Raw genomic sequence first — 137,826 nt, 5'->3', positions numbered from 1 at the left:
TGTTTTCTTTTCCTTTGATTATTCTGATATTGTTGTCTTGTCTTTCGTTGGTCTTTATCACTCTTTAAAGATGAGATGATCATCTGAGTCTAGGGAACCTGAGTTTTTAACATTTGCAAATAAAGCAATTTTCATAAAATCTGTATTCAATTTATTGAGACCAAATTTTGGTATTTTGCAGTTTGACGTGAAAAACCTATAGCTTAACGCTATGTTTGATTTGAAGGAAAAGAAGGAAAAGAGAGAAAATCTTTACAAATCTTGTATAAATTTTCTTACCTTTTTTTTCCTTTTTTTTCTTTTTCCATCAAATCAAATATAATTTAAAAATTCACAAAAATTCAAAATGATAAAAAAGTTAAAAACTTTAAGGCTATGTTTGGTTTGAAGGAAAAGGTAAGATAAGAAAAGAAAGGGAAAGATGGAAAAACCTATACAACTACAAGACTTGTAAAGGTTTCTTTATCTTTCTCTTCCTTTCTCTACATTTTCCTTCAAATCAAACATAGCCTAAATAAACAGCTTTGTAGAGCATGATAGACTGACTATACTTAACTAAGATCTAAGATCTTTAAACCGTGGGAAGATTTTCATAAAAAAAATCTTGCCCAACCACACCTTAATTAAACCATAACTAATAGTTAATCCATACATGCCCTGAAGATAATTTTTTAGTTGATTAACAGAAAATGCAATTTTTTAGTAAAATCAGTTTATAACCTTAATCATGGTCCAGGTAGGTGTTCCTCAGGTGAATTGCCAACTAAAAAGAAATTAAGGCTTGCAAATACAAATATATACGGTGTAAATACAAAATTTAGAAATATTGTATACAATTTGCACCGTAGATATTTGTATTTGTATTCCTCTCAAACAAGGATGGATGGATCTAATTTGAATATCGACTTGAAGTACCAAAAATAAATAAATAAATAAAATAGATGAATTCTTATTTTCTACTAACAAAAAATGGGTAAAATACAAAAACCTTCTCTTTTGACAATCATAAAAATCTCCCTTACAGTTTCATTTTAATAAAAACTTTTCTTTAATTTTTAAAAAAATCGACAAAAAACCTCCCTTCCATCATTGAGCCGGACGGAAAATATTTAATCAATTAATAATTTTTTTCCAATACCCATTTTACCCTTTTCTAAAATGGGTACCTAAATACTAACCGGTAGCGGTGAAGAACGGATTATGCCAATCAATAACAGTCACCAGTGATAGTGAAAAACAATATGAATCGAAGATTATGAGGCCATAATCTCATCGTTTATCAATAGAATCCTCTCTCTCTCTCTCTCTCCATTAAGAATAGGCTGGTTCCAATTATACAAATTTAGATTTTGGAGCACCATTTCACGGGAATATAGATTGTACGCTACACCCTCAAGGGGTGTCATTTTAATCACCTTAAAACTCATGTTCTTCTTCATCGCTAATTTGATTTTCGATCTCCACTCCATCTCCCTGAATTTAAACTTTTTATGTCAATTCATTTTCGGTTCCCTTCTTCATTTCAGGCTTATTCATCAACTATGACGCCACCGCACGCTCCGATATTGATGGCCTTTCATGGGTCCCCGGCAACAAGTATGTCCTCCCGGGAGTGCCCAAATCAGTGACTCTCTCCACCTCTGCTCTTTCTCTCTTGAAGGTTGTATTCATCGGAAATTCTGCTACGTTCTGCCGGTCACCCCCAATGTTAATTACCTTGTACGGCCCACATACTTCTATGGGGGAATCAACGGTATAGATTTGCCTCCAGTTTTTGATCAGAGAGTCGGCGGGATGTTCTGGAGCATTGTGAACACGACGAAGGATTACACCACAGGGAGATGGTCTTACTATGAAGGAGTCTTTGTTGCTTGCGGCTGGGAAGACGATGAGCATTTGTGCTGCTGGAAATACGTACAGATTCAGACCCATTTATTTATGCTTTGGAAGTTGTTCGTTTGGACATTAATTTTTTTTTTTTGTTTTTCTTTTTTGAAATTTGAAACTCCAAGGAATAGTAGGGAGTTAATGATAATTGTTATTCACCGAATATTAGAGGTATAAATCGGGCCATGCCACCCATGGTCCGGCTCAATTGTATGGGCTGATGGTTCGTATTGGGCTTAGGGTTTTATGTCAGTAGGTCAGGCCAACTCGCGGCCCGACACAGATATTTATATAATTAAATAAATATTTTTTTCAATTTTATTATACTATTTTATTTAATTATTGTATATACAAGCAAGCAATTGTATACATTAAAATTTATATAAAATTAAAATTTTAAGTTTTTTTCAATTTTCTTAAATAAATAACGTTGGTCTGGTCTATGACTCGATTTGGCCCACAGACAAGTCCAACACAAACCCGTGCGAGCTCGGGCCATGGGTCATGCCGAATTGACCGCCCAAAATATCCCAAGGGAGAGAGGCATGACCCGGCCATATGCAAATCATGTCGTGCCGGTCCAGCTGGCCCATTTTACACCTCTACCGGCAATTGTTATTGATCGGCATAATCCATTCTTCACCGGTTAGTTATTTTAGTACCCATTTTACTATAGGGGAGGATTTTATGATTGTCAAAATAAAAGTTGCATCAACATATCCCAGTATCCCACTAATAAGTTGGAAGCCAACAACTTATGCTATTGAAAGTGTTTTTGGGCTGAACACGTCATGCCCTGGTAAAAAAAAATAGGGGGCAATTACTATTTTATCCCTCTCATGGCAACATTGCATTCCCAAGAATATTCTTAAAGTATAAGCTGTTGGCCTTTGTTACATTACCTTATGCTTTTGGGTTGAAATATTACCTTATGTTTAGGGGTGCAAATCATATTGGCCCCGATTTATACTGCTTTGGGCTTGGGCCTTTAAGCCAGGTCGTCCATTCAAATTCAGCACATGTCTTCAAATTCCGAGCAGTTAGCCTTAAAATAGGAAAAATAACCACAAATAGGGATGCAAATAGATCAGATCGGATTCAAATTGAAGTATATTCCTATCCGGTCCAATGATCCAACGGATCTTACAAATATTAATCTGGATTCAAATTCGCTAAGGATGTCGGATATCCAAAATTCTGATTTAATTACCCATAGGTTTGTGAAATTTAACAAGTTATTAATAGAAAATAAAAACAAAACTGTCTATACAAAGAAAAAAAAACACAAAGCATTTTTTCAACTATTTTTCTCATATATCTTTTAAACAAAATGGGGGTATACATGTCTTTTTACAAAAACAACATAAATCATATAAAAATGTAATATAAATACGAGATCCAATTTATAAAGAAATCCTATATTTTCAATCTAATCTGGAATCCTACAAAAAGAATATCTAAATCTAGCAAAATACAATCGGATTTGAATTCGAACCAAATCATCCAATCCCACCTATTGAAAGATGTCTAAGATGAGATGGAAATTAACTCTGATGTAAGCTTACATGGCAGGCCCCAGATTGCACCATGTGGCATCAGCTAGATGGAATCCTGGTTGTCCATCTCTAATTGCCTCCAACCACTCCACGGCAAGGTTAGCTATAAAAGGGGGTGCCCAACTCAAGGTAAATCCATCTTGCTCACTCTTGCTCTCTTGCATTCAAACTCTTGAGAGACCTCTTCTAAGCTCTGAGCCCTTCTCTCAAGCCTGGTCCAACCCCTCTTAAGCACCTGACTAACTTGACTGTCAGAGTCTCCATCCCTAGGATAACACCAGGGGCCTCTGACATGTAGTCTTCTCTTGCTCACAAGTTGGACCCATCAGCCTCAAACATCAACGAAGTTACCTTGTTGCCCTTGGCCCCATCTTTGGCAGCAACAATTGGCGCCATCTATGGGAACGTTTCATAATACTTCCCTCTAAGAAAAAAAAAACATAACTCAAATAACTAAGCATCGGACATGGTCGATAAACCAAACAACAATCAAAACGCTCAGAACTTGGTCACTGTGGACCAATTTAAGTTGGTCCTTGACAGGCTAGACAACCTAGCCCAAAGACTGGATGAGGTAGGGCACCCGATAGAAGGCCGTCCGCATGGTGGCTGCCCCATTGGGAGCCAAGGGCAGTACAGTGGGCGCTCCACTCATGCACCGTTAGTCCAATGCCCGATCAGCCCCAAAAAGGCCGACCCCTCAACATCCAACAGTAGCAGCCGACGAGCTAGCAAGCCCTCATCGAAGACCTCTTGGCTCCCCAACTGAAGGGGTGATCTAGTAGGATCCCGTGATAATCACCGAGACCACCACCACCACCACGCAAAGAGCAACTAGGATGATGGCGGGCACTCTGGCCACTACAGTCCTCCGAGGGATGGAGGCTGATACTATGCCTCTCCTCGACCAGTATCATACATCAGTGAAGTTACCTTGTTGCCCTTCGCCCCATCTTTGGCAACAACAATTGGTGCCATCTGTGGGAATGTTTCTTAATACTTCCCTCTAAGAAGAAAAACTTAACTCAATTAACTAAGCTTCCGACATGGTCGATAAACCAAACAACAATTAGAACGCTCAGAACTTGGTCACTATGGACCAATTTAAGTTGGTCCTTGACAGGCTAGACAACCTAGCCCAAAGACTGGATGAGGTAGGGCACCCGACAAGAGGCCATCCGCATGGTGGCTGCCCCATTGGGAGCCAAGGGCAATATAGTGGGCGCTCCACTCACGTGCCATTAGTCTAGCACCCGATCAGCCCCAAAAAGGCCGACCCTTCAACATCCAATAGCAGCAGCCAACGAGCCAACAAGCCATCACCGAAGACCTCTTGGCTCCTCTACCGAAGGGGTGATCCAATAGGGTCCCGTGACAACCGCTGAGACCACCACCACCACCACCATGCAAAGAGCAATTGGGATGATGGCGGGCAATATGGCCCCTACAGTCCTCCTCCAAGGGCTGGAGGCCGATACTATGCCTCTCCCCGACCAGTATTAGATCTCTTTGATCTCCTCAACGATCGCCAAGCCCAAAAGGCTTAGATTGATGCCTTGGTGATCTTCAGACATAAATAGGCCCCATCCAAGACCAAATGCGGCAAGTGAAGGAGGGTTGAGGTGATGTCTCCACTAGTCAAAACCCCTCGTCCACCTAAATGGACGCCTTCACTGACTCCATCACCTCAGAGCCGCTCCTGCCTCACTTCAAAGCTCCCACTCTAGAGACTTTTCATGGGAGCACCGATCCAGACGACCACTTGGAGAGCTTTAGGGCACTCATGCTCCCTTATGTGTACTTTGATGCCCTAATGTGTAGAGCTTTCTAAGCCACCTTCAAGGGAGCAGCATGTAGATGGTTCTCTACGCTCCCTCCTCGGTCCATCAACACATGGGACCAATTTGTCGACCTCTTCCTCGCCCATTTCATCAGCATCTGATGGTGCCAGAAGATCATTTTGTCTGTTATGTCGATCAAGCAAAAGCACAGAGAAAGCCTCTAAGCTTACATCGACCGATTCAAGCGGGAAGAGCTTGAAGTCAGAGACCTCGACCCCTTGGTATCCATGCATGCAGCCATCAACAGCCTTCGGCCCGGATCCCTCAAATGGTCCATCTCCAAGACACCACCTAAGAATAAGGTTGAGTTCCTGAAGAAGGCACAAAAGTACATTACTGTCGAAGAAGTCGAGGCCATTGAGTGCCTCCATGAGCTAGAGGTCGATCCTAATTGAGGGGTCACCAAAAAGAAAAGGAAGGAAAGGGAAGGACACGAGCACAACTACACCAACAAGGACAATGAGAAGAAGCCTCTGGTCCCTTTCTTCACCAACAAGGACAATGGAATACATGAAGTGGCCAGCTAAGATGAAGATGAACCCCAAGAGGGGTAACCCCAAAAAATACTGCAAGAACCACCATGGCACTGGTCACGATACAAAGGACTACTATGAACTCAAAAATGAGATCAAGTCCCTCATCCGCCATAGACACATAAAGGAATAAGTTGGGAGTGACGTCGGCACCTCGTCCTCACATCAACAACAGCGGCAACAAGCCGAGGGCCAAGCCCATCACCCCCTAGCCGAAGTCACCGACGTTATCGTTGGGGGCTCGGCCTCGGCCCAAAAAGCATATGCTAGGCAGTTCAACATCCAAAGCCTGCTACCCAAGAAGCCAAGACCAAATGATAACATCTCCTTCTTCGACAATGACCAACAAAGGGTCTCATTTCCCCATGATGACGCATTGGTGGTGACTATGACCATTGCCAACTACATGGTGAAGAGAATACTCATAGATAGTGGCTCCTCAACAAACATCCTATTCTATGACACCTTTGAAAAGATGAAGCTGACACTGGATCAGCTGCAATCGGTCGATGTGCTACTGGTCGACTTCTCCAGACTCCAGAGTAGTCGCCAAGCCGAAAGGGAGGATCACCCTACCAGTCACAGTAGGGACAGAGCCACAACAAGCCACCAGGATAGCCGAGTTCTTGGTCATGAAAATAGGCTCCCCATACAATGCTATCATTGGGAGGCCGACCCTTCATGCACTCAAGGCGGCCATCTCATCCTATCACTCCACCATGAAGTTCCCCACCGAGCATGACATCAAAGTAGTCAGGGGGAACCAACAAGCAACCAGACAGTGGTGCTATGTGGCAGCACTAAAAGGCAAAAACAAAGAAGCTTTGTCGTTAGAGGGGCTCGACCTCAAGGACAGACTAGTGTGTTGAGTCCAACCGACCGATGACCTCGTCTCGGTTCCCCTAGATGAGGTTGAGCCCGAGAAAATGTTGTGTGTCGAGTCATGCCTTCCTCAAGACACACTTTCTGAACTGGTAAGCTTCCTCAAAACTAACACCGACGTCTTTGCTTGGTTTGCCACTGACATGTCAGGAATTGACCCCTCGGTCATTACTTACAAGCTAAGCATGGACCCGAGCTGTAGGCGAATTTGGCAAAAGAAAATAAACTTTGCAGTAGAGCATTGGAAATCCATCGAAGAGGAGGTAGATAAGCTATTCAATGTCGGCTTCATTCGAGAGGTACATTACCCTAAATGGTTGTCTAACATGGTCATGGTTAAGAAGGCTAGTGGGAGATGGAAAATTTGTATTGATTTCACAGATCTCAACGAGGCTTGCCTCAAGGACAACTTTCCTTTGCCGAGGATTGATCACCTCGTCGATACCACCACAGGGTACAAGCCGTTAAGCTTCATGGGTGCCTTCTCCGGATACAACCAAATCGAGATGCACCCTGATGACAAAGAAAAGACCTCATTCATCATTGAGCACAACACCTACTACTATAAGGTGATGCCTTTTGGATTGAAGATCGCTAGGGCCACCTACCGGTGGCTGGTGAACAAGGTCTTCAAAGACCAAATGGGGAGGAACGTCAAGGCCTACATCGATGACATAGTAGTAAAGAGTCTGAAAGCCAGCCAGCACACCTCGAATCTCGGCAAGACCTTTGAGGTGTTGAGAAAATACAACATGAAGCTGAACCCTAGCAAGTATGCCTTTAGTGTCACCTCAAGCAAATTTCTGGGCTTCATGGTTACTCAACGAGGCATAGAGGTCAACCTAGAGAAGGTACAAGCCATACTTGACATGGAACCACCTCGATCCATCAAGGAAACATAGAGACCCATTGGCCGAGTGGCAACTTTTAGTCGATTCATGTCGAAGCCGTCCGACCACTGCATACCCTTCTTCCAAGCCATCAAGAAGCTAAAGGACTTCCAACGGACCAAAGAGTGCCAGAAAGCCTTCGAAGAATTGAAGTCCTACCTCGTCTTGCCTTCTTTACTCACGCACCCCCTCCTAGGAGAGACCTGGCTCTTGAACTTCTCGGCCAGGGATGAAGCCGTTAGTTTGTTTCTAGTACGTGAAGATGAAGGAATACAGAGGTCGATCTACTATGTCAATAAGGTCCTCTGCAATGCCGAGACCAGATACCCTAAGGTGGAGAAGCTAGCCTTTGCATTGGTGGTCTCGGCTAGGAAGCTAAAGCCCTACTTCCAAGCTCAGTACTGACCAGGCAACCCCTTAAGACTATACTCTCCAAACCAGAGACCTCAGGTTGACTGAACAAGTGGGCCATCGAGCTGTCAAAATTTGACTTGCACTACCAGCCAAGGCCCGCAATCAAAGCACAAACACTGGTAGACTTCTTAGTAGAAAGCACCTTTAGCAGCACCCTTGGCTAGGCCCCCGAAGAGGATGAGAGGCCTCGGCCTACCTAGAGATTGTTTGTGGATGGATCTTCCAATAACAAAGGAAGCGGATCAAGCCTCACGCTTCTCACCCCAGATGACAACAAGGTGGAGTACGCACTACGGTTTGGCTTCCCCGCCTCCAACAATGAATCCAAGTATGAGACCCTACTCGTTGGACTACAGCTCTCCAAGGACCTCGGAGCCAAGCACATTAAGGATTTTAGTGACTCACAGTTAGTTGTGAACCAATTAAATAGGGAGTACGAAGCTAGAGAGCAAACATGGCTAAGTACTTGGCTAAAGTCTGGGAAGTAGCAAACCACTTCCAGCACATCGCCCTGCATTAGGTCTCACGGGCCAAGAATGCGAGAGTCGATGCCCTATCTAAACTGGCAAGCAGCTCGATGTTGGCCCTTGGCCACATAGTACATGTTGAGAAACTTGCTCGGCTCAACAATAAATAGAAGCAATTGTACCTCGTCCAAGATGAGTTCTGCTAGATGGACCCCATCCTTGCTTATCTACTGCATGAGCAGCTGCCCTCCAAAAGGGATGAAGCTAGGAAAGTCTAACGGTAGTTAGCCCATTACACCTTGCTCGAAGGCAAGCTATATGGAAGGTCCTTCACCTTGTCTTACCTCAGATGCCTCCACCGAGAGGAGGGCGAGTATGTGCTCCAAGAAATCCATAAAGGCATCTACAGAAACCACCTCGGAGGTAGAGCCCAAGCATAAAAACCACTAAGGCAATGATACTTTTGGCTGACCATAAAGAAGGATGTCATTGAGCTAGTGCAGAAATGTGACCGATACTAAAGACATTCCAACATCTCCCATCAGCCAGCTATGACCCTCTCAGCCCTCAACATCCCATGGCCCTTTGCTAAGCGAGGAATGGACCTCCTCAGACCATTCTCTCAAGACAGTCGAAATAGGAAATTCCTCATCATTGTGGTGGACTACTTCACTATGTAGGTCGAAGTTGAGCCCTTGGCAACCATCATGACTAAGACAATCCATACCTTCTTCTGGAAGAACATCTTTTGTCATTTTGGCATCCTTTACATGCTCGTCACAGACAACCGACAATTCGACAATGCAAGGTTTAGAGAATGGTGTGCAAGTCTTGGGATAAAGCAGCAATACATCTTGGTCGGTTACCCCCAAACCAATGAACTATCCGAGGTCACCAACAAAACCATCTTGGAGGGATTAAAGACAAGATTGGATAGAGCCAAGAGACTTTGGGCAGATGAGTTATACAACATCCTGTGGGCCTACTGGGCAACACCTCGAACTGTCATGAGTGAAACCCCATTCAACTTGACATATGGGACTGAGGTCGTCATCCCAGTAGATATCAACCAACCGATGCTTCGAACTGAGGCGTATAATGAGGTTGAAAATGATGAAGAGTTAAGAAACAATCTAGACCTATTGGAAGTCATCAAAGAGCAGGCTCAAATCAAGATCACATCCTATTAGTAGAGAGTCGCCAGATACTACAACTCCTAGGTGTGAGAGTGTCACTTCAAGGAAGGTGATCTCGTCCTTAAGAAAGTCATGGTGCCCAAGCCCAACATCGAAAACATTGGCCCCAACTGGGAAGGGCCCTACAAAGTCAAGCAAGTGGTCGGCCCCGACACCTTTCGGTTGGAATACATGAGTGGAAGGCCAATACCTTGTACCTGGAACTCCAAGAACCTTTGAATGTACTATCAGTGATGTAAATTGAATAGTGAAAGTTTTGTCAATAAAGTGTGCAAAGTTCCTTTCACCCCAGCTTGAATCTTTAGTGTAAACGTTCTCACTCTGTCTAATCACCAGGACCCCTTGGTCACACAACTGGTCGTAGCACACAACCTTCGCTAAGGCTATACGCTCAAACTAGACGACAGACAAGGCACACGACCCTTGAGAGTCATATGCCTACTTTCCTTTTCAGACTAAGGCAAAGAACTTTCGGGACCTCAGCCATGGCATCGGCCTCAACCTTAAAGACCCTCAAAATGAGTGAATCTCTGTGTAGGCCAAAAGAGTTGGCATCGGCCCATTGCTAACACAAAATAAGATGAACAAATACATTATACGAGTAAGGCTAGTCCACTAAGGCAAAGACACTCTGTGACCTCAGTCGTGCACCATTTGCTAGGCCTCAGCCATGCGCGAGTCCTTTCTCTAAGTCCTTACAGAAGAATAGGCTAGGCAAGCCAAGGAAATCGCCTCCTTTCCCTCTGTGCTAAGGAAAGGGGCACTGAGACCTCGGCAGCAAAGGTCAGCCTCGGCTTAAATGTCTTAATGGGAAAGCCTTCGCAAGTGAGTAAGTAAAAAACTACAAGTTTCTTTGCAAGTTATGCCTCATCGAGGGGAGGCATCGGCCCATTGCACAAAATGAAAAAGAAAAAGAAGAAGTAAAAATGTACATACTTTGCAAAAAACTTAGTATATTTCTCATTATAATTCCTTTTCACTTTACAAAAAAAAAAAATCGGTCTCTGATGGGGAAGGGCAAGCCCCTTACAAAAATTTAACAAAAAGAAAAGAGCTGTGCGAGGGGAAGGAAGAAACAAATAACAGTATGGAGGAAGCCCCAACCAAGTGCGAGCGTCTTCACATAGTCTCAATGTCTACACACTTGTCAGTTGCCTCAGGCTGGGCAAGCTACTCGTCACTGACCTAGCCTTCGACTATTTCCACCACCTCTGCTGGTACCGTCGCCTTGGCCACCTAGTTGCTCGAAGGCTGAATCCTCAACTGGTTGATGTCAAAATCCGGGTGGAGAGCCAACACTTGAGCCTTGGTGTCTTCATGGCCTCCTACACTTTCTGCTCCACCTCCTTGAGTTTCTCATCTACCTTGTCCAAGGAAACTCTGGCAGCCCTCAAATGCACCCTCTTCACCAACACCTCGGCCTCAAGTTTCTTTCAACGGGCATGCTCCCCACGAGCCACCTCAATGGAAGTCTCCCGGCTGGCACGCTCCTCGGCCAGCTAATGCTTCAATTGTTCATTCTCCTCCTAGGAAGACCGAAAATACTATAGGAGGACCTCCACCTTGTCACAGAGGTCTACGATGTAGGATGACGTCTGCAAGGAGCAAGCCTCCATCAGAAAAAAAGCAAAGTAAATAGAGCGAACAACTAAGTACAAGAAGAAGGAGTCTTACCTCTGCCAGCCTTCCAGCAGGGTGTCCCAATCCCCATGGATGGAGACTTAGGTCTAGGGCTTTCGGTCCCCCACTAAGACCATCCCCATCACCAGAGCCCAACCGACATTGGGGTTGTTGAGAGAGTCGCACTCCTTGATGCTCCAGTTGAGGCGGAAAATTCTCTATGTCGACAGTGGTATGTCCTCATGGGGATTAGATGAATGAGGCCCCGGTTGGTCATCTGGGTGTGGCTAACCTCCTCATCTCAACCTCAGTTGGCACCTTCGCCCTAGGTGGTTCCTTCATTATGGGCCTCTTTGAAGGCCCCTCGTGGAGACCCTTCTTGGCATTCGCCCGCCAATTGCATGAGTCGGTCCTTCATGCCACTGTCCATTTCTACAACAAGAAAACTTCGTGTCAAAAGAAATATAAAATAAACAAGGAAGATAACGTAACTAGCCAACAACAGTAGTGCCCATAACGAGGAGGGAAGAGTTGAGTCCAGCACACACCAAGGCTTCCTCCCCTACAAAGGGCTCAACGTGAATCATCCCCGTCAGCCATACTCAAGTCACCACGTTCGACTTCTCCGCATTATTATTTGGTTGAATCCTCTCGGCCAGCAAATCTGACTTTCCCCAGTCAGACCTAAAGGATCATCCCTCCGAACAGGAGATAGAGAAGTACTTCTTTCAGTTGTAGACAAACGATAGGTTGTCCACTACCCTACCCCATTGGCCCTGAAAGTACCACAAGTCGTCCCTAGTGGGATGCCTCCTCAAGGAGAACAAGCCTCGAAAGATGTTCAAGGTTATAGACACAACTCAGAGGTGAGCCATCACCAGCACAACAACTATGGTCCTATCTATGTTCGGATCTAGTTGACTGAGGGAGATATTATAGTAGTTGAGGATTTTTGGGATGAGAAGAGATAAAGGGAATCAAAGGCAAAAGTGGAGGTAGTGCTCGTGCACACACACCTCCCCCTCGACTAGCCGCAATAACCTATCACCAACATTGGGGACTCTAACCCTATAGCCCCCGGTTATATGGTACAACTCAGCAAGAGCCCTCACTTGCTCCTTACCGAGCTTACTGTCCAAATCGGAGCGTGGGAAACACATCAGCATCATGCCTCAACCTTCAATCTCGGCAAGCTCCTCAGGAGTAGGATCTCCAGCTTCCTTCGGCTCCACCACTTCAAGATGCACTAGGGCATTCCCTATGGCATCGGCCCCCAGCCTCGTGGAGCTAGTACTTTCATCAAGAGAATCCCTGCCCTATCGGTCACGCTCGGCTCTTCCAAGGGCGATCCTCTCCCTCAGTACCTGGACACTGGGCACTCGAGGGGAGCTCTCGGAGTCACTACCAGTACTCCCACTGCTGGACAAGGTGGAAGAAGGACTATTGGTGTCACTTAGGTCGGGGAGTTTGTAACACTCAAGTCTAGAGTCTGAATACGACAAGGTTTGAGGAAAAGTCCTTTACCTAATGTCTGAGTGTGAAGAAGAACATTAAGGGATCGGCTGGTTGGTGGCCGAAGTCTTTGGGATCACAAGCAAAAGCGAGCGAATGGTGGGAACTGCCTTAACCAGTGACCCTATTAAAGGAAAATGTATGACTCAAATCGCTTTGACCCAATGGCCGTAGAGTTGCCGATCCGATAGCCTAAATCGATGCATTATACGTTGCATCGACCACAGGATGATGAAACAATACCGAGTGAATAAATCGGTTCACTCGCTTGGTGGGTGTCGAATCCAACCAAAAATAAAAATCCTACTTGAATTAAATACTTTTGTATATAGTGATGAGCAAGGTCGTCTCCTCAGGGATTGGGTTGATTTATTTCCAAGAAAATGAAGTAGAGGGTTGTTATAAAGATAAGGAAAATAAAATAAAATAAAATAAAGTAAAGGTAAATTCGGCAGAAGGCAGCATCCGGTTGAAGGGATATGTCCAGCCTTGATTCTTACAATTGATCATCGATGCAATGATGAATTCAAGTGCTTATGAGTAAATTGGTTATAGCTACTAACAAACTCTAATAGCCAATCTCTACTTGTATTTTCGGCAACCAAAACAAGCTCTTTGATTGCTTCTCTTATTAATAGATAGCCCTAAACAAGCTCTTAGGGTTTAATCTATTAACAACATTAAGAAATTGAGAGACCCAATTCTAGTCAATGAACCCACAAGCTCGGTTCGTTTAAACCAAATTATATATTTTCATAACATGAACCGAAAACTTATCCATAATCGGTTTATGTTATTTTTCACAAAGATTAAATCTAACAAACATAGATGAATTTGATGATCTAATCGTTAATAGGTTATTTTATCGATTGAACAATGGATCTTGTTGCTCAATCAATAAAATAATCTTAAACAATAAATCACAGAAAATATATAAATACTCATAAACAATGAACCGAATTAAAATCAATTAGATCTCACAATTTCATAGAACCAAAGCTTCCTTAACCTTCAACCAAAAAATAAAAGTTAATCGCACTTCATGGAGAGATCGTAGCTTCCAAATGAGGAGGACGTCTTTTGCTTCCTTCCTTCACTTCTTCCTTGCTTGATTGAGCGATTTTGATTGCTAGTCTAACCCCCCTTTAAATAGCCTTAGGGGGAGGGGTTGTTTCAAACACCTCTTACGAGTTCTTTCTCAAAAATAGAAAGGCCAATTTCCTAATGGGACAATGCTTAATTCAGATCTAATCTTATCCTTATCTCTAAATAGAAATTCTTAACTAAGATGGACTTTGACTTTCTTTCTTTTTAGAAGTACAGCAAGAAGATAGACTCTATCAAAACTCTTGGTGATTCACGCCTCCAACTCAGCCGAACCCTACTAGGATTGATGGGGCCCACTTCTTGCATGCTGAAATCGTATTGGTCTTCTCCCAACGTGTTGGGGCTATGCTGCAAGCTTCCTTTCAGCTTTCTTCCCAAATTGTGATTTTCTAAATAAAACACAACAAAATCCATTAATTAACTTACTAATTAAATAAGAAAAAATACAAATCAAATAATATAGAACGCACACTATCAAACCCCCCCCCCCCACACACACTTTGACCTTGCCTGTCCTCGGGCAAGACAAAATTTAAGCAAAAATAAACAAACCTTCCTACCAAACATTAAACTCAACTTTCCATTTTGGTTTTCCACAAATATTCTAGGTTAATTGTTGCAAACTGTTAAATCAACACGACCAAGTCATACACGACTCATCCATCAACCAATCCAATTTTTGCTACTACAAACTAGGTAGTAAATTAGGCAAAACATTTTTTATCTTCACTCTCTTTTTTTTCTTGGTGGAAGTGAGTGCATTTTATGCTCCATCTCGCTTTTAGGATTACTTGGCCAGTAGGTGCATTTTATGCTCCATCCTACTTTTGGAATTGCTTGAATAGTAGATGCATTTTATGCTCCATCCTACTTTCGAATTGCTGGCTAGTAGGTGCATTTTATGCTCCATCCTACTAGGTTGCCTCAATTGTATAGTAAAAATATTTCCCCTATTTACTTAAACCTGAATTTAGGACTAGCTTAAGAGGGAATGGCTTCAAATAAGTCATGTATTCCCTAATCGCTACTCATTATTAGGTTCACAAGAATTTTTCCAGAATATTGTTTCAATTGATTTCAAGAGAGTTGAGTTTTCCCTCTCTCTCTCTCTCTCTCTCTCTCTCTCTCTCTCTCTCTCTCTCTCTCTTTTTGTAGAATCACTCATCTAAAATCCTAAATCCTATACTTCCCCCCCCCACACACATACACACTTAAAACTTACATTGTCCCCAATGTAAGGTGAAATGCAAAGAAAAGGTGAAAATAACTAAACTATAAATGCAAAAACAAGAAAAACAAACTTCCCTGATTTTAATCATCATAAACCGGATCCTCTAACTTTTGTAGTTGCAACTTCTAGTGTTCTCCCCTTTCAGCCATCATGGGTGGGTTCAAATCTGGAATAGGGGCCTGCAAAACAGAGGGTAAAGGTCTCTCATTAGAAATTGGTAACGTAATACAAGGAGCGTTACCTGACTGTTATAACTCCGAAGAATCATTCAATGCTGCAACAGTTTCCTACAATTTAGAATTCAAGGTTAACTCCTCTTTCTCAGGATGCTTAGTAATGAAAATTCCAAATCCCTCCTTCCCACCAAGTTCGAAAACTTCTTGTGCTAAAGAATCAATCATATCAACAGAATAAACAGGATTATCATCACTAGGATATTTCATGGAATCATAAATATTAAAGTTGATAATCTCACCATCAAATTCCATGGTAAGTGTCCCCTTATGCACATCGATTTTAGTCTTAGATGTTTTAAGAAATGGTCTTCCCGACAAAATTGGAGTTGAATTGGAAGAATTATCTTCTTCCATATTAATCACAAAAAAATCAGCAGGAAAGACCAAATCATTGACTTGAATCAACACGTCCTCCAAAACCCCCTTCGGATATGTAGTGGATCGATCTGCAAGTTGTAGAATCACACATGTTTCTTTCAATGGTCCAAATTTCAAAGTTGTGTAGATAGAACGGGGCATGACATTTATTGAAGCTCCTAAATCTAACATGGCTCTTTCAATCTTAACGTTTCCTATCTTACAAGGGATAGAAAACATACCTGGATCCTTGCATTTAGGAGGTAATTTCTTTTGGAGGAATGCTAAAACATTCTCCCCTATATGGACTTTCTCATTACCTTTCAGCTTTTTCTTATTAGTGCATAACTCCTTAAGGAATTTAGCATAGCGAGGTACTTGTTTGATTGCATCAAGGAGGGGAATATTTACCACAACCTTGTGAAATGTCTCAAGAATATCCTTTTCTTGCTCCTCCTTTTTGGATTTTGCAAATCGGCTAGGAAAAGGTGGAGTTATCACTATGGCTTGGGGTTGTTCACCGCTTGGATCTTGAGTTTGGGGTGGTGGTTCTTCCTTTTCTCTTTCTTCTTCAATTGTATTTTTAGGTACTTCCATGATAAGCCCATTCAGCTCCTTTCCACTTCTTAAAGTGATTGCACTAAAATTCTGCTTAGGGTTGATTATGGTCTATGAGGGTAGTTTTCCTAATCCTTGAGATTCCAATCGACTCACAACAGTTGCCAATTGGCTCACTTGATTCTCTAAGTTTTGGATGCTTGTACTTGTTTCCTGTTGAAATTGTTGGGTGTTAGTTGCAAGTGCTTTAACGATTTCATCTAAAGACGTACCTAGTTTGGAAGATGAATGTTGTGGAGTCGACTATCTAGCTTGATATTGTTGAAAACCGAAGGGCTTGGCTCCATAGCTAAGATTAGGATGATCCCTCCATCCTGCATTGTAAGTATTTGAATAGGGATCATATCTCCTTTGTGGGAATCCTCCAACAGCATTGGCTTGTTCATAGGGTTCATCTTGAAGTGGACACATGTCGGTTGAATGACCCGTAGTGGAACAAATGCCACAAGTTTTTACTTGTTGTACATGACCTACTACCAATTTTTCCACAAGAGAGGTGAGAGTATCTAATCGTTGACCAATGGAGGAAGTACTTACCTCATTGACTCTCCTCGTGATGGACTCTTGTCTATTGCCAAACTATTGTGTATTGGCAGCCATGTTTGCAATTAGTTCCCTTGTTTGAGTAGGAGTTTTATTCACCAACACACCTCCACTTGCAGCATCGATCATACTCCTATCCATAGGCAATAATCCTTCATAAAAATATTGGATAAGGACTTTATCCAGAATCTGATATTGACGACAGCTTGCACATAGTGATAAAACCGCTTCTTCATCTCATTCCATGTAGTGATAGAACCGGAGGGTAAGTAGTAAAGCCAATCCTTAGTTTTGTCAACTAGTGAAAAGGAAAGGCACGCAACTTGATCTGCTCTTCAGTAACACCTTGAGGTTTCAAGCTCAAGCAGATTACATGAAATTCTTTTAAGTGTTTACGGGGATCCTCACCTGAAAATCCACGGAAAGTAGGAAGTAAGTGGATAAGACCGGATTTTAATTCAAAAGGTACCGTTAGATCTGCATATTCGATGCAAAGTGGTTGCTGATTTAGATCCGATGCAGCTAGCTCTCTAAGAGTTCCTTCATCGATGTTGGCCATGACTTCTTCTTCTTCAGAGTTGTTAGATGGCTTGACGAGGTTTGTTGCCGACTTCACCTCGGGAGATGGGAGCGATGCTGATTGGTTGCGACGTTGCTTAGCTTCTTTCCTCAACTGGAAAACTGTGTTTTCAATCTTGGGATCGTATTGGAGTTCACCTACATGAGAAGAACGAGGCATAAACCAAGCAAAAGGAAATAAATCTTATTTAGGACACCAATCCCTGGCAACAGTGCAAAAATTTGGTGGGTGTCGAATCCAACCAAAAATAAAAATCCTGCTCGAAGGATCTCACTATGATTGGCATATCAAAGACAGCCCAATCCGACACCTAGTGTAGTACCATAATCGAGTCTAAGGGCCAAGTGTAACATTCCAGTTTTGCCCATCTATCTCCAAGGTCTAGGACAATACTGGAATTCTGATCCGGTTCAGGGTTTCAAGAAAAACCCACACTACATGTACCTCAGGTCTCACCCTAGCAGCTAAGACAAGCCACCCCAACCAACTTGGCGGCACATCAGTGTTAGCCATGGTAGGATAAATCTCCCCAGATTTATCCAATGGCTGTGAAGATTCTAAACTAACACGAGTTTCATAAGTGTCCAATTTAAGGGTATTACACAGAAACACACCATAATAACATGAATCAAATATGTACTTTATTCATTTATATTAAATGTCATAATGTACATCATTTTGATTGGAGCTAAGGGCATACATCGTCTAACACGATAAAGTTCTGTTTGGCGATAATGAATTTCTTCAATAAGCTGCAAGAAAGGCTCTCCATAGGGAGCCCCAAAACAAAGGATAGACATGATCACGATGAAAAGTACTTTTACTCTCACCATTGTAACAGAGACAAAGTAATTAAGACACACAACCACAAAACAGCGAAAGGCAAATTCAGCAAAAAATGGTTCTTTAGATTTCAGTAAGCATTTTCTTTACAATAATGATTTTACACTTATGAGCTAGCCCAGCTCTGCCTCATCTCTACAATGGACTCCAAAACCTGGCTATACCCTTCAAAGCCCTTAAGGTCCTCCAATTACGTATCATACTTAGCAAGGATCCTCTGTTCTGCTGCCTAGATTGCTCAGCCTTGAGTTCCTCCAATTACCAACCACCTTGGCGATACTAACTTCAACCACCTTTTGACAAAGATGCACATCCTTCATCGAACAGAACAAAACAGATTGTGCTATGTCTAAACCGGCCTTCCAAAATGCATGAGCTAGCATCACGACCCGACACTCGATGTGGGACATATCAAAACCCATCGCAAAAAAGGTCTTGCATGCCTCAACCCAAGAGGCGAAGTTTAACCAAGAAAGCTCTTCAGCAGGCGTGTTCATTATACGATCCACCATAGTGGCAATGGTGTTAAATGCAGGCCCGACAACCACTGGATGAAAATTCGCCGAAGGGAGCCACCCGCGTTATACAACTGTTGAGGAAAAATTAGCCACCGAGCCGGAAACAAAGTACCTCTCACCCTCGCGACAGCCCTAAACCTCCATAGGATTCTCAGTTTGATAACCCAGAGGAGGGATATTATGCTTATCACAATACTCCCTCAATTCCTGGTAAATCAGGGCCAACTCCTCTTCATAAGTCAGCTCTTCCAACGGAAAGACGATCCCAGGTTCCATGTCCCCGCCTCCAGACTGAGCCTCCAAGTTCCCAGAGGCACAAGCTTCCCCAACTGAGGCCTTCGGCTCGACAAGATCCCTGACCTCTACAACTTCAGGAGCATCAATGCTAACATATGCAGGTAGGAGTGGAGCCTCCTCGCAAGGTATCATAGTTTCAAAGCTAACAAGAACCTCACCCTCCTACCTCGTTTCACTAGGGATAGCCTCCTCAGCACCAACACTTTCAAGGACCTCAGAAGCCACACAGGGGGGTTGCACTGATATCAGCTCCTCCACCAACCACCTAATAATAGGTGTGACAGGCATGGTGGCAGGGACCGCACCAAATGGACCATGTGCGTAAGCAACATAAAACACGATGTGACACCACCCTAACACAAAGCTAACAAAAACAAACCATTCCATCCGCAACAGAGGCCTCTAATGTCTCTAAGTCTGGGTGAACCTCATTGGTTTCCACGTGCTTCAGCACAAAAGACTACAAACAGTTCAACAAAAACCATGATAAACCTGAAACAACAACAACAACAACATTCAAAAGAGATAAAAGAGTGTCAAATGATAAAGCAAACTCACTAGACTTGCTCCCTCAAGAGGAGTTACTGGAACCTCCGTATCTAGCTGAACTTCACCACTCTCCATAAACTGCAAGAACAAAAAGCAAACAGTACTAATTTAGTTTAGTCATGATGAAACAAATCCAAAAGAAAAATAGAAAGCAGCAGCAGGAGTCACGTATCGAAGCACTATTTGTAGGACCCTGCTTCGAGCGAGGGGGAGCCTTCCTATTCATTCGCCTGCTTGAAAATCGGACGATGGCACCCGTAGAAGAGGGCACCACAACTGGAAGTCCACTAGCTCAATGGTCGATGCAGTCTCTTCCATAGGGGGTGATGTTGTAGACTCCTGACCACCCTCAGCACGACCCTCTCGCACATGCAATAAAATCACAGCTTAATCAACAGGCTCTTGGCCTCTTTGTAGTAGGAGGATGGCTACTCTCCCCCTTGTCCACAACAGGCTGCTTCCCATAACGTTTTGTGTTAGACAATGTATGCCCTTAACTGCAATCAGAATGATGTACATTATGACATTTAATGTAAATGAATAAAGTACATATTTGATTCATGTTATTATGGTGTGTTTCTGTGTAATACCCTTAAACTGGACACTTATGAGACACGTATTAGTTTAGAATCTCCACAGCCGTTGGACAGATCTGGGGAGATTTATCCTGCCAAGGCTGACACTGATGTGCCGCCAAGTTGGTTGGGCTGGCTTGTCTCAGCTGCTAGAGTGAGACCTGAGGTACATGCAGTGTGGGTTTGCTTGAAACCCCGAACCAGACTAGAATTCTAGTATTGCCCTGGACCTTGGAGATAGATGGGCAAAACTGGAATGTTACACCTGGCCCTAGACTCGATTATGATACTACACTAGGTGTCGGATTGGGCTATCTTTGATATGACAATCAGTGAGATCCTTAGAGGGGGTCAAAACCTGGGTATGTTAGGACAGTCCAAGAATTCGTCTGAGTGGGTGATCATAGTGACAGGATCAGCCCCTTTGTCAGACAAAGTGAATGATCGGGGATGCACTCTCTCTGGTGGAAACCAAAGCTGCCGGTAGCCGATTTCAACCGTTGAAATTTATTTTGCAAAATATATTTATATAGAGATATACATATATATTATGGTTTCAAAATGTTTGCAAAAGGTTTTAATTCCCGGGATCCATGTGAATAGATAGTGCAGCACTGTTCCTTGCACCCTATGTGATTTTTCACATTCCAGAGACATAATCCATAGTCTCTATCACTGAGATAGGAGGGAAATCTCAGAGATGAACAATTAGAAATGGAACATATATTAAAAGTCATATCTATGTAGATAACATGAATCAAATTAGGTTGTGGACTAATATTTGCCTTTTATCAGAAATGGCAAACGAACAATTCGCAAGATTGTTGGATGACAACAAACTAAAAGGCCCAAACTATGTTGACTCGTACCGTAATCTTATGGTGGTTCTGACATCAGAAAAATTGGACAAAGTAGCTAAAAATCCTACCCCGGAACGTCCAGGTGATAGGGCTTCTGAGGCCCGTATGAGGGACTACCAAGAATGGGAAGAGAAAAATTCCCTAGCCCGCTACTACATCATAGCCTCCTTCGATAACCCGATACAGCGACAGTTTGATCAGATCAAATTGTCCAAAGATATCTTGGATAGTCTTAAGACGATGTACAAAGAGCGGAATCATTCTACTCGGCATAAGGTCTTGAAGCAGTACATGACCGCACAAAAGTCCAAGAACCAACAGGTTCATGACCATTGTCTCAAGATGATGGGTTATATTAATGAACTTGAGGCTCTTGGATTCGGGCTTGACCATGTCATGAAGGTGGACGCCATCCTAAATTCATTGCCTCCTTCCTTCAATCAGTTCATCATGAACTATAACATGAATAAGATAAATGTTAGCACTCAGGAACTCAGCAATATGTTGTAGAGGGCCGAATAACTGATAAAAAAGGATGAGCACTTTGCTATGCTTGTTCAAGCCGGCAAATCGAGAAAGAAGAAGAGGAAGGCGAAGAGAAAGCCTCAGAAGAAAGATGTTAAGCCCCAAAGGCAGAAGAAAGACAGAGCATCAGATGCTTGTCACTTCTGCAAACAGGTCGGCCACTGGAAAAGAAACTGTCCTCAGTACTTGGAATCCAAGAGACAAAGTAATTTTGAATCCTGTGTCATAGAAATCAATTTGTTGGTAACTTTTGCTTCCTGGTGTATTGACTTTAGGGCTTCGACTCATGCGTGTAACTCACTGCAGGGGTTCAGGATAAGCAGAAGACTGGGTGACGGAGAAGTAACTCTTTACTTGGGGACTTCTACAAGTGTTGTAGCTATAGCTATAGGAACTGTAGAGTTAATTTTCAGATAATGAACTATTGTACTGAAAGATTGTCTTTATGTACAAAATTTGAAAAGAAATTTGATTTCTGTTTCAAAACTGTGTGCGGATGGATATTCTGTTTTCTTTAGTAATACGATTACTATTAAAAGAAATAACAAATTCCTCGCATACGGAGAACTTAAGAATAGTCTCTATGTTCTCCATCCTTCTCTGGAAACTAGCATAACCGGAACTACGTCGGGTGACATCCCCAAGAAAAGAACCCGTGATACAGTTAATCCCACGTGTCTGTGGCATTACTGACTTTGTCATATTAACATAGATCATATCACAAGGTTGGTAAAGGATAGTCCTTTGGATTTTCTAACTGTAGAAGATCTTCCAGCCTGTGAACCTTGCCTTTAGGGTAAGATGACGAAATTGCCATTTAACAGTAAGCCTAAAAGATGTACAGGCACGCTTGACCATGTACATACTGATGTATGTGGTTTCATGAGTGTTAGGACACGTAACCAGTACTTTATTTTATAACATTTACCGATGATTACTTACGGTATGGTTACGTATACCTAATGAGACAGAAGTCTGAATCCTTTGAAAAGTTCAAAGAGTTTGACTCTACCGTCAAAAAGTTCTAGGAGTTGGAACATCCAGTTTGACTCTACCGTCAAAAAGTTTGACTTTGAGCAAAATCCGGATGAGCCTTGTGTTTATAGAAAATTCAGTGGGGATAAGGTTACGTTCCTGGTTCTGTATGTAGATGACATTCTACTCATTGAGAATGACACAGGAACGTTGACTACGACGAAAGTATGGCTTTCACAACAATTCTCCATGATCTTGGAGAAGCCTCCTACATTCTAGGTCTTCGGCTCTATAGAGAGATAGATCGAAGAGGATAAGATAGATCGAAGAGGATAATAGGATTATCCCAATTTACTTACATTGACAAGATAATCAAGAGATACAGCATGGAGAACTCCAAGAAAGGAAATGTTCCTTTTAGGCATGGAGTCACTCTTTCCAAGGGTATGTCTCCCAAGACTCCCGAGGAGATTGAGGGCATGAAGGACATTCCCTATGCATCAGCCGTAGGGAGCATCATGTATGCCATGCTGTGCACTCGTCCTAACATCTCTCAGGTAGTGAGTGTGGTAAGCATATCCATTCAAACTTAGGGCAGGAGCATTGGACTGCTATGAAAAACATACTCAAGTACCTTCGAAGGACAAAAGAGTTTTGTCTAGTATTCAGTGGTAGTTCACTACAGATCCAAGGGTATACTGATGTTAATTTTCAGTCAGATCTAGATGGTAGAATGTCTACATCTGGTTATAACTTTACGATAGGATCGTGTGCTGTTAGCTGGAAGAGCAGCAAATAGGGGTCCTGAGTAGTAAAAATAATAGTCTACAACCCAAGCCGAACACATTGTCGTAAGTGAGGCTGCCTTATGAATGAAGGTGTTCATTCTGGAATTTGGAATTCAGCACATCACCCATTCCACTGTTGTATGACAACACTGGATATACAGGAGATTGATGTTAAAAGGTAGCATCAGCGGTGAATGAGGATGGGGCAAATCCAATGACTAAACTACTGACACAGAAAGTGTTTGAGAAATACGTGGAAAGTCTGGGAATCCAACTTGTATTCAATTGGAACTAAGTGCAAGTTGGAATTGTTAGAAGTTTCGGTCTTTGAAGAAGTTTCGGTGGTGTTGTAGTTTGTATATGTCAACAAAAAGCAAATACTTCTCTACTCATTGTTTAATTCATTATGCTAAACGTTTTGATCTAGTTTAATTCATTAATGAAGAGAAGAAGATGTTTTCGCTTTCGGGTGCCCCCACAAAATATGAAGAAGATGTTTTCGCTTTCGGGTGCCCCCACAAAATATAGTGACTACGTACCGTAGGGTTGCAACTTGTAATTTAGGGGTAAACTCCGATCGATTCGACGGTTGAAAATTGGAATACCCACGTGCAGAAGTGTTTGCATCTACCCATCCATGATCTATCCATTTAGAAAAGACTGGCCAGTATCAATTGTTGTCGTATCTCTTCTTTTCAATACCCAAATTATCCAGAACTCCGAGCTTGAGGAGGATCAGACAATGAGAATCTCAATATCTGAGGGAAACCCTGAATAGTCTTCTGTTGGGCAAGTTCCTTTCTGCATGTTGTCGTACTTAACACATACTCTAAAAAGACATGGAAACCTTAGTCTAGCATTCTTCGTGTGATCTGCTTTCTCTATCTATATGTCCAGGAGGGTTGATTCTTTATTTAGTTCAGTATGATGTAGAATTGTATTCGTTTTCATGTTGTAATTAGTATATGTGTTCTGAGATTTGGAGGGTCGATAGATATGGTTTGAAGGTATACCGATCCACTGTGTCGGGTATTGATAATTCTATCTTCTGGAGGTCCACCCAGTTGTTCAATTGAGCATGGGTCAGTTCACTCCCAACTCAGACACTCGTTTTGATAATTCCATCTTCTGGCGATCCACCGTTTTTTTTAATTGTCTGTTATCTTTAATTTCCTTGCTTTTTCTTCTGTTAGGTTTTCACTTAACCTGGATGAATTGGCTGTCAAAGTGGTTCTTATGTTTGGGCATTGTGGAATCCGAGAATCTTCATAGATTACTTCATTGTACATTTGATTAGTAGTTTGGTTGAGCATTGAATTCCAAAGATATGAATAAGGTTTGGGGATGGATATTAGGTTTGATATATATAATTGCTGTTGCTGCTATATGGATTGCTGCAAGTTATGTTGTTCAGTCAGTTGTAGATTCGGGTGTATCACCATTCCTCATCACATACATCTGCAATTCCCTGTTTGTGGTTTTGATCCCCATTGTTGAAATTTCACACTGCTTGGAGGATTCAGCTGGGAATTTATGGTCTTGGCATCGTAATAAGAAGGGTAGCCATTTGCAAGTAGAGGAGAATTCAGAAGAAGTGCTTCTTCTTGGGGAGAATAAGTTAAGAACAGAAACAAATGAATCAAATCCAGAGGTCATTGAAGCGGGAGAAATTAGTCAGCAGAAGAGTAATATTTCAGAATCAGACTATGAATTATATGAACCTGAAAGGACATTGCCTGTTCAAACCAGATTTCCAGAGCTTCCAGAAGTAGATAAAGTTATTGAAGATGGTAATAAGCAACTAGATGTGAAAGGGCGTTGGACACGTACCAGAATGGCGAAGGTTAGCCTGTTGATAAGTCCGTTCTGGTTTCTTGCACAACTCACTTTCAATTTCTCACTTAAGTATACCACTGTGACGGTAAGGTCTAGCAATTTCATGCTTATAAATCCAACTTTTTATGTGTGTATTACTTACGGTTTTGGATTCATTAAAGATCATTTGGTATATTAAGAATGTTTTTCCCCTTCCTGCAGTCAAATACAATCTTAAGCAGTGTCTCCAGTCTTTTCACTTTTTTGGTTGCTCTGGTGTTCTTGGGTGAGAAATTCACATGGGTGAAGCTAATTAGTGTTCTTATGTGCATGGGAGGAACAATAATAGTCACTCTGGGTGACTCAGAGGCAGGATTAAATGCAATTGCTGCAAAGCCTCTCATAGGTGACATTCTTGCTCTTGTTTCAGCAGGCTTGTATGCAGTGTATATTACCCTTATTCGTAAAAAGATCCCTGACGATGATGATCAAAAGAGTGGCCGTGCCAGTATGGCGCAGTTCCTTGGATTCCTTGGGCTGTTCAACCTCTTGATTTTCCTACCTGTTGCCCTTATATTGAACTTTACAAAGCTGGAGCCTTTTCACACTCTTACCTGGACTCAGTTTGGCCTTATTGTTGGTAAAGGTTAGTTTTTAAATCATGTTATGCATTCTTTTTATTGACTTCCATCCTAGATAATCTTCATTGAGGTGGCATAAGCTGATTGCTACTTTTTAATTGTTTTAGGATATTTAGAAATAAGTACTTGCTTGAAATTTCTTGGAGTATCCTCCCTTCTGGATCAAACTAATTTGCCATTCTGTTCTACCTTTTTAATTTTATATTACTTATTTATTTGAATAGTGTATTGTGATGTTTGACCTTTTCACTTGTACGACTAAAGCACAAAATGCTTGTTAAAACATTTTCCAGCAAATTGTATAGGAGCTTGTGATCTGTGTATTATGCATTTCTTATTCCTAGCAATGCACAACCTGTATTCATGCACTCATCAATTTGATGACCCCCCGTGTATTGCCGGCATAGAACTTAATGATGTTTGTGTTTATCGAAGACTGTTGGGGGAGCAGTTTTATTTGGTAACCATAATTTTTCAGTTTGGCCACTCCTTTGCTGGGTTTTCTTGTTCTTCCATTCTTCCAGCTGGTGTAAGTTGTATAAAAAACATTATTTGAAAAACTCTTTTAGCTGACCCCATATAGTTGGAATAAGACATGGATGATGATAATGATGATTTAAAAAATTCTTTTAGTAGATGCATCATCATTTTTTGGTCTTCATCTTTCAGCCTTCTTTGTTGGGATTCTCCTTTTTGTGTATGGTCCACATGTGCTTGTGTCATTTGGACAATCAGTTCTGTTTGACTGTGTCTACGATGCTGTGGCTTTGCATTCAATCTTACTTTGGTGGACAGTCAATCATTTAAGAGATTTTTGGCATTATAAATTTAGATTTCTTATGTAAATCAAAGCTTAAAACATTCATCAAGCTTTTATAAGTGCTTGGATGACAGATAACATCCTAAGACCAACAATGCCAATTACTTCATAGTGTCACTCTTTAATTGCAGAGTTATCACCTTTCATAAAGTTGGTGATTCATATCAGTGAAGAAGTCAGTAAAAGCTAAACTATGCATTTTGATTTGCACTTCAAGGTACATTGACCCTGATCCAGAAGGTGGAAAAAACTGAAAAAATGAAATATTCATCTTCAACCTGGTTGGTAGGAGACTTCTGTAATGTTGATTTTTGTATTAGTGGTTGGCTCAATTTAACAAAACTTTGTCCAGAAAGTGTTATCAGATTCGGATTGGACCCAGTGGTCAAACCAGTAAATCAGTCAGCCAGTGATCTTTCTGGCTCCTGGTGTTGACAGTTTTTACAGGCTGAATGATCTAACCAGTGGTTAAACCAGTAATACTATGATTTGGTATCTGAATCTAACAACAGCGGTCCCAATTATATCTGGTCAGCTAAGAAAAAACAAGGTGGCAAAGGTTTGATTTGTAAATTGGACCTAGAAAAAGCTTATGATATAGTCAATTGGTCCTTCCTGTTGAATCTAATGGAAAAGATAGGGTCATGTGAAAGATGGAGGATGTGGATTAATGGATGTATTAGCTCGACACATTTTTTCTATTCTGATGAATAGGGTAGCAAAGGATTTCTTCTAGGCTAAAAGAGGACTCAAATAGGGTAATCCTTTATCCCCATTCTTATTCACTTTTGTGGCTGAGGTCTTAAGTAGACAAATCACCAAGTCTGACCAAGATAACCAGTTTAAAGGTTGGATGATGGGTAGGTCAGAAGTGGTGGTGTCTCACTTGCAATTTGCTGGTGACATAATCATTTTTTTGTGAAAGTTTGGATGAATCCAGTTTAAGGAACCTGAAAAGATTAATGGATAAGTTTCAATAGGCCTCCAAACTAAAAGTGAATTGGGGAAAAAGTTGTGTAGCTGGAATAAACATTGGGGACCCTAGCTAACCTACCCACTTATTTCCTCTCCACCTTTAAAATCCCGGTGAAAATAGATAGGAAATTGGAGAAGATTATGAGGGACTTTTTGTGGGAATTTGGTGATGAAAAGAAGGATCATGTAGTGAAGTGGGAGCAAGTTTGTTACCTTAAGGAGCAGGGTGGCCTAGGTATAGGGAACTTATTAAAGAAAAATAAGCCCTTCTAGGGAAATGGCTGTGGAGATTCTCTTGTGAAGAAGATAGGTTGTGGACAGGGTCATTAAAAGCATTCATGGTGAAGCAATTAACGGATGGGATGCAAAACTAGCTTCCAATGCAGCTCCAAACTCTCCCTGAAAGGCAATCAATGAGGTATTACCAACCTTTCTTCAATTTATTAGGTTTGATGTCGGATGTGGCAATAAGGTTTTATTCTGGGAAGACCTTTGGGTTGGGGATGTGCCTCTTATGGTTAAATTCCCGGATCTCTACTCCTTATCAAACCTTAAAAACAAACCTGTTGCTAGGTTTGGTATGCTCTCAGACTTTGGTATCTCTTGGGACTTTGGGTTCAGAAGAGGGTTGAGGGAAAATGAATGTGAGTCTCTAGTGCTTTTAATCTCAACACTTGGGAGGGTCTACTTAGACCAATCTATAGCTGATAGTAGAGTTTGGTTCCCAACTCCTGATGGCTTATTTTCTTGTGCATCTTTCTTTGGTTTGCTCACTCACTCTGATCCTATGGGGGTGAACTTTCTAGTGAAAGTGGTGTAAACCGATCCCTCCAAAAGTACAAGCTTTATGTTGGGAAGTGTTCTTAGGGAAGGTAAACACTTGTTATGTGCTACAGAAAAGGAGGCCAAACAAATGCCTCTCTCCTCATGTGTGTGCCCTTTGTATGGATTGTGGTGAAACCCTAACCATTTACTTTTATCTTGCTCCTTTGTTTCTGGTATTTGAAATGTTGTTTGTTCTCTCTTTGGATGCAGATGGGCTCCCCCACAGGATGTGGTAAGTCTTTTCAGCCCCTCCTTCCTGAGACAACAGAAGAAAAGAGGAAAATGATTATGGAAGGCAGCAAGAGCAGCTACAGTATGGACTATATGGGAGGAAAGAAACCTAAGAATTTTCTCTGAAAAAAGTAAATCAAATGAGGAAGTTATTGAAGCCATAAAAATCAGAAATGCACATTGGGTGAAGACCATGGAGCTATTCAAAAATTTCTCCACGAATGAGATTTTAAGAAGTTGGGCTGAAGTAGCACTAACAGATGCACCCAAAGAAATTGTGAGTGTGGAATGGAAGCCACCAGCACTAAACAAACTAAAACTAAATTTTGATGGGAGTTCTTTTGGTAACCCAAGAAGAGCAGGCATAGGGAGTGTGATTAGAAATCATCTGGGTGTGGTGGTGGCACTCTTCTTAGGACCAATAAGTATTGGTGAGTCAATACAGGCTGAATCTCTAGCCCTACTTCAAGGTCTAAAGATGGCTGAGCAAATAGGAATAACAGACCTAGAAATAGAAGGAGACTCACTACTGGTCATTTCTTGGGCTAAAAACTTCACATCAGTACCTTAAAAGCTCAAATTTATCTTCAAAGAAATTGACATACTTACAAGGAGGATCAACTCTCAATTTGGTTGGGTCAAACGGAGTGCAAATGGGATGGCGGATACCCTAGCAAAACAGGGGGCAAATAGATCTACATTGCACTGGGCAGAACTGTAACGGATTGTATGTGGGTGCGGACTAGATTAATGCTTTTCTGCTGCTACCTATAACTTTTGTAACTGATTGTAACTTTTGCTATTTTATTAATAAAAAATTTCTTGCTGATAAAAAAAAACACTATATCTGGTCAGCTGTATGAATCCTATTCCACCATTCTGCTCTGATCAGTGCCATTTCTGTTGTTAAATTCTAGGTTCTCAAATCATTTCTCACTACTTCAATCCACGTATTTTTTGTTTGGCCCTAGCTCATCTGGACTCTTCAACTTTCAATAGGTCTCTTTTTCTTACTAGTGTTGTAGATGGTCTTCTATGCACATGACCAACCATCATAGTCTACTTTCCTCATTTTACACCTACCAGAGCCCTCCTAGATTCCCACAAATATCAATGTTTTATTAAATTTCAGAACAGTATCCCAAGAAACAGAAAACGATAAATATTTAGGGACTATGGCATCTTTCTACAAGGAAAAGAATAAAAAGAATATTTTGAAACTGCATGAGAGGCATTAATCTGGAAATTTAGACATTCTGGAAAAGCTAAGATCATTGTTGATAGGAGTCAAATTAGAAGAGTGTATTTATATGTGGTTTTGTGCATATGAATTCAATGTCATTTCCCTTTCCTTTTGTCCCTGTATGGCACATTTCTAGGGTGGAAATAGTAGGGATGTAAATGAGTTAACTATCATAACAAGAAGATTCCATCTTAGGGATGTAAATGAAAAGTCATATAATCTACTCAAAATTTTATAAATACCATGCCTATTGTGTAAGTTGGAGCTGGGCTTTGGTTCAGTTCTAACACTTTTAATTGGTACAAATGGACAAAAGATGGTCTGGTTCCTATATGAATGGCAAATAAACTAGGCTAATTATTCACTTTGAGAAAATGAATTCAATGACATACAATTTATGTAGTATAGGCCATCACTAGTCTAAGAATTATACTCCTTGAGAAAATTTGAATTCTTCTCCGTTCCTTCCTGTATATGGGGGAGTATTTAGAAATGTTATGGAAGCGTCCTTGGTTTATTTTCTGGTATTGCTGGTTTTGGTAGTGCAATTAGAGCAGAAATTTTAATTACTCTACAGGATCTAAAGCTGGCTAAGAGGAATAACTACAGCAATATTATTGTTGAAGGGGACTCTAAGGTGGTGGTGGAATGGGTTAGAAAAGAGGAAAGGTGCCCATGGCAGTACAGACATTCTGAGAGAAATTTCTAAGCTTAAAAGACAGTAGTTTTTGTGCAATGGGTATACAGATCTGCAAATGGGCTGGCAGAATTCTTGGCTAGACAATGGCTAGATAGAGAGAATCTTTTCTGGGGAGATGGAGCAGTATCCTGTTGTGTTGAATTTCTGTTGTAGGGTTTGTTTTTTAACTGCTGTTTGGGGAATTGGCTTCCACCTGTTTGTTATGTAGGGATCTTGATCATCTCAACCTCTGAGATGACTGAAACCTTGTATTATTATTTTATTTTTTGCAATGTAAGGTAAGAATTTATTTATTACTTATAGAAAAGAAAAGATTACAACAATTTACTAGTACACCTCACCGGAAAGAGAGGCGAACCTCATTACAGACTCCAAACAGACTGAGAATAAAGCGTCAAACTACATTTTGATGCTCAAACAAAGATCTTACAGACATCCAAGATGCAAGTTTGCACACAGAAATCTGTATCAAATCTTCTGTGTTTTTTGCTTTGTTACAGAAAATGCAACTGTTTCTCTCAGATCAAATGGTCACAAGAACAGCCGTAGGTATGGTTCTCCAGATCAGCTTCCCCTTTTTCTTCAGGCCAGGCAGCTTCCAGCAGCAATAACAGGTCTTTGACAGAGCTGGGCATGACCCAGTCAACCCCTGCAGCTTCAAGAAAGTGGTCCCAAATCTTAGCAGAAATGTGGCAATGGATACTGAGGTGATCGATTGTCTCTGGTACTAGTCCACACAGCCCACAGTTCAGATCAGGGATCTGCCGCCCTCTCCTATCCAAATTGACTTTTGAGAGACTTGTTTAGGGTCAAAACCCAAAAAAGGAAGTTTGCCTAGGAAGGGCTGATTGGGTTCCACACCTGTTTTCTTGGGAAGCTAGCAACCCCTGTCTTACTAAGCTAATAATCCATAGACTTGACTGAAAACATTAGCATCCACACTCCACTTCCAACTCCAATCATCATCCAAAGTTACTGAAATGCTTTGCCTCTGTAAAAGTCGCATGAGCTCCATAAAATGTTCCAACTCCCAGTCAAAAAAAATTCTCCTAAAGAGAGGACTCCAAGAGATGGAGCCACCACTCGTGTCATAAGATTCAGCAATTGAGATTTCTGGGTTTGCAACACACTGATAGAGCAGGGGGAAAGCTTCTGCAAGAGGTGTGTCCATGCACCAGTGGTCCTTCCAGAATTTTTGTTTGTTTCCTCTACCAATCTTAAAGCCTAACCCAACTGAGAAAGCAGGGAGGGACTTCAGAATTCCTTTCCAAAGAGAACAACCCCAATTCTACAGAGGATCCAAAGATCTCCAATTACCCCAGTCCACCCCAAATTTAGCTGCAATTGAACTCCTCCACCAAGCATTCCTTTCAGCTCCAAATCTCCATAACCATTTACTCAGGAGGGCAGTATTAAAAACTTTTAATTTCCTTAAACCCAGACCTCCTTCCTCTGAAGGCAAGCACACCTGATCCCACTTAACAAGATGAATTTTCTTTTCATCTTCCCACCCTCTCCAAAGGAAGTTTCTCTGAAGGGATTCCAATTTTTTTTGCCACCTTGGATGGGATGGGAAAGAGAGAAAGAAAATAGGTGGGGGAGATTAGAGAGAATACTCTTCAAAAGTGTCATTCTACCTCCAGAAGAGAGGTATTTTGCCTTCGAAGAGGCCAACTTTCTTTCCATCCGCTAGATTACAGGATCCCTCACCGAAATAGAACTAGATTTTGCTCCAAGAGGGAGCCCCAGGTATTTCCCTGGAAGGTAATTAACCTGACAGGGCAGCACTTCAGCCAAAGCTTCCAAGTTGTCGACCTGGCCCACAGGAAAGCCTACACTCTTCCCCAGATTTACTCAGTCCAGTAACCACTTCAAACCAGCATAGGATACCAAGCATCAATTCAAGCTGATCATTAGCAGCATCAATAAAACAAAGAGTGTCATCAGAAAATTGGAGTATGTGCACTCCCCCCCCCCCGGACAGATTTCAAAGCCATCCCATAAACCTTTCAGAGGCAGCCAGTGTACTGAATTGAGTGAGCACTTCCATTAGGCAAATGAATAGTAAAGGAGAGAGAGGGTCCCCCTGTCTAATACCTCTGGAGCTTTCAAAGAAGCCTGCCACTTGCCCATTAATTAAGACAGAAAATTTTGGAGAGGTGACACGTACCTTTATCCAGTTCCTCCACCTTTGACCAAAATTCATCTTTGCTATCTTTGCCAGTACAAAATCAAGGCATTTCTAATGGACAGATCATAGGCCTTCTCAATATCCAATTTGCAAATCAGACCAGGTTTTTCATCCCTCCTTTTAGAATCAATCAGCTCATTTGCAATCCGGACACTGCCCAACATTTGTCTACCAGGAACATATGCACACTAATTATCAGAAATGACATTGGGTAGAACCTTCTTCATCCTCTCAGCCAACACCTTTGCCAGTATCTTATAAAAGCTATTTAGGAGACTACTGGGCCTGAAATCTTTTAAGTTTGTAGCTCCAACAACCTTAGGAATGAGAGAGATAAAGGTGTTACTCAGACTTCTTTGTAAGGATGCCAAGCTGTGAAACTTCTGCAAAAAATTCAGTAGATCTTCCTTGATAATCTCCCAACATTTTATATAAAAGAGATTAGTCAAACCATCTAGTAAACCTGGTATTATGATCATCAGCAGCAGCAGCATCCATCCTCTCTCCCAACTATATGAGGTCAGCTACATCAATCCTGTTTCACCAATCTGTTCTATTTAAAGCCATATCCACTGTTAAATTATTAGTGAATAAATCATTTCTTACTACTACTTCTACCCATGTCCTTTTTGGTCTACCCCAAACTCTTCTAGCCCCTTCAAATGTGTAACAAATCTAACTGGCACAATTGGTGATCTTCTATACACGTGCCCAAACCATCTTAGTTTACTCTCTCTCTCTCTCTCTCTCTCTCTCTCATTTTATCACCTATTGGAGCTACTCCTAGGTTCCTATTATATAACTTCATTCCTAATCCTATCCTTTCTAGTTTTTCCACTCATCCATCTTAGCATTCACATTTCTACCACATTCATATTTTGGACATGTTGTTTCTTGACTGCCCAACACTCTGCGCCATACAACATAGCTGGCCTTACAATTGTTTTATAGAATCTTCCTTTTAATCTAAGTGGTATTTTCCTATCACATAAAAGTTCAGATGCACCCCTCCATTTTTCCCACCCTATTCTAATTCTTTGGGTGACATCCTCCTCAGTCTCTCCCTTGTTATGAATTATTGAACCAAGGTACCAAAAATGGTCACATTGAGTTTTCTCTTGGTCTCCAATCCTAAGCATATTTTGATTTACACTTATATTATTACTAAATTTAAATGTCATATACTCTGTTTTAGTCCTACTTATTTTAAAACCTCTTGTTTCGGAGGCATTTATCCATAAGCTTAATTTTGCATTTAATCCATCATTAGTTTCTTCAATTTAAACAATGTCATCCACTATTTTGGAGATGTACAAGAGCGGCGATTTATTGGATAATCTGGGAGGAAAGAAATCAAAGAATTTTTGCTGAAAAGGAGGGAAGTAGAGAGGCAATCATGTAAGTGATATCTTATAGGATGGTTCATTGGGTAAAAACAATGGAGATATTTAATGACATTCACACAAGGACTCTATTGAATAATTAGCAGGAAGTGACAGCCTTAGCTCCAAATAGAAGTATTGCTCACCCTCTATGGTCTCCACCTTGTACAGGTTTTATCAAGCTTAACTTTGATGGTAGAAGTGAAGGTAACCTTGGGCCTTTAGGGATTGGTGGTGTTTTTAGGTTGGAGGAAGGTTTAATCATAGCTCTATTTCCTGGCCCAATTGGTGTTAAGGACTGATTCATTGAGAGCAAAAATTTTGGCTTTGATGGAAGGTGTGAGAAGGGCTAAGGAACTAAATGTTAACAAGCTGGTCATTGAAGGGGACTCGAAAGTGGTACTAGGATGGTTAGGGAAGGAATATGATGGCATGTGGACATAAATCAATGAACGAAGACAATTCAAATTGATGACTTAGGGTATGGAGGTGAGACTGTAGTGGGTAAAAAGATGTGCCAATTCATTTGCAAGTGCACTTGCTAAGCAAGGGTTGGGAAGAATAACTTGATTTGGGCAACTATGTAATTTTTTATCTATTTGGGGGAGAATTAAGAGAGTTTACCTCCCCCCCACCCACCCACAATTATTATTGAATCTTATCTTTTAATGAAAATTTCTTGTTATTGATAAAAAGAGAGAGAGAAGACAATGTCATCCACAAATAACATGTACCATGGAACTTCCCCTTGAATGTGTAGTCAATTCATATATGACTAGTGCAAATAGATAAGGGCCAAGTCCTGAACCTTGGTGAAGACCCATAGTAATTGTTAAATCTGAATTATCTCCCACTAGTGTTCTATCATTGGTTGTTGCCCTCTCGTATACGTCCTTAATTAAGTCTATATACCTATTTTGAACTCCTTTCTTTTCCAAGACCCACCACATTACCTCTCTAGGAACTCTAGCATATGCCTTTTCTAGATCAATGAACACCATATGAAGGTCTTTATTTTACTCTCTAAACTTTTCTATTAATCATCTCAAAAGAAATATAACTTCCATGGTTGATCTTCATAGCATAAAGCCAAATTGGTTCTCCGATACACTTGTTTCTAGTTGTAATCTTTATTTAATTATTCTCTCCCAAAGTTTCATAGTGTGGTTCATAAGTTTAATCCCCTGATAATTATTACAACTTTGTATATCACCTTTGTTCTTAAATATAAGCATCATAGTGTTGTTTTTCTAATTATTAGGCATCTTCTTTTCTTTCTCTATCTTATTAAATAGCTTGGTCAGTGATAAAAAGCCTACCTCTCCCATACCTTTTTGTACTTCTATTGGAATCCCGTCAAGTCCTAACACCTTTCCCTTCATCTTATTTAGTGCCTCTTTTACTTTAGTAGGCCTAACTTTACAAAGGTATGTATTATTCTTGACACTACTAGTATTGTTAGATTCTCCTCCATTAGCACCCTCTCCCTGTCGTTCATTTAATAATTTTTCAAAATAGCTTTTCCATCTTTGTTTGATTTCCTCAACAGATTGCATGAGGAAGATGTTGACGTGTCACGTAGATGTCCAAATGGAAGGAGTGAAGAGGAAGTGGGAGGAGCTCAAGAGAAGGGAAGAGTAAACAACCCCAAGCTTTGGAAACCTTCGAACGAAATATGTCAGATACAAATTAAAAACAACTTTAAGGAGCTCGAAGAGGAGAAGTATCGAAACGTTGGTTGGGTTGGGATTTGCCTTTAAGATTGTTAGGTCGGATGGCCCAAGAGATGTAATACATGTTTTTACTGGTTCAAGTACTCCAAATGTTAAACACGTGACCTCCAGGGCTTCAAATGTTTTAGACTTTGTTTCTAGTCTATCTTCCCCGTTGAGGAGTGCTCAGAATTTTCGCATGTATCACGAGAGTTCAAAAAGAAGATTGCTTAGGGGATGGCTGTCCATGGGAGGTAGAGTGGCGAGAAAGATTAATGCATTGAGTTTGAGGGAAAAGAAGGTTACAAATTTTAAACAAAAAACTTTGAGGTTTTTCAACAGTGTCGACAAGAGGGAGAAGGAGATTTGGGAGTGGGTGATCACAAAATTCGTGAGAAAGGAAGCGCAAAGTAGCTTCAAATGTCCGGAGGATGAAACAAGTTCAGAGAAGATAGCTCCCCAGGCATATCCACAGGCTAAGAAAGAAGGAAGTTCACAAGAAAATGTTTTAGCTAAGGACACAATTGTTCAATCGGAGACAGAAGGGGCAAAGGATGGTGATGGCTTGGCGGAAAAAACTGAAATAGAGGAAAATTTGGATAGTGAAAGAAATACAAGAGAAGAGGTGTGTCTAGTCACGTCAAGAAACAAGGATCCTTCCTATGATCTTAGTAGCAGTGTAGTGGACCTGGAAGAGGGGGGAGGCATGAGCAACGAATGTTCCCAGAGGGTAAATGAAGAAGGATTGAGATCTTCGGTTTTTATAGGAAATGTTGGAATTGGGTTTAGGCAGAAGAAAAACTGAATCTACTTCGAAGGTGACCAACTTAGAAAATCCCAATGCAGGAGAATTGAGAAAAATAAAAGGGTCCAGTGACAGGCAGATTATTCATGTAACAAAGGTCTTCCATCAACTCAAGCAAGGGTTGGTTGGGGATGGTCCTTGCTGCAAATTCAAAAGAATCTACAAGAGGAAAGGAGCTAAGGTCAAATCTAGAAATCAGAGCTAGATAATAAATAATGGTGAAATTGTTTGTTCAGAAGATGACTCAGGCAAGGAGGATCAGGACATCGATTCAAGCAATCAGAATGAGAGAGCACCTATAGAGAAGAGGGAGGAAAGGAAGTTTGGTGACAAAGGAAGGAAGAATGAGAGACAAGGAAGAGCTCAGGCAGAGATCGGAGAGGAAATTAGAGAGGGGGAGAGGGAGGCAGGAAGGAATAAAGCTGAAGAATTCCCCAAGGTAATTATCTCTAGAGAAGGAAAAACTGACATTGATCAATTAGTTGACAGGCATGTGGCAGTTGGGAAAGCACTTGGACTGTTCTTCTTAAGGGGAGAAGCGGTGGTGAGGAAGGCAATCGAACATTATGAGCAGAATAGAAGATAGGAAACTCAAAGGAGGAATGCAGCTGAGGAAGGGGACGGGGTTTGGGAGAAAGATGGAAGATAGGAATTAGATATTGTTGATGAAGAGTGATGGGAGTCGTAGCCTCTGTATCAAGTGAGAGGGAGAGGTTTGGTCAGTTTCGGGTTCAGCTTGTTTTGCCCAAAGGGCCGTTTCAAGTGTTGTTTTTGGTTTTTTTTTTTTTTTCTTCTTGGTAGGTATGGATCTATGGTTTGTGTGGGGGTCTTTTGTTATGGGCTTTGGGTGCCTGTTGTTTTTAGTTCTTCATGGAGGTGCTGTCTCATCACATCTTTTAGGTGTAATTGTTTTTCTTTTTTAAGGAATTTTCCTTTTTTGTTTTTGATCAATAACACAATTCATTAATTATCACAATAAATTACAGAGGAAGACAAACTTTCTTATCTTCCAACTACATCATGAGCCCCAAGAGAGGAAACAAGAGAGAAAGCGAGAACAGAAAAAGAAGAAAATTAAGTTACATCTTTGCCCAGAACATGACATCCCTGTCCACCCCTTGTTTAACCCATCAGCAAAAGAATTAGCTGATCTTTTACCCAACTGATTTTGACTTCCATTTCTTGAACCAACCATCTGAATTTCCTCTTCCAAAATACTATAACTCCATAAACCACTATCTTCTTTGTTCAGTGTTATGGACCCGCGAATAGGATCTTGTCACGGGTCGGTCCACAGGGAAAACCTTCTGTTTTCCCTTGTTCCTCCCTATTCTTGAGGAACCTATCTTGGCGCCTTAATGGTGATTTGTTCAAGAGATCACCAACTCTCCTCTACTCTTTCTTGACTGAAAATTTCGATGCCTCTATTGAATATCATTAACTCCTTTAAATAGGAGATTACAAGAAGATAAGAATCCCACTTTTAGGAGGACTCCCTACTGATCTATACTACTGAATTTAGATAAGAACACTGAACAGATAAGACTCCCTACTAGATAAGATAGAACTGTATCTAGCTAGATAAGATGAATACACTGAATTAGATAAGATGAGAACACTAAAATGAGAACACTGAATTAGATAAGATGAGAACATTGAGTTAATCACCCATTACTGCTGCTGTCCATTAAACTCTGAATTAATCGCCCATTACTGCTGCTGTCCATTAAACTCTGAATTAATCGTCCATTACTGCTGCTGTCCATCACTGCTGCTGTTAGCGGCTGTAAAAGCATTCACAACATTACTCCCCTCCTAGACTAAGGGCTTGTCCTCAAGCTCGAATTCAGGATGGGTGTCTTGAAACACAGTCAAAGGAATCCAGGATAGGTGGAATGATTTTGCCCTCCTGGATCGGGTTCCAATGAAGAGGGTTCATCATCATCTTCCTCTTGTTCCACTAGGAGGCAGAAAAGTCTCTTGCACTTGTGCCCTGCTGAGTAAAGTTCATCACAATTAAAACATTGTCCCCTCGCCCTGCGTTCCGCCATCTCAGCCCTAGACAAGTGCTTAATAGGGGGTGCCACCACACTGCTTCCCAAACTGGATGTCGATCTGGAATCGTGGCTCGGCTGTGGTTTCTGTTCCCGGCTGGCTGCAGAAGATGGGGCCATGCCGAGTGGTTTCGGGGGTGCCCATGCTGTTTGAGGCCTTCCCATACTAATACTTTTGTGGTTGAGTTGCAGCTTGCGTTCAAAAGCGCGAGCCAAATTCATAGCAGTAACCAGATTGGGGGGATTTTGCATCTCCACATCCACCCTCAAAGCTTCTGCTAACCCTGCGGTGAACATGTCGACCTGCTGGTCTGGTCGTACCGATGATGCTCTTGCAAGGAGGGTCTGAAACTGACGCTGATATTCAGCCATCGTTCCCGTCTGTTTGAGGTTGATTAGTTTGCCTAATGGGTTGCTTGTTAATGGGGACCCAAATCTGAGAAGGCAATAGGATTTGAATTGGGTCCAACTGAGACTGGGTTCCTCCTGCTCTAATCTATAAAACCAGAGCTACGCCTCCTCCGTCATGTGGAATGCGGCTAAGCTTACCTTGTCTCTGTCCTCTGCCCGTTGGTTGCGGAAGAACTGCTCACATCTATACAGCCATCCCAACGGATCTCCCGCGCCGTTATAGGAAGGGAACTCCAGCCTGCTGTATTTGGGAACGATCGCGGCTCCCTGGGTGACGACCTGCCACTCGCCGGACAATTCTGCCGTGTCTGGATGGCGGTCGTTTGTGGTTGCAGCCCCTTCTGGATTCCTCTCCTTGCTAGAAAAATAGAGCTCCATCATGCGCCTTAATTCTCGGACATCTTCCTTGATCTCGCGCACCTTCGTGCTGTTTTCCCCGAGCTTGTGCTCCAGTTCATGAACCCTAGTCGTCAACTGCTCAAGGTCACCCATGACGCCTTGCTCTGATACCAAATTGTTATGGGCCCGCGAATAGGATCTCGTCACAGGTCGGTCCACGGGGAAAACCTCCTGTTTTCCCTTGTTCCTCCCTTTTCTTGAGGAACCTATCTTGGCGCCTTAATGGTGATTTGTTCAAGAGATCACCAACTCTCCTCTGCTCTTTCTTAACTGAAAATTTCGATGCCTCTATTGAATATCATTAGCTCCTTTAAATAGGAGATTACAAGAAGATAAGAATCCCACTTTTAGGAGGACTCCCTACTGATCTATACTACTGAGTTTAGATAAGAACACTGAATAGATAAGACTCCCTACTAGATAAGATAGAACTGTATCTAGCTAGATAAGATGAGTACACTGAATTAGATAAGATGAGAACAGTGAATTAGATAAGATGAGAACACTGAGTTAATCACCCATTACTGCTGCTGTCCATCACTGCTGCTGTTAGCGGCTGTAAAAGCATCCACAACATTCAGCCACCCAACCACCACCTCCGAGTCCCCTTCAATTATGAGTTTTCTGATATTCATCTCCCTAGCTTTCTGGACACCTTCCATAACTGCGTGGATCTCAGCTCTGAGAGAGTCACCCACTCCAATTGGGCCTGAAAACATGGCAGAAACAACCCCATTCTCATCCCTAAAGACACCCCCAATCCCTGATTGTCCGGGGTTCCCTTTGCTACTTTCATCAAAGTTTAGTTTCATGGAAACCGCAGGTGGGGGAGTCCAAGACACACTCATCCCTACTTTAGTCTGGGTACAGCTAGCAATCTCACCCCACTTCCTCAGCAAGTCATCCACTGTATATTCTGTGAACAGCTCTAGGGACTTCAACCACAGAATAACCCTTATGTGGATCAAGGCCCTCAACTCTTCAGCACCTCTCTCTACATCAGAGAAGATTCTGGAATTTCTTTCTTCCCATAAAGACCATCATAGTGCTGCCCTCAGTCCTCTCCACATAATCCTTCCCCTTTTCATACACCACCTGAAAAAAGAGGGAGCAAAAAGGCCTTGCAAATTTGATTGAGGAATCAAAGTACACCCAAAAAGAGATAAAGCCCACTCCCAAATAGACTTTTCAAATTGGCAAGACACCAGAAGATGAAAACCAGTTTCCCCATCAGCTTTACAAAGAACACACCAATGAGGGGACAAACAAGTATTGGGTCTCTTCTTTTGGAGCAAATCACCAGTATTGAATCTTTCCAAAAAGGCTTCCCAACAAAAACTATCAACCTTAGGAGGAATTGGCCTTCACCAAACCTCATTAATAGGGAAAAGGGGGGTTACAGGATTGGTGGGCTGGCTTAGCACTTTAAAGAAAGAGGCACAGGAGAAAGAACCAGTAAGGGTGGGGATCTAGATTCTAGAGTCATCCTTAGTAGGGTCCAAGAAAACATTATCAAGAAGGAGGAGACTCGACAAACTGTCTAGGTCGGAATCTCTCACAGCCCTTCTCAGACCCAAATTCCAACCAAACCCAGAAAAGGAAGAGGATACCATAATAGTAGCTATCAATTTCTTTAGCAAACCCTTGTCCACTTGACACTGCACTTGGGTTAGGGTGTTGCACGTCTGAAGAATGCCCTAGTATAAGCACAGAAAGACAAATCAGGATCCATATCATGAGAGTTTGGCAAAAGTTTTAGTTCAGGATGCCAACCTAACGCACCTGCTCCTTTATCTGGGTTTAGGACTGGCAGTGTAAGATAAGCTCACACCGGTGGGTTCTTCTTTATTCAAGTATTTTCCTTTCATAGCCTCAGCTGATCTGGCAATGTTTATCAATGTCCAATCTTATCATTTTATATGATAAACTTTATGGACTTTTGGTGTTAGAATTAGATGAGTTCTGTGGATATTTGGATATTCTACTGAACAAAGTGGAATGGCAGAACAGTATTCATATAGCTGACTCCTTATAATTCAGACAAGGCGTGAATTGAGTGGTAATAGATAAGCTCCTGAATGTAGAATAAAACACTAATAGTAGGATCTCAAATGAAAGAGGTGATATGGGTTTTCTGTTCTTCAATAGAGACTGCTGTTTTTCTTCTTTTTTTTTCGCTTTTTTTTGGTATTACATATTACACATTACAGGGGATCAAGGGGTGGAAACAGAACAGGGTCCACATGAGGTCTACTGACCTTACGTGGAGAGACTGGGAAATATAAAAATTGTTTACATGGGACACTGAAATATTCATACAGTTCTATAGGAACTTTATTTTTGGGTCTCATCACATGTGGTATACTTATGATGTTATAACTTACATAAAGAAAATACAAGGTTAATATAATACATTAGTTCATTGACAATCATGTCCTGTAACCGCGAATTTAATGAACCTGTCTTAAATGTGGCAACTACTTATAAAAATTTCAAATATTTATTTATTTTTGGTATTTTTCAATCAACTACATAGTAACCAGACCTTCAGGACTCTAACTCTGTAGATTTGATATCTTGTCTTCCCAGATAAATGTTTCAGTTACTAAATTTGACCCTCATTGATTTCTTGGATTTTAAGAAATTTATTTTGTCCTTATTAGGATTCTTTTTGCTCGGTTACATTGATGTTCAGGTCTAATTGATAATGTGCTGAGCGATTACTTATGGGCGAAGGCTATTCTTCTAACAACAACCACAGTGGCAACAGCTGGTCTCACAATTCAGGTTCCTTTGGCAGCTGTGGTGGATTCAATTCTGGGCCATGCCCCTCATCTCATGGACTACCTTGGAGGTGCGGCAATCATTATTGGATTTATAGGCATCAACATCCCCACTGATGCTTGTTCCAGAGCAAAGGATGCGCATCTAGAAAGAGAAGATGCCCATGTGTCTGATCACTATAATAGCTTGCCAACCGGTAGGGATGTGGCTGCCATGTCATAGTATATTATAGCTGTGCACCCCCTGATCCTGGTGGCAGAATGAAACAGCTTTTTCCTTTCCCTCAAATTAGCTGATTCTGAGTAATTTGGCAAGGAAGAAAATTGTTTAGAAGAAGTATTAGAATTACAAAAAGTCATGAAAACATCTATTGTTTTTCAAAGCATTTTTAGGATAGAAGGGATTGACAAAACAGGGATGATGATGTTGATGATTTTTAGGATAGAAGGGGATTTATCAAAGCTGCCAAATTCATTTGGAATGAAGCCCCAATACATTTAGAATGCCTTTCAGCTGATTGCTTAATGCTGGTTATTTATGGTTTAAAAATGTACAATGAGGGACAAACATTTTCCTAGACTTTTATGCAAAAATCAGCATAGTGTTCAAGTGTTGAAACTCTGGAACATATTTTTCAGCCATGGGAAAAGTGATGTTTGGTCATGTTTATATCTTACTACCCTGATGGTAGAGAATGGGAAAAAGGATTAGAGGTCATGTACTATCCTACTATAGTATATGAAAGTTACAGGTACGCATATATGCCTCTAACAAATACAGGTACCAACACATGATGACATGACCAAGGTTTACCAAAACAAAGAGACCAATAAAACATCAACCTTTTTATTTCTGGAAAATCAACCTCCTCCATCTTTCATTTGAGCCCTTATTGAATAGGGTTTTTCTTGTCGCCCTATTTTGTCCTCAGAATAAAGTTATACACAATATTTACAAACTGAACCATATTCTGTAGATACAGAAAATAGGTCCCTGAATTGCTGTGAGCCTATCTACTTGGTTTGCTTTATTCAAAATCCAAAAGGTGGTGAACTACAGAACTAGTGATAATGATATTTTGGAGGAACTACCTTCGATCCGCTGCTTGGCTGCTTGTGCCTCCACCGGATTATTCACTTTAATCACTTGTAAATTTCATATTTGATACCGTATCTAGCCGTGTCCGTGTCACAACTAAACCACCTTTTGGAAGTGTTTATTTTTAAGCATTTATCAGAATACTTATTTTAGACCAGATCACACCGATAAGCATTTATATATGCATTTGAGAAATTAGCCCGAATAAGCAATTTTCGGGGGGGACCCATTTTTTAATAAGCTCAAAATTTTTGGTTTTTGAAAAAGGTGCTTATAGCCAGTCTTGGTCCACCACATAATTTTCAAAATACCTTTACTAACCCATTTGACAGAAGCATTTTTTTACCAAATACTCATAAATAGGAATGCAACAGATCACATTTGAATCAGGGTATATCTGAATTTGATTCAATAAGATTCGATTCAATTTGAAGATCTGATCAGATCTCACAAACATCGAATTGAATATGAATCCATTAAGGATGTCAGACGTCCAAATTTGATCTGAGCCAATTTAATTTCTAAAAATTTTAATAAATTATTAAAAGGAAAAAATATAACAGTCTATATAAAGAAAAACAAAAATTATAAATACTTTTTTCTAACTATTTCTGTCATCTATATACATGTTTTTTATAAAAAGATACAAAAATAAAATGCAATATAAACATATTTATAAAATCAAACTCTTTCAAATTGGATAGGGTGATCCGAATTCAATCCGATTTTTATCAGATCCTATTATCCAATCCAAAATCTAACAAGGTGGATCTGAATCCAAAAAAATAGGATCGGATTTTGGGTGCGGTCGACCAAAACTATTTGCGCCCCTACTCAAAAACACTGATAAGCAGTTGGGGGTGTTAATTCACCAATTTATTATAGGCCTCGTCAACCAAGGTTCAAAATATCGATACATATCGTACCGGGGGGTTCCTAATATGCCCCTACAGGGGGTGTTTAGGGGTCTCAACTGGTTCAGGGGGTGGACAGACCTTAAACCGGCCCCTCTGAACCAGATTTAAAAAAAATAAAAAATAAATAAATAAAAAATCTATCAATACTGCCTGATACGACTCTACCGACGTACCAGGCGTATCGATATTTTAAACCTTGCCATCAACAAAGAAATATAGAAAGTCATTAGGATGAACATTTTGAATGCTATAAAATGCTCTTCCAACCTTCCTTTCTGATCTTGTCTAACCACATAGTTAACTGTTATACAGTTATAAATTTAAAGATTCGTCTACTTAAATGTTTAACAGGTACCCACTGATCATTCCTAGTGGCTCTTAAATATATGGACCCAGTTAGGATTGGATCCAATCTTTGTAGACCCAGGCCCTCTTTATAGGTACCGAGAGTATCAAAAATCCATTGCCACCCTAATAATATTCCACTGAGCAAATATTAGACTATGTTTGGATAGGCTTTTCTTATTGAGCATGGACCTGTGGTAAGCAAAAATGTAAAAAAAAAAGGAAGTTTTTCAATTAGTATCCTATACTTTGGGCCTAATGCCACTTTGGTCCCTGAACTTTAAAACGTGATAATTCAGTACCTGAACTTTTTAAATATATCAATACAGTACCTGACATTAACCAATCCGTTAACAAGTGACATTTGAAAAGACACAAATGCCCTTTGAGTGTCATCTAACTTTCTTTATCAACCATCCATATGTTGATAAAAAATGAACAATCTCAAATCATTGCCTCTTCTATTCAAAAAAATTGAGATTATGTCTCAGTGGGCATTCTGGCAACCCCAACTGTCTTGATCATAAGAGGCAAGGATTTGGGACTGTTCATTTTTTGTTAACGTTTGGATGGTTGATAAAAAGAATTAGATGACACTTTAAGGGTATTTGTGTTTTTTCAAATGGCACTTAACAGCTGGTTAACGGGCTGATTAATGGCAGGTACTAGATTGACACGTTTTGAAAGTTCGGATACTAAATTATCGTGTTTTAAAGTTTAGGGACCAAAGTACAAGATACTAATCTGGAATTTTCCCAAAAAAAAAATTGTTTTAAGCGTTTAGTGACTGTGTTTTTTAAACATAATCTAAATTCAAAACACTTAATTTTAAGCCCAAAAACCTAATGTCAAAAGACTCAAAAACCATACTTCTAACTGTATTTGTGTTATTTGTATTTGTAGTGTATATAAAAGTTCTATCTGATGAGGCTAATAACAATGACCATGTGACTCAACGAGCTATTGCACTTCTTGAACCATAATTTCAATCTACCTTGATGATGGCACCAATCAAATTATCAACTGATTTGGGAACTATTTATGGACGCAAACTCACCAGGTAACTGGATTTGGAAAACCAGGTTAATTTCTTTAGTTGTCTTGTTTTCTTTAGTTGCAAGCTGTTTATCTGCTTATGATTCCTGGATTAGTTTGAAGTTTAATTGAACTTTGAGAGTTCAAATTGGCTTATACTGCTTTGGTGAGCCTGGTTAAGGTTGTTTGTTCATGGGAGTAGGAACATGTGAATCAAGTCCAAACGATCTGATATGGCTAGACTCCTAATTAAACCCAGCAATGAGTCATCCGGCCACCGGCTGTCTATGCACCGGCGGCCATGTGCCAACGACTGGCAACTATCTGGTAGAACTAAACAATTAAACATGGAAATGGCATGAATTGCTTTAACCTTGCTGTCTGAGTTCTTAGATGTGTTCTTCTTTTAGGCTATGTTTGGTTTGAAGAAAAATGTAGGGAAAGGAAAGGAAAGGAAAGGTAAGGAAACCTATACAAGATTTGTAAAAGTTTCCCTACCTTTCTCTTCATTTCCCTATTTTTTCCTTCAAACCAAACATAACCTTAGTGAAAGCTTTGTACTGGCCTGTAGGGAAATGAGGGATCACCGTAAATCAGGTTTCAAACATATAAAAGGCTTTACCCAATGATATTATCTAAAACTGCTAGCCATATCCATGGAAACTGAGAAAGAAATTGGTGACCCACTAATTAATAGTAGAACCTACAGTCGTAGGCTCCACCATTAATATTACAGTCGGTCATAAGACCTCTCATCAAACTTATGAATGATTGATTTCAGTGCCCAATTTAAGGATGGATTAGGAAATTTCCAATCTCTCCAGCTGATAAATTGCACTGTTAGAGTCAACCACCAACTTAACTCTCTGTGAAAATGTCATTTTTTTCCTTCTATCCATGCAAATTGCAAATTGGAGATGAAGGTTCATCTGGTCCTCATCTGCCCATTGGGTAATGGTTTTACCAGTAGTTAACCAGCCAGTTTGATATGGAGATGTGTAATGCATACCCAAAAGTTGAAACCAAAGGCACACTGCCAAGGTGCAACCACTTCCTCAATAGCTTCATGCATGAGCATTTTACTTGATAGAAGATAAAAGAAATTATTAAATTAAGGTGTAGAGAAGCAAGCGCATACATGCACCCACATAAACCAAATCTTAATTAGCTTGTAATAAGACTTCATGCATCCTATATTCATGCCAAGGGCTGTTTTTCTGGTAAGCCTTTGAAGTTCTGTAATTCTGTTATTAGTCCTACCATCTCAGAGTGAAGATATTTACATATCTAAATTCCATACTTTGAATTGAGTTTGAATCTTGGAAGTTAGTGGATGAAAAAATGAATTCGGCAGACAAAATTTGGGGTTAGTTTCAGGGTGTCTAACCAAAGAATGACAGATGAATACCCAATGAGTTCATGGTTGCTATGTCATTAAAACCAAATTTGAACATGCATGATTTAAGATGCATGTTGGACAATGTGCACATGGTGGACAGTGCTGTAACAATCTATACTTGAATCAATGTGATTTAAGATGCAAAAGAGAATGGGTTCCCAGTCACCACTCTATAGATGAAAGCACAGTAAGATGAGCTTCTTCCTCCCAGAACAAGGTAGCTTGGCAATTAATACAGTAGTTGGTGCATTAAAACTGAAGGAAAAAGACTCCAGCAGCTGGTTACAGACAGGTATTAATTGCTGATGAGAGAGAGAGATAACATTAAAATAAACTTCATTGATACTTAGAATTAATACACACACAGAGAGTGTGATGTATGAATTCCAATTTGAAACAAAATCCTGGACAGTTGATAGAGAAATGCTCTTTCTTAGACCCTAACAGTGACCAGTGACGACTGACGAATGAATTATTCGTAGCAAGCATCAAGCAATATAGCATTAAGCTTAGTCCAATTCCAATCAACAATTTACTCAAAACATGCAAAAGTGAATACATGCATTTATGATAGGTCTTTAAAGCTCACTGAACCAAGTCAATAAGTTGATTAGCGACGACCACCATCACCACCACCAACACCAAAACCTGCTCCGCCCCCGAATCCAGCACCACCACCTACACCAAAACCGCCACCACCTCCTCCCCCAAATCCTCCACCTAGCCCGCCACCAGCACCTGCACCACCTCCAAAACCTCCTCCAGCTCCAAACCCTCCTCCTGCGCCTGCACCACCACCCAATCCACCTCCACCGCCACCACCGAAGCCACCTCCACCTCCACCTCCAAGACCGCCACCATCTCCTGCACCACCTCCAAGACCGCCACCAGCTCCCGCACCACCTCCGAGACCGCCACCGGCTCCTGCACCACCTCCGAGACCGCCACCGGCTCCCGCACCACCTCCAAGACCGCCACCAGCTCCCGCACCACCTCCGAGACCGCCACCGGCTCCCGCACCACCTCCAAGACCGCCACCAGCTCCCGCACCACCTCCGAGACCGCCACCGGCTCCTGCACCACCTCCGAGACCGCCACCGGCTCCCGCACCACCTCCAAGACCGCCACCAGCTCCCGCACCACCTCCGAGACCGCCACCGGCTCCCGCACCACCTCCAAGACCGCCACCAGCTCCCGCACCACCTCCAAGACCGCCACCGGCTCCCGCACCACCTCCAAGACCGCCACCAGCTCCCGCACCACCTCCAAGACCGCCACCGGCTCCCGCACCACCTCCAAGACCGCCACCACCTCCTGCACCACCGCCGAGACCGCCACCACCTCCTGCACCACCGCCAAGGTCGCCACCACCACCTGCGCCACCGCCAAGACCACCACCACCTCCTGCGCCACCACCTCTTGCACCACCACCTGCGCCACCACCTCCTGCGCCACCGCCAAGACCGCCACCACCTCCTGCACCACCGCCAAGACCGCCACCACCTCCTGCACCACCACCAAAACCGCCACCAGCACCTGCACCACCACCAGCTCCTCCTCCTAAACCTCCACCACCGCCACCACCGAACCCACCACCTCCACCAGCCCCGCCTCCAAGTCCCCCACCTGCTCCAGCACCACCACCTGCACCAAACCCACCACCACCTCCACCACCTCCACCAAAACCACCGCCAGCTCCACCACCAAACCCACCACCCGCACCACCACCTAGTCCACCTCCCCCACCAAGCCCACCTCCTCCACCGCCACCACCACCAAAACCTCCTCCTAATCCACCACCCTTCCCGAATCCTTTACCAAACCTACCATGTTTAAATCCCTTCTTATAAATCCCATGGCCTAAACCTCCTCCAAATCCAAAGCCATGCCGACGTCCAAAGAAGTGTTTATCATCCTCAATACCATTAACATCAGCAACAGCTACATTGCTAACCAGAAAAGCAAGCAAAACAAAAACTGCAATGTAAGCAACGACCCTCATCGTAAACACCAGTGCACCACTACCACCTAGTACGTACCCAGGAAAAGCAGAGTGCAGAGAAGCTCTAAGACAAGAAAGCGAAGTTGAAGACGTCGTGCAACAAAGATGGAGACAGTATTTATAGTGTAAAAAAGAGATGCTTTTACCAACCCCCATACGCCACTAGTCCTCTACCACCCACCAGAACAGAGTAAATGAATCCCCATCTGTTAATGGGCAGGTAATTATTTTCCAACCGTCCCTCTCCAACTCGGAATTTCCAAATGTTGACTGTGTGATTTTGATTTGTATAGGGCTTTTAAATTCCCAGAACCCTGAGTCAACTATACGTCCCCAGTTGGCCAATTTCCCTAAAAAGGCTACTGGTTGAAGGGCCAGCACGCTATAGCTTCAGTCTGCAACGTGATTCAATTTAATGGCGTTCTCCATCTCACAAGAAGAAAAGCTGCCAATATTAATTACATCCCTTCAGGCTTTACTATTCCTTTTTCCATATTCAGATGAGATTTGGTGGTGGTTATTAGATTATTATCATTTATTATGGCGATGGTTAATCGATAAACAAATTAACTAATCCAGAGAAATCTGTTTCTATATATTCTTTTTTTTTTTGTCCAAAATCCAGAGAAGTCTAATAGCATTGAATTCAATGAAATTTGACTTCATCCATTGTCCATTGATCAAATCCCAAGAAGGGTATCGATACAAGTTTACCAAGAAGATCAATACATGGGCATTCATGATTCTAAGGTGTTGGTTGAAGGGTGAGCCCTGAGCGAAGTCTGGCCGATCTACAAAGTTGAAATGATATATATAAATGAATAATATAAGAGAAAAACTTCTAAAGTTCAGGTGTGGTGTACAGTTCCTCTAGATAGATATGGGCCCATAACTAACTACGCGCTTCAGTTTCCGCGGATTGGGATGAATACTTGAATGAGTGATGAGTCCCACCTAAGAGATTAACTATATTGAGACACAATTTAAGATCAGGTTGTAGTGATGATCTTCAACTGTTCTGGTTTTACAGTATTAATTTGAACTATTTAAAAAAGTTCTATTGGAGCTGTAAGGTAATGAAAGTATTAATATATACAATGGAGAGAAGAGTCTGCTAAAAATCATCTACATCTACTTATGCTGAATTGCTCAGGGGCTCTCTTAGTTGGGGATTATGTGGCACTAATCCAGTTAGGGACTCTGTGGCACTAAGAAGCTTTTCTATATATTGACGATACTATATATTGTTAAGGTGGGGTTTCATTATTCAATTCTGCAAACCACATTTGTAAGTTGATTTTTCTTGGTTTGGAACACTATAGCCCCTGATAATAAGAGGTTCCACATCCATTTACAATCAATCGTTTCTGAGGTTTTGAATTGTTTTAGTATTGGAAACTTTTTCACACAGTTTGGACTTTGGAATAGATACAGAGAGGCAAGTAAATGACTCTGGAGAGGCAAAGCCTTTGCCTGAACAAAATGTCATTTTACTGGTACAGCATTTATTTTGAGCTAGAATGGTTCCTGAGGACCACATTTTGACCAAAGAGAAAACTTTGATATATACTGATCATGCATGGTAAGGACCGACTGAGTATTTTCCTTTGGGCCTGGTTTTTCTTTTCCAGTGCAATTTTATTTGCAAAAATTATGAGAGTGCAATTGTAAAAATACTTTGAGTGCAAATTCTGATTTAATTTTGTTTCAGTTTTTGCCTTTACTTTATTTGTTTGCATTGCAGATGAAGTAAAATAAAATCTGAAGCAAAATAAGGTAAGTTCATCCAAGCTCCTTAAATTTGCATCCTTCTAATTAAGCATTCAACAGACGGAGATAATCAGGTTGAATGTTGGGATAAAAAATAAAAAGTAAAAGTAAAAAATAATCAAGTCTTCATAAAATGCTGGAAACGTGTCTATCATTAAGGTGTTTTGAATCCAGGAGCAAAGATTTTTCCAAATAAAGTAAAACCCAAAACAAAAGTGAACAAGAATTAGCATTCTTTTCATTTTCACTCCATGCACTTGTACCAGTACTGCAAATGACATTGCAGTACAAGCAAATGAAGACTAAGAAATGATAAAATATTCATCCAAATTGATTCCAACAGTATTTGTGAAGCTAGCCAGACCTGGGAAGAGATTGTTCATCACCACTGTATTCCTAATTTGAAATTCCGTACTTCTCAAGAATTTCAGAACCCAAGGTGGTCCATGGAAAACTGTTTTTCTTCTGTTTCTAAATTTTGTTATGACAGCAGTTGTACCTCTTACTGAGTTATCAATGGATTATGAGGAGAGAGAAAGAGAGAGAGAGAGGGTACAATTAGAATTTTAGTTGTCATGCACTATATATCAGCTCTATATATGATCTTATATATATTATCAGCTCTATATATCTTCTCTAACGCATTGGACCCTTCTGTAAAAACGATGAGAAGAAGCCATTGGATCTCCTTAGTTTTTCAGAAAGTGATGAGATATGATCTTATAACAATGGTATATTCTACTACGTGGACGGGCCTATATATATATATGTATGTATAGTGGAAAAGCTACATGCACGCATTTATTTAGCCTCTGCTCTACTCAATGGCATTTCTCCTAATGTTGACACTTGACAGTGGAAAGGTACCACCAAGAATTTACTCTCTCTCTTTCTCTAGAATCTCTACTACATTTGCTTGGCCAGAAGGCCCAGAACTGTGCAAATAAATTAAATGCTCATGTTGGAGTATACCCAGCTGGTACTATTTCCATTGAAGCCAAACAGTAGTTATTAGTTAAGAAGCTTGGTTCAGAAAACCTATCACGTTAATTTGTCTTAGGGATTAAATTTAGCTTCAAGATTCATCGATCGTCCACGACAATACCGATGTCACAGGAAGTTAGAAGGTAGCTGCAATTTAATCCTTAGGCTGCGTTTGGAAATGATGCAAATATGTGTTAATGTAAATATATAGATTGTCATGGTATGTTACCACCCTAGATGATAAAATAGTCTTTCTCAAATCATCAACTCTTGGGGTGAACATTCGTCTCCCGTTGGTTAGGAGGAGATTGTCTTTAACCCAGAATCATTTGGCCTTCCTTTCATGAGCCACCATCACTAAGCTTTGAATTGTGGGATCCTTCTTGTCACCTTCTCTAATGTGATATATAAGGTTCAGACTAACTTGGCTAGTAGATGGACCCTTATATACAATCAATGCTGCTAACTCGGCCTTTCTACTGAATGCATCAACTTGGTTTATCAGCCCCGGCTTGTACTTAAGTGTCATGTCAAAATCTGCTAAGAATCCTGTTGTCATCGAGCTTGTTTGGGGCCCATCTTCTTCAGCGATTGGAAGTAGCTTGTAGCTATATATGTTATATGTCTTGACCACAAACTTAGAACCAAGTAAATAGTATCACCGAGTACAAAGGGAATGCACGATGGCGATCATTTCCTTCTCCTACACAATGTACCTCCTCTCAATATCATTTAATTTATGGTTCTTATAAGTAATGAGATGTCCTTTTTGCATCAAAACCCCACCAATGGCAAAGTATGAAGCATCAACTCATAAGGCTTGATGGGATTTGGTAAGCCATGAACAGGTTTTTCGGAAACAACTTGCTTTAAACCATCAAAAGATGCTTTGTACGCTTTAATCCAACTCTAAGTGCTTGTCTTCTTCAATAAGTCAATAAGGGCAGTGGCTCATGCTAAGAACCCGAAGATGAATCTTCAATAGTAATTCATAAAGGACAATGAAGGAACAAAATTTAGTGACCTTGATGAAAGGCTCCCATTCTTGAATAGCCTAAACTTTGGTTGGGTTTATGCTAATTGTGCCAACTCGAAATACATGTCCTAAGAATCCCACCTCCTTTATAGCAAAGGAATACTTTTCCTTCTTAACAAACAAATTATTGTCCTACAAAACCTAAAAAACAATGCCGAGGTGGCCAAATTGTTCCTCTAAACATCTACTATAAACTACAATTTCATCAATGTACACAACAAATTGATCTAAGGATAATCTATTCATCAAGGTACAAAATGTAATAGGGCATTACAAGAAATCGAATGAGTCATATCTGGTTACAGTGGCTTTTGGTTCCTCACCTTTACAAATATGAACTTGGTAGTAGTCAAACCTAAGAGTGAAGTACTTGGCCTAACTAAGTTGGTCAAAGTGATCAGCTACCAAGGGTATGGGGTACTTGCTCATGATGAACTTGTCCAGTGCTCCATAATCAGTGCTAAGCTAGCTGGAGGGAACCATCATGTTTCTTCTAGAGTAACACAAGTCCTGTAAAGGGGGACTTAGAAGGTTGGATGAACCCAGTATCCAACAAATCGTTCAACTTCTTCCAAAGATCAACAAACTTAAGAATAGGCATTCAGTATGGTAGACGAGTTGGGGGGTTTGGCACTAGTCTCCAATTCAATTCTGTGGTTAATTTCTCCTTGGGGCAACTTATTTGGCAATTTGGAGGGCACGACATCCTTAAACTCATCCAAGATCATTGCAATTGCTAGAAGGATGCCCTTTGCAGCTTGGTTTAGCGTACTATAGTCCACCAACCTAAGCAAGTGGTTTCATCCTTTCACACCCCATTGTAAGGTTGAGGGCATCTTGGGGGTAATCCTTGTCTCTAGCACCACCTATATCATGCATGGGACTTGGTCTTCAAAGATGCATACTAAGTTAAGGCATAAATATGGATACTACATTCACTTGTGTCAAGAATTTCATGCCTAGGACAACTTAGAAGTCATCCATGGGTACTACTGAAACATCAATCTTTCCTTTCCAATTGCCAATTTGTAGGGCCAACCCTCAAGCTATGCCTTATATAGGTTTGGCATTGGAGTTCATAGCCTTCAACCAACCAAGTTTTTTGGTCGATGTAAGTCCCACTCAAGTGGCTTCTTCAATGGAGTTGAAGTTGTGCATAGCACCTCTATCCACCATGGCCTTTGTGGGTTGTCCATTTGGGGAAACATTCATGTATATCAACCCCTTATAAGTAAACTTAGGTGATTTTGGCAAGTTCACCTTCTTCTTCATAGCATTTATCCTTTGTAGCACTCCCATTCTTGTCTCCTCAAAGTCCCCCTCATCGTTATTCTCGCCATCACTAAGTTTAGTGAGGAAAGCATTCAACTTCCCATAGCTAGGTAGCTTTTAGTCCAATGCTTCCCTTCACAATGAAGCAAGGAAAGGGAGGTGTCCTCTTTATGAACTTGCCACCCTTATAACTAGACTCGCCACCCTCTTTATGAACCAACTCACGAGCTACTCGAGTTCAGCTCACTAAATAGTAATACTCAAACTCTACTCGAAGATTATCGAGTTGAGTCAAGCTTGACTCAAGTCAAGTAGTTAGTCAAGCAAAGCTTAAGCTTCTTAATACCCAGCTCGAGTAACTTGTAAGCCTAATCGAGCTTCTAATAAAATATTATTTATAACATAAATAAATAAATATTTAGTGATTTATTTATAATCAAGTTTCGTAATATATTTTTATTTATAACATTTCATAACATTGATTTATTTATAATTTTAACATATCATCAAGTTTTCTAATATATTTTTATTTATAATATTTAAGTATTAATTTCTTTATAATTTTTAATAGCAATTTATTTATAATTGGCTTGAGACGAGTCAAGTCGGGTTCAATTATGAAGATCAAAACTCAACCGAGCTCAAGTCAAGTATATAGACATAGACATAAGAATGAGAATGTTGAACTTTTGTTTGAATAAAATACCCCTATTTTTGAATTTGACCCGTCTCTAACTGTGAGAGCTAAAATGCAATTTTTGAACTATTACTTTCATCTCATTTAATTAACTCTCATTAAGTCTTGTATTTATAGTATTAATCCCATTGTCTTTCATTAAATCATATTCTTGACTAAAATACCTCGACTTTGCTTTTAGTTTCTCTAATTATGAGGGTAGAATATGTAATTTGAACTACTATTATTTACCTCATTCAATTTCCTCTCATTAAATTTTATATTTGGTTATTAACTCCCATTCTATTTCATTGAATCTTATATTTAAACTATTATTTTACCAATAAATTCTATCAATTAGACCTATATCCAATACTTTTTAACAATATAGAACCCATGTTTTTTTAAAACTGGCTAAAAAATCAATTGTTCTTCCATCATAGTGGAGGGTGAGCAATTCAACCATTCAGGTCAAATGGAATAACTAGTTAAATAACAAGGCATTTAAAATATAAATAAATACAAAAAATAAAAAAAAATAAAAGATGTAAAAATGGGCACATCTCTAATATTTTGTATTAATCATATTAAAGAAAAATAAATGTGATAAATAATAATTGTTTTGTTGATATTGAAACTGAAATACAAAATTTGAAGCTGTCCCAAAAATAAGATTGCTCCTATTTAGTGTCAGGTCAATCGTTCAACTTTTTGGGTCATATTTATCGACCCTTGATGTCAAAATTATCAAGTTAAAAAATGATGACAACACAAAATATATATATATATAGAAGTTCATTAATATTTATATTAATCATAGTAAAGAAAAATAAGTGTGATAAACAAGAATTCATTTTATTAATCATGAAAATGAAATACAAAATTTTAAAATGTCCCAAAATTCATTTTCTCTTCCTTAATTTCTTCTTCTAATCTTCTCTCTCCTCTCTTCTCTCTTTTCTCTCTCAATTTTTCTCTCCTTATTCCCTATTTTTCCTAGGGGTGCAACTTGGGTTGGCCTGATTTAGCATTTTACACTTCTTCGAGCCCACCCAAATCCAAGTTGCACCCCTATTTTTTGCTCTCCTATAAATTCTCTCTTTCCTCTCCTTCTTCACATCTCTCTCTCCCCTGCGTTTTCTTCTCCTCTATCCTCTCTCTCATCCATTTCACTATATTATCTCTATCATCTCTTCATTTATCTTTTTTTCTCTCTTGTATTATCTTTCTCTCTCTTACTTTTTAATGAATCTCAACTTTTCTATTTCCATGGAACGACATGTTGCAATACAGAAAAAAATAAAGAATTTTTTTTCTTAGTAGGGATTTGTTTATATAGTTTAATTTAGTATATGTTTGGCATCGATGCTGCAATTGCAGCACTGCTGATGTGTGGATTAGAAGCATTGTTTTCTCAAACAGTGCCTTTTTTTGTTTGGAATCGTTGCTGCCAAGTAGGGCGTTTCCTAGAGCAATAACAACTTTTTATGTTTGGTACCAATGCTCCAAGGAACGTTTTCTTCACTTCTACCCATTGTCCAGTGCCACATCACTGCTATTGGCAGCAATAAGCTGCAGCTCCAGGAAACGCCAAATTTGGCGTTGCTCCAAGCCATGCCTTCCGATTTCCAAGGCATGGCATGGAACACCGTTTTCTATGAAAAAATGTTCCAAACAGATAATTGTTTCCTGGAGCACCGTTTTTTCCTATGTAACATTGTTGCTCCAGGAAACGACAATGATACCAAATAGCCACTTAAATGTTCAAAAAAAAATCAAATGGGTAAAAATGGATGAATTAGGTTGAGTTGCAACTCATGTATATACAAAATATAAGGGTCCTCAATTAATGTGGGTGGATCACATCTAATCCAAACCAACCTATGCATTTGCCACCCCTAGTTTTGATATGTTTCATAAAACATACCACACTCAGCTGATAGAGACCATTTTGATCAAATATCAGAAGTTATTGACCTTTCTTTTATTTATTTTTTTTTCTATTCTTATTTTTATTTATACTTTAAACCCATGTCTGTTTAAATCTGGGCCAATGAAGCCAATAGGAGTTTTAAGTCTGTTTTAATTAAAGGGTCCAAAATAATAGCCCAACTTAGCCTTTTGAAAATGAAAAATGTTTATGTTTTTTAAAACATATTTTTATTGGTTTCAGAAATGGGTGTTTTCTTGAATCAAACTTGAAGTGTTTTACTTTGTTTTGTGAAGATGCATATTCAAAAACTTATTTTTTGCATATTCAAAAATAGAGTAAATACAAGAAAATATAGAAAACTAATAAACCTAGGGTGATAAATTTCTGATCACCCAAAAATGTAGATTAATAAGAAAAAAAAAAACACTTTATTTGGAGTTAGCATCAGCGGCCCCACAGGAGCCCCACACAATCAAAGTACAATAGTTGTCCTCCCGCACATGCCACTCATTAACGCGTGTGGAGCTCCCAAATTCACTCAAAAAACCCAAATCCCATTCCCGCTTCGACCCTCTCTCAACCTCAACCCAACCCCTATTCTCTCTCCTTCCATCTCCATCTCTCGTCCGAGAGTCCAGAACGAGCTCGGAATCCACCTCCTTCTCCAGTGCCGACATTCGTTCCGGTGGTCACACCGTCTGGAGGTAATGAACTCCCCCGTCTATCTCACTTCCATTACAGCTTTTTATATTATTTTTTTTTTCACTACAAAACAAAGAAGGGAGGTATCCATCACCGGCGACCACCGGCAACATTGAATAGGTGCGGTTTTTTCCTCTTCCCTCTACCATACTCAAATTTTTGTATTGTTATGCTGTCGAACATGAGAACCATCACCGGTGAACATGAAGGTTTTTTGACTTTTTTCTATATCATAACTGGCGAACTGTTATACACTTATACTGCTGCTCTACCACACTATACTTATTTTTATAGTTTGATTTATTAATTTATTCCATATTTTCCTATATCATCATTGCAACCTGAGGTTAGAGACCTTCATTTTTGCATGTAGGTTTTATTGATCCTGGTTTTCTTCTAGGTTTTGATAAAGTACCTGGAAACTCATACAGACAAATTTATAGCTTTGGTTGGCATTTCAACCAATTTGTTGCATTTGTCTATTGCAATTTCTACTAAAGCTTTCAGTCGTATTTGTGCATTTCTTTCTATTAAAACGAAATAAATTTGATGAATGGAGAAGAGATGGATACAGAAGGAGAAAGAACAAGGGTTGAGGTTGAGAGAAGGTCAAAGCGGAATGGGATTTGGGTTTTTTGAGTGAATTTGGCAGCATGTGCGGGAGGACACCTTCGCGCTTTGATTATGTGGGGAGTGAATTTGAATTTGAGTGAATCCGGTTTTCCTGGCTGTGGGGCGCTGATGCGAACTTTGAAGAGAACAAAGAAAGTTCTTTTCAGACCTTATTGTGTTGGACTCGTCGTCTAAAATCCTAAGAGAAACCAAAAATTATATTTGCCCTATTTGCTTTTCATTTTGCTCTTTCTATTAGATCCATAATTATCGAAGTGCCCTTCTCATATGTTTTAAACATAAAATAAAACAAATAATTTTTTAGTATTAAATAACACAATTGCCACTGATTTTTTAGGCTTATGTCTTTAGACCTAAGGTTTATGCCTCTTTTGACCCATGCAACTGAGGAGAATTAGAAAATTTTGGCTATCAAAATTGGGCAGGCTCTACAAACTTTATTAACCCAACATAATCACCTAATTTGTTAAAGAACAAGGTGGTGATTGGTAATCTGAACTATGTGAAAAGTAAAAGTATACTAAGTTTGACTTGTCAAAAGCTACTTTTCTACTTTGTTTGATATTTTAAATGTTGGATGCAGACATGTAAGTTGTTTGGCCAAAATTATGGGCTTAATTTACATAGTAGCCTCTAAATTAATATGGGCCTCCATGGACAGGGGCCCAAGTCTTCTACACAAATATAACCCATGGCCCAAGGATCCAGGGGTACCAAGTCTAATTAGACACATGTCCTATTGTAACAAGATGGTCCATTAGCAAAACCACTAATTCCTACATAACAAAGCATGTTTAGGAGTTAACCCTAACTCAACACTCCATTTACATGGGATGTTAGCAAAGTGGGTTGAAGCTGCAGCCTAAGAAGAAGAAAGGGTCTCTCTTTTTCACAATCATGCTTGCACATTAGAGAAGCTCTCATTCACTTACACAAATACTTTAGAATTGCAAGCAATCACAAACTAGTTCTTGCAATCTTCAACTCTACTTCAAACTTGGATTCAATTATCCTAAGAAGATCAAGCCATTGCAAAAAAGGCGCTTCTTATAGAAGCATTCTTCACAACTGACAAGTGCAAAGCCTGGAGTAAAGAAATCTACACCAACTTTTCAAAAATGCCAAAATCAAAGAAATTTGTATCAACACTTTGAAAAGTATGAAAAATATGCTAACAACCCTCGTTTTCATCAAATTTGACCATTAATCAGAGGATGCTCATGCCATCGAGCAAAATCAAGGAGAGTTCAAATTTGCTCATTACAAATTCCTTTTGTGATTTATCTTTGTATTTTGTGTTAATCGAGCACACAAGTTTTGTGTTGACATTGGAATCTCTAAAAATGCTTATTTTACATTTTTACCCCCTGAATATATAAAATAATTTTTTGATAAGTTAATATATAAAATAAATTATAATGCAATTATGTTTTATACAATCATGAACATATTTAGTATAATATTGTTTATACTAAGTATTTTCTATAATACATATGATACTTATAATGTTATTTTAGATGTTAATATATAATATAGAATACAAAGTATAATAATGTTATCATATTATTTATTTAACATATAATATTTTGTATTGTTTCTTTATTATTTATTATGTATTTTAAACGTTCTATATCCTATTACGTAAAATGTAATATATTATATTAACTAACTATATTATGATATATTCAATTAATCAATTGTTATATTATGCCATATCTATTACATATAATAAAGCGGGATGGGCCCTTAAGGCGACGTGGCCTTCTCTTCCCGAAAGAAATGGTATCCACACGTGTATTCATTATCTCCGTGCGAAAACAACGGGATGGGCCTTCCCTATGAAACCAATCACCTATCCTTTCATTTCACGTGTCTTTTTCCCCTACTTCCCTCTTCTCACTCTCTCGTCCGAGTCCTTGTCCCTCTCTGGTACGGTTGAAAACTTGAAATGAATCAGATCAGTGCACTTACTCGGAGTTCATTTGTTCTTCAGTTCCTGTGAGTTCGGCAAACCTCAAACTCTGCTTAACGTTCGCACCCAAATTGCTGGGAGAATGGTAGAGAGGTTCTTCTTCTTATCCACGAAACAACAAATTGAGAAAGAAAAGGAATGCAGCAACAGCCAAATGATGCTCCTTTCAGGGCCTCCCTCATGCGGGAAGACATCTCTCCTCTTCCAGTTCGCTTTTAATTCCGCTTACAGTAGCTCCGCCCATCGTCATGTCGTATTCATCTGCAACCGCCGCAGGTTAGAGTCCAAACCCCCTTACTTATCCCAGGTATTCTACATTTATTACTACTCTCTCTCTCTCACTCTCTGTTTTTTCTTTCCATTTTAACCTGTATCTGTATGTAATGTAATCAGTAATTCATTTTTGAATGTTGCTTGCAGGGCATCGATGCCTCTTCTGATGTGTTTAACCGAATACGGATGAAGTGAGTGTGAGTAAGAGCATTGCCCACTGGGATATCAAGAAATTCCCTTTTCCTTACTAATAATTTACATATATCCAAGTGTTTCTGTTCGTTGCCAGGTATGTAGAAGATTACGAGGGGATCAACAAATACTTGGCTGGATTTCACCTGCACCAACTCGGAACCTACCCAACAGCCGTTGTAATCGATGATTTCGGAGATTTCTTTGATGACAAGTAAGTCAAGTCAGTCATGTATTTGTGCTTGTGATCTTCAGAATCGAGAACTATCCCGGTTTCGGTTTTGTCATTTTGGCTCCACACTACTACTTGCAGGAATTGTAAAGAGAGACTGGGTAATCCAAGAGGAAGAGACCTCGCCATGGTTCGAACTCTGGCCTTGTGCCGGGATGCCATCGCCCATGCCAAGTAACTGTTCTGTTCCCATAGTCTACCTTTTCGGTGCTTGGAGCGTTGTTTGGTTGTTTTCTTCTGATTCTTAACTCTTTATGTGTAACAGCGAGAGCTCGGCATCAGGAGAGCCTTGCAGGCTCTTGTTATCCGATACCCACCATGGCGATACTCCAAGGTTGTTGTTCATCTACAAGAGATGGATTCCCTCCATTTTTACCGTCGAAGGTTAGTTTACAAGATGTATTAATAACCCTAACCCAAATCCCTAAAACCCTCCAACCCATTTTTTCTTAGTCCATCCATGTTTACTGGCAACTTTTCAATCTTTTCCCAGACTTTGCCAATTCCGCCCAGTTTCTTTTTTTCTTCGTTTGACTTGTAAAAGAATGTAATTAGATTGAGTCTCTGGATTTAGGGGATGGATCGGGATCCTTCATTCTGACAAGCAGCGGCAGTGCTCCGGAGAGTGGCTCCACGAGAAACAGAAAGCGATTTGCAAAATTCTCCACGGCTCTACAGTATTTAGTGTTGCAGGAGATTACTGAAGAAACCGAACAGTAATCTATTTCTTACTTCCAACTTCCAACTGTCTTAGTTAGTCATCACAGACACAACATCTATTATGTATCCTGATTCTGTATTAAGATATAACATCTAATCAATCTGGGAAAACTGACTGCAACATTTCCTACAACCCAGCAGCGCCGAGCCCAAACCCCATGGTCCCCATCACAGAGACAGAGCCCCACTCTTGCCAGTTGCCACCCGCTCTCCATTAATGGGCAAATTTCAACATAATGGCATTATTTATAGCAGTGATGATCCAGCGAGAAGGTTTTCTATTTCTTTTCTTTTTCAGTATAATATGTCCATAATATGACCCTTATCCCCCTCTTTTATATAATGATGATGATAGAAGCATGGTTTTTAAAACAGAACCGGTCAGGGGTCCGGTTACTGGTTCGAACAGCCCAACCGTTCAACCCAAATGGCTGGCCCATTGTGACAAAAAATTAAAAATTTTGAAAAAACAGTCAAAACTGTTCAAATGTTTAACTGGCTGGTTCAGCGGTGTGTTGACCAAAATCAACAGTTTTGGGGAAAAAACGGGTTTGGGAAAAAACAGAACCGGTGACTGGTGACCAGTGACCGGTTTTCCAGTCCAGTTTTGAAAACCACGGATAGAAGAATAGAACTATAGAAGGGCTTTGGGCTTCACTGAAAACATGCGGTGAAGAACCAAGGATTAGGAGGGAACGAAGAAAGAACACCAACATTTTTTTGGGGGTTCAACACCAAAACAAGTTGCCATGTGTACAATTATTTTTGTTGGAGGAATTAGTACTGAGAATCCAAATATATTAGCTGGTTTTCCTCTGTTAGGTACTATGCTCTGCAAAGTTTCTTCTCTTAAGTTGGAAATTATTTGTGAAAAATTGAAACTTCATGTTTTTTCACTAAAATGTCTTCTTCAGTACATTATCCATAATCTGCTAAGACTTCATGTTATTTTTTTTATTGGTCGTGGAGCTTGGGATCTAAAGAGGTGGATGAGTTCAAAATGATTCCAATACTAAACAGCTGCCGCTTATAAATCCTTGGTTGATTTTTGAAAACTGCAATTGACTGCATCTAGTAGCATTACACTTAAGCGGTTTCTTCTTCTTAGAACATTTGGGATCTAATTTTTTTTGGTTAATTTCTCTTTTTTTTTTTTGATGAAATGCCTTATTGCTTGTTTCTGAATTTCTTGCAATTCAATTCATAGATATTCTGAATCTATATGCATTGGAGCTTTAGTATTTATGGTATCTCTTCTCTAATAATGACATTCCTTCTCATCAAATTGCCTTTTCAATTTGTCTACGTTATGAAATTTGATAAAGTTTCGTTTCTCTTCTCATGAACTGTAGAAATCCTAATTTAGTGCCTAGTAATTCAATATCGTTTTTTCAAGTTAATTTGGTCCGTTTTTTTCTACAGTAAAACCATATATTTGATTAATCGGTTTATCTTTCTTACAAATTTAGTTGAAATTGAACCGTACTCAATTTTTACTTTACATTTTATTTTCTCACTCCCGTGCTGAGAACAGGTTACTTCGCTAGTATATAATTATATGAGGATATGTCGGACTTAACTGTTTAGTGGCAAAGTTGTTGAAAGATGATATCAGATAACATTTTAATTTAATGCTGAATATGCTTTAAGGGGACCCTTGAAAAGCAAAAATTTCAAAGTTGTTATCGGACTACACCCATTAAACTGTAATTCTTTTGCAATACACAGAACTCAGGTTCCGGGATAAAAAGGACTTCTACTGTAATACATTTTGGGAATATTTTATTCTTACCATTTTCTTGGCCACACTTTAGAATTTAATAAAATAATTCTGAATTTTGTATATATTTTATATTTAGAAATTAAATTTGGCTGTTGGGGGACAACAGCCGATGCTGTTGAAAGTGATTTTAGGTTAGACATGTTCAAAAGAAATAGGGGCAATTACTATTTTGCCCCACTTTATGATAACATGGCATTTCAAAAAATGTTCTAAGCCACAGCCAAAGTTTTTCCATTATTTAGTGCCAAATAGACACCACATGACCAAACAGCTGAAAATGTTATTTCATTACAAGAGATGTCAATGGTTTTTTCTTAATAAGTATTCATAATGTGTTTTTTGAAATGTCTTAAAATGTCCAATCAAATAATAAGAAAAAGCAAACCATGGCACTAACATGGAAGAAACGCCTTTCATAGAGATTGGTAATCATGTGCCAAATAGGAGAACCTTAGGCTGAGAATCTGTTTTAAAGGCAACGCCTATTTGTTTTGCATAGTAGAAAAAGAAAGCTTCCCTAAGAGATTTATTATTTTTTACTAAAAATTACTGATTTATTATGGTTTTATAAGCAAAAAGTATAGAAGAAAGGTTCCATTACTGATTCATCATCGTCATGTTGGAGTCAGAGTATCTGTTGCAGTTTAACTTTCTCGCATACTCATGGCTCTTTCCTCTCACACTTCCACTTCCCAGAAGGCCAGAATCAGTGAACTGAGGTTGAATTTTAAATGCCATTATAACATCAAGGATTGTAGATAGAATTTTTCTATCCCGCAATTTAGTTGGAACACCAAACTCGTATTTCTGTAAGGACCCTTTCTCCATTCTAGCTCTGTGGCAAGACCACATTCATCATTCCATGTCTTTCCATCACTCTTCTTGTAGCAAGTGCTGCCGCCTCACTTGCTCTCAGTGTTCCAGTCGCCATAATTGCAGCAAATTCACTGCTTATCTCCTCCTGCACTTTGTTCCTGGCAGTCCCAAGGGGATCTCCGGAGGCCCCATTAACCTTAGCTCCAGCTGGTTTGACAGCAGGTTGCACTTTTTTGTCTAGACTAGGCTTTCGTGATGTCTTTTTAGAATATACGGATCCATTTGCATCTGGTTTCAAGGGGGCCTTTGCTCTGGTACTGGTTCCTTCTCCGGTAGACTTGTTCAGACTGCTGCGAGTGGAACTATTGGAACTTGATGTGAGAGTAGTAGGCTGGGAAGGCTTAAACTGTGGAGCTTGGGGTACAGCACCAACCCTCAATGTGCTTTCCAGTTGCTGAATCATGGGCACTGTGCATATACACAATAATAAGAAAAACGAACAAAAATAAGCGAAAGAAAGTGCACTATGATAGGATCCACCACACAATAGTAGTAGCTGTAGCCTAGAAAAAAAAACAAAGATGGGGAAGGGGCGAACAGTAAAGATTCCACAAATAGTCTGTTAGCAGGCATAACTTCCAAAATTCACATATAAAGAGAAAATATGCAATCTAATTGAAAAATATACATGGATGAAAAACTTACTTATAAGAGCACCCATTGGACTGCTCATTACTTCATTAGGAAGCTGCAATATATAGTTAGGGATGGTAACACCCACTAAAAACTGGGCAACCTCATTGCAGAAGTTATTGCAGTTGTGAGTCAGCAAACTGTAAGTTTCAGCTGTGTATCGAGGACTGATCTCACGTAAATATTCCTCAAAGAGCTCCTTGGGCACATGTGTGACACCCAACTCCACTACTCGAATTGGAGTCCCATACGGTGTAGTTCCAACTGGTGAATGTTGGATTCCTCTTCCAAAGTAATATTCATTTCTATAAACTACTATACCTGTGTGCCTGGTTAAAGCAGCCAAAAATGAGAAACCAATATCCTTCCATATAGAGAAAGCAAATCTGAAGGAAACAACCATGTCCTCAGGTAATATATAGAGTATTAAAAGGATTGTAGTTTGAAAGATAACCCATCTAAAAGAATATGCATTGCAGGTAATATTGTAAGGCCATTCCATTTTTGCGCACGATTAGAAAACCAACTCATTTTCTCCATGTCAGTCTTTTGGGTCATTTTTGACCCAGCTTACCTAGGACATTCTTTTAGTCATCTCAGGTACATATTATAAGGCCATTCCATTTTTTTTTTTTTTGCACAATTAGAAAGCCAACTCATTTTCTCCATGTCAGTCTTTCGGGTCATTTTTTACCCAGCTTACCTAGGACATTCTTTTAGTCACCTCAGTTACATACACCAAATGATGGGAGATTCTTATTTATTTGTTTATTTTGGTAAAAGTGATGGGAGAATTCAATCGCTTTCAATGTATTAGATCACTAAGAGATGTAAGGTATTTCAGACATGAACATCAAAATCCAAAGACTATAAGTACCTACAAGACTTTACAAATAATATCAAGTTCAGTGACCAACAACCCATCTACGGATCTAAGATAATTAAATCTTTCCATCTGCTAACAATTCTTGGATGACAGTTGATACTGGATTCATGTTCTAATGAAGACCAAATTGTGCAGTTATAGATGGCAGCTGTAAAAATGCCCCTACCACTTGATTAAATAGTTCCAAAAAATGGGTTTAGACTTCAATTAAAGGTAAACCATGTAAATCAGTTGTAGTCTAAACGTGTGGTTGTGTTTGACTGATCCCATCCCACACTTGTGAACAAAATATAATCTTGTAAAAGAGGGTGCTTTTCAAATGGAAGGACAAAACCAAAAAAGAGCATAGCCATGTAACAACTGGAACCTACTTATCCATAAATTAACTGTATATAGTAAGAGTATTTTTAAAAATAAAAAAGGTAAAAGAGAGGGTAAAGAAGTCTTATACTTTCTATAATTCAATGTAAGGAAAAGGGATTTTCTAAAAGTATCTACTTCAAGTATAGCATTTCAGCCATATGGACAGATAACACAATCAATATAGACTACCAGAGACATCAATCAGGATCCTTGAGCAATGAAATTTCTTGGACTCTTAGGTTCCTGTTTACAGAAGCAAAAGTTTTGACAACCAGCCTGAACTAGCATGCAAGAGAAGCAAATGGCATGGCAGATTCTCTAGATAGAATAGGAGGGAAACTGGAGATTGTTCTGGTTATGTCTATCATATCATATATCATTCTTTATTCGATTTTTCTTTTCACCAGTTAATAATAATAAAAGGGGAAAAAGAAAGCAATAAAAAAAACATCAGCATCAATTTGTCACATGGCTAACAAATGACAATGACGTCTGAGACTTTGCAGTGTACATCTTATTATTTTTCTACATTTATTTCGTATCTTAAAATAGTCCTATGCACATCAAGCAGATAGTGTAATATTTTAAAGGTTATACCGGTTACACCATTTGGAACTATGAATTTTGGACATAATCACGAGTAATTTAGTTTCCATGGACTTTTCTTTACTGTCATGTATTAACACATGACATGGGTTGTAGGTGTTTGTGAATTGCCTTCTTAGTTTATAACTACAATTCATTGGCTTTTGCTGAAGAGTAGCCAGACATAATAGTGTCAACCAAACATGCATATGGTATTAATTTCTTCTGTTTTAAACCACTAATCAACAAGCTACTCTACATCTTCAACTTTCTTTCTTTCTATTGTTCTTTTTTTTTATCATTAATAGCCTCCACCATCTTCAAAACATACGAGTACACATGCTGCTTTTTCCCTCCCCAAGGCACAACTAACACTTACCATATGCCTTCGATAGCTTTTCCTAAGAACGTAGTAGAGAGTTGACGAGCAAGCCCTTGGCTTAAATCATAAACATTCAAGGACACCTTGTAACCATCCTGTAGCAATTTGGCAATTATGAGTGCAGAGAAAAATAATCCTGAAACAATAAGTTATTTCTTCTACAAATATACATATGGAAAAAGAATTTAACACTGAAGAGAGAAGGGGGGAGAGCAGGAGAGGGAGAGGGATCTACCCAAATAAATTGAAAAAGAAGAGCTAACAAAGAGGATGACCAAGTCTTTTTTTTAGGGGTAGACATAATAAAATGATCCCATACCTCAGCCATCTCCAAACAGTCCAATATACAAGTTCAGTAGTTGGAATTGCTGAATGTGCTGAAAACAGATACAGCAAAATCTAATTAAACTATATTCAGAAAAAAAAAAAGATGGTTTCAGTAACAGAAATAAGTTGAATACAACGAAAAACACGTAGTTTCAGAAATTCCGCAGCGAATTACAACACCGAAGTATGTTATAGATATCATTAATCAATATCAAAACTCACTCAGAAGTTAAACTCGATAAATTGAAAACCAATTAACTAACCAAACCAATATAGAAATGTCAACACAGAATTATTTTCTTATCCACCTTCACTGTCACCGACAAAATCAAAATTTCTAGAGAACAAATTCAACTGATTATGGATTCTAAACTTATATTAGCTCCTAAAATTGCAACAAGAATCAGACCCATTAGCATAGAACCAACCGAAAAAAGGGAAAGACTACAAGAGAATTTATCTGAAATAAACAATTGCACAAAACAAAGCTAAGAAAATACCTTGGAGGAAAAGGAAAAGAGCCGTGAAAACGCGAACCGTCCCTTGGAAACGCTGAGAAAACGAGGGAAAGTTTGAAGTTAGGAATCGTGCAAGCAGAGAACGAGGGGGGGAAGAGAGCTGAGAACTCCTTTTATATGCAAGAGGAGATTCTCCCATATGAACGGACCGACTGAGCGAAGGAAGATTCTTTCCGAGCTCCAACTTCTAACACCTTCTAGAAGCCACCAACCAATAGTACTGTGACACGTGTCATGACAGTAGTCAAGGAAATAAATAACTTGGCCGAGACTCCAACCGCTCTGCGTTGGTGGGCCATGATGAGTAGGTAACCATTTAGTAGATGAGATCCGTTTGGGCCCTCCTGGGCCGTAGTGGTGGTTTTATTTCTTAATCAATTTGATGGACTTCTCAACGGCCCAGGTCAACGACAGTGGCTGTTTGTTCTGTTATAGACTGTAACCGATTTTGCTGTGTTGTCTATTAGAGTCGGACAACTGTCTCCCAAAATCCAAATTCCACGAGACAAAACAGCTGTCCAACGGTTGAGAGGCAATACAGAGTTGGCTTATACAAAATGTCCATACAATTTCATCATTTCATAATTCACACCCTTTGATTCGAATTTACCAGGTTTCCCTAATTCTAATTCAACGTTTGACCTTGAGGCTGTTCTTGGTTTGACAGAAATAAGAGAAACATAAAAGAGGGAAAGTTCATCAAGAATTTTACAAAAATTGTTAGCATGTTTGGTTTATGGGAATAGGGATCCGGAATAGGAACGGAAATAGTTCAACTGTTTTAGGTGAAATTCGAATCTCATTCTCATTTCTGGTGGAATGGCATTCCCCCATTTAAGAGAATGAACATTCCCTCCCCCTCTCCTCGGAATGAGAACCCATTCTAACCAATTTTGATTCCAATTCTAATTTTAGTTTGAGCCAAACATGCGAGGGGAGTAGACTATTGAGGTTCTAATTCCAAAGGATTCTGATTGTAATTCCAACTATAAATCAAAGGATCCTTAAATGATTTCCTCTCTCTCAATTTTTTATCCAATTCCAAAGGATTCTGATTCCAATTCTAACTATTAATCTCAAACGAGCCTTAAATGATTTCCTCTCTCCCAATTTTTTTATCCAAACCAAACATAACATAGTCAATCCAGTCAAAACCAAGAATTCAACAAGCCCATCATTAGACTTCTATCACCTAAATGGTAAAAATGTAGGATTTCACCTAATTGTCATATTCAAATCAGACAAATTGGTTTTAGGTGATTTTAATAAATCTAAAATCTGAAAAGTATAAATAATGTTATGCTTTTTAGAGGCTCTAAAAAGATAAGATCATTTGAGATGGATCAATTCTTCAACATTTAAAACTGTGAAGTTTACCATTTTATGCTTCGAAATGGACTGTTTAATAAGATTATAAATAATAAAAATAACATTAAAAAAGAATATCAAATAAAATATAAATTAATAAACAAATTTTATGATTTATTGAAATAAATAAGCATTTATTATTTAATTAATAATATTCTTTATTTGTTATTATTAATTAATAATAAATAAAAGATATTTTAATTATCACTATTAAACATATTATTAAATATTCTTATCACAAAATAAATATTATTATTGATTTGAACAAAACTAATAGTATTTATTATTTAATAGTAACTTTTATGTATTTTATTAAATAATAATATTATTATTACTATTATTGTTAAATAAATATTATTATCGATATTATTATTTCTTTCCTATGATAAGATATTATAACTAAGATATTTTAATTATCACTATTAAACATATTATTAAATATTCTTATCAGAAAATAAACATTATTATTTATTTGAACAAAACTAATAGTATTTATTATTTAATAGTAACTTTTATGTATTTTATTAAATAATAATACTATTATTACTATTGTTGTTAAATAAATATTATTATCAATATTATTATTTCTTTCCTATGATAAGATATTATAACCTAAGCTCAAGCTTGGACCCTAGGCCTAAAATATAAGCCTAGGCTAAGGTTAGGTTGGGCCTCTTGTTATAAAAATTTAGTTATATAGAAAACTTTAAACTAAATAATGATTAATACATGAAAAAATATATATATTATACAAGCTCAAATTAAGTTGGCGTTGGTCAAGCTTTAGGCCAATGATTAAAAAAATAAGGCATGGACCACATTTAATTCTTAAACTTAGCTTGGCTTGTCATTTTCTAGATGAAGGTAAAGACTTCATTTTCTTTTTCAAGCAATGTAGGACTTGAAACAACACTCATTAGTGAGTATAGTGTGCTTTTGAAAGTCTTACATTATGTATGAAAGAGAATGGAGGCCTTGCCTATCAGTAAACTCTCATGTTTCAGTTGATTCATATGTTGACATGTGTCATATGCATATGATAAAATTTTTATACGTTATATAAAAATATTTTAAGTGTTGGTCTCAAACCCATGCCAGAATTTTGTGGTCTTAATGTATGCCCGAGCCAAGATCGACTTGCACAAAAAAAAAAAAAAAAAAAAAGAAAAAGGCTCAGGCCCCAGGCCAAAATTTTGTGGGCTTAATGTATGCCCGAGCCAAGATGGACCTGCACAAAAATAGGGGGCTTAGGCCCAGAAATTTATGGGCTAGGCCAAGTTGGACCAAGAATGATCACCACTAGGTCTTAACTTTGGCACTCTTTTCGCACAAAGTAGTCACCCTCAAACTTGAACCTGCATTCTCAAGTGAGGGTATAGTATTATGCTAAACCTAACCCTCCCTAACTCGCATATTGTTGGAAAGCATATAAATTTTATATATTAGGTGTTGAATTTAATAATATTTTGATCTGTATGTGATGATAATTGATAGTTTCTCTCCCTCTTAAGTGAGGGCCTCTCTTCCTCTTTGAGAGGGGAGGGATGAGTTCTCTCTCTCTTTCGTATCTTCGTATACGAGTGTTACCTCTCACATCTTTGTATGTGAGTTTTTCTCGGTCCTTTTATTAGGGGTTTATGTTAATGTTTCAAAAGGTGTTCATGGAGTCTTGTTGGTTCCTTCTTTCGATCGTGATGATTTAGACACACTAAACATAAGTAAGGAGGTTCTTGGACTGCCGATTTACAAGATGGAATTAACAAGTCAATTGTTGCAGTTTTTGATTGTCTTGTTGAAGGGATGAGAGATCCATCATATGGATGGCCGAACCCTGAAGGTAGGTTGGGCGAAATTTCAAAAATTTATCTCTCTCAGCATCTGGGAATCACATTCCCTGTTTTAGAAAATCTGCATTTTCAATGATCAATCTTGAACCAAGAACCGGACTAGATCTGAAACCAAAAGGTAGGAGAGGGATATACCTTATACAAAGTAGCAGTAACTCCCAATGAAGGTGTTCATGCCCAAAGAAATCTCCAAAGACTACTCCCGCTGAAGATGACACAGTGTAGGGTAGAGCAGAATCAGCAGTGTTCTTCCCAAGAACCGAACACTTTAACAAAAATTCGATGGAGGCTATGAGCACGACTTCAAATCAGCATTTCTCCAAAGACTGATATCAAGAACTATTCTTGATTGCTCCTACAAGAATGGAGATCGAACTGGCAATTGGTGGCAACTGGAGGAGAACGCAGGGAGAAGATGGCGCAGTCACACTGTTGTTGTCTTCTCTCTATATGATCTAAGATCTGATGTCTAGGTTTTGAGATATCTTTTTAATGGTTCGCCCCCTCCTCCTTTTATAGACTTAAAGAGATTAGCTCCTAATCCCATTAGGAGTTTCCTGATTCAAATCCTTATTTGAATCTGGACTCTCTTTAAGTGATAAGGATAGATCCTTATCTTATCTACAAATTAGATCAGCTCTCCTAATCTCATTAGGAGGTTTCATATCCAAATCTTTATTTGGATCTAGACTCTCTGAGTGGATAGGGATAATATCCCTATCTGCTGATCCAAATCCCAGATCTGCCCCTTCTTTAACTAATCAAATTAGACCAGTTCGAAATGTGCTTTAGGCCCAATAAGTCCATGTGCTCAGTAACCCTCCAAACTGCTGCCCAATTGGGCTTCTTTGTATGATGTGAGACCCAAACATTGATCTACACATCAGCCACATGGGCTCAGCCCAACCTTTGTTACAAGGCCTGGCCGAATACACTGTTATAACACCTGAGCCCATCACCATGGGCTCTTAACGGGCCCAACACTTACACTAAGTGGTGCCTGGGCCAAACCACCTTATAAAAACCCAGGGACTGTGGGCAGATGCAAGATTAGCCCATCAGGTATTACTCTCAATGGTCTTACACTTAACCTCTAAGCCCATAATGATCAAACACTGCCCGACAAAAGAGGGTCTCTCCCTCGACTGCAAGGAACAGTGATGCACTCTCTACTCGCATGGATCCCGGGAATTAAAACCTTTTGCAAACATTTTGAAATCATAATATATATATATATATAATATGTATATCCATATATAAATATATTTTGCAAAACAAATTTCAACGATTGAAATCGGTTGCCGGCAATCTTGGTTTCCATCAGAGAGAATGCATCCCCGATCATTACCTTTGTCCGACAAAGGGGCTAATCCTGTCACTATGATCACCCACTCAGATGAATTCTCAGACTGTCCCAACGTACGCAGGTTTTGACCCCCTATAAGGATCTCACTGATTGGCATATCAAAGACAGCCCAATCTGACACCTAGTGCAGTATCATAATCAAGTCTAGGGGTTAGGTGTAACTTTCCAGTTTTTGCCCATCAATCTCCAAGGTCCAGGGCAATACTGTAAATCTGGTCCGGTTTAGGGTTTTAAGTAAACCTACACTACATGTACCTCGGGTCTCACCCTGGCAGCTGAGACAGGCTACCCCAACCAACTTGGCGGCACATCAGTGTCAGCCTTGGCAAAATAAATCTCCCTAGACTTATGCAACGGCTGTGAACATGAATCAAATATGTACTTTATTCATTTACATATAATGTCATAAGGTATATCATTCTAATTGGAGCTAAGGGCATACACTGTCTAACACTTGTGTCCATACCAATCCCACTCCCGATGATCTATGAGAAGTTGTACTATTTTGGGGATAATATTGATGATACATCCTCCACTGAGACACAGGTCCACTATCTCTTGACAAAAGGGACCTGCTGGAATCACTTGCTGACATTGCCGATGAAAGTCGTTTGGATAGTTACGATTGCAGTTTCCTTGCTTTCAGGAAAGTTGTGGTGTCGTGTTTTTCAGTGGTTGATCTTCTCTCAGAACGGTTAATGTTTTCCCCATGGATAGTGGTGGTCTTTGGTGGGTGAGGTAGTTTCTCACAAGTCAACATTGATGAAATCTGGCTTGTTTGGGGCCCACCTTGGCATTTCAAGACTATTTCATGGACGCAAGCATTAATCTTTGAACCCTTCTATTTTAAAGGCCAGTTTTCTCTTATGTTCAGTTTGCGGGAGATTCACTTCTTTAAGATTCAACCTATGTTGGAGGAAACTCAAGCTCAAGTTGCCCATGTCGCTGGGTCTCTGAAAATTCATCTTAAAAGGAGATGTTATGGAATCTATCTAGGGCCTATTGGAGGAATCTTCCCTCTCAACATGGTCCATACACACATAACTGCATGCGGCTTCTCCTCTACTTTGATTCAGTCTTGGTTTATCATGTCAAGAGGAACTTCAACTGTGTTGCTCATAAACTTGCTAAAATTGGTGTCAATGGTCATTACTTTTGGGTGGGTGACACTCCCTCTTGTATTTCTCTTCTACTTAATTTTGATTTGTCTCCCGGTGAGACTACTGCAAACCAAGATTTTATAGGTGAATGAAAGTTGGCTTCAGGCTTTTCCAACTCAAAAAAAAATGATAACTTGTGTTTTTTTCATGTCTTAAAATCAAACAATTGGGAAATTTATTGTTTGTTTGTGTTATTTTACTTATTTATTGCTTATATAACAAGAAATGATGAGAAATTAGATTTGGGTTCTAAACCTAACCCACACCTACCCTTAAATCTAGGGAGAGTAGGGTCGGGGAGGGTTTGGATTCTCAAAATCTAACCCTCTATGAGTTTTGGGGCAGGTACGTGTTGGGAGGTTTAAAGAGGTAGGTAGGGTCTAGAATTTACAAAATTATCCCTGAACCCGCCTTGTTTTCGTCCCTAATTCTCACGTTTGATGAACCAGGATTTTATCGTTACACCAAATAATGATTGTTAAATCAATGAAAACATATATTTAATTTTTGGGTGTTGCTTCCAAAGATGAGGCCGTGGGCAACAAGGGAATTTCGCTAGTGCCTGAGGCCAACATGTCCGACCTGTAAGCAGGAGAAGAGTGCACGTCAAAGGCCCCGGGTGTTATCCCAAGGGCAGAGACTCTAATGGTCAAGTTAGCCAAGTGCTAGAGAGGAGTCAGACCAGGCTTGAGACGAAGGCTAAGAGCTTAGTCCATAACAGCCAAGGATAATCCTCATGGGATTCTAAATGCAAGAGAGTCAAGTGCCCTTACCTTGAGACAAGCACCCCCTTTTATAGATGTCCTTGCCTTGGAGTGGTTGGAGGCAGTTGGTGATGTGTGGTTAGGATTTAATTTGGTCAATGCCATGTGGCGCGATCTGAGACCTGCCAAGTATACCTACATCACCTGTCCCCCACTCTCGAGGTCGTAGTGGTCGAGGTCGGATGGTGCGCTGAGCGGAGACTTCGGCCTCGGTCGAAGAGAGTACCCCGCAGTTGTGTGGAGGCGTCGGATGGCATGTTGGGCGAAAACCTTGGCTTCGACCGAAGAAAGTACCATGCAGTTGCATAGAGGCGTTGGCCTCGACTGCTGAGGACTCTCCTTGATGACCGTGTGGCAACTGCTTCCTTGTTTGCTTCTCACATCATTGGAGGTTCATGAGGGAATGCACGATTGTGGTCAGCACGGATGTAAGACGTCCGTGTTCATCAGTCGTGCCCGGTATGGGTGTCGGTGTTGACCAGTCGTGATCGTGCATGAGAAGGTGTGGAAGGGCATCCAGTTTGGGTCGCTCTTGACTTGGAGTAGACGGGCGAACTGGTTTGTTCCTTCGATGTCGTTTCATCTCCTCGAGGTCGATGCCACGTGTAACGCATCTATTCGGGCTGTCATATTGGTTATTCTGCAGTCGTTGGATCAAAGAGATCTGAGTCATACATTTTCCTTTAAATAGCGACACTGGTTGAGCGAGTCCTCACCATTCACTTGATCCTTGAGTCTTTGCTTGTGATTTCAAAAACCTCAACTACCAACCAGCCGAGTCCCTGAGCCTTCCTTTCTCATTCAGACACTAGGTAAAGGACTTCCGCCTTCAATCATGTCATTCTCGAACTCAGGACCTGAGTGCTATGAACTCCCTACCTAGAGTGACACTAGAAGTTCCTCTTCCACCTCATCCAATAGCGAGAGTAATAACAGTGATGCTTGGAGCTCCCCTCGGGCGCCTAGCATCCAGGTACTAAGGGAGAAGACCGCCCTAGGAGGAGCTGAGTATGACCGACGGGGCAAAGATTCTCCCAATGAAAGTATTGGCTCCATGAGTCCAAGGGCCAATGCCATGGGGAACGCCCCTGTGTTTCTTGAAGTGGTGGAGCTAGAGGAAGTTGAAGAACCTACTCTCGAGAAGTGAGCTGAGGCGTGACACTAATGCGTTTCCCCTGCTCTGATTTTGATAGTGACCTCAGAAAATTGCAAGTGAGGTCTCTTTCCGAGATGCACCATACCACAGGGGGCTATAGGGTTAGGGTTAGAATCCCCTATGTCGGTGACCGGCCATGGCAGGCCACCAAGGGGGAGGTGTATGTTCATGAGCACTACCTCAGCTTCAACCTTTGTTTCCCTTTGCCTCATCTTATCCCTGAAATCTTCAACTACTACAACATTTCCCTTAGTCAACTTGCTTCGAATGTTGTTAGGACCATAGTGGTTGTGTTGGTGATGGCTCGCCTCTGAGGTGTGTTCGTGACCCTGGAAGTCTTTCGGGGTATGTTCGCCTTGAGGAAGCATCCCGAAGGGGACATTCTATGGTACTTCTAGGGTCAACGAGGTAGGGTAGTGGACAACCCGTCGCAATCCACAACTAGAAGAAGAAATATTTCTTCATTCCCTGTCCAAAGGAATGGTCCTTCCGATCTGATTGGAGGACACCAGACTCGCAGGTCGAGAGGATCAAGCCATACAACGGCAAGGAGGAGTCGGTCGTGATGACTCAGATATGGCTGACTGAGACGATTCACGCCAGGCCCTTAATAACGGAGGAAGCCTTGGTGTCGGCTGGCCTCAGCCCTGCCCTCTTGGTATGGACACTCCTGTTGTCAGCTAACTGTGTTATCTATTTAACCTTCCTTGTCTTTCCTCTATCATAGACTGCCTTTCTTTGTTGCAGAAATGGACGATGGCTTGAAGGATAGGCTCCTGTAGGCAGCGATGGCAAAGTCCAGGAAGGGCCCGACCGAGGGGACTTCGAGGAGGCCGCGTGCAAGAAGGAACTACCTCGGGCAAAGGGAGTTGTCGAAACTAAGAAGAGGAGGTCGGCCACACCCAAGTGGCTAGTTGATGCCCCTCAATACTAGAGGGCGAAGAGGTTGGCAATGAGGAACTGCCGAACTGAGGGTACTATTGGAGGTTCTCGATAGTTGGGGCCTCATTCCTCAGATCCGCGCGACGACATCCCGTTGGCAGTGCGTCGGCTATTCCGCCCGAGCTGGAACATCAAGTAAGGAAACTCTCTCAGTAACCCAAGCATCGATTGAGCTTTAGTCACTAGGATGCTACCCATGGGAGATCAACACTCGTGGACCCAACTCTCCATCCAGGCAGTTCGAGACACCCTGTTCGACAAGTTGGCCGAGGTAAGGCTTGTTCTTCATTTTCTTAGTGCTACTCTCCTGCTACTTAGGTTTCTTCAACCGACGAAGGTTCCTTGTGCCTTTGTAGACTCTTGTGTCATCGACTTGTGTGATAAGGTGGGGGTTTTGCTACAATAGCTATGATCATCGCAAGAGGAGAACGAGCAACTGAAGTGCCAGCTGGACAAGGAACAGGGAGGCCACTGTCGAGGCGGCCCGTAGAGAGCACGAGCGCCACAAAAAGCTCGAGGCCAAGGTGGCAAATAAGATGGAGTAGTTGAGGGCTGCCAGGGCCTCCCTGGACGATGCGGAGCAAAAGCTTTAGGAGGCCTCCGTCCGAGCCATGGAGGAGTACAAGGCCTCCAAGGCCTACAAGGACGATCTGACCAAGTTCAGTGCCGCTTCGTACTTAGAGGGGAGTGAGGATACTAAATCTCAAGTGCTGGAGCTCCTCCCGGATTTCAATGTCAGCTAGTTGGGCCCTTGTCTCCCGGGTCAACAAGCGGCTGAGGTAGATGCTGAGCGGCTTGGGCAATAGGAGGTGAACGATGAGCACGTTGACATCAAAGCTGAATGACACTCATGTAGGGTTGTGGCTCCCTCCGGATAGCTTTTTGCTTCTTTTTGTTAAGGGCTCGACCTCCCCCATTAGAGATCTCTTTTTTGTAAAGGAAAGTTGAATGAACATATTGAATGCATATATAAGCCTTTTGATTTCTTCTGAGTTTCTCCTTTGTCAAAATAGTGCCTTTATCTTTATATTCCTTGCTTTTTCTTTTCTTTCTCGCGCAAGGGGCCAATGCCTCCCCCGAAGAGGCATATTTTTACAAAGAGACTCGTAACTCTTGGCTTAGCTACTCGTGAAGGCATTCCTCCTTAAGGTTGTTAAGCTGAGGTCAACTTTCATCGCCAAGGTTTCGGAACCCACTTCCTTAGCAAGAAGGAAGGGAGGCAATTGCCTTAGCCTACCTGGCGTATTCTTTCTTAAGGGTTTAAAGACCGGACTCACGCATGGCCGAGGCCCAGCGATTGGTGCTCGGCCAAGGCCACGGAGTGCCTTTGCCTTGAGGTAGCATTATTCGTTTAGTGTGTTTGTTCATCGCATTTTGTGTTAAGTGGTGGGCCGATGCTTACACAAAGACTCACTTCTTTGGAGGGTCTCTAAGGCCAAGGCTGATGTCAAAGGCTGCTCGTTATCAATGACTGAGGTCCCATAAGATTTCACCTTAGATAAAGAAGGCAACTAGGCATATGACCCTCTAAGAGTTGTATGCTTTGAGCCGATGTCCAGTCTGTATGTATAACCTTGGTGAAGGTTGTGTGTTACGGTCGATCGTTCGGTTGAGCGGTCCTAGTAATTAAATGAGATGAGGACGTTTACAATAAAGTGACTCAAGCTAATGTGAGAGGAACTTGCATACTTTATTCACAAAGTTTCCAACTTTCCACTAGTCATATTTCCATCATTGATAATACATTCAAATGTCCTCGGAGTTCTAGGTGCAAGGCATTGGTTTTCCATTCACGAATAGAGTGCAGGCAGGCCAAGGCTTCTCATCATCTCTGGTGGTCTAGTCGAAGGCTTGGCTGAAGGTGCATTCGATCAAAGGGTATGCTGGTGCTAGTGCTTTCATGATGGGCTCAACCCAACTCATACTGTCTCCTTGGGCTTGGGCTTGGTTTGTTGGTTCATCCCTGAGGTTGAGCCTTCCTCAACAGTAAGGCTCCTCAGTTCTCGCCTTTTAGCATTGCAGTGTAGTATTGTCTGGCAACTTGTTGGTCCCCCTTGACTACTCTCACACCATGTTCAATGGGGAATTCCATGGCAATGTGATAGGACGAGATGGTTGCCTTGAGTGCAAGAAGGGTTCGCCTCCCTATAATGGCATTATATGGGGAGCCTATCTTCACGACCAAGAGCTTGGTCATCTGTGTGACTTTCCGAGGCTCGGTCCCTATCGTGATTGGTAGGTTTATCTTCCCCTTAGGTTTAATGACTACTCTGGAGAATCCTACTAGTGGCATGTTTTCAAGTTGCAACCAATCAGACGCCAGTTGCATCTTCTTGTACGTGTTGTAGAATAAGATATCGGCCGAGGAGCCGTTGTCTACAAGGACTCTCCTCACCACATGGTTGGTGATGGTGATAGACACCACCAATGCATCGTCGTAGGGTAGTGAGACCCCTTACAGGTCATCATCGATGAAGAAAATGACATCTTCCAACCTCAGTCTTTTAGGTGTAGGGCTTTGGATGTTAAACTGTCAGACATATGCTTTTCGGGCCGAGGCCGATGCTCCGCCCAATGTCGAGCCCCCAACGGTGACATCAATAACTCCAGCTAAGGGGTGATGGGCCAAGGGCCCAGCTTGCTGCTGTTGTTGCGAGGACGAGGCGCTGGCGTCGCCTTCAACATACTCTCTTAGGTACTTGTGGCGGATGAGGGACTCGATATCATCCTAGAGTTTATAGCAATCTTCAGTATCATGGCCAATGCCGTGATGGTACTTGCAGTACTTCTTGGGGGTTTCCTCTTTTGAGATTCCTTTTTAGTTTGGCTGTCTACTTCATGTATTCCTCCTTCCCTACTTGCATTAGTATATGTGTTCGGGAGGAGTTTAGAGGTGTATATTTGTTGAAGAAAGGGGCCGACGACCTCTTCACTCTGTCTTTGTTGGTGTGGCCATGGCCACGACCTTCCCTTTCCTTCCTCTTCTTGTTCGTGGCCCCTCGGTTAGGCTTGGCCTCTGGTTCTTGGAGGCACTCGCTAGCCTCGGCCTCCTCGGCGGTGATGTATTTTTGCGCCTTCTTCAAGAACTCGGCCTTGTTCTTGGGTGGAGTCTTGGAGATGGACCACTTGAGGGATCCGGGATGAAGGCCGTTGATGGTCGTGTGCATGGAGACCGAGGGGTCAAGATCCCTTACTTTGAGTTCTTCCTACTTGAACAGGTCTATGTATGCCCAGAGACTCTCCCTGTGTTTCTGCTTGCTTGACATTAGAGAGACGACGGTCTTTTGACACTGTTGGCTGCTGACGAAGTGGGAGAGGAAGAGTTCAGTAGATTGGTCCCAAGAGTTGATGGAACGAGAGGGGAGCATGGAGAACCATCTGCGTGCTGCTCCCTTGAAGGTGACTTGGAAGGCTCGGCACATCAGGGTGTTGGAGTACCCGTAGAGGAGCATGAATGCCCTGAAGCTCTCCAAGTGGTCATTTGGATATGTGCTCCCATTGTAAGTCTCTAGAGTGGGAGCTTTGAAATGAGGCGAGAGCGGCTCCGAGGTGATGGAGTCAGTGAAGGTGTGCATCCGGGTGGACGAGGGGTTTTGACTGGCGGAGGCATCACCTTAACCCTCCTTCACATGCAATATTTGATCTTGGATGGTGCCTCTGCGCCTGAAGATCAGCGAGGCGTCAATCGATGGGGGCTTGGACCTCATCCAGGTTCTCCTTTATGTGGGATAGGTTGGCCCTATTCCTGGAGTGCTCAAATGTTGGCACCTCTTGAGCCTTGGAGCTCGGCAATCATGGAGGAGATTGCGAAGATCAGATACCGATGGGGGAGAAGCGTAGCGTCGGCTTCCAGCCATCGGAGGAGGACTGTAGTGGACAGAGCACCCACTATCATCCTGGTTACTCTCTGCATGGCGATGATGGCGGTCATGGTCCCTATGGTTGTCATGGGACCCCATTGGATCACCTTTCTGGCTAGGGAGCCAAGAGGTCTTTGACGGGGGCTTACTAGCCTGTCGATGTTGAGGGGTCGGCCTTCCCTGGGCCGACAGGCATTGGCCTAGTAAAACATGAGTGGATTGTCCACTGTATTGTCCCTGGCCTCCGACAGGGCAGCCACCTTGCGGGCGGCCTCCTATCGGATGCCCCACCTCGTCCAACCTTTGGGCTTGGTTGTCTAGCCTATCGAGGACTATCTTGAATTGGTCCATAGTGGCTAAGTTCTGAGCATTTTGTGTGTGGTCTTGTTTATTGGCCGTGTCGGATATTTGATTAATTAAGTTAAGTTATTTCTTAAAGGGAAGTCTTGAAAATGTTCCCACAGATGACACCAATTAATTGTTGTTGCCAAAGATGAGGCTGAGCACAACAAGGGAATTTCACTGGTGTTCGAGGTTGATAGGTCCGACCTATAAGTAGGAAAAGAGTGCACGTCAGAGGCCCCGGGTGTTATCCTAGGGGCGGAGACTCTGACGGTTAGCGTCCATTAACGTTCGACTCAAAGCTTAGTCCTTAACATTGGGCAAATTTCTTAAAGTACCCCTAAATTTTAGAAAATTGATTTATCCACCCCTACTATTGAGAAATTGACTTAAAGTAAGTACCCTATAAATTTATGACATTTGACTAAATCCTCTTTGCTGTTAGTGTCCATTAACAAAAAAAAATGTAAAAGACTATTTTACCCATCATTCGTCTTTAAATTTTCAAAATATAACATTTGAATAAAACGCGATTATTGGAAATGTAAGCACCAAACCTACTGCCCTACACCCTTCTTTTCAATTAAACAGCCAAAACACTCTTATTCAACAACCAATACAGAAGTTTGTATCACTAGCGTTCTCTTTTGTAAAAATTAAAAAAATAAAAAATGTAGTGTACAAAAGTGTCTTAAAAAATTCCAAGCCATTTCACAAAATAATTGAAACTCAGCAACAATAGGTCCAATCAAAGCACTAATGATCTTAGTAATGGAGAACCAATTCTTTGATCACATGTTCGGGAGGATGAAATGAATCAACCCACTCTCCAAATAAACCATAATCGCCACTACTAATCCCTCGGTTTCTTCATCGTCTTTCTACTACGTCATTTCTCCAGTTCATGCATTGTTTTCTTTCTCAAATGACTTCTTTGTCCATCACCACATTACGTTGAAGAAACCATGTACTTTTATGTCTATTTGAGGGTTTAACTGCGTTTTGGTTGTGTTTCCAAGTGGTTATTGTTAGTTTTATCGTTAAGAAATGGACATTTTGTAGCGTCGGAGTTTGCTTGTTTTTTAGGTTATTTTCTGTATATTTTCGCCTCAAAGTTTGCAGAGAAGGCTTCTGAACTATGTTTTGATTTATTAGTTCTTTAGTTATATTTTTCTAGGATTTGCGATTCTAGGCTAAGAGGAGGGAAAAGGGAAATCATGGGTCGTGGATGAGGATGTTAGCATTTCAAATTTTGTTGAATTATATTTTGAAAATTTAAAGAATAATGAAAGGCAAAATCCATCACAACAGGATGATTTTGAGTTTTAAAAAATTATGCAAGTCGCATGTGAACAAATTATGATGAAATATAGTCAAAAAACTTGTAGATACTTTAAGACAATCTATAAACAATAGGGATAGAGTTAGTCAATTTCTTAAAACTTAGGGATACTTTAAGAAATTTGTCTTTAATTTTTTGAATTGTTTTCTAAAGAAGATAATGAAAATTTCATTTGAGATTTGGTTTGAATTACATATATTAAGACACTTTTGTGCTTTAGTGAGTCATATATTAAGAGACTGGTATGTTCAAATTATGGAAGAAGGCTTCTTAGATGAATCATCACTTTTGTATGATTTTTCTTTCTTTTTGTTTTTTGGTTTAGAATAATATAGTTGGCATGTCAGCAAATCCCTACTGCCACGTTTGGCTTAGTAGAAAATAAGAGAAATATGAAATTGGGGGAAAGTTTTCAAGAAATTTTGTGAAAATTTTTAATAACTTTTAACTTTATGTTTCTCACTTGTTTTTCTATTAAACCAAGCATAACGTAAACGAAAACTACATACATTACCAATGCATAGTTTGGACAATCTAGTAATCCACATAGCTGCTTGATCCTACATACTACATACTAGAGGTAGGGCTGTTCATAACAAGACCCAAACCGACCAACCCGATCTGATCCAACCCGAGTTGGTCGGTTTTTCTTCAGCACTGGTCGGTTTCGGGTTATAAAAAAACATAAACCAATGGTTCGGTTCGGTTATGAAAACCAAAACCGAACCGACTTAGATATATATTATATATATAATATATTTCAGATATATTATATATATATCTGATATATTTCAGTTTTTCTATATATATATTTCAATTTTAATATATATTTGTGGAAATATATATATCAGCTTTATTTCAGAAATATACATATTATATATAAAATTTCTGATATATAAAATATCAGTTTTAATCTATCAAATCATTTTTAATTTCCAGGCATCCAGCCTTTGCTTTCTTAGACTTGAATCCTTTACCGTTCACATCGAGAGAATCATTCACAAAACCGACCCAAACCGATTCAAACCGACCATGTCGGTTTTACTTAGTACTGGGTCGGTTTAGGTTTCATTTTTAGGTAAACTGACCAGGTCGGGTCGGTTGGAAAAACGCCAGTAAACTGACCCAACCCGACCCGTGAACAACCCTAACTAGAGGTGCCAGCTAGCTTGCTTGTTTATAGTCTTTGTCCGGTTAGTAGAGATTAGCTAACGGTGCAAGCAGTTTGATTGTCCCAATCCAAGAATTTTAGCTACCTCAAGCTAGAGTTTGGGTTTGGGTTCATTCTAATTAAAAAAAAAAAATCATAAATTGAACATTCAACTAAGGGTGCAACTTTAGTTGGGAATTTGTTAAACTTACAATGGACTCAAAGCCGAAACCCAATCCAATATAGTTTTTTTTACCATGTACTTTGGAGGTAGTCTTACTTTAGGGCTTATTAAAATTTTCAGAAATATATATTTAAGTCCAACTTTATAAAATACTCATGTTCTAATTCTATTCTTTCACTATTCATCTTCTTCCACCTGAATTTAGTTTAGACTTTAGATTAAAGCCAATGGTAGCAAATTAAGCATGCCCTGGTTGGTTCATTGAGGGTAGTCTCACTTTCGGACACTTACTTTGTTGCTACTAGTTCATGGGAAATGGACTTAAATGCACATATATAGAAATTTAAGTCGACGTTTAAAAAAAATGACTCAGTAACAAAACCATTCTAGCCACCAGTTTTCAGGTCGACAATCCAACCATCTGATTCTAACAAACAAATTAAAAAAATAACAAATAATTAAAAATAAAAATGATAAAAAATTGTTGAACGGGTCGACTGGTCTACAGTTTGACCGCCTAGATCAATGGGTTGTTGACTTTTTCAACGATTTTTGGCCAAAAACTAGGTTTAGGGTAAAATGGAATAAGTTGCTTGGACGGTTCTTGGGCCAAATAGTCAAACCGTCCAAATCAACAGCAATTCGAAAACCTTAGTTCAAGTACTAAAGTAATTTACCTTTTTATCATTTACACTCAATAATTCAATATAGTTTAGAACTTAAAGTTATTCAAATTGGGCAACCTCACTTACACTCCCACCTAGGGTTGTTCATAATAAGATCCAAACCGACCAAACTGACCAACCCAGTCTGATCCAACCTGAGTTGGCTGGTTTTTCTTCGGCACCGGTCAATTTCGGGTTACAAAAAAACATAAACCGATGGTTCGGTAGATATATATTATATATAATATATTTCATATATATTATATATATATCTGATATATTTCAGATATATATTTATGGATATATATATATATATATATATATATATATATATATATATTTCAGCTTTATTTCAGAAATATACATATTATATATAAAATTTCTGATATATAAAATATCAGTTTTAATCCATCAAATCATTCTTAATTTTCAAGCATCCAACCTTTGCTTTCTTAGACTTGAATCCTTTACCTTTCACACCAAGAAATCATTCACAAAATCGACCCAAACCAACCCAAATTGATTCAAACCGACCAAGTCAATTTTACTTAGTACTGGGTCGGTTTCGGTTTTATTTCTAGGTAAACCGACCAGGTCGGGTCGGTTGGAAAAATGCCAATAAACCGACCCAATCCAACCTGTGAACAGCCCTACTCCCACCTCTAATCAAGATAATAGTTAATAAACCAATTCACCGTTATATTTACTTTAGTAGCCTATTCGCCTTAAAAAATATTGTTTTATGAAAGTATGGTGGTGTTCGACAATATGGTTGATTTTATTTCTAAAAACAAAAGCAATTGCCACATCAGCAAACTTATATTGTTTTTGTTGATGTGGCAGTTAAAAATAAATCAACTATATATTGTCAACACTCCATGTATATGGAAAAACAAATTTAACTGGCTTACAAACCGGTTCTGTCCAGTCCAATTTCCTACCCACAAACTCTTCCCACATGCCCACCCAACGTGATTTGGGAACATCTCCTAATAAATGACAAAAGGAGATTTTCCTGTAGTGTAATGTGAGCAGGGAGGGATGTGGGAAGAGTCCGGGGTAGGAAATCCGAACCCGGTTCTATCAGATTCAATTTGCGGGTCCGATCTATTTCCGGTCTAATCTCATGTGGTTTGCGTAATTGCGTGCCCAAATTGTCATAAATGAAATAGGTGAGGGTCATTTTGGTCCCGATGAACCAATTTGCATCTTATTACCGTGTTCGGATAAATCAAGACACAGAAACGGGAATCTCCTTCGGCAAATTCTGATTCCCTCTAAATTCACTTTTTATCCATGTCGAGGAGAATATTTCCTTCACTTCAGTTTGAGACATTGAGTACGTACTCAAAGGGTATAATCGTCATTGTGGCTTTCAACAAATACCGATTGCCGAAAATCAACCAAGGAATCCAGTGGTTGCCAAAAGGAGAAACAATCACCCGCCAATTCCCGAATAATTTACTCTGTGACTGTGACCCCACCTGTTAAACCTCGATCAAGTTAATTCCTCCCCTGCCGTCCACGTCAGCTTCAAGAGTCTACTCTACCCGCAACTGATCAAACGACCGTTTCTCTTCCCAAAAACCTGTTCGACCTTTAACGACACATTAACTCTCTGGCCACGGAGCTGTTAAACGTAGTTCATCTCCTTCTCCGAGCCTCGAACCTACGTCCCGAACCGAAAACCAAAGCGAAAACATCACAGCTTCGGAAACCGAGCCTTAGCTTCGGATATTTGATCACGAGTTCGGTGGCGAGAAGACTGTTTTTTGATTTTCGATTTCTCTCGAGGCGGTGAAGCGCACAGAGATTTTTTGTTTCCCTTCGTTAAAGGTCGAGCTGTTCTACTTGAGTTATGCTCTCACTTCTGATGATCAGAAAACCCTAAGTCCTTGCTAGATTAATATAAAGTGTTTACTTCGAAAGAGTTCTCGCTTACTGTTAAGCTGCAAAGTTTCTGATCTTTATTGAAAAAATTCGACAATTTGAACCGTCTGTGCAGTCTGGGTTTGAGTTTGGATCGGTGCTGTTGCTCGGGGAGATGATTCTTGGACTTGGTTTTGAAGATCATAGCCTTCTGTTTCAATCCCTTCTTTGTTTTGGTTAAGTTGGTGGTTGTTTTAGTTGCTCAAGTTGTAATTAGGCTGTGAGATATGGAGATCAAGTTTGCGTTGAAACCAGGATCAGTAATGTAGTCTTTGATCCGTCTGGAAAGTAGGATCTGAGGTGAGATTTTTCGAAAGCAGGTCTTTTTGATCATCTTTTTACCAAGTTTCTATCCCGACTCTGGTCAATATATTTCTTTCTCTGGATTGAAGTGGCTTGAATTATTCTTTACGAGATCACTAACACAAAATACCTGATTATATGGGTTAATTGTGACCGTTGCAGCTACCAGTCGGTTCTTCAGTTTCCTTTTTATGTTTCTTTTGCCAGTATTGGAACCTAACCATGGCACAGAGCAACTGGGAAGCAGATAAGATGTATTGCACCGTTCTAGTTTTTCCATTTTTCCTGTTAAATTCTTAGCAAATTTTGTTTTTCTTTGCTTCATTGTCATTAATATTAGAAAACAATTGTTGTTCTGATCGTCTTTTTGGTTTACATACTAGGCTTGATGTTTATATTTACGATTATCTGTTAAAAAGAAATTTGCATGCCTCTGCAAAGGCTTTTATGTCCGAAGGAAAAGTCGCTGCAGATCCAGTAGGTAATAATGTTATCTGATGCTTGACTAACTATTACTTTATATTTCAAGATTCTTTCGTGATCAAACTGGGTCTTCTAGATAGGATCAAATAGATGAATTGAAGTCTTTCTAGCCAACCTTGTATCTAACTCGTGGCTTGAAAGTGCAGCAATTGATGCACCTGGAGGATTTCTGTTTGAATGGTGGTCTGTGTTTTGGGACATCTTTATTGCAAGGACAAATGAGAAGCATTCTGAGGTTGCTGCAGCATATATAGAGGTTCCTTTATAAATATAGCACTATAGCAGTTATTTTTGTGCCCTCCTTAATGGGATAATTTTATTGGAATATTTTAGGGAAGTGGTTAACTGAACCTTCCCAGAATTTCTTCATGATACATAGGCACAACAAATGAAAGCAAGAGAGCATCAACAACAGCTTCAAATGCAGCAGTTGCAGCTCATGCAGCAACGCCATGCTCAGTTGCAACGCAGGGATGGTCCTACTCTTGGGGGTCCGATAAATCCTATGAACTCTGAGGGAATGCTGGGTCAGTCTACAGCCACTGTTTTGGCTGCAAAAATGTATGAAGAAAGGATGAAACATCCTCACTCCATGGATGCAGAAACATCCCCACAATTTATTGATGCTAGTAGGATGGCCCTTTTAAAATCAGCAACTAATCATGCAGGGTAATAACTTAGTCATAGACCTTTTCTTCTGTGTATGTTCTTATGTCTGCCTGTTTCCTTGAATTGTTGGTACATTGTTCATTTTACTTACTCTTATTGCTGACACAGCCCATTGGTCCAAGGTAATTCGGGAGGTGTGTCTGCAGCATTGCAACAAATGCAGGCACGAACTCAGCAGACCACTGTAACCACTTGAACTATGCCTTATTCCTTTTGCTGTTTTTTTTTTCCTTTTTTAGATTTTGTACATCTGCTGCCACAGTGTCTGAATTGTAGAAAATGTTTTGGCATTATAGGACATTAAGGGTGAAGTGAACTTGGGTGTAACTCAAAGATCTATGCCTATGGATCCTTCATCAATCTATGGACAAGGAATTATGCAACCAAAAACTGGACTAGCCAGTGCAGGTATGTTTACTTGATTCTCTAGAATAAAATTTGTAATTCTTGCATGGAGAAATTGAGAGTGAACTATGAGTTTTGCATGGATTGACCCTATGATTTAGATATGAATAAGTTGTATCTTAGAGGTTGGGTGGTCAAAGGTCCTTCATGTAATTAGAAATTACTGGGATGTATACATATATACATGTGTGTGCATTATATCATTTACATAATGTATAATTATATGTATATATATGGTTTATATTAGGTCTAATTTATATTTTTTATTTCAATTTTTTAATTTCTATAATAAAAAAAAGCTATAAATTGGGATTTGAGGCCAAAAGGAGGGGGGGGGTTTAGAAATTTATGGCCAACCAAGGTTCAAAATTTCGATACATATCGTATCGGAGCCTTCCCGATACGCCCCTACAGGGGGTGTTTCAGGCCAGCGAGTGGTTCAGGGGGTAGACCGGCCTTAAACCGGCCCCTCTGAACCAGATTTGAAAAAATATAAAAAAACAAAAAAACAAAAAAACAGTACCGATACACCCTACTGGCATATCGCCCTGTATTGATATTTTGAACCTTGTGGCCAACATAAAAAAGATCATCCCAATTGGACAACTGAGCGCAAAGTTATGGCCTCCGGAAGTTTTCAATACATTGTGAGTTGTAACCTGTGACCGGGTTGAACAGTTCAACCGCCAGGGTTGGCAGGTTTCTGATCAAGTCAATGGTTTTTTATCAATTTCCGGGTTTTAGGAAAAGCGGACCCAAAGAATGGATTGAGTGACAGTTTGGATGGTTCAACCATCTGGGTCAACAGTGGGTTGAAAACACTGATCCATCCACAAAGGTGTTGGTCCCTGACAAGGAGATGCAGCACCTTGTCATATTTATAGGCACAAGTTTTCAAACTGATTCTGCAGCATCTTTGTTCTGCAAACCAGTCTCCTTTGTCAGTGAATTGGGGTAAAAAACCTATGACTATTCTTTGACACCAAGCAACACCTTGACACCTCCTCCCCAAAGATCCAAACCAGTCTCCTTTGTAACCTGTGACTGGGTTGAACAGTTCAACCGCCAGGGTTGGAAAGTCTCTGATCAATTCAATGGTTTTTTATCAATTTTCGGGTTTTAGGAAAAGCGGACCCGAAGAATGGATTGAGTGACAGTTTGGATGGTTCAACCATCTGGGTCAACGGTGGGTTGAAAACATTGATTCATCCACAAAGGTGTTGGTCCCTGACAAGGAGATGCGGCACCTTGTCATATTTATAGGCACAAGTTTTCGAACTGATTCTGCAGCATCTTTGTTCTGCAAACCAGTCTCCTTTGTCAGTGAATTGGGGTAAAAAACCTATGACTATTCTTTGACACCAAGCAACACCTTGACACCTCCTCCCCAAAAGATAGATGGTGTTAGTCTTTTCTGTAAGTTGTTTGGATGTTTTTCCTTATTCCTGATCTCCCTCTATTTTTTTGTTGCTTGTTTTCTGTAGAATTTCTCATCTTTTTTTGCACACCACTAGTTTCCAATTCTGTGTTCTCCTTTGTTTATCTTCTTTCAAGTATTTATAATCATGCTGCCTTTATGATTAGAAATGGTGAGAGTGACATGCCGTTATCACATGGTCATTAGATGTTGGGGCTAACTCTAGATATGGAACTTTAGCCCTTTCACTCTACCTCAAAGGATAACTTGACGCTTCTCTTTCTGAATTTGATATGAGGAAGTACAATGACAATGATCATGGTCTGTCTCCACTGATGATAATTCATCAATGTGTCTGGCTGTTGATTTGGTGCATTGTTTGGATTTCCATTATGGTGAACTGATGCCTCTTCGCTGTCATATGACCCAAATTATTTTCTTTTATTTGGTGCACACTTTTGATTGACTTATTCCTTGCAATGTTGAATGATAGTTTCAAGAAACTATTCCCACTCTGTTAATTCATTTTGTCCATTTATTTGCATTCCTCATAAGATTTGGTTGCTATGTATCAGTGGTACTGGAGTTGGAATTGTATCAACTTTCTGGTTGTATTGTGATGTCATATTTTATATTTCATTTGTAATATGAGCTACCTTGGTTCTGAATGCAACTTACAGGTTTTGCTATCAATTTTGATATATGTAAGATATTTAGATTTTTTTATGAGACGTCAGATATCCATGAATTGGATGGCTGAAATGATGGTTTCATTCCTTGGTTTTCATATTGAAAATTTTGTTGATTTGTTCTATTTGTTTAAGACCAGATTTAGGTGTTGGCATTAAGCTTTGGCTGTATTTTTTGGCATCCCAGACTAAGCTCTGAAACCAATAGGTGGATTTTGAAATCATTTTTTTATTTATTAAACTATGACAGAATGTTTCTTATGATTTCTCCTCTTTCTTTTTAGGATTGAACCAAGGTGTCAGTGCTTTACCATTGAAGGGTTGGCCCCTAACAGTAAGTTAGATGTTGAAGTATACCTTCCCTGATTATACTAAGTATATTTCTAATTTGGTTATTTGACCTTCTGACTATGGTTATTACCAAATTATGTAGGGTATTGACCAACTACGACCGGCTTTAGGTGCGCAAGTGCAGAAGCCTTTTCTACAGACCACAAACCAATTTCAGCTTTTGACACCACAACAACAACAGCAGCTTCTAGCCCAGGCTCAGGCACAAGGCAATCTTGGTACTTCCCCTAACTATGGAGATATGGATCCCCGAAGATTCAGGGTTTTACCTAGGGGAAACTTGAACACAAAAGATGGACAACTTGCAGGAACCGATGGATCTATAGGCTCTCCGCTGCAGTCAAGTTCACCAAAGGTCAGAGTACCTTCCCAGGATCAGGCAGATTATCTTATGAAGGTTAGCATTTATGATGCATGTATCTATATGTGAACTTTATTTCTTATATGATTTAGATCTGAAAGAAGTTTCAGATTTTCAGATTTTCAGCTAGTGTTTCTCATTTTTATAGCCATACAAGTTTTGACTACAAGAAGCCTGACAAAAGGTGATGGATATACATTTTCAACATCTTTAATTTCTAAAGACTTTGCTGTAATAAGACCCTTTAAACTATTATGACTCTTTATGATGATAATTAAGTCAATTCCTTTGACACCAAGAAACTAGAAAGTAAAGCTTAGGAAACTTGCATTTACCAAAATTAGAAAAATCTAACATTATATTTTTGAAAAATAAAAATAAATTCATGATTCTTGACCTAATTTAGCAAGATAAACATATATAGAATATTCCAAAACAGAAAGATGCATCCCACCCGAAGGATTTTAGGCCAATAAGCTTGGTTAATAGCTTGTATAAGATCATTGCAAAAGTGTTGTCTTTGAGGCTGAAGAAGGTACTGCCAGATATCATTGCACACTATCAAGGAGCTTTTGTGAGAGGAAGACAAATTACAGACCAGATTTTAATTGCTAATGAGAGTGTGGAGAACTTTAAGAGGGATAAGAAGAAGGGAGTGGTCTGTAAGCTGGACTTGGAAAAGGTTTATGACTTGGTGGACTGGGAGTTCTTGAGGAAAGTTTTAACTAAATTCGGGTTTGGGGTTAGATGGTGTAAGTGGATCATGGTCTGTGTCCGGAACTGTCATTATTTCAGTGCTAGTGAATGGGACAGTGGTAGATTTCTTTCCAGCCAGTAGGGGTATAAGACAAGGAGACCCCCTTTCTCCTTTCTTGTTCATTTTAACTGCGGAGGTTTTGGGGAAACTGATTCACAGAGCAGATTCTAGGGGGCTCATTAGAGGCTGGAGGGTTGGGAGGGTGGAAACCCCCCTCACTCACTTACAGTTTGCTGATGACACGATTCTGTTTTGTGAAGGTGGTAATGTGAGGTTTATCGGGAACTTAAAGTCGGTGATACAACTGTTTGAGCAAATGTCTAATTTGAAGGTTAACCTTGGGAAAAGCTGTGTAGTGGGGGTGAATTTGGAGGAGGGAGAGATCAGGGAGAGTGCTGAAGTGCTGGGGTGTGAAGTTTTGGGGTGGCCTCTGAACTACTTAGGATTACCATTAGGTGATAATCCCAAGAGAGAGTTTCTGGAACCCGGTGATGGAAAGGTTTGAAAAAAGATTGGTATCCTAGAAAAAGAACTACCTCTCTCTTGGTGGGAGAATTACACTAATTAAGGCCATGCTTGCTAACTTACCCATCTTTTTCATGTCGGTGTTTAAAATCCTAGTGAAGATTGCTAACAGATTAGAAAAGGTAATGAGAGATTTTCTGTGGGAGCTGGGAGAAGAGAAGAGGGATCATAGAGTTAGCTGGGAGATAGTGTGTAGGAGTAAGTCGTGTGGTGGTTTGGGGCTTGGGAGTATTAAGAGAAGGAATATGACTCTGCTGGGGAAGTGGTTGTGGAGGTTTTCTATGGAGAAGGATAAGCTATGGGCTAGAATAGTGGCAAGTATTCATGGGCTGGAGCACAATGGATGGGACGCTGGAATCAGAGCTAGGATCACAAGCAATTCTCCTTGGAAAGCCATTCATGACCTGCTACTAGTTTTCATTCCTAATATCAGGTATGACTTGAATTCCGGTAACTCCATAAAATTTTGGGAACAAACCTGGGTGGGGAGCGCCCCTCTAAAGGATCAGTTTCCGTCTTTGTATGCTCTTTCTGATTTGAAAAATGAGCCGATCTCGTCTTTCACCACCCCGTCCTCTTCCACTTCTGGGATTGGGTGGAACTTGGGTCTAAGAAGGGATTTGAGGGACTCAGACTTCGACTGTATTTCTAGTTTTCTTGCACTTCTTGATAACGTTGTCTTAGACCCCACTAGGGCGGATTCTAGAATTTGGACACCTACCCCCAATGGAATTTTCTCTTGTGCTTCGTTCTTCAAAGTCTTAAGTCAGTCCACTAATCCTACCTTGTCCCCTTTCCCTGTTGGTGAGGTTTGGTGCAGAGCTATACCTCCTAGGGTTGGTAGTTTTTGTTGGGATGCCTATCTGGAAAGAATCAACACTGGTGATCTACTCCAAAAGAAGAGACCCAATACTTGCTTGTCACCTCAGTGGTGTGTTCTGTGTAAAGCAGATGGGGAGATTGGTTTTCACCTAATGGTGTCTTGCCACTTCGCGAGGTCATTGTGGGATTGGGCTTTCTCCTTATTTGGATGCAGCTGGAATCCCCCATCAGACATGCAGGGCCTTTTCTCACCTTCCTTTTTCAGGTGGCGGTTAAAAAGGGGAAGGACAATGTGGAGAGGACTAAGGGCTGCAGTATGTTGGACACTGTGGGAAGAAAGAAACTCCAGGATATTCTCATAAACTCAGAGAGGAACAACAGATCTGAGGGCTATCATACATTTTAGGGTGGTATAGTGGCTGAAATCTTTTGAAATATTCACAGATTACACTGTGGATGACATGTTGAGGAAGTGGGGTGAAATTGCAAATTGCATGTAGACTAAGTCAGTAATGAGTGTGGCTTGGACCCCCCACCTAGTGGATTCTTGAAATTAAACTTTGATGGATGCAGTAGGGGAAACCCGGGACAATCGGGGATTGGGGGTGTTTTTAGAGATGAAAATGGGGTCATCTCTACTATGTTCTCAGGCCCAATTGGAGTGGGTGACTCCCTTAGAGCTGAGATATGTGCAGTTATGGAAGGAGCCTGGAAAGCTAAGGAATTGAACATCAAGAAACTTATAATTGAAGGGGATTCAGAGGTGGTGATAGGGTGGCTGACTAAAGATCAAAATGATTTATGGAAGTATAATAATGAGAAGAGGTAATTCAAATGGCTGGTGCGGGAGATGGAAGTTAAGACATGTTGGATTAAAAGATAAGCTAATTCCCTAGCTGACGGTTTAGCAAAACAAGGGGCAGAAAGGGATTCTTTGTTTTGGGCTAAGCTGTAACGTTAGTGCCTTTGTATCTTTGTATTTTCTTTTTTCATTTCTTGAAGTTCTTTGTGACTCTTGGAAGATAAGTGTGTTTGTCTTCCACTTGTAAATTTTCTATTGATGAATTAATGAAAGTGTTATTGATCAAAAAAAAAAAAGATAAACATATATAGAAACTTGACCTAATTTTCATGATTCTTCCTCTTTTTTCATGTCTGCACCAGTAAATGTGAATGGCAGGAGGAAAAGAACATATATTCATATAACCAATAGAAAAGGTGTAAAGTAATAATGTTCAAATATGTAAGACTATACATTTGAAGGATCCCTTATTTATAAATTGCGATCTCTTACTCCTAAATTGTTGAACTTGAATTTTCGTTGTTAGATATTGAAATTTTGTGTAACCATCCAACATTAAGTGGGAAAGGGAGGGAGGGAATTGGTCTAGCAATTTGCATTTTAATTGGTATGAGGTTCTTTTTTTCTTGATATCTGAGCCTTTGGTTGGTTTAAACAGATGAAAATGCCTCAGATGCAACAGTCCTCCTCTCAACAACAGCAGGACCAGCTCCAACAGCAGCAACTGCAACAGGTTGTGTTATTCATATAGATAAAGAAAATATTTTTAGAGACGGTTTAATTTCTGCATATCAAGATTAGGTTCTCTTTTTGGCAGCAATTACCAGTAGGATCTTTAGAACCTACTTCATCATATTCCTACATATTTGAATTTTCTATGTCTTTTCAAAATTTCCATCCATCATGCTTAACTATCAGACTGTCTGTTCAGATGATACAAGTAACTTAAAAAATTGTAAGAAAGTAGAGGTGTGTGAAAGGCCCTATGAGATCATGCCTTTTTTTGATTGATAACAGAAACTTTTATTAGATAATAAGAAGAATCAGCATATGTAAGTATTCTTAAACATCCCCAAACATAGAAGCCAGCATAAAACTCTCCCCATCATGATTCCACTATTTCATTTAATTTTTTACATCACTGTTTCCCTTAAAAGTCCCAAAATATCTCTTGTCTATCTATCCCTTGTTTTTGCCAATGCATCTGCTAAGCAAGTGGCCGACTGATAAACTCATGGAAGAAAATTTGATTCTTGATCCATTGAATTACCACCTTTGAATCCCCTTCCATTATCAGATTTTTTATATGCAGGCTTTGGCCACCCTAAGCGCTTGTACTGCTGTTGTAATTTTTGCTAGTATGGGATTACCTTGACCAAATGGTGCTGAATAGATGGCCAAAGTATTCCCATAGGAGTCCTTGGATGCTGCTCTTATACCTGTTGGGCCTGGAATGTCTCTACTGCGTCCATCATAATTCATCTTGGTCCTATACTCTGCAGGATGAGACCATTGGGCTGATATGAGAGGTCTTGCTATAGAAGAATTTGCCACCCAAGTCCATCTTCTAATGATATCTTTAATAGAAAAGAAGTCAAATGTCTCAAAGTTTTGACCAAATGTGCCACCCTAATTGAGATATAACCAATGATGGCATTTTTGGACCTCTCTGTATCATTTAATAATCTGTCATTTCTCTCTTCCCAAATCATTCATAAGATGGCTGCTGTTGTGCATCTCCAAAGAAATTTTGCCCTTTTTTCTTGATGGATAAGAACTTTTTCCCTTTGAGGCTAAAGATGTTGGGTTGAAACAACCCATTACATCCATGTGGAGACCACCTACAACCAAATAGAGCAGAGAACCATTCCTAAATTCCAGTTGCAAAAGATGGGAGATTAGCAAGTAGTTAGTTGTTTCCCCATCTGCAAAACATAAAAGGCAAACATGATGAGATAAGCACCATCTTGGTTATTTCCTTTGAAGATTCTAGCTAGAGTTAGTTTTCAAGTGAAACACTTCCCAACAAAGGCCTTCAGCTTAGGTTGCAATGGTCCAATCTAAATTTCCTTGACGGAAAAGGTTTGTGGAAGGGCAGTGAAAAAGGAAGCATAAAAGATTCTGGAAGGAGTTAGAGTCCAAATTCTATCATTAACCTTGGAGGGATCAAGAAAAACACCCTCTAGGTGATTAAGGAGTAAGTAGAAGGTACTTCAGACTCCTTCAATCTTCTTCTATACAAATGAGAGATGGGCAAAGTTTTAAAGGATGGTAGGGTATAAAAACAAGGAAGAACTCTTTAAGTGGTCTATCCCCCCACCCAAGGTCCTCCCAGAATTTGACTTTATTCCTTGAGCAAAGGCTCTAATGCAGTTAAAAAAAGAGGAAAGGATACCAACAATGGTTTTCCATAGGAGATTGGCATTGCTCTTAAAGATAGTGCAGAATCCCAGCCAATAGGATGTGCTCCATAAATGTTCCTAACCACCAAATGCCAAAGCTTATCCATCCTTTGGATCTCCATAATCTAGAATAGCCAAATCTATTTTCTTGACCTCCTTAAACCTAAGCTCTCTATCTCCATTTTGCAAACCAAACTAAGTAGTCTTTCTAGGTTGACACAATATTTTCTCCAATCTCTTTGCCACCACCATAGGAATCCTAAATGTGGAAAGGTGGGCAATAAATGGGTAAGTTTGCTAGGGTTGGTTTACTCTAATTAAAGTTATTCTACCCCCCACAGAAATATAGGGTCTCTTCCAAGTTGCTAGCTTTCTTGAAAATCTATCCATGATTGGATCTTCAAAAGCAATGTATTTGGGGTATCCTTCTAACAGTGGGCCTAAGTACCTCACTGACTATTTCCCTTTTTCATTTTGCAAACCAAACTAAGTAGTCTTTCTAGGTTACCACAAAATATTTTGTCCAATCTCTTTGCCACCACCATAGGAATCCTAAAGGTGGAAAGGTGGGTAATAAATGGGTAAGTTTGCTAGGGTTGGTTTACTCTAATTAAAGTTATTCTACCCCCCATGGAAATATAGGATCTTTTCCAAGTTGCTAGCTTTCTTGAAAATCTGTCCATGATTGGATCTTAAAAAGCAATGGATTTGGGGTATCCTTCTAGCGGTGGGCCTAAGTGCCTCACCGACTATTTTCCTTTTATACATCTGAGGATTGATACATATCTCTCAGCTGCTTCCTCATCCAAGTTATTTCCTAGAAGACAACTTTTGTTATCTTCTCAAAGGAATGTATTTGCAAGTGCATATTCTTGGCTTCTTCCTCCCTTAAGTCTTCACAAAACAAATTGGCATCACCTGTAAACTTAAATGAGTCACCACAGTTTCCCCTACTTCCTATCCTCCATCAATTGCTGCTTGCTCAAAACATCCACAAGCCATGTGAAAAGGAAGGGAGATGAGATAATTGACCTCCTTGTCTCAAACCTTTCTTGGCATTAAATGGGAAAAAAAAAGTTTTGACCTCTCCACCAATCGAGATAAAATAGAACTGATTGAATACATCATTTGATCCATTTTCTCCATCTTGCCAGTTGCCCCACACCCATATCTCCCCAGTGCCTTATTTAAGTGTTATCAATTTTTTTTTTTGAGAAGTAAAATTAGAATTTTTATTAAAGGGAAAAAAGAAGTTACAGCAGGAGGTGACAAGTCATCACCCGAATACAAAGACCAAAATTCAGATTAGAGAACATTTTCCACAATACATATATGAAAATCCAGGATTTTTTCTATTCTAAAACCAAAGTCTTCTCTTTCTACTTGACTGAACTCTGGAAGAATCAGCAACCAGTCTATCACTGGTCTACCCACAACTGCAACCATCTTGTCCATGCTGCAAGCTTTATCTTCAAAGATCCTTCTGTTTCTCTCTTTCCAAATGTTCCAGCAGATTGCAAATGAGATACAATTCCATAGCAATTTTACCTTCTTACTCCCACTCAGCCTGGGCCAAGTAGAGAAAATCTCAGCTGTTGAAGCTGGGTGAAAGCCTGAGACCCCAAACATAGATGTGAACACTTTCCATAAGAAGCTTGACAACTTGCAAGATATGAATAAGTGAGTAGCATCCTCTTCTTGTCCTTCACACAGACAGCATCTGCTAACCATGCTAAAACCTCTAGACTTCAGATGATCAACTGTCAATACACTGTCCATGGCTACCAGCCAGGCCAGAGCCTCAACTCTTGGAGGGACTGGGTTTCCCCAAATGCCTTTAATATGACTTGAGGCTGAGATAGATCTGCTGAGAGCCATATAACATAAGTGTTATCAATGCACATGATCATTAGGTCTTCTCCACATCTAATTTGCAAATCCAATCTCTCTTGCTAAATTTTCTTCTCTCTACCACACATTCATTTGCAGTCAAGCTTTGTTCAATGATCTTCCACCCTTAACAAAGGCTTCTTGATATGGTTATATTAATGAAGGAAAAATCTCTCAGTTTCAAGGTAGGACCTTAGCAATGATTTTGTATAGGCTACCCACAAGGTTCATTGGTTGGAAATCTTTAGGATGGATAGCATCTTGCTTTTTAAGTACCAAGACCATGAAGGTGGAGTTTGCTCTAATGGTGATGATTCCTCTATCATGAAATTCTCTAAATACTGCAAAAACATCAGTTTTGATCATGTTCCAACATTCCTGTTAGGGCATAATGAAGCCATTGGGGCTAAAGGCCTTGGGTTTCTCAAGAACAAACATTGCTTTCTTGACCTCATCCATCTCAAAGTGCTTTTCAAGAGAATCTGCTAGGGACCCATCTGACGGCCACTCTAGTCTGTTCATTCTCATCTCAGTGGGGATGGCTGACCATAGATTTATTTGAAGAACTCCAACAAAACCCTAGCAATCCCCTCTTTTCTGTGAATGTCTTCCCCTTCTCATTTTTTTGAAGAGTAATAATAAAAATTTATTAAAAGAAAAGATCACAACACCCACAAAAACAGAAAGTGCCATACTAAGAGCTGTCATAATTCTGTATCTCACGTACATTTCAAAAATTCGCCCCCATATCTGACCTACGTCCTCAAACATCCCAGATCTTCTCAAAAGTTGGCTCTTTCCCCTTCTGAGTTTGGACCATCCGAGCTTGTCGCCCCCACCTCCAAGCTCCATTCGACTCCTCCCCCTTTGACACCATCTCTCCCTCCATCTTCTTAGGTTCCTGACTGGCACCCTTTGTCCCTTCACTTTTAGTTGACTCTTCCCTCGAAAGGCTTACCAAAAGATCTGGCTTCTTTTCCACCACCCTCGAAAACTGACCATCCCTAACAGGAAAGACAGGTCTCTGCAATTTGGGTTTGAAAACCCTTCTAGTGTAAACCTTTTTAAGTTTATTGGTTGGGCCTGCCCCAATGGTACCCTCCTTAAGACGTGAGAAAACCTTGGTATCGTGCACAATGTGAGTCTTGTTTGAAGATCTTATCTTCTCATTCCATCTTTTATATGGAGTTCTTCCTCTTACAATTTTTTTTTTTTTATCAGCAACACAAAAATCCATTCATTCATTAACTTTAGTAAGAAAACATTACAACCAGAAGTTGTGTAAAAGTTGTCAATCCCATTACAGGACAGACCCACTCAACTGTATTACAAATGAGCCTAGTACATATGTGTTGTCTTTGAATCCCTTTCTTAGCTAGGCCATCTGCCAGACTATTAGCAGATCTCCTAACCCACTTTATTTGAATGGTCATATCTTTTGATAGCCATTTGAAGTTCCTGAATTCATTTCTAAGCTGTCAAACCCCTCACCTTTCTTTAACCATCCCACTACCAGCTTTGAATTACCTTGAAGAACCAACCTCCCAATTCCAGTTCTTTAGCCATCTTTACCCCAAAAATTGCAGCTAAGAATTCTGCTCTTACAGAACCACCTTGCTCAACTGGGATTGGGTACAGTGCACATATAATACCACCCTCATCTCTTATCTCCCCTCCAATTCCTGAAGGACCTGGATTGCCCACACTACTACCATCAAAGTTCAATTTCAACCACCCGCCCGTTGGGGGAGACCACACCTCTAGTGGTTTTTGTTTCCTAGAGGAGGATCCGGCTATGGCCCCTCAATTCTTGAAGAAATCTACCACTTAAAGTCTGAGAACAGATTCAAGGTTTTCACCTAAGTTGCTCCTCTCAGTGTTATGATTTCTGTCAATGCCTCCTTGCTCCTCTTCTCAAAAATCCTTGAGTTTCATTCTTCTCATATTGTCCAAATCACCATTGCACGTGTGCACCTCCATAGAATCCTGCCTCTCCTATTTGTGCATTTCAACACAGACGGGCTAAACACTAGCAGGAGGGTTCTACTTGAAACCAAAAAGGGAAATAACCCTTCCCAAATATAGCAAACAAAGGGACAGGAGATTAAGAAATGAAAAGCAGTCTCACACTTTCACCATACAACTTACATAAGAAACACCAGTTAGGGGACAAAGACCAGTTTGGTATTTTCTTCTGCAGTAGATCATAAGTATTAATGCTTCCATGGAAGACTTCCCAACAAAGATCATTGACCTTAGGGAGAATAGGCAAACACCAAATTTCTTTTACAGGGCCTTGATTATCCAAACCCTCATCATCTAGGGCTACAGAATCCAAGAGGTGCATCAAACTAGACACAAAGGAGATTTCCAACTCCCTGAGATTCCTAGTGAAACCCAAATTCCCATTCAACCTAGAAGGTGAAACCCAAATTCCTCGTACCATTACATGAAAGTACTTTGCATTTCCATCCCGTCCTTTATCCATTAGCTTCTTTACTTTTGTCTCCAAGAAATTTTTTCTCTTCTCACTAGTCGATGAAATTCTACCTTCAAGTTCCATCTCATGGTAATTTCTTTTGAAGTGATCTCCCCTTGATCTTCTAAAGAGTCCACTTCCCTCAATTTGTTTAATTGTGATCTTTTTCTCATGTATTGCCAAAGGTCTCCTTGTTTCAACTTTCAATTCCTCAATTTAGTTCTCAATATTTTGAATTTCTTCCCAAATTTAAATCATTCCCAGTTGACTTCCACCTGCATCTTCTCCCACCATTATCTAACTGTATTTTACAAACCTCAGGTGGGTTAACATATCCTCAAATCTAAAGGGACAATGATCACCTCTTGCTTTGTTGAAGGACAACAACTCAATAGGGCAATGATCAGAAACATGTCCCCGAGTCCATGTAAATGCAGCTTGAAGCATGGCAGGCTCTTTCAGTTCACATCCATTAATAAACCCATTAAATTTCCTCATTCTCTATGCTGTGCTTTGGTTAGGATTGTTGGACTCTATGGCGAACCTTATGACAATAATATCACCTAAACATCACAGTCCATTACATAGAGCTAGAATTGCAGATAACTCTTCCCAAAATGCACCCCATTCTATAATCCATATATGATTTAGGCCCATAAACATTGGTTATTTGGTTAGTTAGCACCAACTCAAAGCCATCCTCTAGATTACTGTGTACTAGACGCTATGAAATAACCAAATTCCTTTACACATTAATAGGTATCCTTATTACACTATGTTATGATCCTTCCTGAGTCTCTCCACTATGGTGTCATTGACCAGCTAACCTCTGTATCCTGTAATGTTAAATGCTCCTTATTTTCTTACCATTAATTTCCCCGAAGGTCCTAATTTAGATTCTTACAATAGCACAAATGTCTGGCTTGGCTTTCCTTATTGTTTCCTTTATTCTCCTTTTTTCCATCACTTCCTACCCCCACATTCCAAATTCAGTATCCTCAGTTTTGTAGTTTGGAAGTCCTTCCAGTACTACATATTACTCTCCTCCTCCCCTTCCCCCATTATTGCATTCGATCTCACACGTCAATCTTTCCACTTTATTCATCTTCCTTCTTCCATTGGGCCCAGGTTCACCACTCTTTGGTAGACTAGTTTCTTATCATTTTATATTTAAACTCCCAATTTTTTCCCACAAATTCCTTAACTGGACTGCCTACTTAATTTTTTTTTTTTTTTTGGGTTCTGTTCCTATCTTTCTTCTTGTGTTTACTGTGTATTCTGTGCAAAGTAGAGTGCGACCTTCCTCCTGTTCTAACCGTTCTTCACTAACAAGCTCACTAAACACTTCTTGAACTATCCTTCATATCCTGTCTCTCTTCTCCAACTCTTTCAATTCCTCTACTATTTCTGTCATCCTATTTATTTTCCCCTTCCTCGCCATGAGTTAGATGCCCAAGGCTGAGATTCTAGATTATATACAAAACCAGTATTGGATGAATTTATACGAGCAACAGAAATAACATGAGCATTACCTTGGGCTACTGAAGGATGATCCAGCTCAACATTCCCTTCATGTTCCCCACAGACCTTCCCTGTTTTGATTTTCTTTTGTACACCAATGCCTCTGTAGGTATAGGCCCATTGATTGAGAGAGTTTCTTCCTGATTCTTACCTTTTCATGCAGAGAATTTTTACTTGGTGTTGGCCCCTGTTGATTTTCTTTCATACACCTATGGCTCTGTAGGTATAGGCCCATTGACTGAGAGAGTTTTCTTTTGACTCTGACCTTGGCATGCAGAGAATTTAGACTTGGTGTTGTCCCCTGTTACCAGTTGTATATCTCGCACTAACAAGGAACCTACTGCAATTTTTGCAATATACAAGGTATCTGTCCATCTTCATTTACTGCACTTTGAGTGGCTTTAACCAAAACTGCATTAACTGAGACACCACATGCCACATCTTGGATTTTTCTATCCTTAGGTTCTCCATCAATGAGAACTCACTTTGATCTCATCACATAGAGGTTTCTGCTTTCAGGATCCTTTCCGGCCACCCACCACCCATACTCTTGCAAACTTCAGGTTATTATGCAATGTGTCTTCATTGATCTGAATGAAACCTCTGCAGAGATCAGCAAGCTTCTTAAGAGTCCCTACTGACCAGAAATTAAATGGTAGGCAATATATCCATACTTCAATCAGCTGTGATGCACTTGCATCAACTTTATTAGCTGTCACACACTATTTAGTTACTAATAATGGCCTTTCAATCGACTGAATGATCTTTGCTTCATGCTCCGTCAGCAATTGTAGAAAAAAATAGGGCTTTGCTTCTCCCATGTGGCATGAAATCTGTCTGCTGGGATTTTTAACTCTGCTCTAATTGTCCCCACCACTATTCTCCAGCTTGCCACCATTTTATTTGCTGCCTTTTCCAACTCCTGTTCCTATGACATTTGCAATCCCTGCTATAGTCGTGAATGAAGTTTGCGCTTCATATTTAACATCCTTGTGCCCAGCTTTCTAATTCATTTCTTTGCTCGCCATCACCATCAGCTCAATGCTTGCCATGAACTTTTGTGTAGTGTTATACATAGCTTCCCTACTTCTTTAATTTTGACTTTCTGGTATACAGAGCATTTGCTTCCTCTTTACTGAAAATACTTCCATCAACTGAACAATCCTTCCTTTTGAGTTTTCTTTCCTTTTAGTTATGTATTTCTGACTACTTATGTTAGCTTCATTCCTCCACAGTTCTTTCTTTTCTGTTAGATTGCTTCATGAATGTCCCTTGAACCAGCAAATTATGTTCCTGGTTAATAAGACCATCACTTTCCTTACTGACCTATCTTCATTACTGCCTGGTTTCTGCTCCTGTTTCTAATCTATTCTACCATGAATGTCTTCACCTTGATTTTACAATCTTCCTTCATTTCACCACCTCGTGAGCTCCATTACACCCTGAAGTTTCTTCCTCATACATGAAATTTCTACTATGAAATTCTTGTTTTGCTTTTAAGTTTCTTTTAGAACATTTTGGTGGCATATATTTGCAGCATGCAGAAGATTATGCTGTAAGCTTTCCGCTGACATACCTGCATTTCACATCTTCTAGCCGCACAAATGGGGCTCCAAGACAACCCCAACATCACACAACTTGTGTCATATTTATGCCTAACATTTTTTGTTGACCATTTTTCCCATTCCATCTCCCTTTTTAGAAAGGATTCAATAAGATCATGCCGTTACAAGAAATATTTCTTTCTTGTCTGTATTAAGCTAATTGGTTTAGTGGCTATTTATTCTGTAACAGAATAACAGAAAAAGGAAACAACCAACTTCTTCTGGGGCTGCTAACAGTACTGGTACAGGAAATACTGTGGGCCCCTCACCCAACTCTCCACCATCAACTCCATCAACTCACACACCTGGTGATGCAGTGGCTATGACCAGTGGATTGCAGCATGTTAACAATATGCAGAAGAGCTTGATGATGTATGGTGCAGATGGGACAGCTGGTCTTGCATCATCTTCGAATCAGCTGGTATATTTCTAACTTTATCTGATTTACATAAGATATATTTAAGTGCAGTAAATTCAGTATAAATAATGTTATTCTTGTATCAGACATGCATTATAAGCAGCAGATCTGTCAGACGGTTCATGAAGAGGAGTTACTTCCTAATTTATGATAGCTTACTTTTTTCTGTTAATATGACTTCATAATATTAGCTTATTTAACAACCAAGTAGAAAGAATGAAAAGATGTCTATCCATATGCTACATAATTTATGGTACAATTAATTTATTGAATAAACTATGTAACTACTTGTAGGAAAATCATCAGGGTTAGCATGTTTTGTGTTTATCACTTCATATCCAATGTTGATATTGGTTACCTGTCTATTTCTCATAGCTCGGAAATCACTCTTCATGTCTCACTTTCTAATTCATTTCTTATCATGCTGTTATATTTTTAGGAAGATATGGAACATTTTGGTGATGTGGGTTCCTTGGATGATAATGTGGAATCGTTTCTCTCTCATGATGATGGAGATGGGAGGGACCTATTTGGTACAGTAAAACGAAGCCCTACAGAGCACAATACAACAGAATCTTCTAAGGGTATTTAGCTATTTACTTTTTATCCATCCATTGTGAAAGTGATTGTTCAGATTAATAGGAACTAACTGTAATCAGATTCACCTTTTCAGGTTTTTCGTTTAGTGAAGTTGGTTGTATCCGCACAAGCAATAGTAAAGTTGTCTGCTGTCATTTCTCTTCAGATGGAAAGCTTTTGGCTAGTGCTGGTCATGAGAAGAAGGTACTGCTTGTTTGTATATCTAGTGACCAAGTATTGATATCTGTAGCAGTCACTGCTAGGATGGGCATTAATATCATTTTCTAGGACTATAATAATTTTTGAATCAGTACAAATTGATAATGCACAAGCACAAACAAGCATTGTAAGTAACTGTTGCACATAGGGCTGTAAACAGGTAAGATTCTGATCGGATCCAGATACATTACATACAAAACCGGTCTGATTATTGAAATTGCAAATCTGAATCTGATCTCAGTCCAATATTTCAGATTTTGGATTGGATTGGATTTGGATTTAGTCTGACACTGCTCTATATTAAAATAAAGAAAAAATAATTATTTTTAACTTATATGATATATAAATATAAATATATATATATATATGTCCGATTGGGTATTGGATTTTCAGTTCATTGACAGCCTTAGTTGCACATTGGAACTGCTTATTTACCTGTTCTTTCTGGGGGGGGGGTCTTCATGTCAAACTGATTGAGCTACTCTTTTTCTCTTGAAAGAATTGATTCATTGAATTACTTGTTTATTACAAGTAAAAGGATGAGTGAACACTAAGCAAAAAGATGATGTGGATACTTATCTGTATTTCATGTCAGTAGGCTGTTCTTTGGAACATGGACACACTGCAGACAGAGAGTACTCCAGAAGAACACACACTTATAATTACAGATGTTCGTTTTAGGCCAAATTCAACTCAGCTGGCAACATGTTCGTTCGATAGGACCGTGCGCCTGTGGAATGCGGCAGATGTAATGATTTCTACTTCCATTTTTCCTTTCTGTAATGTTTGATCTTTCCTAGTATATTTGGACTTTGGTTGTGGTTTAATAGTTATTGGACTCTTTTCTTCCCTTTATTTATCAATGTTGGTTTGTAAGCCTAAAATGTAGGATACCAAATTTGTCTCTTCTGTGGTAATAGTAAGAAACTGTCATACTCCATGGCTTGTTCTGTTGCTTCCCCAAGGAAGTTGCTCTTGGTAATGTAGCTTCCAGTCATTTTTCTTATCATTCAGTTTTCTAGCCGACTTCAGAGCTTACTGCTCCCAAGAAGATCTCCATAACCATTTTGGTGTACTGAATCTTTATTAGACTAGCAAGACACCCGTGCGATGCATGGGATTCTTTAAAAATTGATGATAATATGTATAAAGATAAAGAACAGATATAGATTAATTAATTTAAATTATTGAAAAAAATTGGCATAATAATTATTAGGAACAGTACTTTGAAATAATTTGAACTTTTGGGTTGAAGCTATACTTGACTCATAAGTTAATTGTTGAATTTAAAAAAAATCATTAAGAAAATTAGCCCTAAACTTGTGTGTTATTTTTTTTACACCCTACATTCTTAAATGTTACTGAAATTTTATCAACTGCTAGCCTGTAAAATACTTTCATATCAACCCTTAACTTTAATGGACCCAAAGTCATCTCGGTTCCTCTTGATTTTGCTGCTGTAAATCACAGTAGCAAGCTGGCCTTTCACCGCCCTTTTACTGCTATAAGGTATAGCAATTATAGATCTTGAAACCACCCTTTACCCCTCATTTGTTGTAGGAATCTGAATCCATCATATGCCATCTAAACCACTCTAAAGTAACCTTTGGTTGCTATTCCCAATGCATTTCAACTTGCAAGCCCGAGTTGGATATGCTCCTAAGAAAAATTGTCCCAACATGCTTCTAAGTTCTCACATGCATGATCATAAAACTGGAACCCACCATGTCGTAGATGTGTAGACACAGATCATGTTGGAACATTTTTCTATTGGGAACAAAACTGGTCTCTGCAACTCCCCCGCCCCCTCCAAAGTCCCCTCTCTCACAACTGAGTTTTAGGGCCTGTTTGTTTGTTCTGACGTCTGACATCTGAAAGTGCAATATTAAAAGGTATATTGGTATTGATGAACTTTTCTTTCCTCTGAACTCTGAATGCAGAGAATATTGTTATGAATTCTGAAAATTGTTAAATTCCATTTTAACTCCATTTATGAGAATTTTTGTTTGTATTTTGGGGGTATCATTGGAAAACAAAATGTTGTAAGATTCCTCTTTAAGAGATAAGAGGAAATGAACACCCATTTTCCTCTTAAAGTTGTAATCTTAAAGAGATAAGAGTTAAGAGGAAACGAACAGGCCCTTAGTCATAAGTAAAGGCTTTAGTTTTCTACTAACATTATGACAGAATTTGACCTCCAAAATTCACCGCAGTTATTTCTTTGTTCTAGAATGAATCATAACAAGGGTTCATATATAGGGATGGCAATTTTCCCCATCCCTGTCTGGTACCTGGCTTCCCCGAACCCATCGGATCAGGGATGGAGATTGCCTTGGTGGGGATGGGTGGGGAGTGAATTCCCTGTGCTGCCCCGACCCCAATTATATATTAAATATATGCATATATAATATTATTTATATCAAAATATATTTTAAAAATGCCCTTATTTTAAGTAAATCTATTTTTTAAAAACAATTTTCTTTGTTGGGGATCGGAGATGGAGGGTCATTTTTATCCCCGTTGGGGGTTGTGGTTGGAGACGGGGAATATGGTCCTTCCCCGTTGCCATTCCTAAGGGTTTAGCCCCAAGACTCCTCCAAGAGGTCTTGATATTTTGTTATGACTCATTCATCGTAGAGCTTTCACCTTAAAGCCCATTCATGGTATTCTGTTATGACTCGTATTGCATTAGAATGAAATCTATATTCAGAATCTCATATATTATTAGTCTAGAGCAAAATGTTCATCAAAGAGACAAAACTGGAGTGATCAATAATAAAGCTTGGTGTTTACACAGCCTAGGGATTTGTCCCCACTTTTGACTTTTACCTTAACCTAAAACACACACATACAAAACTGCATGCATACATGTTTCAATAATATGCAAGGTTAAATATATACCTTAACAGTTAAACCTTGTCAAAAGACAAAACATTAGGAAAAAAACAGTTTGGAAGGAACAAAGGATAAAACTAGTCTATTTCCTACCTACAGAATTAAGTTCATCAATAAAACTGTACACTATGATGGAATGCAATAATACAATACCCAATTTTCTCATACAACCAACATAATAAAATTGATAATTTAAAAAAAAATGATAATAAAATTGATAGTAGATGGTCTTCAACATATAATAGAAAGACTGACCAGCCCTGCAAAACAATGAAAGAAAAGGCAAAAAATCAGTTGAAAAAGGAAGTAATAAGTGATTTATTTTCAAAAGAAAGAAAAAGAAGGGCATCTATGTCATCTTTTACACTGTGAAAAATTTTTTTTTAGATAAATGTGAAAGTCAATAGAAAGACTCACTCTCTCTTATGTTCCTTCAACTTTTACCATAACCAACCACAGCCTAAGGATTTTTCCCCGCTTAGAAGGCATCCTAAGTCACTCTCTCTACTCTGTTTTCAAGAAACAGAAAAATGATGGATTTAATTGAAGAAGGTGCATATGGTACTTTCTGATGCACAATAGTAAGAAGATGAATGGACAAAAACAATAGTGGTCTTGGCCTCAACGTATAATTCTAGCCAACCTGTTTGATATGTAGCTATTTTGAATATGCAAACATATCATACATTTGCAGATGTAAGAATCCTTAACTCATACATATAGTTCAAAAGTAGAAAATTAAACCTGATCATCTTAAGCACATGATTGGGAGATTGAGGAAAAATACTTGAGAGGTAAATCAATAACCTGCAAGTAAAAATAGAACAAAGGTACATAGAAATTAGGTTAGGTTTGGGAGAAGCCTTATTACTCTAGAAACTGGGAGTTCAGAAAAGAATACACAATCTTCTTCAACGTATAAAAACAGAACAAATGTACATAGAAATTAGGTTAGGTTTGGGAGAAGCCTTGCTTCCCTAGAAAGCTGGAGTTCAGAAAAGAATACCTGATCCTCTTGAATGTATGATCGAGAGCTGGAAAAGAGGTTCACATATCCATTTGAGAGCTAAATGTATCTACCTGTAATGATACATTTACAAAGACCTGTGTATACGTAGCCGTTACTCGAACTTAAAGGAGTTAAAGACAACATTATGCAGCTGTTATTCAAAGAGTTGGAGGAGAATTACTCAGATTTAAGAATGAGTTTTAAATAAATCCATATTTATAATAGAAATGGATGAGGATTGAAGGAAAAAAAGGCATATAACAGGGGGAGAAACAACATATGGGGAAAACTAAAAACCATCACTCATGTGAGAAGGGACAAGGGAGAGACTAGAGGAACTTGTGTGAGCAATGTAGTAAGAGACCTCTTACCTTCTCTTGTTCCTCTTTCTATTATAGATATAGATTTCTGATGCATTGGAGGTGCTAATCCAGATTTCACAATTTTTGACATCCTTTAACCTTTTAATTACAAGGTTATGTTTAAAATTTTGTCCCAACTGCTAGACATCCATTTGGTTTATAATAAAATCATTACCTTCAAAATCCATTGCATATGTAACATCAGCACATGATTTTTTTTATTATCTATGGATATCCTGAACAGGCATTTCAGTTATTTTGCTTTCTTTATATTTACTTTTACCAGTTAAATACTGCTAATATGTGATCACTAAAATACGGTTTTATCATGTTCTTCCATTTTTTTTTTTTGCAGCCAAGCTTCTGTCTACATGTTTATACCGGTCACAATTCACATGTGATGTCATTAGATTTCCACCCTAAGAAGACTGATCTTTTTTGCTCTTGTGATGGAAATAATGAAATTCGTTTTTGGAGTATCAGTCAGTATTCATGCACTCGAGTTTCCAAGGCTAGTCCATGAACCTCTATCTCTATCACATTCATGTGTGTGTGTGTGTGTGTGCATTTACATTATTAGAGATTCTATTGTTGTTTACTTCGTGACTTTGTGTCCTTATTTGTTGTCTACTTGTTTTATGGAGTAGGGAGGTACAGCACAAGTGAGATTTCAACCAAGAATTGGGCAGCTACTGGCAGCTGCAGCAGATAACGTGGTATCTATCTTTGATGTTGAGACTGACAGGTTGACACACGCATTACAGGTAGTCTAAAAGATCAAGACCTTACTAGCTCATACCTAGGCAGAACATATGGGAGCTCATTGACAGATCTAGGCACTGATGAAAAACAACATCCATTAGCTTATTTTTGTAGCTTTTATGTAAAACTTGATTTTATTTTCAGGGTCATTCTAAAGAGGTACATTCTGTTTGCTGGGATTCAACTGGAGATCGGTTAGCCTCTGTCAGTCAGGACTCTGTGAGGGTATGGTCATTAAGTACAGGAGAGTGCATTCACGAGCTCAGCTCCAATGCAAACAAGTTCCACTCTTGTGTTTTTCATCCAGCTTATCCTACTCTTTTGGTTATTGGTGGCTACCAGGTAATTCCATGCTATTACCACTATATTTATTGTTTTTTTCTTAAAAAGTAAAAGCATATTGTATTAATTCTAATTTGGTTGGCTGTACATGGGGTGAGATTTTGCCGAGAATTGTGAGAAGGTTAATTACAAAAAGAGGGCTTCAGTTGATAGCTTAAATGCCTTTTCCCAAGGGAAAAGTCTTTGCTACTGTGTCTATGATTTCATGTATTCAAGTGGATTTGCGTTCAAAATATCTGCTATTCCTCCATCCATATAGACCAAAAAAATACAGCCAAGAGCTTCATATTCCAAATAACTCTGCCATTACTAGATGAGCCTTCAATTTCCAGCTGTTTAGGAACCCCAAGATGGGTACTAGGAAAAACCCAGTATAGTTGCATTTTGACCAGAAAATGGGTTCCAAATAAGTCTGCTCACCAGGCAATGCAAAAAAGATGATACTCATTTTTCTGTGCAGCATTGCAGAGGGAATTAGGAGAGGTGATAGGGATATCTCTCTTGCTTGTCTTTGGCAAGGCATTTGCTTTGAGCTGCTGTCCATACTAGAAGTGCAACCCTTGAAGGCACTTTGCGTGCCCAAACAACTTTGTGGGGAAGGTGGGCCTACCCAAAATTGGTGTTGCATCATAAATTTGACTGAAAAAAATCCCTTCCTTGTCCCACTTCTAAATTCTGTTATCCTCAGAATCTATTGGCTGAAACTGCTGGAGATGGAGAAGCATGTCTTCTGAAGATGGGAGACTAAGAGCCATTGTTTCCAGCATTAGAAAATATGTCAGCCACAGGTGCCTATTTATTGGTGGCTGCATTGAAGAGGCTGGGATAAGATTCAGCTAAGGTCCTATCACCACACCAAGAATCCAACCAGGCTAGGATAAGACTCAGCCGGAAACCACTACCCAGTTTATTGGCAATGCCTTTAAAACAATGAGCTTTAGTCTTCTGAATGCCCTTCCAAATTGTAGTGGTGGTGGTGTGGGTAGCTTGATTAGTGTCCTATCCTCCATTGGTTGGGTCATACTTGTTTGCAATCGTTTGACTCCAACCTTTTCAGCATTGAATCTTCAATGCCATTATTTTGTTTGCTTTTGTAACGGGAGGGTCACTTCTAATAATACTCTGTAACTGGGAAAATTAATTTGTTATCAACTGACTGGGACCATTCCGATCAGTAACCAGTTCATATCTGAATTGAGCAGCTTGTTTGAACTTGTAACACTTGGACACTTTAACTGTCTTGCATATTGAATTCATTAGTTCGGAATCACCTTGAAGGTAGGGCATGAAGTGGGTGGATCTAATAAATTACAGGAGGCTGCATTGGGTTCTAGTTAATGCATATATAATGGGACCCAGATCCAATCCAATTTCTATTTGTATGTACAGTAGCAATTCAGATATAGCTATGAATATGCATTTCTTGTGTTGATCCTAAGCATGAGCATAGAGGGCATCATGATCCCTGATCATTCATTAAAACTTTGGATGGGATCAATTGTAAAATTTGTATATGGGATACCCACGTTGTTATGAACTTTGGAGGATTACTGATTTCTGTTTCTGTAATGACTGGTTGGTGTGCAGTCGCTGGAGTTGTGGAACATGTCTGAGAACAAGAGCATGACAGTTCCAGCGCACGAAGGTGTTATTGCAGCTTTGGCCCAGTCACCTGTGACAGGGATGGTTGCTTCTGCGAGCCATGACAAATCCGTGAAGCTGTGGAAATAAAGTTTTGGCGATTGGATATGTCCCTCTGAAGCAGTTGGCTTTGCCTCAAATTCAACGGAATCCCAACAAATCGTTGCATTGTGTTTGATATTTTTTCCTGGTTTAGTCTTTTCTGTTTTTCCACTTTGTTTGCTATTTCTTGTCTCCTTTACTGTGTTGGTAAATAAACTGGGAAGGGGTTCCTGTTGTTGTTTGGGACGGCATTTTCAAGAGATTTGTACTGCGACAGCAAGATGTGGGTTTTAATGGTATTTAGACAGATATACAGGAGAATTGAAAAAGAAAAGAAAGTTCACACTTTGAAACGGTGGAAAGAGAAATGATGAGTTTCCATGTCTAAAGATTCAGTATTGGTTTCATGTATAGCTTTGGCAAAGCAGATTCGAATCGTATCTTATCCGTAGGGTTAGAATCAATATGCAAGACACTATCTCTATAAGAGATGAAGGTGTTGTTAGTAAAATTCTAAGTCAGCAAGGCATTGAGTTGTCCAGCATTGTGAGCGTTGGTTGTAATGTTTTTTAAAAGCGCAATTGAAAATGAGCCAAATTTCTAGAATGGGAGTGAGCATATGGAGTTATAGCATGATGATTCCAGACCTCTTGCAAGAAACCAAAGTGCAAATAGCATCCAATCACAAATTGGGAATATCTCATATGCATGTATGTTAAATTCATGGGGAGATGTATCCAATCTGTCGGCTGTGGTTGGATTTCCATGCCTGTAGACTATGTGCAACTTTTCTTACGAAAACTAAAGAGTATGTGCAAGTGCAACTTATTACAACTTCTTTTAAGGTAAAGCACATTAGAAGATGTGCTTTTAAAAAAAAAAAATCAATGGGACAAAAATATGTGCTTGACCTTAATAGGTGGATATATGGTGAGAGAGTCAAATTAGCAGCAACAATGAGGAGAAAACTCACAGGGCTTGATGCCATAATTCTTCATGTCAAACAGAAGATTTGTATTTAAAGTTCTTACTAAAAACAAAAATTTCTCTTAGACAAAAACCAAAGGAATATTTTTTTTTTCTTCATGGGGCTACACAACGGGGGTAGTCCATCCCCTATCCCCTTAAACCTTGAACTTGTTGATGCTTTTATAATAACTAGTAAGTGTGAATATGTTATGCTTATACGTGACAATTCTAAGTGATAATAATGATAGTAACAATGTATCTGATTTTTTATAAATTTTATGTATTATTTGTTTTTAATTATTAATCGGATGCATATTGCCAAATCTAAATTTGATTACATAAACACTTCATACTACGTACGCCTTTTGGGCCCTGACTCACCCTCTGTGGACAAACCTTGTGGAGGAATCCTTAGGTTTTTGGGGCATTGGATCCTCACCAATGTTTGTGTTACTCAAGCCAACATTCTCGCTTCCGCTTCATCCACACCTATTTGCGTGGGTGCTACCATCTAAGGCGGAATGCTCCCCTATCGATGCATTTTTACATCCCATAGCTTTGGCAGATTGCTTAGCTCCGTTCATCTTTGGCATAAGAGCACTCAATCAATGAGCTATTACACACACTCTTGCAAAGGTGGTTGTTTCTAGGCAAACCTCTTGGTTGTCTCTGCACCCCTACCTCCTTTATCATTGAGCAGTCATATCTAGTATTCAGAGTTTGCCTCGATTTGGTACCATTCTCGCGGCCCGCACCAAAATAGTGCTTTACCCCTAGATGTCCAATCAACTGCTACACCTCAACGCATTTGAGGGGGAGCTAGCTAGCTCTGGGTTCAAGTGGCATTTCACTCCTAACCACAATTCATTTGTTAATTCTTCAGCATCAGTCGATTTAGATCTCCACTTCCCAAGCTTCATCCTAGTCATAGATAGATTACCTGGGTTCAGGTCTATAAGTAGTGACAATTGCCCTAGGAAGACTCGCTTTTGCTACGGCTCCGATGGGTTCCCTTAACCAAGCCACTACCTATGAATCGCTGGCTCATTCTTCAACAAGCACGCAGTTAGAGCCATGGGCTCCTCCCACTACTTAGGAGCTTATGGTTTTGTATTCTATTTCACTCCCCGATGAGGGTACTTTTCACCCTCCCCTTATGGTACTACTTCACTATCAGTCACATAGGAGTATTTAGCCTTGTAAGGTGGTCCTTGCTGATTCACATGGGATTCCACGTGCCCCATGCTAGTCAAGTTAGAGTGTAAGCTAGTGATGCTTTCAGCTACTAGACTCTCGCCATCTAGGGTGTAGTAGTACTCCACCGCTTTGCCTAGAAGCACGACACTTGTATTGCTCTCCCACAACCCCCTTTTCATGGTTTAGGCTGCTTCCATTTCGTTGACCTATTCAGGAATCTCCAGATCTATGTTTATTTTCAACTCCCCAAATCATTTTGTTGCTTACTATGCCCTTCCTTGTTTTTAGGTGCTTAGGTATCCACCATAAGCCTTTCCTCATTTGAATCTTGTTGTTAACTTTAAGGCTATGACATCCTAAGGTGTTGTTAAATGGAAGGATCTTATCAACTTCCACAAATGATAAATCATAGATTAAACTACCGAATTGGAAAATTTTGGTGCTATCATATACCTTTGTATCGGCTAAGTTCATGAGCTGGAGATAAGAGGACTCGAACTATTGACATCCACCATAGGGTAAACCACTGCCTCTCAGGCCTCCCTGACTAGTTCTACCATAGAGGCCAACGATAGACAATAACTCCCCCCCCCCCCCCCCGAACATAGCTTACAAATTTCATCGTACTATGCTCTCCAAAGAGCAACTTTTCTCAAAATCTCAAAAGGTGTTGAGTTGGAATCCCATTTCATTCGAAGGATTCTTGTGGTTTCGGAGGATCCAACTATAGGAGAACCAAGAATGGAGAGATTCCCTGCATTTTTTGTCCGACTCTTTGGTCTTAAGAATGAGTGATTTCTCTTCTCTCCGACACTTATTGCCCAACCTAAGAGCGGATAGCTAATGTGTTCCATTTATTGAACAAGGTTCTATGGTCGACCGCATGACCCCTAGATGCTGAAGGCATCCTTGGGATGATCTCATAGTTCCTACGAGGTGGAGACCATGGGGTCGGTCCATGGATCTTTCTTCCTTTTGCCGCATCTTGCTCAAAGGGTTGAAGGGAGATAATGCATCAAGCTGTTCACAAGGGCCAAATTGATCTTCTTCTCTAGGGATCCCAAATGAAGGAACCCTAGGAGAACTACTAACTCCAACTACCATTCATGTATGATCCATACTAGATCTGACCAACTGCCCATCCTACCTCCTTTACGTATAAGATACTATCATTACCACCTGGACAATTAGACATCCAACCCGTAATCACAATGACCCAATTGCAAGAGTGGCGCTCTACGAATTGAGTTGTATCCCCCCGAGACAAATGGAGCATGCATGAAAGAGTTAGATGCTTCTTTTATTCTTTTCCCTGACGCAACTGAGGCATTCTAGACTTGAACCAGAGACCTTGCCCATGAAGTAAATAATCACACCTATGACCCAACCAATTCAGAGAGAATAAATAGATTCTTCTATGGAATCAATTCGTCCTTCCCGAATGCAGCATACAACCCTCCTAGTCCAACCCTAAACACTCTAAGATCCTTTTTCAAACCTACTTCCATTTCAAGTCAAGAGATAATTGATTGCAGCCTTCTCCAGACCTCTAGGAAAAGCATGAAAAAAAAAGGCTTAAATGGTACGATCCCTCGGTCACCTCAGAATGAAAAGGGTGATCTCATAGTTCTTAGTTTGTGATGATGCATTGTTAGGTGCCCCATTTTCCCATTGAGGTCAAACCTAAACCTAAATTTGTGCTCAAGAGATAGCTGTCCATACATTAATAAGGGATGTATGGATTCTTGAGAAGAGAGGAGTCGTGGTGATCCCCTCGGACCGTCCTAATTCCACGAGTGAATAAAAAGTTTGATCTACATGGGATCTCAGGCCTCCCTGACTGGTTCTACCATAGAGGCCAACGATAGACAATAACTCCTCCCCCCCCCCGAACATAGCTTACAAATTTCATCGTACTATGCTCTCCAAAGAGCAACCCTTCTCAAAATCTCAAAAGGTGTTGAGTTGGAATCCCATATTCGAAGGATTCTTGTGGGTTCGGAGGATCCAACTATAGGAGAACCAAGAATGGAGAGACTCCCTACATTTTCTGTTCGACTCTTTGGTCTTAAGAATGAGGTGATTGCCCTTCTCTCCGACACTTATTGCCCAACCTAAGAGCGGATAGCTAATGTGTTCCACTTATTGAACATGGTTTTATGGTCGGCTCGTGACCCCTAGATGCTGAAGGCATCCTTGGGATGATCTCATAGTTCCTACGAGGTGGAGACGATGGGGTCGGTCCATGGATTTTTCTTCCTTTTGCCGCATCTTGCTCAAAGGGTTGAAGGGAGATAATGCATCAAGCTGTTCACAAGGGCCAAATTGATCTTCTTCTCTAGGGATCCCAAATGAAGGAACCCTAGGAGAACCGCCAACTCCAACTACCATTCATGTATGATCAAAACTAGATCTGACCAACTGCCCATCCTACCTCCTTTACGTTCTTGACAGCCCATCTTTGTCTCGGTAGAGTCTTTCAATGGCATGTTTTGGTCCTCTACCCCATTACTTAGAAAAAGTGAGCCATCGGTTCAGGTATAATATACTATCATTACCACCTGGACAATTAGACATCCAACCTGTAATCACAATGACCCAATTGCAAGAGTGGCGCTCTACGAATTGGGTTGTATCCCCCGAGACAAATGGAGCATGCATAAAGAAGTTAGATGCTTCTTTTATTCTTTTCCCTGGCGCAATTGGGTCATCCTAGACTTGAACCAGAGACCTCGCCCATGAATTAAATCATCACACCTATGATCCAACCAATTCAGAGAGAATAAATAGATTATTTTTCAGAATCAATTCGTCCTTCCCGAATGCAGCATACAACCCTCCTAGCCCAACCCTAGACACTCTAAGATCCTTTTTCAAACCTACTTCCATTTCAAGTCAAGAGATAATTGATTGCAGCCTTCTCCAGACCTCTGGGAAAAGCATGAAAAAAAGGCTTAAATGGTACGATCCCTCCATCACCCCAGAACGAAAAGGGTGATTTCATAGTTCTTAGTTTGTGAAGATGCATTGTTAGGTGCCCCGTTTTCCCATTGAGGTCAAACCTAAACCTAAACTTGTGCTCAAGAGATAGCTGTCCATACACTAATAAGGGATGTATGGATTCTTGAGAAGAGAGGAGTCGTGGTGATCCCCTCGGACCGTCCTAATTCCACGAGTGAATAAAAAGTTTGATCTACATGGGATCTCACCCGAATCGCCCCATCTATCCTCCCGTGGAGAAGTTTGGTTTCAACTCTGGTTTGAATAAGAGGAGTATGCCATTCTAATGTGCCTTGGATGATCCACATCTCCGTGTCAAACGCTGATGAGCACATTGAACTATCCATGTGGCCGAGAGCCTTCACAGCCTATCAAGGACGCTTTCTACCACTAAGCTAATAGCCCGTTATGCCGGCTATGCTCTTCTTTTTGTAATGTTTTATCTTTTTGGTGTATATTTTTTTGTTCATTTATCAAAAAAATGTAAGATTTAAATAGAGGGAATTGACTGAGGTAAAAAAGTAGTTCAATTTATAATTTAAACCTCACGATTAAATAGAGGCTAAACTCAAAATGAACATTTTAGTCAAAAGAAAGTTCCACAATCTTATTAATATTTTTAATAGTAATGTAAATATAGAATTATAGATGTTGTCAATTTTTGTGTTTTTGTGTGAAAATAATTATAATAGACCACACTTACTTTTGTTTAATATGATAAATATATGATGTTATACACGTGACTGATTTTTTTTGGCAAAATTTATATTTTTTTTCATTTTTATGTTTATATTTTATTAATTTTTATTATTTATTTATGACATTAAAGGTTAACACATTTTGACCCAAAAGTTAAACTATTGATATTTGTCAGACAGTAAAATAATTTCATTTTTGGTCAATTCTAAATTATGTATACCATTTTCATCATCAATAAAAATAAGTATTATTTATTACACTTATTTTTTTTTAATTTGATTAATAAAAATATCATAAATGTGTCTAATTTTTCTACATTTTTTTAATTTTCTATATTTATTTATATTTAAAAAAATTTATTACCTAACTATGACTTCATAAGTTGATTAATTTGATATGGATGGATAAATTGCTTAGCCACCACTTGGATAAAGAATGGTTTTGTTTTTAAGTCGGTTTTAAAATATATAGGTTTATAATTAAAAATATTGGCATAGATCTAATTGGTAGCATTTATTAGTAAAAAATAACTCAAATATAGGATTTAATAAGAGAAAATGGGAGCTAATCCCTCTAAGTATAAGAGTTAATGAAGGGGATTAAATGAGGTAGAAAGTAATATTAAAGTTACATTTTCAATCCTTACAACTAGAGATGGACTAAATACACAAATATGGGTATTTTAGTAGCCATTAAGGCTAGCATTGAAACTATAGTAAAATGACTTGATACCCTTTCTTAGATGAAGAAATAGAAGGTAATTTTAGTCTAAAAAAACTTTCACTCTGCATCCACATTTTTATATATAATATAGATTATAAACCAAAGGAAATTTTAAGTTGCCATATCCTAACCTTTGTTGATACTTTTGTAATAATTATAATGGAATGATTATAACAATCATAAACTAATCCATCAAGATCAGAGAATGGCAACCAAATATAGCACACCATAAAAAAGGGGCAATGCTTATTACAAAGAAAGAGGGTTGTTCTTTTAAACTGATAAGAACAAAGATGATTCCACATCCAAATTCAATCCAACTATTTTTCCTAAGGCTGTTTTTTATTGCAGTGGAAAAAAATCCTGTGTAAAAGATAGTTGATGGAAAAGTCACTTCATTGGTTTAAAATTTTCTAGACCGTTGGGAGATTTTTTATGTGAGAATCAATGTAAATGTACATCGATAAAATCAGTCATTTGCATCAATTTAAGATGAAAAAAGTTAGCTGAAAAAGTGGTTTACATTGATTTTCAATGTAAATTTTACATCCCAAACAAACGCCCGAAAAAGTGGACCTGCTGCAGAGTTAGTTTTACATCGGTATGCTTTTACACTGGAAACAAACACATGTAAATGCAAACTAATGGTGAAGTTTTACGTTAATTCGCATTTACACCATAATCAAATGCAGCCTAAATGAAAGAAAATGGCTCATGTTCATTTAAATTCTACTAAGCTAACTGCCATAAATTATAAATATGTCAGTAAAATGGTTACTTAATGGCCCACCATAGATTAAATATTGATCATTGCATAAAAAATATAAATTGTTCTTGGAAGATTATCACACACACACAGAGGCTAGATTGGAAAGCGTTGGGAATTGAGAAAATTTATTTAAGGCCAAGCATGATATTCTTGCTTCCTAGATATGCGTCTCTTGCTTTCACTTGTACTAGTGGAGAACTGCCAAGTCCCAAAGATGTATGGGCCAACTCAAGCCATAACCAGAAAAATAAATGGATTAGTAAGAACAAATACTAAGAAGGAATTATTAGTTGAGTAAATCAAAAGCATAGTAGGCATTAAATAATATAAATCATGAAATTAACATAGAAAGAAGAAAATTACAAAATGAAATAAAATAGATCAAGAAAATTTACATTGGAAGGTGGTTTTGCCTTCAAATAGGAGATTCGGTGCTGCAAATGGTGATTCCAAATCTATAAAATAAAATATATGATGAAAGTGGATTTACTTTTGTAGATGGGTTAAATCAAGGTTTTAAAAACCAAACTGGAAATGGAATTGTTCTAACCATCATTTTCTAGTTCACTGGTTCAACCATCCAGGTTGAGTGATTCAACCTGTGATGTTATAAATAAAATAAAAACAAAAAATATTTATAAATAATGAAAATTATCAAAAAATTAAATAAATACAAGGAAATTTTCAGAAAAAAAAAATCATATACAAAACTATATAAATATATATACATAAAAGAATAAAATGCAACAAATATAGAAAAGAATATAGAAAATTGGATATATTATACATTCACCACCACTGGTAATGGTGTCACAAATACAATCACAGAGAGAGGGGAATAAAATCACCGGTGGATGCTATTGTGGTCTAGTCTTCGGTGATTAAAACCATTGCTGCAACTAAAGACTCGGTGGCAGAGAAAAAAATTCTAAAACCATTGGTTTGTATGTCACCGTTGTGGTTTATATGTCACCACTGCAAAACCGTCAGTTGTCGTAGGTCTTCGAATGCCATCGGAGGTCGGAGGTAGATGGGGCCTCAGCCACTCGATGGCTCGAGTGAGAAACAAAGGGAATCAGAGAATAATAGGTCACCATTGCAAAACTGTCGGTCACCGGTCACAATGGGTCACCATAGTTCTTTGTAAGTCATCGGAGGTCAGAGCAAGTCAGGCAAGTTTGGCCAGGTTTATGGGCAACCTGGGCCCCGACCCTAAAATTTGGGGCCTAAGCCTGAACCGAGCCTGAGGTCAAGCCTAAGGTTTTCAACCCAAGCCCAGCCCGCACTGTAATTTGATGCACTTAGGTTGGTCAATGAACCTACTCTAAAATTATACATATATACATATTTATGCAAATATGTATGCATATATATGTAAATATATATACAAAATTTACATATATGTATATAAGAATGTGTATAGTTGGGCTAGGTTTGGGTTATTTACGGGAAAGGCCCAAGTACAGCCTAAAAAATAAAAAAGCTTGACTTCTTGGGCCAGAGCCCAGCTTGTGTAAAATTTTGGGTTGGGCCTTTCCAAGTTGCACCCCTAATTCGATTTAGGACTCATAGGGAATTTTATCCTTATTATTATTTTTTAACTATAGAAAATATAAAAGATCACCCGCGAACTGCTGATCGAGTCGAATGGTTTAGTGGTTCGACCGCTTGGGTCAACAATTCTCTGACCAAAATCGGACCCAGGGACCTAATCGGTTCTCGGGTCGAACGGTCCAACTGCTCGATCCGGTCTAGTTTTCAAAACCATGGGTTAAATAGTTAGTTTGAATTGCCATGTAAGGACTGAATGGCTGTGGGAATGAGCAACGAGTTGGTTCCTATTTGATCAAATATGAATGTGAAATGCAATTGGAGGACATCGAAGAATAGACCATTGAACGTTGGGCCTCAAGGATGGCCAGTGGTAAATTGTGTTGAAGAAAGAAAGTTGGACAATGGGGGGCCAAACAAAGAGTGATGCTCTAATGTTTGAATTGGTACCAAGATAGATGGTATGATATGAATCAAGAAAGAGTCACGAGTGAGAGAGAGACACACTTGAAAGTCAGTGGCTAAAAGAGAGAGGAGCTAATAGAGCTTGTATAAAAAACAAAAATCATATCAAGCATGTTTTAACCTTTGAACTTCCTATTTTATACAGAGGAGAAATGAACTAGTATTAATAACATAAAGGGGAAGGGAGAGGATTTTGTGCAGGAAAATTTATATATGAGAAAATATTGGTTAGAGAAAGACTATGGGAATTAAAGAGTAGGTTAATTGGAACTAACGTATGTAGAAGAAGACTATGGGAATTAAAGAGTAGGTTAATAAGAAGACAACACGTGCATGGTATGAGAATGAAGAGGAGTATGTGGGTCCGTTTTTAAATTGGACTGGTTTTTTTCCACCGCTGACCCAAATGGTCAAACTGCTAAACCGTTCAACCAAGGCATTGCTTTACGGTTTAATAAAAACTTATTTAATTTTTTAAGATTATTAATAGAGAAGAAAAAGATATTGAGAGATGGGGGAGGGTTTGAGACAAGAACTAATCTAAGATCATTGAGATTTGTGTGTGTGTAAGAGAGAGAGAGAGAGAGGTGAGAGATTTGAGATTAGAGAAAGAGAGAAATGAAATCTTAGATCTAAGATCAAAGAAAGAGGTAGTCGTCATCATCGCCATCATAGATGAACATCACCTATTTCTTCTTTCTTTCTTTCTTCCTTTATTTTTTTCTTTCCTTCTCTCCTCCCTTTCCTTTTTTTTTCTTTCCTTTCTTTTCTTTCTTTCTTCTTCTCTCAGCCAACAACCACCTAACTCTAGCTCTCTTTTCTCATAAAAGGAGATATAGCCCTAATATACTAAATGTCCTATTGAAGGTCAAACTGCTTGAATCATTCGACTCAAACGATCAAACTGTTAACTTGGAAATTGATGATCAAACTATTTTCATTTCCGGTCGTTTTTTAAAACCTTGGGTGAGATATATGTAGTTGTAGGAAAATCAGGAGAATTTATCATTTAAGCATCTAAGTAATTGATATTCTTTCATTAATTTGATAAAAAGAAAAGGAATTCTTCTTTCTTTTAATCTTAACTACAATGAGGGTATAATCCATTAAAAGCTACCTTAACATATAGAGGAGAGAGAGAGAGAGAGAGAGAGAGAGAGGATAAGCCCACCAATCACATGAGTTTGAAAAATTCAAGGTAGATTTTGAAAATTCAAAAGAAAATGAAGGGTAGAAGAGTCACAAGGTATGTTTAAGTCAATTTAAGAAAACATAGGGTATGTTTAAGTCTTTTACCCCGCCCCCTAAAAAAATAAAAATTGAATCACATTTAGACTAATGGATGCCATTTGCAAGTGCCTGATTGGAAGGGATGAAGTACAACGGCTTCTAGCTTCTCATAAATTATGTCTATTGAAAAATTCAGAGAGTCCAAATTGGGTGTTAGTCAGTAACTTGAAATGGTGTACTTGAATATTTTGTTTGTCGTGCTTCAAAGTAGTTGAATCAGCTTAGCCGAATCTTTAGTTCAATGTTTAGGCCTCCCAATCCAAACGACTTCAAAGTCTTGCTATTTTAACCTATAGCATTGGACGCGTGGTATTAATCTCTCCCCTAAACATTGCAACTTGTATGAGATAGAAAAAATTTCATGATATACTCTTAAAGTCTTGAATCTTTAAGCATGGGCCTTTTGTACTAATTAATAGGGCATACCCATGACCTTTTTGGTCTATCCTAGCTCTTCTAGCCCCTTTCAACTTGCAATAAATCATTTCTTCTTACAAGTGAATCTATTTGTCTTCCATACAGATGACCAAACCATCCTAATCCACTTTATCTCATTTTATTACTTTATCAGGCTACTCCCATATTAAGTCATATGACTTTATTTCTAATCTTATTCTTTTTACTTTTTCCATTTATCCATCTCAATATATGCATTTTTGCAACACTTGATTTATGACCATAGTGTTTTCTTGGTTGCCCAACATTCTACTCCATATAATATATCTGGCCTCACACCAAAATTGATAGAATTTTCCTTTTTAATTGAAGTGGTATTTGTATATTGCACAAAACTTTGGATTCTTCCTTGCACTTTGTCAATCCTACATTAATTCTATGGGTGCCATCCTCTTAAATCTCTCCATTGTTAATTATGAATTCAAATTAAGGTACCAAAAAGGCTACATTGAGTTATCTCTTTGGTATTCGATCCTATGTCTACCACAATTTGCACTCCTATTATTATTATTATTCTTATTCTTATTCTTATTCTTATTATTATTATTATTATTATATCATAATCTTACTTATTTTAAATCATCATAGTCATGCTTGTTGAAGGTGGCAAATCGGACAAGAAAAAGAGAAAGGCAAAGAAGAAAGCTAGCAAGCCTAAAAAGCAGAAGAATGACAACGCATCAGATGTCTGTCACTTCTACAAGCAGACCGGCTACTGGAAGAGGAATTGTCCTCAGTACCTGGAGACTAAAAAATAAGGTAATTTTGAATCCTTTGTCATAGAGACCAATATGTTGGTCACTTATGCTTCCTGGTGTATTGACTCTGAGGCTTCTATTCATGCATGTAATACATTGCAGGGGTTCAGGACAAGTAGAAGATTGAGTGATAGAGAAGTGATTCTTCACTTGGGGTCTTCTACAAGTGTTGCAGCTACAACCATAGGAACTGTAGAATTGTATTTCATAGAAGAAATTATTACATTAAAATATTGTCTTTATGTACCCAATTTGAGAAAAAATTTGATTTCTGTTTCAAAACTATGTGTGGATGGTTATTCTATTCTCTTTAGTAATATGATTATTATCAAAAGGAATAACAAATTCTTCGCATATAGAGAACTTGAGAATGATCTCTATGTTCTCCATCTTTCTCTAGAAACAAATTTAATCGAAACAACATCGGATAATAACCCCAAGAAAAGAACTCGTGATACAGTTAATCCCACATGCCTGTGGCTTACCAACTTGGACACATTAGCATAGATCGTATCACAATGTTGGTAAAGGATGGTCCTTTGGATTTTCTAACTGTAGAAGATCTTCCAGCCTGTGAACCTTGCCTTCAGGGTAAGCTGGCGAAACAGCCATTTACTGGTAGGCTTGAAAGATCAACAGACACACTTGACTTTATACATACTGATGTATGTGGTCCCATGAATGTTATGACAAATAACCAGAATGTTTATTTCATAACATTTACCGATGATCATTCTCGGTATGGTTACGTGTACCTAATGAGACACAAGTCTGAATCCTTTGAAAAGTTCAAAGACTTCAGACAAGAAGTCAAGAAACAGTTGGGGTGACACATTAAGGCCCTTCGATCAGATCGAGGAGGTGAATATCTCTTTGACGAATTTAGGGACTACTTAAAGGAAAATGGGATAGTATCACAACTAGCTCCTCCAGCTACACCACAGTTAAACGGTGTGTCGGAAAGAAGGAACCAGACTTTTTTAGATATGGTCTGATCACTTCTCGTCCACTCAAAATTACCTACATTCTTTTGGGGATATGCATTAGAGACTACAATATATGTGCTGAACAAGGTTTCAACCAAATCCGTTTCGAAGACTCCTTATGAGCTTTGGATCGGCAAGAAACCAAGTGTAAGACACTTGAAGATTTGGGGTTGTCCGGCACATGTTAAAAGAACAAGTGCTGATAAATTAGAATCTAAGACCAGTCATTGCCTATTTGTGGGTTACCCCAAAGGCTCTGTAGGGTATTTATTCTATGACCCAGGAGAGCAGAAGGAGTTCTGTAGTCGAAATGCCCATTTATTGGAGGAGGATTACATCCTAAACAATCACGTTAGGAAGTTATTCTTGATGAAGAGAGCTCAGGAGTAGTGGTAGATGTCCCACAAACTCTAGTTAATAACCAACTTAGGAAATCTACCCGGGCATCCAGGCCTCCAGTTCAATACGGCTATAACCAAGAACGTTACTTAGTGGAAACCACGACAAGTGAGGAGGATCACGTGGTCCGTAGTAGACGGCAATCCGAATCACTTCCGACCAAGGCACCATCTAATAGTGCAGAGGTCAGCAGCATTGCTACTGAGCCAGTCCAACAGCATCGAAGGAAATGTGCTAGGGCACCTTGAACAGTAAATCCAGGCCATCTCGTGCGACCTAGACAACATGAGCAGCCTAAAGGTAGGGTGCAGGTAAGCTCGGGAATCACAAAAACCGCTCCCCTCCTCTCTATACCCTCTCCACTATCCCCCAAGCTCCTGGCCTCCCCGATGCCGATAAACTTCAAGGTCCCCCCTGGATAAGTACGACGGGTCTTTCGACCCAAATGATCACGTAGATTCTTTCCGATCCTAAATGCACCTCGCTGGGGCTGACAAAGCTTGCATGTGCATTGCTTTCTCCACGACATTCAAAGGGGTAGCTCGCACTTGGTACAAAAACCACGCGCCAGGGACAATTAAAAGTTGGGCGCAGCTCGTACAGTTGTTCACCTCGCACTTCATCACCAGTAAGAAGTGTCCGAGGTCACAAGAAAGTCGTCTCAGTATAGTCTAGAGGGAAGGAGAGTCGTATTGAAGCAACGTCAAATGCTTCAACGACACTTGTTTATTTATCCTGGACTTAGACCCCACTATAAGACTCGCGACAGCAAAGAAGAGGATCACTCACAGGGAATTCAAATGGCGTGTGGTGGCAAACAAACCCAAAGACATCACAGAATTTCTTAAGCTCGCCGATCAGTTCATCAGGACCGAGGAGGAGGTGAACCAAAGGACTAAAGCCTCGACAGAGGAAAGAAAGAGAGAATACCACAGCTCAAACAACGGTAGCGGCAAAAGGAAGAAAAGCAAGTCCCCAACAAGGGGAGGGAACAAGTCAGATTTTCATCCCCGAGCTCCCCTAGTTGAAAGAATGAGTTACACTCCTCTCAACACGAAGCGAGGGGAAATCCTCATGGCGATCAAGGACACCTCTTTTGTGAAGTGGCCACCCCGGTTGAGGGGAGACCCGGCCACTAGAAATAAAAATGTATTTTGTCATTTTCATAGAGATCACGGTCATTGTACAAAAAAGTAATAAAAACCAAGCAGATCGGAAGGGGAAGCAAAGGAGAGATGCTCCCGAGCCCAGCAGCCAGCGTAGCGAGCAACCGTAGAGACAGCTGCCCGAGGAGAGACCAATCTGCGTGATGATCAACACGATCACTGGCGGATCCATAGTCGCAGGCTGCACCTCGGCCGCAGGGAAGCCCTCAGTTCGCAAACTGGAACACGAAGAGCAGAATCCACCGAAGCAACCTAGGCCTGAAGACCCGATATTCTTCATGGAAGACGATGCACGCGGGGTTCAGTACCCCCATGATGATGCCCTGGTTATAAAGATGAGGGTCAACAACTTTGAGGTGAAGCATATCCTGGTGGGAAGTCCTCAATTCGCAAACTGGAACACGAAGAGCAGAATCCACCGAAGCAACCTAGGCCCGAAGACCCGATATTCTTCACGGAAGACGACGCACGCGGGGTTCAGTACCCCCATGATGATGCCCTGGTTATAAAGATGAGGGTCAACAACTTCGAGGTGAAGCATATCTTGGTCAACTCCGGCAGCTCAGTAGACATCCTGTTCAAAGACGTGTTCGACAAGCTCCAGCTCCAGGAAGGCGACCTCAAGCCAACCACTACTCCCCTGGTAGGCTTTAGCGAAGAGGAAGTCAGGCCCTTGGGGCGAATCTCAGTTCCTATGGAGATCGGCACCAGGCCTAGCATCGCGAGGTTCGTGCACAACTTCTTGGTAGTCGTGACTCCCTCCCCGTACAACGCCATTATAGGTCAACCTATCACCCACGCGCTTCGCGCAGTGGTATCCACCTACTACTTGGCTATGAAGTTCCCCACGGACTTCGGAGTTGGAATAGTGCGAGGCGACCAGCTCGAATCCCACAAGTGCTATGTTGCCGCTCTCAAAGAGAAAGCCAAGCTGGAAGACGCCCTCGAACTAGAGCAACCTGTGGAGTATCTTGAGGAGCGAGCTACGCCCACCGAAGGGACGATCCACATCCCGACCTCAGCAGAAGATCCAGTCAGGACCCTCCAGATCGGAGCAGCGATCGAGGAGCCTCTCCGCTCTCGGCTGGTAAGTTTTTTACTTAAAAATTTAGATGTGTTTGCATGGTCCGCGGCAGAGATGCCCGATATAGATGCTAAGGTAATAACTCACAAGTTGAACATTGATCCTTTAGTCAGGGCAGTTAGATAGAAAAACGCAACCTCACCCCGGAGCGTTGGAGGATAGTCGATGAGGAGGTCGGGAAACTCCTCGTAGCCGATTTCATCAGGGAGGTCCATTACCTGAGTTGGGTGGCTAACCCTGTTCTAGTAAAAAAGGCCAACGGCAAATGGCGCATGTGCGTCGATTACACGAACCTGAATCGAGCTTGCCCGAAGGATTGTTTCCCACTCCCTAAGATCGACCGTCTAGTGGACGCGACCTTAGGGCACGAGTTGCTGAGTTTTCTGGATGCATACTCGAGCTATAACCAGATCAAGATGGACTCCATTGACGAGGAAAAAACAACATTCATAACCGAGCTAGGATTGTATTATTACAAGTTCATGCCCTTCGGGCTAAAAAATGCCGGGGCGACCTTTCAAAGACTTGTCAACAAACTTTTTGAACCGTTGATCAGCAATAAGGTTGATTGCTATGTAGACGACATGGTCGTCAAAACCCAGTTTTTGAACTGTTTAATAAGTGACTTGCAATGTGTTTTTGAAATTCTGTGCAAGTATAGTATGAAGTTGAACCCTAACAAGTGCGTCTTTGGTGTCACCTCGGGTAAATTCCTGGGTTACATAGTTAACCAATGTGGCATCGAAACAAACCCGAAAAAATCAAGGCTATCTTGGATATGAATCCACCTCGCAAGTTGAAAGAGGTTCAAAGGCTGAATGGCCTCATGGCTGCCCTAAGTCGCTTCATGTCCAAGTCAGCAAATCGTTGCCTGCCTTTTTTCAAGGCAATTAAGAAAAGTAAAGACTTTGAATGGACTAAAGAGTACCAGCTCGCCTTCGATGAGCTAAAGCAGTACCTAGTTAGTATCCCGATTCTGACCCGACCCGAGGAGGGTGATGTTTTTAAGTTGTACCTCTCCACGAGCGATGAGGTGGTCAGCTCGGTACTAATAAAAGAAGTAGATCGGTGTGAGTAAAGTTTTGCAGGATGCAAAAACCAGGTACCCGAAGATCAAGAAATTGGCGTACGCACTGGTCACAACAGCTCAGAAGCTTTGCCTGTATTTCCAAGCTCACACAGTCGTAGTCCTCACGAACAAACCTCTGAGGCAAGTCTTAATCAACCCCGAGGTATCTGGTAGACTGACAAAGTGGGCCATTGAACTCAGCAAGTACGACCTCTGGTATGAGCCTCGGATGGTGATTAAAGCCCAAGCCTTAGCTGACTTTGTAGCAGAATGCACCTTCAACACCGCAGCCCCCGAACTAATTGAGCTCGAACACAAAGAGGAGGCTTCGACCAGTGCGGCCCCGGTCCCGGTTAGAGCAAGGCCAACTTAGGACGAGGAGCCCTGGATCCTCCATGTAGAACGGCTCATCCAATCAACAAGGAAGAGGAGCCGGCGCCATTCTGCACGGGCTAAGCGAGGTGAAACTGGAGTACGCACTTCGGTTCGAGTTCGCGGCATCTAATAATGAAGCGGAGTAAGAAGCACTACTAGTTGGGCTCACACTAGCAAACGAGGTACAAGCGAAACACATCATCATCTGCAGCGATTCCCAGCTCATGGTCAACCAGGTCACCGGCGATTACGAAACTCGTGACCCCACCATGGCTGCTTATTTAGCCAAGGTCAGGGAAGTTCAACGCAGCTTCCAATCATACTTCATCAGGCAGATTCCAAGGTCCGAGAACGCTGAGGCCAATGCCCTGTCCCGGTTAGCCAACACGAGCAGCAACACTATGAGGACCGTGTACATAGAGAACCTATCTCGGCCCAGCATTCTCGGGGGGGGGGGACAGAAGTGGTCGCTTCTATTGCACAAATAGAGCCGAGCCGGATTAACCCACTCACAAGCTACTTGTTTCACAGAACCCCACTTGTAGAGCGACATGCAGCCAAGTACGTCATGATAGACGGACGGCTGTACCAAAGATCCTACACGCTCCCTTACTTGCACTACTTGTGACCTTCAGACGCTGAGCTCGTTCTCCACGACACTCATGAAGGCCTATGCGGCGGACACTTGGGGGGCAGGGCTCTCGCCCAGAAAGTGCTACGGCAAGGATATTTCTGGCCCATGATGAAGGCAGACGCACTTGAGCTCGTCAAGAAATGCGATAAATGCCAGAGGCACGCCAACATTCATCACCAACATGCTGCCGACCTGAAGTACCTCACCAGTCCGTGGCCCTTCGCAAATTGGGGAATCGACATTCTTGGACCATTCCTGTCAACAATAGGACAGAGGAAATTCTTGGTGGTAGTAGTAGATTACTTTACAAAGTGGGTAGAGGCAGAATCCCTAGCAACAATCACAGCTCGAACTGTACAAAATTTCTTTTGGAAGAGCATAGTATGTCGCTTCGGACTGCCTTGAGTGCTCATCTTTGACAACGGTAAGCAATTCGAAGATATTAAATTCCAGAACTGGTGTGCTGAGATGGGGATACAACAGAACTTCAATTCGGTAGCACACTCTCAGGCTAATGGGTAGACAAAAGTCACGAACAGAGCCATACTCTGCGGACTGAAAGCTCGCTTACCCCGAGCTAAGGGGCTATGGGTAGACGAGCTGCCCAACGTACTATGGGCTTACCAAACCACCATCAAGACCGCCACAGGTGAAACCCCCTTTAACCTCACCTATGGCACGACGGTAATCCCAGCCGAGATCGATGTACCTACATTGCGCTTGGAAGCTTACGACGAAGAAGAAAACGGTGACGAGCTCTGTACCAACCTCGACCTGGTGGAAGAAGTACGAGACCTCGCATATATCTAGACCGCAGCCTACCAGCAAAGAGTAGCTCGGTATTGTAATACCCGGGTCAGGAAGTGGCACTTCCGTGTCGGGGACCTGGTCCTTCGGAAAGTTATGGTACCTGAGCCCGGTGTAGGTAAGCTCGGACTGAACTGGGAAGGTCCCTACCGAGTAAAGAGGGTACTTGGGGTAGGCACATATGAGCTCGAAATCCTAGAGGAAAAACAAGTACCTTGAGCGTGGAACATCAACAATCTAAGGCGATACTACCTGTGATTGCCAAACTGAAGAGCAAACTGAAAAGACACCCCCAGAAGACCAAAGGCCGAACTAACAATTGACCTCGGCACTAGCATAAGACCCAGTTGCCTCTTCGGCATGGGCAAAGTTCAGGAGTGGACTATGAGTCGCTCCCAAAGCCTAAGGGCTACAATACTGCACAAGACCCTGTTGCCTCTTCGGCATGGGCAAAGTTCAGGAGTGGACTATGAGTCGCTCCCAAAGCCTAAGGGTCACAACAAGACCCAGTCGCCTCTTTGGCATGGGCAAAGTTCAAGAGTGGACTATGAGTCACTCCTAAAGCCTAAGGGCTACAATATTGCATAAGACTCAGTTGCCTCTTCGGCATGGGCAAAGTTTAGGAGTGGACTATGAGTCGCTCCCAAAGCCTAAGGGCAACAACAAGACCTAGTCGCCTCTTCGGCACGGGCAAAGTCCAGGAATGGACTACAAGTCGCTCCCAGAACCTAAGGGCCAAAGTACCGAACTGGCGGGGACCTCAGCACCACATGAGACCTGGTTACCTCGCTGGCATAAGCAAGTTGCTTCCAATACTTGAGGCATGGATAGCTCGGGCATAAGCCCTACGATATCTAGCCCACTACGGCACACAAGAGTAGGTCGGACCCGTAAGGGACAACTGACATCCAAATAAGTAGCCTGTGCACGGACAGGACGGGTATATGCCCCGCGATGTCGCTCACCTCGGCGTATGTTATATGGAGTTACCCCTACTAAGCCTTTGCAAACAGTTCGGGGTAACAAACACTTAGAAAATTTTCTATTACGATTATCCTTACTTATTATCCAGCTCGGTAGCTCAACAATTCGGGTAATCTACACATTTGTTGCCTAGATCGGAAGCTATCTATACTTAGAATATCTTTTACATGAAGGATTACTAAAAAATTGGTATTTCATTCACAAAAGATGTAGGTACATAGATTTTGTTCTAACCCGAGCTCAGCCACTTCGTGGTGTACATTCGATACAAGAACATAAATCTCAAAGATCATGGTTGTCAGCAGGATTGGTCTCCATATGATCTTCCGTGACCTCCAGTTTCGAAGGGCACTCCTCGACCTCGTCGTCACTCCCTTCCTCTGACGAGCTGGGCTCTGCGTTTGCTGCCTCGGCATCCTCGGGAGTAAGCTTTGATGCGGAAATGGCTTTGAGATCGAGGTTGGGGAACTTCTTCCTCATCACGTACTTACACAATTTGAAGCCAGAGCGGTAGGAGCATGAACCATACTCAACTTGGAGATTGTGGAACTCCGAAGATTGCTTGAAGTGCTCCACGGCCTGGCTTCGTGCCTCTTCCACAGCGGTCTCTAAGATCCGAGTTCGCTCTTGCACCATCACCTTGAGATCTTCAACTTCTCGTCGAAGCCTCATTCTCTCCTCGATCAGCGCCGAGTTCTCCTCGGTCAACATGAAGATCTTCTCCTGCAGTCTCCCCTTCTCCTCAGTCAGTGCGGAGATCTACTCCTGCTGCTTCTCCTTTTCCTCATTTAGAGACAGAATTAGCTCCTTATAACCTTGAGCCACCTTCTTGGTCCGGAGCACCTCGTCCCAAGCTTTATCAAGCTTGTGATGCAGTTTTTGTGCCTCCTCCTTGGCTCCCTGAATTTGCCTCAAACGGATTTGCGACTAACACATCAGCGCGTGAATGGAGGAGTTCACCAGGCAAGGAAAAAACCGAGGTAAGAACATTTTTTGAAAAGACCACAAAGAAACAAAAGTACAAGGTAAAAGCACCTACCACCATGCAGAGGCCGGCAGCCCGACCCCAAGCCAAGCCGTAGACATCCCGGCCCACTCTGTGACCTCCTCGGAGAAGACGGCCTCCTTGCTCTTACGGATCCCGAACTGGTGAGTCAGGATACTCCTCTTTGGAGGCTCGTGTCGGGGTCTGGAAGTGCTCGCCGGCTCGGTTGAATGAGTAGCTTCCGGCTCAGGCACTAGGGTGCTCTCTGGTTCATCCTGCCGAGCACTTCCCTCTTCCTCTTCTAGATCCACCATGGGAGGATGAAGGCGAACCTCCTCCTGGGGGAGCTCGGCGGAGATCGGCTCCGCGATGTGGACCTCGGGCGGGGCGGGGGTTGAAGGGTTGACCTCCTGGCGAGGCTTCTTCGCCTTCCTCTTCTTCCCCTTCTGCATACTGTTGAAAAGGTTCTTGGCATCGACCTCTGGCATGATGACTGCAAAGAATAGAAGGTTAGCCATGACCCTCGAGGTTGAAAACAGTTTAGCGCATTTTTTGGCGTCCGTAGAGTTGATAGATCGCATGACGTCCGTGCATGAACCGCACGCGACCTATCTGACAGAGTGGCCTGGACTTCGAGCGAAATCCACTTGTCACATCGTGAACTCCTCAAACCAGGTCAAGACCCCTAGCTTGAGGAGTGGGGGGCAATTGATGAAGGGGAATTTGGCCCGACCTCGTAACAGGGAGACACATGGACGTGACTCGATGTAAGCGACAACTCAACATGATTAGATCGGCACGTGGACGTGACTTGACACAAGTGATAGTTCAGCATGATCAGTTCGCTACAAAGCGACCTCGGGTGTCCTGATACCCCGAACTAAAGATACTCCAAACTAAGGATATCCCGAACTAAGATAGTCTCAGTACCAGATCGCAACCAGGATAACGAAACCAAGTTCACTACAGATCGAACCCGGATAGATGAACCACCTCGGTCAAGACTACCTCGGGATGAGTATACCTCGGCGCAAGATCACATCAGGACCACCTCGTTCCAAGGGCACTTCGGCATTCATATCTGGTCAGACCTAAAGAGCACGAGCTCGGGAAGCTCGCCACCAATCAACTCGCCATCAGGCAGCCCGGTTCCTTACAGGCAGCTCGCCTCCCGTTCAGACCGACCACCGCATGGCAACCCCGAGGATCTCACCACTGTGTTCCGCATCTTACGGGATTGTACCTCGCAACGGCTATATTATCTCACCCACTCTCCAGTTCAGACGGGAGAGGGAAATCTTACCGGTTAGTGGCATTTAAACCACCTAACACGCAAGCGGATCCCATCACAGCAAGGATCCAGGAACCGCTCCACCAACCCATGGGGACTCCAGTATATAAAGACTTCACCCCCAGGGGCGAAGGTATGTGTTCATGCGTAATCTTTTCTCTCTAGCTCTCAAACTCACTATTATCATCTTCAAGCTCTCTACTACTACTGTGTGCTAACTTAGCCATTGAAGTGTCCTCGCCAGGTAAGCAACCCCGGGATCTCTAACTCCTCTCTTGCAGGTTACCCCAGTTCTCGTCGTTGCTGGCAGCCAGATCATCTCCAGCAACGAGCAGCCGGATTACGCCACATCAACATCCATTATATATTCAAGCATCCATGTTATTTGTTTAGAATGTAAAATATAAAAGGGAGTGGAAGAGGCTACATGAGACTGTGCCTATAAATGTGCAACTGTCATGGTTGCAATAGATGGTGAGAAAAGACTCTTCGAGGTTTGAGGGGATACCTATGGTTAATGGTTGGTTCTGTGGATTATTTTCTTCACTGATTCTATCTGCTATCACTTGCATTGGTTGAACATGTGGTGTGCTTTTTACCTATAACATTTAAACTATTTCAAATTAATTTATCTTATGAATATTCCTATTTAATCAGTTTGACACATATCATCATTTTTTAATGCATCATGACTTTGTCAAAAAGAGCTTCTTCACTTGGTAGAATATTTTTTACATCGCTATACATTTCACCTAACAATTGACTTGGAAAAATACATTTGCTTGCTAGCATTGCTTCCCGTATGTTGGACTGTAAAAGCTATGCTACTTAATCATGATGGTGAAACACTGATCAATTGTATTGAAAAATTATTTCAAGACATTGAGGAACCAAGCGTAAAAGATTGCATGTAAATAGTAACGGATATGAGATTCATAAAAAGACACCCGTTGTACGTCAAGGCACATATTATATTCACTAACGATTTGCATTTATCGACGAATGTGGATGACCTTCTGTGATAGATCAACTTACTCTGCTAGAATTGCATGGTTGGAAGCTGCTATACGCAACTACTTTGATAATGAGCTTATATGATTGTAATAGTGTCAATGTGTGCTCTTGTTTTATTTTGGAATTTGAAACAATGGTGTGAACAATATGTTTCATTAATAGTTAATGGCATTTTAAACTGATTTGTAGTTTAATATCACGCAATACGATGCCAATTTTCTCATATATTTGATTTACAGATGTTAACAGTAGAGGCTAGGAATGCGTTGGTTAAAATCCTACTCTAGCTATGGCTATTAAAAGTCAAACTTTTACAAATTAAATGTCCTCGCCCAGACAATGAATTTTCACTTAGTGGACATCAGTATACTATGGAGCTACTTGAGGGTCGAGATGAGCAGACGCATGAGATTTTTTGAATGAAAGTAGGCATATTTAGGCGGTTGTATTGCCATTTTCGAGTAATGGATTGGGTACACGATACCAATAACATTACGGTTAAAGAGAATATAGCTACGTTTCTTTCATGTATTTGTCAAAGTTAATGGTTTTCTATAATAAAACGTCGTTTTCAGCATTCCAAGGATATTGTGCATCGCGTATTCAATGAGGTATTGGATGCTAGGATGGCTTTTGCAAGTGAAATGATTGTACCAACTTGGGATCGTCCAAGCCCAAGTAACATTGGTTACCATCGAAGGATTTTACAAATATTTTAGGTACAAATTTTTAACAATAATTATGTATTTTAAACATGATTCAATTCATTTATTAACAGTATCATAATTTTGTATAAGGGTGTTGTCGGTGCATTGGATGGTACACTTATACCCGCAATCGTCACACCAGATGAGTCAATGCCTTATAGAACTAGAGGCGGGAAGCAATATTACCAGAATGTTCTAGTTATTTGTGACTTTAATATGATATTTACAAATGTTGTGGCTGGTTGGGAGGGGGTTGCGCATCATGCAAGGATTTTAAGGACCGTAGGTACTGAGCCCGACCACCACTTTCCGTTCCCGCCTCCGGATAAGCATTAAATTCAAGTCTTTTGAGGGTAGAACACTTTTAAATCTTTCCCACAAGCTAACCTTGACAATAGTGTTACACTTGTTGTAGATAAGTACTACTTGTGTAATCAGGCATTTCCACACACACGTTATTTCATGGCTCCATACCGCAGACAAAGATATTTGATATCAGATTTTCATCATAGACGACCAAGAACTAGGGAGGAAAGGTTTAACCAAGCCTATGCGAAATTACGAAATGTAATTGGATGGGCTTTTGGGGTCTTGATAGCACGATTTCAAATTTTGAAGTTAATGGCACCGTTCCCCTTTTTAGTTCAACGAGATGTGGTTATTTCATGTTTTTGCCCTCCACAACTATTTAAGGAGTGAAAGTATCAGGGATGAATTGTTCACAGAATATAAAAGGTGGTAGTGCTAGAGGGGACGGGGATGAAATCAACTGATGAAGAAGATGATTACGATCCCAACGTTGATATTAGTTCACCTAAGGATCATGAATTCATGTTTCAATTACGTGATCATATTGCTCATCATATGATGCAATAGATGTGATATGGTGCATTAATATTATATAGCATTATGTCACATTATGGATATTGAGATTGAGTATTGATAAAACTTTGATTACTTGTACTGATTATCTTGAATTGTTTAATATTTAGGCCATAATATTTGCCATACTATACATTGTTCTATTCTTGATAGAATTAATAATTAATTAGCAATTATAACAATATTATACAATTACAAAATAATTATATAGCATTGTACAATTACTAATAATATCATATAGTATTATACAATTATTAGTAATGTAAAAGTTTATAATTAATTAATTATTAATCATAATTAATAATAATATTACTTAAATTGGTATAACCAATTAATAAATAACCATAACTCATTACTAATTAATTAATATTTAATTATTAATCATTAAATCAATAATTAATTAATATTTAGTAATAATTATTTAACATTTAACTATTAAATAATAATTAATAATTCATCATTCGTAACATTAAGATTAATTAATAATATTAAAATATTAATTAATAATCATTAATAATAATAAAGTTATATTAAAAAAATAATCATATTATAACCAAGTAATAAAAAATAATAATTCATTACTTAAATAAAAACAACAATACTAATAACTAATTCATAATAATATTAAAATTAATTAATACAAATATTAGTAATCTATATTCAATAATAAATAATTAAGAATAATAATATTAATTAATTAATTCAAAATAAATCCAAAAGTAATAATTAATTTTTAATCAATGTTATTAATATTATTAACAATTAATAATACTATTATACAGTTATTAACAATACTAATAATTAGTAAATCATAATTATTAATAATGAACAACAATTACTAGTAATATTACTTAATATTAGTTATTTTGAATATAAATTAATAATAATCAATTATTCATTAATCATAATTATTTGATTATAATTAGAATAGTTAATTAATAAAAATAATTAAGTAATGAATTAATAAATAACATTAATATTATTAATTAATTAACAATGAATTAATAATTAATACTTAACATTGATTAATTAGTATTAATCATTAATGAATAATGAATTATTAAGTAATACCTAATAATTAATTAATCATAATATTAACATTCGTTAATAGTAATATGAATAATACAAATCGTTGATCTTAATTACTAATACTATTAATAATATTAATTATTAAGTAATTAATAATTAATCATAATTAATATTAGTAATCAATAACGATGATGATGATAACAATAATAATAATATATTATTATTATTAATGAATTGATATTAATATTGTCTTACTAAATAATATTATTAATAAGCGTAATAAAAATATTAATATCAATTCATTAATGACTAATTAGTACTTAATATTATTAATAATTAATAATCAATAATAATATTATATAGTATTATACAGTTTTTATTAACATTAATAATCAGTAATGTGTAAATTAACAATAATTGAAATTAGTTAATAATAAAATTACTGAATATGAATAATTTTAGTAAATAATTAACAATATTAGTCATTAATAATAGTAAATTAATAAATAATAATAATTAGAAAAATTAAATAATTAAGTAATAACAATGAATTAATAATTAATAACAAATTGAATATGAATTAATCATAATTAGTAATAAATAATAATTATTAAATATTAACTAGTAATAATAATAATAATTAATAGTTATTAATAGTAATTATTAATTATTAATTCGTAATTATTAATAGTTAGCAATATTAATAATTGTTAATTACGAACAATAGTAATGATATTGAATTAATAAGAATAATTATTATTAATTATTATTGAATTATTAA

The 137,826-nt window shown here is 39.9% G+C and overlaps 7 protein-coding genes across 16 annotated transcripts; 4 read left to right on the top strand and 3 right to left on the bottom strand.

Moving 5' to 3' along the window:
- Positions 1-9,177: 9,177 nt before the first annotated feature.
- Positions 9,178-9,660, top strand: LOC148803297 (uncharacterized). Its single transcript, XM_088894987.1, has one exon. The coding sequence runs from the start codon at positions 9,178-9,180 to the stop codon at positions 9,658-9,660; it is 483 nt and encodes a 160-aa protein (XP_088751113.1).
- A 5,763-nt stretch (positions 9,661-15,423) lies between these two features.
- Positions 15,424-16,326, bottom strand: LOC148803296 (uncharacterized). Its single transcript, XM_088894984.1, has one exon. The coding sequence runs from the start codon at positions 16,324-16,326 to the stop codon at positions 15,424-15,426; it is 903 nt and encodes a 300-aa protein (XP_088751110.1).
- Positions 16,327-24,082: 7,756 nt separating this feature from the next.
- LOC104589373 (thiamine-repressible mitochondrial transport protein THI74-like) lies at positions 24,083-43,006 on the top strand. Its single transcript, XM_010247672.3, has 4 exons — positions 24,083-24,482; positions 24,594-25,321; positions 25,438-25,861; positions 42,300-43,006. Exons 2-4 carry the CDS (start codon positions 24,728-24,730, stop codon positions 42,608-42,610), a joined length of 1,329 nt encoding a protein of 442 aa, XP_010245974.1. The 5' UTR covers positions 24,083-24,482; positions 24,594-24,727; the 3' UTR covers positions 42,611-43,006.
- Positions 43,007-47,501: 4,495 nt separating this feature from the next.
- LOC148803295 (uncharacterized) lies at positions 47,502-49,416 on the bottom strand. Of its 2 annotated transcripts, XM_088886483.1 has the most exons (2): positions 48,056-49,416; positions 47,502-48,025 (listed from the first exon to the last, which is right to left on the bottom strand). In XM_088886483.1, the coding sequence occupies exons 1-2, from the start codon at positions 49,338-49,340 to the stop codon at positions 47,793-47,795; spliced, it is 1,518 nt and encodes a 505-aa protein (XP_088742609.1). In that variant the 5' UTR covers positions 49,341-49,416; the 3' UTR covers positions 47,502-47,792. The 2 variants fall into 2 exon arrangements, with proteins under 2 accessions (XP_088742609.1, XP_088742605.1); XM_088886479.1 differs by having other exon boundaries at positions 47,502-49,416.
- Positions 49,417-57,367: 7,951 nt separating this feature from the next.
- LOC104589374 (uncharacterized) lies at positions 57,368-64,758 on the top strand. Of its 2 annotated transcripts, none has more exons than XM_010247674.3 (7): positions 57,368-57,559; positions 60,184-60,469; positions 60,583-60,626; positions 60,725-60,841; positions 60,941-61,033; positions 61,125-61,243; positions 61,434-64,758. In XM_010247674.3, exons 2-7 carry the CDS (start codon positions 60,245-60,247, stop codon positions 61,577-61,579), a joined length of 744 nt encoding a protein of 247 aa, XP_010245976.1. In that variant the 5' UTR covers positions 57,368-57,559; positions 60,184-60,244; the 3' UTR covers positions 61,580-64,758. The 2 variants fall into 2 exon arrangements, with proteins under 2 accessions (XP_010245976.1, XP_088753194.1); XM_088897068.1 differs by having other exon boundaries at positions 57,368-57,677.
- Positions 63,646-68,068, bottom strand: LOC104589375 (uncharacterized). Of its 2 annotated transcripts, XM_010247675.3 has the most exons (5): positions 67,915-68,068; positions 67,407-67,464; positions 67,085-67,182; positions 64,884-65,200; positions 63,646-64,646 (listed from the first exon to the last, which is right to left on the bottom strand). In XM_010247675.3, exons 2-5 carry the CDS (start codon positions 67,413-67,415, stop codon positions 64,192-64,194), a joined length of 879 nt encoding a protein of 292 aa, XP_010245977.1. In that variant the 5' UTR covers positions 67,416-67,464; positions 67,915-68,068; the 3' UTR covers positions 63,646-64,191. The 2 variants fall into 2 exon arrangements, with proteins under 2 accessions (XP_010245977.1, XP_088752765.1); XM_088896639.1 differs by lacking the exon at positions 67,915-68,068 and having other exon boundaries at positions 67,407-67,489.
- A 17,801-nt stretch (positions 68,069-85,869) lies between these two features.
- Positions 85,870-112,124, top strand: LOC104589376 (transcriptional corepressor LEUNIG_HOMOLOG-like). Of its 7 annotated transcripts, none has more exons than XM_010247679.3 (19): positions 85,870-86,307; positions 86,473-86,564; positions 86,694-86,791; positions 86,940-87,049; positions 87,173-87,462; positions 87,571-87,646; positions 87,759-87,870; positions 90,258-90,307; positions 90,407-90,542; positions 90,633-90,679; positions 94,250-94,324; positions 103,678-103,908; positions 104,345-104,489; positions 104,579-104,688; positions 105,302-105,451; positions 109,325-109,480; positions 109,617-109,733; positions 109,876-110,073; positions 111,661-112,124. In XM_010247679.3, the coding sequence occupies exons 2-19, from the start codon at positions 86,533-86,535 to the stop codon at positions 111,802-111,804; spliced, it is 2,277 nt and encodes a 758-aa protein (XP_010245981.1). In that variant the 5' UTR covers positions 85,870-86,307; positions 86,473-86,532; the 3' UTR covers positions 111,805-112,124. The 7 variants fall into 7 exon arrangements, with proteins under 7 accessions (XP_010245981.1, XP_010245980.1, XP_088752121.1 ...); XM_010247678.3 differs by having other exon boundaries at positions 90,633-90,721; XM_088895995.1 differs by lacking the exon at positions 94,250-94,324 and having other exon boundaries at positions 90,633-90,721.
- The last annotated feature ends 25,702 nt before the right edge of the window (positions 112,125-137,826 follow it).

Source organism: Nelumbo nucifera, chromosome 1 (assembly GCF_055504915.1).
Source record: "Nelumbo nucifera cultivar China Antique chromosome 1, China Antique-T2T, whole genome shotgun sequence".
Classification (NCBI taxonomy): Eukaryota; Viridiplantae; Streptophyta; class Magnoliopsida; order Proteales; family Nelumbonaceae; genus Nelumbo; species Nelumbo nucifera.
This window is presented reverse-complemented; position numbering and strand designations above follow the sequence as displayed.

What these genes read in the sequence shown, in the direction of transcription:
- LOC104589374 (XM_010247674.3), top strand. Translation starts at nt 60,245, where the DNA reads ATGGTAGAGAGGTTCTTCTTCTTATCCACGAAACAACAAATTGAGAAA. An exon ending in TTTAACCGAATACGGATGAA is followed by an intron (nt 60,627 to 60,724) that starts GTGAGTGTGAGT and finishes GTTCGTTGCCAG; the next exon opens with GTATGTAGAAGATTACGAGG. An exon ending in GATGCCATCGCCCATGCCAA is followed by an intron (nt 61,034 to 61,124) that starts GTAACTGTTCTG and finishes TATGTGTAACAG; the next exon opens with CGAGAGCTCGGCATCAGGAG.
- LOC104589376 (XM_010247676.3), top strand. Translation starts at nt 86,533, where the DNA reads ATGGCACAGAGCAACTGGGAAGCAGATAAGAT. An exon ending in AGGCAGATTATCTTATGAAG is followed by an intron (nt 90,722 to 94,249) that starts GTTAGCATTTAT and finishes TGGTTTAAACAG; the next exon opens with ATGAAAATGCCTCAGATGCA. An exon ending in TGGTTATTGGTGGCTACCAG is followed by an intron (nt 110,074 to 111,660) that starts GTAATTCCATGC and finishes GTTGGTGTGCAG; the next exon opens with TCGCTGGAGTTGTGGAACAT.
- LOC148803296 (XM_088894984.1), bottom strand. Translation starts at nt 16,326, where the DNA reads ATGGAAGTACCTAAAAATACAATTGAAGAAGAAAGAGAAAAGGAAGAA.
- LOC148803295 (XM_088886479.1), bottom strand. Translation starts at nt 49,340, where the DNA reads ATGGGGGTTGGTAAAAGCATCTCTTTTTTACACTATAAATACTGTCTC.
- LOC148803297 (XM_088894987.1), top strand. Translation starts at nt 9,178, where the DNA reads ATGACTAAGACAATCCATACCTTCTTCTGGAAGAACATCTTTTGTCAT.
- LOC104589373 (XM_010247672.3), top strand. Translation starts at nt 24,728, where the DNA reads ATGAATAAGGTTTGGGGATGGATATTAGGTTTGATATATATAATTGCT. An exon ending in TTAAGTATACCACTGTGACG is followed by an intron (nt 25,322 to 25,437) that starts GTAAGGTCTAGC and finishes CCCTTCCTGCAG; the next exon opens with TCAAATACAATCTTAAGCAG. An exon ending in TGGCCTTATTGTTGGTAAAG is followed by an intron (nt 25,862 to 42,299) that starts GTTAGTTTTTAA and finishes ATTGATGTTCAG; the next exon opens with GTCTAATTGATAATGTGCTG.
- LOC104589375 (XM_010247675.3), bottom strand. An exon ending in AAAGCTATCGAAGGCATATG is followed by an intron (nt 65,201 to 67,084) that starts GTAAGTGTTAGT and finishes TGCTTTAACCAG; the next exon opens with GCACACAGGTATAGTAGTTT. An exon ending in TCCAATGGGTGCTCTTATAA is followed by an intron (nt 64,647 to 64,883) that starts GTAAGTTTTTCA and finishes GTATATGCACAG; the next exon opens with TGCCCATGATTCAGCAACTG.